Genomic DNA, 134,298 nt, shown 5'->3' on the forward strand with positions numbered 1-134,298 from the left:
GGGGTATGGAGAAGGAGGAGGGGTGAGGAGGAAGAGGGGTGAGCAGAAGGGGTGTGGAGGAGGCTTGGAGGGCTGGAGAAGGTGGTTTGGGACGGTTGATGGAAAGCAGAGGATGGTGGAGGGGGAGGATGATAGGAGACAGGCATAGCCTGGGTGGTAGAATATGGAGAAAAGCCTTACTGGAGCCAGAGAGGATTTTGGAGGGAGGGAGTGGCCGAAGGGCTTCAGGGATGCAGCTGACATCAGAGGGCCTTGGACAGAGGCAGGAGAGTAGGGAATCCTGGAGGGCTCCCTGGGGCTGCAGGCGGAAGGGAGCTGAGCAGGAGCGCTCCTCCAGGAGAGGCAGGACACAGGGCTGTGGCATGAGGGTTAGCTGGTGGGGAAAGGGGTGTTTTCTGTTCTGAGGAAGGAGACTGGGCATCTTCACAGGCTGATGGGGAGGCGCCATCAGAGAGGGCTAAGTAGAAGGCCCCAGAACATCAGCAAGTCCTTGGGGAAGGTCAGATTGATGTGGAAATGGGACCTCGTAAGGCAGAGGGACGCTGGGGAAGGCGTGACGGGTTATGGGACAGAATGGGGAGCAGGTGGGACATGGAGGGAGCTGGCCCAGGTGGCCTGGCTAGGAGGCAAGAAGCCCTCATGTGGTCTGATGGAGTCTTGAGGAGAGAAGGGCGTGGGTGCCCCATGCGGCAGGAGAGGGCTGGGTCAGCACAGCCTGGAAGTGCTGGTTCTTCCCACAAGGCTCCCAGCAACAGAAAGCTCAGCCTGAGTGATGTGGTGGCAGGTCTTGAGGAGGAAGAGTGGTGTGGTGGCAGGAGAAGGGGCCTGTGGGTGTCACGTAGGCCACAAGCCAGGTGGGCCCGGGCAGAAGCAAGGAAAGCTAGGAGAGGATGGGCAGGCTGAGAAGAGGGGACAGGGAAGAATTCTCAGTGGGGTCAAAGAACAGCGTGTGTGCGGACCAGAGTGGAAATGGGGTCTCAGGAAGTTACAATCAGAGACAGGATTTCCAAGTAAGATTTCAGGAGACAGTCACCTTTATGACAAGCGCTGGATGTGGCTGTTCGCGTTGAACCCTGCGGGGATGGGGGTCTGGGGAAGGGACAGGGCTAGAGGCCAACCCAGGACGGAGCATCTGGTGGAGGAAGGGCGGTGGGCAGACGTGTGGAGGGGTGCTGGCTGCGGGGGCAGGAGACTGAGCTGCCTCCAGCTAAGGGAACTGAGTGCCCCTCCATGTATAACAGGAAGGCCTGACCCACGGCTGGTGCAGGGCCTGCCTTGCCCAGGCCCCAAATCCCAGCTGCAGGCTGAGCTGTGCAGGAGGCGGTGAGAGCAAGGCTCCCCATCAACCCCTCACCCAAGTGAAGAAAAACACCACCAAATGCAGAGACAACCTCATTGTGCTGCTTTTAATTACGAACGATGTAAAATGATGCATTATAAAACTTGGAAGCAACTTTATACAAATTCCAATCTTTAAATATGGTTGAACAGGGTGCCCTGGGGGTCAGGACACTGGCAGGAAGTCTGATTAGTTGCTGGGATGGTCCCATCCACGAAGCACTGGACACATGCTGGGAACCATCTGTGCATAAATCAGAAGAGCCAACAAGAGGGGGAATGGAAAGGTCTGCAAATACGCATATGGACTTGAAGATACAACACCAGCTCAGGTAATATACAGCAGGCGGAGAAGAAATGAAACAGGAGAAACAGGACAAAGGAGAATTCATGACATGATCAAGAAACCCTTCTAACACTCTATGTCCTAAAACCCACAACCATACAGAAAGAAAAAATGGAAATGCAGACAGGTTTTTAGTTCTATGCTGTTTAACTGCTATAAGTGAGAGTAGTACAATGATCGATTTCTTGTGACAAAACTAAATATTGAAAAATAGTTTACTCTGAAGTATGCAGCTGCTTCAAATGCTGAGGACCACAACTGGTTTTGTTACAAAGGCCACAGTGAGTGCAGGCTCACGTGCTGCAGGCCAGGGCGACCCTGCCCGTGGTGAGTCCTCCATACCTTCTAGGCAGAGTGGGTTGTACAATGCCCAAAACCTTTCACAAGGAAAGACTGCACTCATAGACCTAAGGACAAATTGAATTCAGTGCTAAACCATATTGCCCCTAGTATACGCCCCCAAATAAATCCCTTCCCTTGGAGGCCTGTTTTCACAAGTCACCTGGAGAACCCCTGTGGGGCAGTGGGGTTCACTGTGTAGGTCTTGGGGTCTCCTGTTGCCAGGCAGGGTGGCTGCTGTGCAGACAAACTGAACTGGGACCCTGATATGATGATACCCACGGGTAAGGCACTATGTGAAAAGTGGACTATGCTGAGAACTGTTTTATAAAAACACAACTCTTATAATATCAGCACCATCCCCTGTTGGGAGTGAGATCAGGTTTGGGAGCCCTTTGACACAGGAGCTGGCTTTTTTTGGCACACTGGGGAGCTGGGTAGCATTGCGACTAAAGGCTCTTTAACAGAAAGTCTCCCCTCTGAGGTCTTGAGCACAAAGGGATCTGAAAGTGTAACTGAGAACAGGGCTGGCAAGGGCAGGCCAGCAGGCCCTTCCTGAGCTAGAAATCAGGCGAGGAGAACTCTGGTTTGATTTCCCAATTCCACAGCAAAGATTTGGGGCAAATGTGAAACAGATTCCAGAGGAAGGTGGAGGGGCACCCCATGAGGGTTATTTTAAAGATTAGAGGCAAGGTCAGAAGATAGAAATGGAATGAGGTCTGGAGAGGCTAACCAGCTCAGGGTCTTGTGACGATGACTCCTTTTACATAAGGGACAGGTGTGCCAGATTCAGACCCTCATTGTACAGCCTTGCTCCTCTGGGTGGAGCAGTCCAGCGACCCTCAATACACTCTAGGGTCTCCTGGAAGGGCAATGGCTGTCCAAGCAAAAATCCTGGCATCTTTCGTCTCTCCTTCAGGGTTCTCCTCCTCTCTACCCTGTCCTCTCACAGCCTAGATCCCTCCCCTGCAGTGCTCTGCCCCCTTCAAACCTACTGGCTTCACCTAAGTTAGAGGAGGCAGGCGGTGGTTGAAATCTGGTCCATCTATTTTATGAGAGGGTATTAATGACTAATGATGGTTCCATGATTAGGCCTTCGTTTTACTATAAACTATTTTTTCAACCTCAAAGAATGAATCTCTACTTGAAGCAATTTAGAGCCAAACATGGATCTGAGAGGGAAGATCTTCCTGGGTGGGGCCCAGACAGGGTCCCTCAGGGCCCTCACCTGCTCAGCCCTTTCGGGTGTACTCAGAAGACAGCTCCCACCCACCTGCATGGAGCACAGCCCAAGGAGAATGCAGTGCCCGGCTTCACTGTGATTTGGTCACCTAGTGTTAAAAGCATATTAAAGTGCATGCTTCACCATAGGCACGAGTGCTAGAAAAGCTAAAGCTCTGAGAAGATTTGGCAGGGAAGGGGGATAGCTACAGATGAGCCTGCCTTACAGCATGGCGGACGCAGTCATTCATCATGCACTGCACACGCTTTTCTGCAGCACTCACGCCAGCACACGAGTGTGCTGCCACGCACGTGTTAGGTGCTATGGGTTCAACAATGAATAAGGCACTGTCCCTGCCCTCAAGGAGCTTACGGTCTGGGGGGGGGGGGTGACATTAAACTCCCAGCCCACAGAGCCACAGCTCCTCCAGCTGCTTTTAGTGGGGAGGTCTGTGCTTGTCCGGAGTTTGTCTGGAGGCCACTGAGTGTGAGATAGCTGCAGTCCCTGTCTTCCTTCCCCACCCCCCAAGAAGGAGCATAGTTCTCTTCAGGCTCATCAGTGCCAGGGGACTCTTTTCAGTGACTGATAAAATGGTCTTCCTCTTCCTCTGGTCCATAAGGAAAAGGTTTACTTTTCTGAAGCAGCAGAAACCAACTGGGAGAAAATGAAAATTAGCCTTCAGTCTGCCTAACTCAAGCCTGCTCTCGGACTTGTGGCAAAAACTTCTTCATGTCGTAAATCAGGCATGGGAGAGAGCTGTGGGGTCCGCTCAGCCTGGGAATGTCCCCTGCTGGAGGGCCTCGCCCTCCGGGTCAGGTCAGAGCAGGCATCGAGGTGCCCTCTCCGGGGCCACCGCTCCAGGCTGAGCCTCCCACTCCGGACCCGCCTTCGGTGCAGCCGGAGATCAGTGGTTCTGAGCACTACACAATGCCACGGAGGCCTCCAGTGACACGATATTTCCTACTCTCACACATGGATGGACTGGAAGGCCAAGAAAAAGATGCAATGGAGATGAGCTTTCCAGTTCATGGGAAGCTCCAAGCAGCCTGCCTGCTGCAACACCACTTTGGCCACAGGCTGGAGAGGCAGTACATAGCTGTGTGATCTGGAGGAAGCCACAGTGTCTGAGATGGGACCTCGTCTGAAAGCCTGGAGCCGTGGCATTGGTTCCTTCTATGTCAAGATAACGAAAGCCGGCAGTCAGCTGGCTCCATTCTATTCCATTCTATTTTGGCTGTTGCAGAAAAACATTCTTCTGTTCCACTGCCTTCTGTTCACAGTCTGTCAGCTCGAAACGTCTCTTCAACAGAGGGGTCCAGCAGGCCCATGCTGGAGTCACTTAACATGTTGAGTCCGTCCAGGCTCAGGGGTTCAATCTGCAGCTCCTCTTCCAGTGGAAATGGAGTGTCCACGTTCAGGCTGACCTCGGGCAGGCCTGCCAGCGCACTGTTGAGGTCTTTGAACAGGCTGGTGCTGGAGTCTTCTGAAAGGGGTGGCCAGAGAGGAAAACAGTACGCTTAGGAGGCATGAAGGCTCCAGGCTACTAAGCAAACCCAGCTGATGACGGTCCCCTAAACTGCCATCCCACACGTCCTGACCACCCCTAGGCCCACAGTTCTTGCCCTGGAGTCTACATTCTTGTCAGTCAGTTGCACAACTCCCAATTTTTGCAGGTTTTTTTTCCTTTTGAACAGTCATCAGTCACCTAAGATGAAATCTTTCTCTTTTTTTGAAACAGAGTCTAGCTCTGTCGCCCAGGCTGGAGTACAGTGGCACTATCTCGGCTCACTGCAAGCTCCACCTCCCGGGCTCACGCCATTCTCCTGCCTCAGCCTCCCGAGTAGCTGGGACTACAGGTGCCCGCCACCACACCGGCTAATTTTTTTTTTTGTATTTTTTAGTAGAAACGGGGTTTCACTGTGTTAGCCAGGATGGTGTTGATCTCCTGACCTCATGATCCGCCCGCCTCGGCCTCCCAAAGTGCTGGGGTTACAGGTGTGAGCCACCGCGCCCAGCCAGACAAAATCTTTCAGAAAAGGCTTTGACTACCAGGCCCACCGCCCTGCGTCACGGTCTCTGAGGCTGGACACCTGCATCTCAAAGAGTCAAGTTGACCCAGGCAACGTTCGCTTTTTGCTTTATATAATATTATGTTGTTTAAACTATCTTATGAAGGTACCTAAACACACAACAAAATAAAAGCAGTAAAGAAGCTGAGGGGTGGCTCACTCACCTGTCAGGATGGTGTTTGGGAAACTCCCGCAGTTGGAATATGGGCTTGGTCTCAAATGAAAAGAGTCCTGCAGTTCTCGGGAACCTTGTTGCACTAGAGGCACCTGGAAGCATCAAAGGTCACGTGAGGAAGGCCACACCTCTGCTTCCAAGGAGGAAGCGAGTATTGCAATGTGCTCCCAGAGCAAAACTTGATTTGCAAACTAATACATATTCCCTTCTTTCCAGGATCCCAAAGTGCTTTGCTCTTGTGGTGATGTATGTACGATATTCTTGTCAGGCAGGCAGATGCTGGGGTGGAGGAGGGGCCCCTGAGGCCCACAGCGCGGTGACTTTTCCCCAGCCCACTACACCATCCCAACAGATACCAGTGGTCATGGTTTCTGTGGCCCCTCAGACATGTCTCCTCAGCCTCACCAAGGCCTTTGTAAACTGCCTTCTATGGGAACCCTTCAAAGGCTCTGTCTATAACCAAGAAAGTATGGACTCTTTTCTTCCTTGGTTTCTTTCTTCCTCTTTTTTCTTTAAAGATAGGGTCTCTGTTGCCCAGGCTGGAGTGCAGTGGTGCCATCTCGGCTCACTGAAACCTCCACCTCCCAGGCTCAAGCGATCCATCCACCTCAGCCTCCCAAATAGCTGGGACCACACGCCACCATGCCTGGCTAATTTTTGTATTTTTTGTAGAGACAGGGTCTTGCTGTATTTTACCCAGGCTGGTCTCAAACTCCTGAGTTTAAGCAAGCCACCTGCCTCGGCCTCCCAAAGTGCTGGGATTATGGGCGTGAGCCACTGCGCCTGACCTATTCCCTGGTTTCTAGAAAACTGAGAAAGTGGAAGCCTTTCCTTTTTGCACTCAGAAGGAGGAAACTCAGGCAAGCTTCTCCCTATGAGAAAGCCTCTATGAGGACTGGTTATAACTGTGGCCAATTTTAGGTTCCTTTCCTGAAATTAATTTTCTAAGTCATTTAAAAAAATGTCTCAAAAGAAGAAGTTTCCATCATTTTTCAGGGAGACACTGATTCCCATCTAGACTAAAATGGCTCTTTAGAAAATAGGGAGGCAAGGAGGATTGGTTCTTGCCACAAAGCTTCATCTGTGGCCTACTTAGGAAACAGCTATCTTAATTTATTTTATTATTATTAAGTTCTTGGCCGGGCACAGTGGCTCACACCTGTAATCCCAGCACTTTGGGAGGCCAAGGCGGGTGGATCACTTGAGGTCAGGAGTTCAAGACCAGCCTGGTCAACATTGTGAAACCTGTCTCTACTAAAAATACAAAAATTAGCTGGGCGTAGGGGTGCACGCCTGTAACCCCAATTACTCAGGAGTCTGAGACATGAGAATCGCTTGAACCCAGGAGGTGGAGGTTGCAGTGAGCCGAGATCATGCCACTGCACTCCAGCCTGGGCGATAAAAAAAAAAAAAAAAAAAAGTTCTGGAAACTGTTCAACCCTTCTTCCACTCCTTAATCCATCGGAGGGTCCAGTCCATACTTATTGAATACTATTGAATACCATAAAATCTAGGAATATTAAAAATAGTCAAGTTAGGGAGAAACTAAACTGTAAAAGCAAGTGGCCCAGTTGAAAATACCTTACAGAAGAAGCTCCCCTACTGCCCAGGACTGAGCTCTCCCCAGGAGGCCGCACGCTGTGCTAGGTGCACCAGCCTGGGTGCAGGCAAAATGTGGCGCCACCTTCTGACCCTGTGGAGAGAGCAGGTGCCGCCCTCCCTATGCCTCAGTTTCAACATGAGGGCACTGAGGAGGCGGGTGCTGTGTCCCTTCCAGTGTTCATGATTTTACAGTTCTACAACGAGAGTGTCATCAAAAGTCTCCTGCCAATTATTCCAATAGTTCCTCTGCTGAAGCCTGATACTAAATAACACAGCCAAAGCCAGCGTTTTAGGGCCAAAGAAGATGAAAGGCCCTTCTAGCCACAGAACACATCCAGAACCAGGGAAGTGGCATGTCTGGTCTGCTTGGTTCTGAGTTCTACACAATGAACAACTTAAATGGTACAGTTTACGCACCAAGGGAGGGGAAGGCAGGGGTGATCCACCCACCTGTTGAGGAAAGGCAGGGCCTGGCCTCATGGACTGCTGGTCAAAACCCACATCTGGGAAGAAGTTGGTCAAAGATGAGCCCTTCAGAGAGTAAGGAGGTGACCATTTAGCTTGGAACTCAGAGCAAAACAAGCATTCCCTCCGCACCAACGCTGCTGCCAGGACTCACCTGGGCTGGGAGAAGCTGAAAGTCTGACTGTGGCAGTGAGGAGGCTGCCTGGGGCTGCTGGGCAGGGGCCTCAGGGGTGCGGGGCTGCTGCAGGAGGGGCTGGGTGAGCTCCTGGGGCGCAGGGTAAGGGGGTGGCGGGGACACCTGGGCTTGAGCTTCTGTGGGCAGGAAGGAAAGTTGGCTTCGGTCTGAGGACACCATCTGCAAAACAAACACACAAAGCCACTAACAAGCTTCTGCGTTTCTAGTGTTAAGTCCTTTAGGATTAGGAAATGTCAGAGTGAGAGGAAGCCTGAGATTTTCCTCACCGCGGTGTCCTGTGCAATGCTGTGAGAAGCCCGTTTCTCTTCCTTTAAAGTATATCTCAAATTTTACTTCCCTACAAAGCAGGTTCCATTCAATGACAAGTTCTATTGTCTTAAAAGAACTAAACAAGAAAACAGTCAATTTAACCAATTTCCTTTCAGTTTTCTCTGTGAAAATCATGTTTGGTTTTGTTTTTTTATAGCCATGTCTTCTGGTTAAAAGTGGAAGATTGAAAAAGGCCCTTAGCTCTGCCATCTCCCCAAACCCTGTTAAGACACTACAACAACATTAACCAGCAATAAGCATTAATAAATAACACTAAACAATAACACAGAACACGAAATGATAACAAACAACATGAGGACAAAGATAACGGGAGAGAAGAAAATGGCAACAAAAGCTAGAAAATGAGAAGCAGATGGCCAAATGGTAACTGGCTTAGCAGAACTGAGAAAACCCAATGCTAAGCTGGCAGTGAGGAAAAACCAGTAGGCAATCTCATTTACAGCACTAAATCCCCACAGGGCTCTGGGATTGGGGACAGCAGGGAGCAAGGGCTGAAGCTAAAACCAGGAGGTTCTGGTCAAAGTTTGTGTAAGGGGCAGTCGGACCTGCAGAGCCCTTGCCTTGAGTGTGCTTCTGCACACTGGCCCCCACCACCCTGCCGCCTGCCAGGAGACTGGAAGGCTCCACTCCTGAGAGAATAAAACTAAGGGACTCTGGATATTAGAAGGTGAGGCACTTTACTGAAAACACAGGGTTTAGAAGCAATTTCATGATCAAATCTTAAGATCTCCACCTTTCTTTCCCAACCTGGCTCTCAGGATGCTGGAATCCAGATATGCCGAGGTGGGACGCTGGAAGAGTGTCCTTTAGGGAACCTGACAAGGACTGAGAGAGAAAATCTTTTTTTTTGGAGACAGAGTCTTGCTCGGTCACCCAAGCTGGAGTGCAGTGGCACGATCTTGGCTTACTGCAATCTCCACCTCCTGGGTTCAAGCAATTCTCCTGCCTCAGTCTCCCGAGTAGCTGAAATTACAGGAGCATGCTAACACGCCTGGCTAATTTTTGTATTTTTAGTAGAGACGGGGTTTCACCATGTTGGCCAGGCTGGTCTAGAACTCCTAACCTCAGGTGATCCTCCCATCTTGGCCTCCCAAAGTGCTGAGATTACAGGTGTGAACCACCGCGCCTGGCCAGAGAAGATCATAAAACTTATGACACCAGAAATTTCCCAAGGAAATGACCAAGCTAGATCATTCTACAATGAAGACCACACTCAGCAGGCCTCCCACATACACAGAGCTGCCGCCAGCTTCTCAGTGTCCTGTTTTCTTTTTTTTTTCTCATTTACATATTTTTATTTGGAAATGTTTATATTAGTACAAGGAAACAATTTTGGAGACACTGGATGTCATTAGTTATCACTAGTTTATTATAAAAGAGAAATATGGAAATTATTTACATGATGAAAGATTTCAGAACTTCAGTGGAATGGGCAGCTTCACATTGATGCCATTTCAATAGTGACTTATTTCAGTCTATGTACTTTCCAAGAATGTCACCGTCTCTGAATAGGAAATAATCCTTGTCATCTAGAACTATTTTGGTGCCTCCATATTCTAGGAGAAGAACTTTATCTCCAACTTTCATGCTAACTGGCTGAATCTCTCCACCCTTTCCTTTAGATAACCCGATCCAACAGCGACAATTGTTGCTTGCAATACTTTTCCTTGTGATTTTTCTGGAAGCATAATGCCTCCTTTGGTTACAGTTTCAGCAGCACTCCTTCCAACCAATACTCGGTCAAAGAGTGGAAGAAACTTTCTAAATGCTTGTCCCGCCATGACTCCCTTCGCCTCAGACTCGTACTCTGCTCTAGCGTAGCGCTGCAAGGAGACAGCCCCTCAGTGTCCTGTTCTTAAACGTGAGCAGAGCACCAAAGATCACCAGGCCCCGAGGAAACTATCTGCCATGAAAGTCAGAAGCCAAAGCAGACACACACAATCTTGGAAAGATGTGTGCAGGAAGAAGTAGTTGTGAAAAAACAAAATCAGCATGACAATATTTAGGCTACTAAGAAAATCCTTATCTATTAGAGACACATATTGAAATATTTGCAATTTTTAAAAGCAGGGTATGGATGAAACAAGATAACAAAGCTGGCATGGTGGCTCACGCCTGTAATCTCAGACTTTGGGAGGCTGAGGCGAGTAGATAACCTGAGGTCAGGAGTTCGAGACCAGCCTGGCCAACATGGTGAAACCCCATCTCTACAAAAATTAGCCAGGTGTGGTGGCGTGGACCTGTAGTCCCAGTTATTTGGAAGGCTGAAGACAGGAGAATGGTTTGAACCTGGATGGCGGAGGTTACAGTGAGCCAAGATCACACCACTGTACTCTAGCCTGGGCAACAGAGCAAGACTCCATCTCAAAAAAAAAAAAAAAGATGTTAATTGTTGAGGCTCGATGATGGGTATAGGAGGATTTATTGTATTATGTTCTCTACTTTTCATGCAATTAAAAAATTTTATTATAAAAATAAAGATAAATTAGAAAAAAATGACCACTAAAAACCTTAGAGAGAAAAATATGATATTGCATCTGTGGAATATGTATGATGCTGTTAAAAAGGAACACTGAGAGAACAAAAAAGAACTCATAGCAATTTAAAAATTGAGAGCAGAAATGAAAAACTCAACAGAAGAGTTGGAAGATAAAGCTGAGACACTCTTTCAGAAAGCAAAGCAAAACAAACAAGGAAGCAACTACAGAGAAGGAAAAGAGGAGAGAGAGAAAATAAGGATATTAGAGGAAAAGTCCAGGATAGTCAACATTCATAGAGTTCCAGAGAGAGAACAGAGAAAACTGAAGGGAAGAAATCACTGAAGAAACTTTATTTCAATGTTCTTTAACATTTCCCAGAAATGAAGGCTGTGAGTTTCCAGATTGAAGGAACCCACCAAATATGCAGACTCACGCCAAGCCACATTATCTTGAAGTTTCAGAACATGGGGGACAAAAAGATCTTACAAGCCTGGGGCGGAGGGGGGGATTCCATGCAAAGTGTTAAGAGTCAGAATGGCACTGGATTTCTCAATAGCAACTTAGAAATGAAAAGGCAATCGATTCCAAGGGGAAATTATTTCAAATTTAGAATTCTATATTCAGCCAAATAATAATTAAATGGTAGATCAAATAAAGACATAATAAAGTCATACAAAGTCACAGGCACTCTTTCCTATAGAGCTACTAGAGAATTTATTTTTGAATGTACTGAGATCTGCCCAACTCCGAGAGTTGGGGACTGAATTAGTAATACACAGAAATACATGCAGATAACCAGGCTCACAAAAAAGTCAGACATTTATTAACTCCCAGGAGGAAAAAATTCTCATTTTCTTATTTCATGGTATACTATATGTCAACTCTAACTACATTGTAACTATAACAACACTAAATATTGAGTATTGCTCTAACCAAAATTATAATAAATGAGGAGGGTGGGTAGGAAATTGTGTGTGTGTGTGTGTGTGTGTGCTCGTGTGTGCACATATGTGTGTGGTGGGGTTTGTGGGAGAGTGGAAAGAGAACTAAATTCTAACCTTCATTGGTAGGATGTCATTAGATAATTCCTAACACCAAAATTGTAGAACAAAAAATGCATAAAACAACATGGTTAGGCCAGGTAAGGTGGCTCATGCCTGTAATCTCAGCATTTTGGGAGGCTGAGGCAGGTAGACTGCCTGAGGTCAGGAGTTCGAAACCAGTCTTGCTAACATGGTGAAAAATACATCTCTACTAAAAATACAAAAATTAGCCAGGCGTGGTGGCACACACCTTAGTCCCAGCTACTTGGGAAGCTGAGGCAGAAGAATCGCTTGAACCTGGGAGGTGGAGGTTTCAGTGAGCTGAGATCGCACCACTGCACCCCAGTCTGGGTGACAGAGCAAGACTCTGTCTCAAAAAAAAAAAAAAATAATAATAATAATAACAACATGGTTATACCAAAGAGATTAACTAAAATGGTTGACGGTAGCCATCTCTAGGCAGTGAGAAATATGCCTAACGACGGGGAAAGACCACTGTTTTTCTGTAACAAGTCCTTTAGAACTATTTGACGTTTTAAACTACATGCATGAGTAACATTCACTTTCCAAAATTTCCTTTTTTTAAGAGATAGGGTGTCACTATGTTGCCAAGGCTGGTCTTGAACTCTGGGCCTCAAGCAATCCTCCAGTCTCTGCCTCCTGAGTAGCTGGGATTACAGTCAGAACCACTGTGTCCAGCAACATTCATTAAAAAAAAATATAAATATTAAACAAATTAAAAACACATCTGAAAGGGGACACTCTGGCCAGACAATCTCCTTAAAATGTAGCTAAAAAGCAAGAATGCTTTTAGATCTTATAAAAGAATCTTGCAAAATAAAATTAAAGGCAATTCCATAACATAGGAACCATGAAAACAGTAATTATGGACTAGCCTGGGCAATATGGTGAAACTCCATCTCTACAAAAAAAAAAAAAAACAAAAATTAGTTGGGTGTGATGGTGTACACCTGTAGTCCTAGGTACCTGGGAGGTTAAGGTGGGAGGATCACCTGAGCTCAGGGAGTTCAAGGCTACAGTGAGCTGTGATCGTGCCACTGCACTCGAGCCTGGCTGAGAGTGAAACGCTGTCTCTAAAAAAAATAAAAATAAAAATTATGGCAGGGCACAGTGGCTCATGCCTGACACAAGGCACACTGGCTAATTCCAGCTCTTTGGGAGGCTGAGGTGGGAGGATCACTTGAGCCCAGGAGTTTAAGACCAGCCTGGAAAACATAGGGAGACTCTGTTTCTTTCTTTTCTAATTTTAACTGAGACAGAGTAACTCTGTCACCCAGGCTGGAGTGCAGTGGTGCAATCCTGGCTCACTGCAAACTTCCGTCTCCAGGGTGCAAGCAATTCTCATGTCTCAGCATCCCGAGTAGGTGGGATTACAGGCGTGAGCCACCATGCCCGGTAATTTTTGTATTTTTAGTAGAGATGGGGTTTCGTCATGTTGACCAGGCTGGTCTCAAACTCCTGCCCTCAAGTGATCTGCCTGCCTTGGACTCCCACAGTGCTAGGATTACAGGTGTGAGGCACACACCCAGCCCAGGGAGACCCTGTTTCTACAAAAAAATTTTTTAAATTAGCTGGGTGTGGTGACATGGGCCTGTAGTCACAGTTACTTGAAGAATCCCAGCTGAGGCAGGAGGATCGCTTGGGCCCAGGAATTCAAGGCTGCAGGGAGCCATGATCGTGCAACTGTGCTCCAGCTTGGGCGATACAGTGAAACTTAAAAACAAAAATTATGAAATGTCCTTTCACCCTTGCCCAAAAGAGATTACTCATACAATCAAGATGCCACAGCTAGTAATTGGTAAAAAGTGACTAATAACAAGATCCTCTAACTCTCTGTTGTGTTCTGTCAACTCTTCCTTCTAAATCATTATTAATTTATGGCGAGGAATGATGCTGTAACAGATAGAGGATATGACCAAAGGTTAAAAATACATTCCTCGATGATTACGGTAAGGAGAACCACCTCCGAGTATAGAATTTATAGGATGTTTCAACCCCTGTGTTTCTATAATGGGCTTTGCTTTGCTTTTCTTTTGAGACAGGGTCTCACTCTGTTGCCAGGCTACAGTGCAGTGAGGCTATCTTGGCTCAATGCAGCCTCGACCTCCTGGGCTCAAGCGATCCTCCCACCTCCACTCTGGAGTAGCTGGGACTACAGGCGCGTGCCACCTCACCCAGCTAAGTTTTCCATTTTTTTGTATGGGTGTGTGACTTTTAAATGTGCCTCTTTCTCAACAGACTTCTTTTCGTCCTTATAAAAGATATAATCCTCAATATACTTAGTATTTAATGAACAATAAAAGTATTGTTTCTCAAATCTGTAGACAATTAGGGAGGAGGTCTAATTCGCTATCAAAGCTTCAGGAAGGTATTAAATGTTTTCTTTGGCTTTCCCCTATGGCTTAATGTACTTACAGAGTCAATGACTGATTTTTCCATGCCAACTTTGAAATCCTAACCTGGTTTCCCTTAGTTACCTTAGATTTATCTGGATGGCATTCTCTTTATCCTACTGTTCCTCTCAACCCCAAGTTTGTGAGTTAGTGACTGTAGATTGGTCAACATTTGCTTAAAGAGTAATGAACACAGCAAATCTGCTATTATTCTAATAGAAAATCATTAATTAGGCTGGGTGCCATGGCTCATGCCTGTAATCCCAGCACTTTGGGAGGCCACGCTGGGAGGACAGCTTGAGCCTAGGCATTTGAGACCAGCTTGGGCAACATATCGAGATCTTGTCTCTACAAAAAAAAAATCAAAAAATTAGTCAGGTATGGTGATGCATGCCTGTGGTCCCAGCTACTCTGAAGACTAAGGTGAGAAGATCGCTTGAGCCCGGGAGGTGAGGCTGCAGTGAGCCGTGATTGTGCCACTGCACTCCAGCCTGGGCAACAGAGTGAGACCCTTTCTCAAAAAAAGAAAAGAAAATCATGAATTCATTCTGCATTATTGACACTTCTGCTCTGCTCTGATTTCACATATAAGAGTGAACAGATTGCACTTGAGGCCTCATGGGTACTTGCTGTAATAATGGGTGTAACCCAAAATAGTAAAGAGGAGGAATGCACTTCCTATATCTTGCAGTCTGTTTCACTGTAGTGGTTAGTCTGTCTGTGTGTGTTTACCTGGGAGGTAGGATATGGGGCCAGTGGGCTGGTTGAAGACAGCTGTCTGCTGAAACCTTGATGTGCTTCGGGGCCAGGAGAAAGCGTGAGAGGACTGACGGGAGGCTGCCGACGCCGAGACGGGCCACTCAGGTTTGTGGTGGAAAGAGATGGGTTGCTAAGGGAAAATAGACGGAGTGAAGGGTGAAGAGCAGATGCATTGGGAACAGATGTCTGTGGGTGGTTATTTAGGGAAGAGGAAAGCACAGTCTTATTGAGCGTGGCTTGGATGGAGGGGTTACTCCGAGAACTCTGGAGACCTGGAAGACAACAAATTCCCAAGTTACTTATAATTTCAGACCAAATCTTTTGTTTTCCAAAAATGAAAGAAAACTGTCTACTGTCACATGCAACAATGATTCTGTAGGTAAAGGAGCTCCTGGACAGCTCTCCTACAGGGACAGCATCCGATGCACCAATGGCAAGGAAAAGATGCCCCTGCACTAACAGAGACGGGGTCACCAAGATGAGAACAATGTTTTCCCATGAGGGGGGAGATCGTCTCAACAACTCCTAGGTGCGCAAAACTAGGTAAACCGGGGGGTAGCAGAGGCAAATGTTCCAGGTGCTTGGCCCAGACCCAGGGAAAGGACCCTAGGTCTGTACAACAAACTCTGTTTAGAGCCCCTGAAGGTCTCTGTCCCAAGCACACTGCCTGCATCCCCTGCTACCTTTGGAGAGCATCCTTTCACGGCGAGTCCTGGTCCTTGAGGAGCTGTCTCGGTGGTCTTTAAGTACCCTCAGCACACTAGGGAGTCATAGGAGGGGACACTTCCCTGTATCTCCCACCCCAGGGTCCCTCTTTGATTTTCTGTTTCCCAGGAAATTGTTCATCACAGTCTATTCCAACTCAAAAAGGAAGTTTTTGCTGATGCTTTATTTGGGGGACGGGGTGAATTTTATCATGAGTAAGGAAGTTTGGGAGAGAGATTTTTGCAGCGTAGGCTGCTAGGGCATGAGCTCTGTGAAGCTGGGGATCCTGTCCTATGCCCTGCTGGTTCCTCAGCACCTGGCACAGGGCCTGGCATGGAGCAGCTTTGCTCAGTGAATCAATTATTCGGCTGCTGCTGCTGTGTGTATCTCAACTGGCAATACCTATGTTTTAACCTTCAGCCCATCTTGTACCAGCAGTTGGGGTGAGCAGAACTATGTGTTGTTTTGTGTTGACAAAAAATTTAAGTGTTTGATAAGTTATGGAAAGGAAGAAATGACAAAAATCCAGCATTTTGAGCTGGCAAAATTATTATTATTATCATTATTATAATTATTGTTATTATTTTTTGAGACTGAGTCTCACTCTGTCGCCCAGGCTGGAGTGCAGTGGCGCGATCTCGGCTCACTGCAAGCTCTGTCTCCCGGGTTCACGCCATTCTCCTGCCCCAGCCTCCCCAGTAGCTGGGACTACAGGCGCCCGCCACCACGCCTGGCTAATTTTTTTGTATCTTTTAGTAGAGATGGGGTTTCACCGTGTTAGCCAGGATGGTCTTGATCTCCTGACCTCGTGATCCACCCACCTCGGCCTCCCAAAATGCTGGGATTACAGGCTAGGCCTGGCTAGGCCAGGCGCAGTGGCTCACACCTGTAATCCCAGCATTTTGGGAGGCCGAGGCAGGTGGATCACGAGGTCAGGAGATCGAGACGATCCTGGCTAACATGGCGAAACCCCGTCTCTACTAAAAATACAAAAAATTAACCGGGCGTGGCAGCATGCGCCTGTAGACCCAGCTACTAGGGAGGCTGAGGCAGGAGAATCACTTGAATCTGGGAGGCGGAGGTTGCAGTAAGCCAAGATCACGCCACTGCACTGTAGCCTGGGAGACAGAGCGAGACTCCATTTCAAAAAAAAAAAAAAAATTATCGTATTTTTAGAATTCATGTAGATGACTTCACTTGCTATATTTTTAAAGGTAGGAACATATCTATGACAAAGCGCTACATAAATCCACCACTCATCAATCCACAAAGAGGTCAGTGGTCCAGCTGGCTCAGATAATAATTAGAGCTACAGCTGTGAACTTAGCTTTTAAAAATTCATTCAGAAAGAAAGCTCAAGCATCTCTTAAACATCTTTGAAATCTGTGTGTACCAAGCATTTTAAGGAGTTCAATAGAAAATATAGAAACTGTCACGCCTGTAATCCCAGCACTTTGGGAGGCTGAGGCGGGCGGATCACGAGGTCAGGAGATCGAGACCATCCTGGCTAACACAGTGAAACCCCGTCTCTACTAAAAAAAAATACAGGCCGGGCGCGGTGGCTCAAGCCTGTAATCCCAGTACTTTGGGAGGCCGAGACGGGCGGATCACGAGGTCAGGAGATCGAAACCATCCTGGCTAACACGGTGAAACCCCGTCTCTACTAAAAAATACAAAAAACTAGCCGGGTGCGGTGGCGGGCGCCTGTAGTCCCAGCTACTCGGGAGGCTGAGGCAGGAGAATGGCGTGAACCCGGGAGGCGGAGCTTGCAGTGAGCCGAGATCCGGCCATTGCACTCCAACCTGGGCGGCAGAGTGAGACTCCGTCTCAAAAAAAAAAAAAAAAAAAAAAATACAAAAAAAATTAGCCAGCCGTGGTGGCGGGCACCTGTAGTCCCAGCTACTGGGGAGGCTGAGGCAGGAGAATGGCGTGAACCCAGGAGGCGGAGCTTGCCGTGAGCCGAGATCGCACCACTGCACTCCAGCCTGGGTGACAGAGCAAGACTCCATCTCAAAAAGAAAAAAAAATAATAATAAAAAAATACAGAAACCTGACATCGGTTCTGACATGTTCTGGAAATAATGCTTTTTTGAGAAGACAACCAGTGACTAAACATAAGATCTTCAGCTAGAAGCAAAGTGTCAAAGGCTGCATTAGAAAACGCCAGCTTCCCTGAGGCCCAGCGGAGCTATGTGCTGATGCTGCTTCACTTCTGGGACCCTAGATATCTTCCTACATCGAGGATTCACCAAGAACGTGAATTGCCCACACTCTGAATCTGGGCATAAAGGTTTTGAGAGCTTCTCCTATGAAGCAAATGTGTAAATATCAAAACCAAGACTCAGTCGATGAAAAACTTGCTACTATTAAGGATACGAAAATGACTCAAAAAACCCAAAAAACAAAAATAAAGGTGTTCTCTGAAATCAATTCTTCAAACCTAAGATTGTGTTGCACCATGGCAGCATCACTGCAATCATTAGAGAAACTTCCAGGTGACCCACCTGAAGGGGACCACTCTCATTTGGGTGGTGAATTCTGATTTGCATGGATGAATCTCAGAGTGAAGGGCGCAAACACTCCTTTCACCTGGAGACCATCACTCAGCATCCCTTCCAAACGAAATGCTCCACAACACAATTCTGGGTAGGAGTGTTACGGCCAGGGGCTGTACTGCACCACTGGGAGTAAGAGGATTATCACCTGCCCTAGACATTGACAAGAGTATGTTGGTGGTGGCTCACGCCTGTAGGCTAAGGCAGGTGGATCACTTGAAGTCAGGAGTTCGAGACCCCGTCTCTACTAAAAATACAAAAAATTAACTGGGCATGGCGGCATGCGCCTGTAGTCCCAGCTACTAGGGAGGCTGAGGCAGGAGAATTGCTTGAATCTGGGAGGCGGAGGTTGCAGTGAGCCAAGATCATGCCACTGCACTCTAGCCTGGGAGACAGAGCGAGACTACGTCTCAAAAAAAAAAAAAAAAAAAAAAAAAAAATTATCGTATTTTTAGAATTCATGTAGATGACTTCACTTGCTATATTTTTAAAGGTAGGAACATGTCTATGATAAAGCCCTACATAAATCTACCACTCACCAGTCCACAAAGAGGTCAGTGGTCCAGCTGGCTCAGATAATAATTAGAGCTACAGCTGTGAACTGAGCTTTTACAAATTCATGCAGAAAGAAAGCTTAAGCATCTCTTAAACATCTTTGAAATCTGTGTGTACCAAGCATTTTAAGGAGTTCACAGAAAATACAGAAACCGTCATGCCTGTAATCCCAGCACTTTGGGAGGCCAAGGTGGGTGGAGGTGAGCCTGGTCAACATGGTGAAACCCTGTCTCTACTAAAAATACAAAAACAATTAGCTGGGCATCGTGGCACATGCCTGTAATCCCAGCTACTCTGGACGCTGAGGCAGGAGAATTGCTTGAACCTGGGAAGCAGAGGCTGCAGCGAGCTGAGATCGTGTCATTGCACTGTAGCCTGGGTGACAGAGTGAGACCCCATCTCAAAAAAAAAAAAAAAAAAGAGTGTCAGGCTTCAAACAAATGTAGTCATAATTTCAATATGGACAAGCAAACCCATAGAGTAACACCCAAGTCTCGTTCTGGGTAGTATCTTTATATAGCTAATGCTGCATCTTTAACTGGAACTGTGAGTGATTTCCACTTAATACACAGATATTAAGTAGAAATATTTTCATCATATCCGCTGTAAATTTTCTAAAATGCAAAATATTGCCTTTAGAAATCTAATGGAAAATGGGAGGAATCCAGAGAGATGGCCTCTAAATTATAAACTGTCATATGTTGATGAGAGCCACTAACACTGTTCAGCCAACGCAGAGTGGATGCTTATTTCTTGGCTCCCATGTCTTATTCCCCAAGTCCCTGGATAGAGGAGCGAGTGAGGATGATAGGGAATGAGGTTCAGCAGAGCTGCCTCAAACTCATGAACCCAGGAGAAACAGAAACGTCCAAGAAAAATGTCCGCAGGGTCAGGAGATAAAACAAGGTACATTATCATCTCTAACTGAGATGCAGTCATTCTCATTCAGTGATTCACTGAACACGCCACATGGGTGGGGACCACCTATGATGAAGCCACCAGGTCACTGCTAAGCAGGAGATACTCACCAGAGGAGCTTCTTATACCCAGGTGGGTCACAGCAGCTGGGATGTTGTTCACACTATTCCCCACACTCATACTCCCGAAGAGGTGGTCGGTGGTGTCCAGGGAGGCTGGCAGGGGCGTGGAGTAGTGGAGGTTGGTTAGATCTGGCAATGACCCTCCAGTGTTCAGGGTCCCCAAAAAGGGTGAGAGGCCTAGGTTTTGACCATTATGTGGAAAAGCACTGAAAAAAGAAAGATTAAGAATGACTTTCTACAATGTATTTGGCTGTTGGGAAACCAAACATGGCCGAAACGTTTTCCTTGTCAAATAAGAGCATCGGCTACGAAACACGGAGGTCCTGGTGTGGCCTCTCTCATTCTGAGAACACGGGTGCTCAGCTTAACCTCTCCGAAACACACTTCCTCACCGACTACCAGTGCCCACATTACAGGAATACTAGATTAGGGTCTAGAATAGTCAAGACCAGATTAGATTATGATGCAGAAGTATTCTGAAAATTATAAACCACTCTACAAAATGTGAGGCACTGCTCTCTCTTTATGTAGTTCTTTTTGCTAGACTTCTAAGTTATCTTTGCTACCAGAAAAAGTATCTCTGAGTAACTAGCTACCTTCCAATATACCTTCCAAGATATATTTTTTAAATTACAGTCTTCATAAACTATAAAGTGACAAAGAGATGTTGCCACTCATTCATCACAATCTGTGGGCTGGGCACTGTGTGCCAGGCAGCAGGCCGCGTGCTGCTGGCACCATGATGAACAAGCAGGCGAGTATGTCCGGGGTCAGGCCTGCTCCTGAAATGTACAGGCCTGGAGCAAGAGTATAAAAGGAGGTCTGCATACCATGTGTTTCGATTTTTAAAACTTATAAATCAAATGAACAAACCCTTACATGAACTTTGTTCTGTGTCTATCCTGACAAATTATACCTCATAATAGCCTGCAAGGCCAGATTTACATGTAGAAATCTCAGACTTCTTGGAGTTCTGTGCCAGAATGCACAGGGAGAGGCAGCCTGGCCCTCAGTCCACGCCCCCTTCTCTTCCCCCAGTCCTGTTCCGCACTGCAGTGCAGGCACATGGCTATCCCAGCCTGTGCGGCCAAGCTCTGTCCACACCTCGCTGACTTTCTAGCCACCCCCTAGGCCTAGCGGGTGTACAGTGGTGGTATGTTCCCTTTGAGAATGAAGCCCTCTCAAGTGGGGGGCCCAGGGAGGGGCCTGCTAGCCAGGTCTGAAAGGACTTTGTTCTTGCAGTTCACAGATGGGCAGGAGAGACAGCCTGGGAAAGCAAGTAACTGCAACGTGGCAGGAATCGCGCTGTGCTGGGTTTGAGAAGAGATGCGTGTAACCAGTGGGTACAAGTGGCACCGGGAGCACAAAAGCAGGAGTTGTCCATGTCAGGATGGGCTGTAGAGGGGACGGGTTTGCCATGGCCCTGACACAGTGTGTGCATGGAACTGCGAGTAGCTGGGCATGGCCAGGTGTCAAGTGTCAGGGCAGAGTGTGGGGAGGGAGGGCAGCAGATGGGGAGGGAGAGGCAGGAGGGAGAAGATGTGCTGTTCTCAGGAGTCTGGATCAGGGACTGTGGAAAGAGAGAGGCCAGGTTAAGTTGGAGAATGGCATTTCAGAAATGTCACTGTGGTTCCAGTGTGGAGGATGGCCTCAGGGAGCAGAAAGAAAGGCAGGGAGAACCAATTAGAAGGACCACCTGCAGTGGTCCAGGGGTGACCTAGGAAAAGAGCAGTGAGGGTGAAGTGGAGGAGAATGCGGGAGAAGATGCCACCAGCCAGGAGCAGAGGGAAGTTATGAATCCCACTGAGGACACTTCATTCCCTCCTGCATGCATCAGCAGAGCACCTCCCAGGGGCCAGTCGCTGGCATCTGGGCTTCAAGAGACTGAGCCATAAGGAACATAACTGGCAACATAATACAATTCAGTAGTGCAGTGATAGCGCCTGGAGGGAGGCCATATGGAGGGAAGCCCAGCCGACCTGAGGAGGCTTCCTTGGAGGACACCTGAGCTGAGTTTCAAGGCTAAAGAATTCAGGTGATCTAGTCAGGAAAAAGATTTCAGGCAAGTTCACAGCATGGGCAAAAGCAGGGAGGTGTGAGACCACACGGTGTGCCCTCAGAACTGTGAGGATTCAGACCACGGGAGGGTTGAGTTTAGGAGGGCTGGTTAGTGGTGGAGATGGAACTGGAAAAGCAGGCAGAGAGCACCCGAGGCTGGGACTGATGAGAGGATGACACGATGCCAGTGGAAGGCTGGAAGCGGAGTGGGCAGTGTCGGGGAGAGAGGTATCAGCTTTTCTTAGGACAGCATAGCTAACAGACTTGGGGAAGGGGTCCCGAGGTGCAAGGAGCAGACCTGGAGGTGGAGAGGCACACTGTGACGCTGCTGAACAGTCCAGCAGGAGGCCACGAGCACAGGGACAGAGAGGCAGGTGGACTCTACAGGGAAGTAGAACTCAAGAACAACTCTGGGGCCTTTGGCCTGGGAACTGGTGGAGCCCCCCACTGAGACAGGGGACACTGAAGATGTGAGCAGATTGGGAATGAGGGCAGGGGTATGGATGAGATCATGAATTCTGTTTTGGCTTTGAGTTTTTGCTGACTAGGAAGACATGCAGGGATGCAGCAGGGATATTTCTCATTTATGTACAGGAGGCAACTGACATTCTCAAGGTTCCATGGAACAGCAGATGTGGAAGCCAGGGCATGGTGGGTCGAGGATGGGTAAGCAGTAAGGAACACTCGAGAGTACATATGCTTTCAAAAAGCATGACTGAGAATTCTGGAAATGAGGGAAAGTTAATTAGCAGAGAAAAGCCTCCACAAATCCAGTAGAAGGAGGACCAGGGAGTGGTAAAGTGGCCAGCCTGATTAAGAGGGACCCCTGTGTCCCTAGGACTAGAGGAGGGTGGTGTCAGGGGAATCAGTGGCAGAAGAGAGATGAGCACGCACTCCTGCCAGCCTCGCCTCGCTTTTCTTGGTAAAAGTATGACTGGGCGAACTGTGGAGTCTTGGAAAGAAATGAGGCAGCAGGAGAGGTGTCCAACCAGATGGTGAGGAAGAAGGATCGTTTTGGTTGTAGAAAAACTGAATATAAATTTTGTCTTTTTATTTTGTGTTTTTTTGAGACAGAGTCTTGCTGTGTCGCCTAGGCTAGAGTGCAGTGGTGCGATCTTGGCTCACTGCAACCTCTGCCTCCCAGGTTCAAACAATTCTCCTGCCTCAGCCTCCAGAGTAGCTGGGATTACAGGCGTGCACTACCATACCCAGCAAATTTTTGTATTTTTAGTAGAGACAAATTTTTATATTTGCCACGTTGGCCAGGCTGGTCTCGAACTCCTGACCTCAAGTGGTCGGCCTGCCTCAGTCTCCCAAAGTGCTGGGATTACAGGCATGAGCCACCGCGTCCGGCCTGAATTTTGTCTCTTAGATGGCTGGAAGTATGGAACTGTTTATAGGGTTAAAGGTCAAGGACTAGAAAAATAAAATTGAGACCTCAGAGCCCTCAACGTGAGAGCAGATGGGCTTTCTGACGGAGAAGAAAGATCCAAGGGTGATCAGGTGGGAGTGAAGGCAGAGAGAGCAGGGGCGCGGCAGGGAGAAGCGTCCAACGGCACAGAGCAAGGATGGAAAAAATGTGACCACTGTGAACCAGGTCATTAGTAATGTTCACACAGTTCCTCTGCAGCTGGGAGAAATACAGGTGGGTTCCTTTCCAAATATAGTTACTACCTAACGGAGTCACCACTGACCTAAGGAAAGTAATGCGCCCCCGGGTTCAAGACCCTCTAACGACTCCCATCTTCTCTGCGCAGATCCAAGCAATACAAGCCTCCTTGAGCTCCAGGCCCACTCCTGCCTTGGGGTCTTTGCATTTGCTGTTCCTGCTGCCTGCAGCCCTCTCCGTGTCGCCTCACACTATCAGAAAGGTTTCCTCAATGACCGCCGGTGGCTGCCTATCCACCTGCCACGGTTGTGTCTCCTTCAGTGCATTTATCCACACCCGACTTTTGCCGTGCTTTGCTTATTTGTTTCTGCCCATCTTGCTCTACTAGATTATTAGCTCCTCAAAAGCAGGAACTTGATCTGTTTTGTTCATTGTTTTACCCAGTGCCAAGAATTAGGGGGTCAATAAATATCTGCATGACTAGGAGTCACTGAATGGAATTCTATCTGTAACATAAGAGCAAGAAAGCAACTTTCTCTACCTAAAAAACACCTGCTTTAAAACTCTCCGAGTTGGCCAGGCATGGTGGCTCACCTGTAATCCCAGTGCTTTGGGAGGCCAAGGCAAGTGATCCTTTGAGAGGATCACTTGAGGCCAGGAGTTCAAGACCGACCTGGCCAACATAGCAAGACCCTATCTGTAAAAACAAAACAGGCTGGGCGTGGTGGCTCATGCCTGTAATCCTAGCACTTTGGGAGGCCGAGGTGGGTGGATCACCTGAGGTCACGAGTTCAAGACCAGCCTGGCCAATATGATGAAACCCTGTCTCTATACTATAAATAAAAAAATTAGCTGGGTATGGTGGTGCACGTCTGTAATTACAGTTACTTGGGAGGCTGAGGTAGGAGAATCACTTGAACCTGGGAGGCGGAGGTTGCAGTGAGCCAAGAGCGTGCCACTGCACTCCAGCCTGAGTGACAGAGCGATACTCCATCTCAAAAAAAAAAATAAATACAAACAAACAAAATTAAAAAAACAAAAAAACAACCTCTTGAGGGCTAAAGTACTACAGCCCAATTCTATAATGTAGGCTTTCAGAGCCTGAAGGTTATCTGATGGTTAAGTCAAAATTGATTCTTGAGGAAAATATATATATATATATTTTTCAAATTTCCATTTTACCAGGAAGGCCCTGAATCGGACTAGGTTGAGGGAGACTCCCTTGAGGAAAATCTTGCCCCTTCCATGGGAGTGTCCTGCGCCCCTCGGCAGCCCGTCTTTTGTTGGGCATGTGTCCTGGCAGGCTTTCCCACTTTCTGAAGCGAACATCAACCCGTGGCGCAGCTCAGCAGATTACCTGAGTTTATGTTTAACCTGCCAAAAAGAATGTCTGAGCTCCAGGTACTCAGTAGGGAGTGCGTTGCATGCGCTGCTGTGAAATACTCACAGGAAGCTCTGTTGGGGGAAATCATATTCAATGATTGCTTGAAGTGGATTTAGTTCACCCACTGACCCACTGGTGATTGTATGTATTAAGTCAAATCATGCAAGAATCCCATTTCCAAACCACATTATTTTGGCCCTGCAGCCTTGCTGGTTCTGAAATGGCTTCGGTTCCGAGTGGTGGGACTGCTCTCACGGACGCTATGATAAACATCCCCAGGAAGCCTTCTTGGGGCTGTCTCAGGACACAGCCCATCGAGTTCCAAGGGGTCCTCTCTGTGCAACTCCCCAGCAGCTGTCTGTACCATCCCACGGAGCACAACAGCCGGCCCTCCCAAGGCAGTTTCTGTTAAGGCAAGGGCCTCATTATCTCTTTCATCTCCTCGTTCTCTTTTAGACTCAACTTCCTCATGAACTTCCTTTTTCATTTGCTTGTACTATATATATTTTTGTAAGTTGTCTCAAACCTTTTAGGGAGTGAAGTTGCATACTATTAAATCCACTAACAAATTGCTTCATAGAAACTTTTTTGTATTGCATATGGAAAATATATTCATCTTCCATTTATGTTTTTAAATTGTGGTAAAATATAGCATAAAATTTACCACTTTAACCATTTCTATGTGTACAGTTCAGTGACATTAAGTACACTCACAGAAACTCTCTTAATTAACTTCTGTGCCACCCAGCTGCCAGGTGAACTGCTGCTTCCCTTTTCCAATGGCCAAGATGCCACCGATGCCCACAGCCTGCCACAGCTCGAGGCTGGTGGGCTCCTCTCGATTCCCGCACATTTCTGCTTCTGACGCTGCTTCTACCCGGAGAGTTGTGTATTTACCAAGAGTCAGTTGTGTGATTCTCAAACATACTTATGTCAGTTTTTTTGTTATTATAGTATGTAATTTAATTACTTTAAACAGATGAAATGTGAGTATCAAAAGAGAGTGGCTGTTTTTATGAAAATGCAGTTGACTTTCAATTTATACATAGCAAGTTACGTTTCTGAGAGTTCTGTAACAAAGCAGTGGGACTTGCCTTTTGGGAAAAACCTTCAAGATAGTCCCTGAAACACGAACAGAAAGAATATTACTTACTTGCCACCTCCAACATCACAGGATCGAGGGCGTCCTGACAGGGATTGAATCTGAGAAGAGACAACGAAAGCTGGGTTTACTTACTGTAAAGCCAAATTCAAGTTTTTGAAAAGTGTCTTCGTAAGGATCTTGAGGCTCTATTGGGCGCAAGTGAGAGTTCGCGTGTCAGCAGCGTCCTCACAGAGCAGCCTTTTAGGTTTTGGCAAGACTTTTTTAAACTCAAACTTCCAGGCCTAAGGGAGGCATAATATTAATATATTTTCTTAATTTGATGCCTTATCAATTTACCTTCTGGATTAATATTAAAAGACCAATGTTTTACACATAGAGCTTTTTATGGAGTTTTGCTTGTTGTCTAGGCTGGAGTGCAGTGGTGTGATCTTGGCTAACTGCCACCTCTGCTTCCTGGGTCCAAGCGATTCTCCTGCCTCAGCCTTCCGAGTAGCTGGGACTACAGGCATATTTGCATTCGAGATACAAAGGAGAAAGGGGCTAGTGGCAGCTGGATATGTTCCTTTTATCTGAAAACCAAAAGTTTCCTAGAAGCTTTCCAATGGGCTTTCCCCTAAGTCTCAATAACTATGCTGGTCACACCGCCTACTCTGTCTGTGAGGTGAGGCTGAGAAGTGGCGTCTGCCTTTATGGTCTGCAACAGATTATAGGGAGTATTTGCCATATCAAGAAGTTGATTATTTTCAATTTCAAAAGTACAGGCCATATTAGTTATTTAACCCAGTCTGTGATTCCATTCTTTCCTTTTTTTTTTTGAGACAGAGTGTCACTCTGTTGCCCAGGCTGGAATGCAGTGGCGCGATCAACTTCTGCTTCCAGGGTTCAAACAATTCTCATGCCTCAGCCTCCCAAGTAGCTCAGATTATAGGCACCTACCACTGCGCCTGGCTGATTTTTTTTTTTTTTTTTTTTTTTTTTTGAGACTGAGTCTGGCTCTGTCGCCCAGGCTGGAGTGCAGTGGCCGGATCTCAGCTCACTGCAAGCTCCGCCTCCCGGGTTTTACGCCATTCTCCTGCCTCAGCCTCCGGAGTAGCTGGGACCACAGGCGCCCGCCACCTCGCCCGGCAAGTTTTTTGTATTTTTTAGTAGAGACGGGGTTTCACCGTGTTAGCCAGGATGGTCTCGATCTCCTGACCTTGTGATCCGCCCGTCTCAGCCTCCCAAAGTGCTGGGATTACAGGCTTGAGCCACCGCGCCCGGCTGATTTTTGTATTTTTAGTAGAGATGGGGTTTCACCATGTTGGCCAGGCTGGTCTCAAACTCCTAACCTCAGTTGATCCACCCCTCTCAGCTTGGATTACAGGTGTGAGCCACTGCACCCATCCTTTATGATTCTTTTTTTTTTTTTTTTTTTTGAGATGGAGTCTCGCTCTTGTTGCCCAGGTTGGAGTGCAATGGCATAATCTGGGCTCACCACAACTCCCGCCTCCCAGGTTCAAGCGATTCTCCTTCCTCAGCCTCTGGAGTAGCTAGGATTACAGGCATGCACCACGACAGCAGCTAATTTGTTTTATTTATTTTTAGTAGAGACGGGGTTTCACCATGTTGGCCAGGCTGGTCTCAAACTCCCAACCTCAGGTGATCCACCCGCCTCAGCCTCCCAAAGTGCTGGGATTACAGGCGTCAGCCACTGCGTCTGGCCGACGTAGAGCTTTTAAATAAACATTTCTTTTCCAATTGGCTTGAGATGAAATGAAATACATAAAAGAACAAAACAGGGTGAAAAAAGAAATGAATGTCAGAAGAAAATAAAATATTTCAACTAGAATATAAGCTCCAGATGGACAGGAATGAGTACTACAAATCCACAAGAACCAAGGGAGATGAACATCTCTTTCCAGAGACCAGTCCCTGGTACTCAGGGAGGAGGGCATACCACTGCCCTCTTTGGTGGAGAAGATGTAGTTGTCCCTGATAAAAGCCTCCACAACCACATGTGCCTCTCACAGGAAAAGACATAGTGTGGTTGCTTCTCCTGTGTTTAAATATGTGAATTTTAAGTCATATCTCTTTTTTACTTCCCAAATGATTAAACATCAAATACATCTTGCTTTTACAAAAAACCTTTTAAGACAATTGTAATGCTAATGGTGACTCTGGTAGACCTGGCAGAAGAAAATGGAACTGGGCCAAAGGGATCCTAAATAGGTGGGGATAGTTAAGTACACAGGCAATACAAGCAATTGCAATAGAGTATCCTTAAGGGCTGGAACAGATTAACTGTTTTCTTTCAAAGTCAACACAGCTTCCCTCTGGGAAGAAAGGCCAAGGCAAGAACCGTGGGACCTCCCTTTCTTCCACAGTGGGTTAGGTGTACAGAGAGCCGAGGTGGAGGTCAGCTAGCACAATTTTAGATACAAATGCTCAAAGGCACATGGAAATCATAGTAAAACAGATGACTTAACTGACTTGGAGGACTCAGGTCAAATGCCCTTGATTTAAAAAGGGCTATCTGGTATACCAGTAATTCTGGACAGAAGCTGGAGACTGGTATAAAGTGCTGGCTAAAAAACAGAAAAATCTGCCGATGACTTACAATGAGGTTTCAGACCTTTTCGCAAAACAAATAAGATACGGGGGACTTAGGAGGTTTTTTTTTTTTTAAATAAGTCAATTCATATGAAAATTAGGAAGCCAAGAGATCAATGTACTAATTCATTGACACCAGTGTGATAATTTTTACTTGAAATGTCATTCCCTTGTATATTCTTATCTCTGTCCTCAGACAAATCTTCTCCTTTTCCCCTAGTTCCTCTTGTTTTCACCTCTGCAAGATTTTTCGATGACTTCAAAGTATAAACATTCAGTGACAACAAACATAGCTGAGTACTGTTCACCCACCTCCTTGGTCTCCCACAGTTGTTTTGGCAGTGGCTTCGGAACATTTAACAGATTCTCTTCTTTCAATGGGCCAGGGAAAGATGCTACTAAAGGAAAAAAAAAAAAAAAAAAAAGCAGCAGAGTCATTGCATGAGAAGGCAGGAATCCGGGCCGGGCATGGTAGCTCACGCCTATAATCCTAGCACTTTATGGTGCCAAGGCAGGAGGATCACTTGAGCCCAGGAATTTGAGACAAGCCTGGGGAACATAGTGAGACCCTGTCTCTACAAAAAATTTAAAAATTAGCTGGGTGTGGCGGCTCACACCTGTAGTCCCAGCTACTCAGGAGGCTGAGGTGGGAGGTCTGCTTGAGCCTGAGAGGCTGAGGCTGCACTAAACCATGACTGCGCCACTGCACTCCAGGCTGGGCAACAGAACAAGACCCTGTCTCAAAAAAACATAAACAACAACAAAAAAAGAAAGCATCCATCCTACCTACCTTTGGCTGAACAAATTATCTTTGTAAAAACTGATTTAACAAATAAAAATGACTTATTCATGGACTGTGTACTAGGGAAGGCACTTTGGGCACTACCGTGGGAACTGCAGAAATGAGTAAGACATGGATTCAACCTTTCACGAATTTGTAATCTAGTCAGTGGATAAGGGCAACTCATAAATAACCATCACTGAAGGAAGAAACGAGTGGAAGCCCGAGAGAGCTGAGGGTACGATGCTCCTGAGAGGTGAACTGCAGACGGGGAAGAGGCCAGGAGGGTTTTGGAGATGGGCACTGGGGGGAGCCCTTTAGAGACACAGGAGAAGGGAATTCCAAGAGAGGGGAAGGTAAGAGTAGAGTAACTCTTTTCAACTGGAGTGTAGGCTGAGTCAAGGGGATGGTAGGAAGTAAAATGTAGACGATTGAGGCCAGGGCAGGGAGGGCTCTGCAGGCCTGGCAAAGGAGAGAACAGAAGAAGAGGGATGAGAAGAGAGCCTGCAACAAAGATGAAATGGCGAAAGTATGGAGAAGAGGAGTATTAGCTGGAAGACATGGTGGCAGTGAAGCTCCTTGGTTGTGGGATGGAAGTGGGGACAAAGAGGAACCAACAACCCAGAGGATCTGAGGCTGGGCAGCTGCTGGACCGCTGTTGGCTCTTTAATGCTATGAAACAACCTGTATAAAGGGACCCTTCCAGGGCTTTCTGCTTTAACTCTCTCAGTCGTGCCAGGTAAAACAAGAATGCTGGGTCACAGAACAAGTAAATACTTTTTGTTCTCAGTAAGAGACCAGAAAACAAGGACCAGCCTTCAGGAGTTAAGTGATCTGATGTCAGGAAGGGGATTCCAAGTTAGGGACATCGGTGACTACTCAGAACCAGGAATGCTGTTGAGTTCCAGTGGCCACAGAAGCGCCAGTGTGACTGTCATGACTATCCTGTCTCAGCCCCACAAAAGATGGCCGAGTACCCAAGAATAATGGACCCCAGAAAGAAGTCACACGAAACAGGGCCCAAACTTTCCTAGTAAATATTGAGAAAAGAGTTTGAAACAAAAACTCTAAAATAAGTTTATCTTGTATTTAATAAAACTGAGGATACAAATGCAATTGTGACTTCTAAAATGACTTAAGTATGGGTAGGGGTCTAACTTATTCGACAGCATGGTAACGGGAGGATACAATGCCCTTCAGGCAACCTGCCCAATACCACCAGGACAGCATTTCTGCTACACCAGGCCAGGCTTGGTCAATGTCCCCAGATGTCTCTCTTAATCCCGATATTCACATCACTCTCTTTTGAAGAGCATATTTTGTCAACACCCTTGTTGATTTTCTTCAAATGTTATCTGACTTAATCATTAATATAAACTGCTTCAGAAATGTAAGTTCCATGAGGGCAGAGCCTTGGTTTTCTTCTCTACTGGTGGGTGCTTAAAACAGTGTCTGGTAAATGCTGACGCTACAGGTGGCTCTCAGCAAACTAGGAAACAAGGAAAATGGGCTTTGAGGGCCTTCATAAACCAATACAATGAGAGGTCAAGAATAAAATTTGCCCAGAAAGGCTGGGTGTGGTAGCTCATGCCTGCAATCTCAGCACTTTGGGAAGCGGAAGTGGGCAGATCATCTGAGGTCAGGAGTTCGAGACCAGCCTGGCTAACGCGGTGAAACTCCTTCTCTACTAAAAACACACACAAAAAATGAGCCGGGCGTGGTGGCGGGCATCTGTAGTCCCAGCTACTCGGGAGGCTGAGGCAAGAGAATCGCTTGAACCCAGGAGGCGGAGGTTGCAGTGAGCCGAGGTAACGCCACTGCACTCCAGCCTGGTGACAGAGCGAGACTCCGTCTCCAAAAAAAAAAAAAAAATTGCCCTGAAAGGTACTGTCAGATGCTGGGAAAAGTTTGAAGGACTGAGTGAGGTGGCATCACACAGCTCAAGGCTACTTCTCCAAAGAGGTTGGTTGTAAGAACACGGTTGGGGCAGACTCCAGTGCCTTAATGGGGACTGTTTTCTTAGAGTTCATTGCTTTTAGTCCCTTTTCATATCCAAGATTTGTCAGGAATTCTTCAAAGCATTGAAGGAATGCAATCAACCTTGAAGCCATTTACTAATTTCTGTTCTAATGGATTAGATGTTTATTGATGTTTTAACTTTTTGTGATTTTATTCATGGCCTAAAAGAGCTTGCCCAGAAAAGGAGCATGCAGGATGATGACAGAGAGCTGTGCCTCTTGCAAGATGCTCCTCATTTATCAGGCCCCCCATGAGTCTCACCTCTGTGACATATAAATCTAATTTAGTTGTTTATTTTTAGATTGTAAAAATTAAATTCCAGATTATAAAGATTTAGAGAAAAGAAAACAATGCCTGGTACTAAGTGAATAAATGAACTGTGTCGGACCCTCATTTGTCAATGGCTTTGAGTGTCATTTCCATAGATCTCCAACACTGTTTTATTTGGCTTTACGAAACTCAGCATCTTGTGTAAGGTTTGCATTTTCATTTCACAACCAATATGCATTTTCCTGGCATTGTTTATTTGTATCTGTCAACGAAGGCTTTCTAAATGGGCAGAGACTACTGAAATAACTAATTGTTTTTTTTTTTTTTTTTTTTTTTTTTTTTTTTTTTTTTTTTTTTTTTTGAGACGGAGTCTCGCGCTGTCGCCCAGGCTGGAGTGCAGTGGCGCGATCTCGGCTCACTGCAAGCTCCGCCTCCCGGGTTCACGCCATTCTCCTGCCTCAGCCTCCTGAGTAGCTGGGACTACAGGCGCCCACCACCGCGCCCGGCTAATTTTTTGTATTTTTAGTAGAGACGGGGTTTCACTGTGGTCTCGATCTCCTGACCTTGTGATCCGCCCGCCTCGGCCTCCCAAAGTGCTGGGATTACAGGCGTGAGCCACCGCGCCCGGCAACTAATTGTTTAAGTGATCAACTCATTCTTTTTTTTTTTGAGACGGAGTCTCACTTGGTCGCCAGGATGGAGTGCAGTGGCGCGATCTCGACTCACTGCAAGCTCCACCTCCCAGGTTCAAGCGATTTTCCTGCCTCAGCCTCACGGGTATCTGGGACCACAGGCACATGCCACCACGCCTGGCTAATTTTTGTATTTTTAGTAGACACAGGGTTTCACCATGTTGGCCAGGCTGATCTCAAACTCCTGACCTCAAGTGATCCACCTGCCTCAGCCTCCCAAACTGCTAGGATTACAGGCATGAGCCACCGTGCCAGGCCAATTCATTCATATTTTCATGTGATGACAACTTTTGCTTCCTTGCTCAACCTTATGACTGTGGGGACCTAGATAAAAAGGAACCTTTGTAATGCAACCACACATTTCCTTTCTCCTGGCCTTGAACATGGCTAGCCTTAATTTTCTAAAGGCTCTCTGAAAAGTAAGCCAATCAGCAGTTGTCAGCATCTGGGGAGTCCTGAAAACATGAATATTTATTAGTAAAGCTATTGAAAGGTTATATCCACTACTCAGCATCCCACTCCGATATAGGTAGGTAAAATAAGTTCATACCTTCCCCATGTCCATTATTCTCACCATCACAGAAACCTACTGGGAAAGGAAAAAGAAAAAAAGAAAACGCTTTTATGTGGTACTTTCATTTTCATGAATTTATGAATTAGTAACTCTTTATAATTTGAAATAGAATTTTGAAAATTCTAAGGCACTGTTGATACACTGATTTTCATTTAAGGTGCTTTATCATTTATACTAAAAATAGGCATAGCTAATTTGAAACTAAATTTGTTTCCTTTTTTTTTCCTTTAAAATTGTGTCTTAAATTTTCTTACTGTCTCTGTCCTGAAAGAACAATTTTTACAAAACCTGAGAATCTCTGTTCAAACCACAAAGTAAAGAAGTATAGATGGAAATTCTCTTCCAAATGCTTTATCATGGGGGCAAGAGCAGGTAACTCAAAAAGCCTGCATCACTGTTTGATACTTACCATGAGTGTCTACAGGAACAAATCCGAAGTTCCATGCTGTATGCTATTATATATATTTCTCATGCAGTGAAGTTATTTTAAGAATAAAATTTATCTGGAGTCTAAGTTAATTTAAAGGGTACATGAGATAGCTATTCACAAAGTTTTAAAACTTTGACTTGGAATAAGCTCTGGCTGAATGAAGTATTTTTAATCCATAAATTATACTGCAGATGACAAAGTATAGTATTTCCTATTGCTATAAGCTAAAACTAAAGAACCGTGCCAAGAATGTAGTATCTTAGCATTCCCCTAAGAGCAATCAAATATACCAAATAAGTTTTCAGTATAGAATCAGGATATATTATTAAGTTCTAAGCATTTAAGTATAGCTTACTTACATTTTAGATAAGTTTTTGGCTAAGGTTAACCTACAGGTTAACCTGATTAGTCTATACAATACAATTTAAATGAAATGTCTAATAACCATTCACTCAACCCATATTTAATAAGTTTCTACATTAAGTGCTAGGTGGGGCTGGGTGATACAGTGTAGGTGAGAAGACAGTTCATGGTAACACAGTAGCACATTCTGTAACACAGGTAGAAGATACAAAATTTTAACAGAGCCCAGGGGCGGGGGCAACACGAAGAGTCCCCAGGAGTACAAAGAGGCCGATGAATTAAGCAGACACACAAACACAGAATTTCTTTCAGGCCCACAGAACCAGAATGTAAGTAAGTGATTGAAAGCTTTATTTTAGAGCACATAAAGAGCCCTTGGGTAAGCCTGCTAAAATGCAGATTGGGCCAACCCTCAAAGATTTTGATTCAGAAGGTGTGAGAATCAGCCAAGGAATCTACATTTTTTAAATTTTTTTATTTTTCCTGAGACAGAGTCTCACTTTGTCACCCAGGCTGGAGTGCAGTGGCATGATCTTGGCTCACTGCAACCTCCATCTCCAGGGTTCAAGCAATTCTCCTGCCTCGGCCTCCCCAGTAGCTGGGATTACAGGCACGCACCAGCAGGCCCAGCTAATTTTTGTATTTTTTGGTAGAGATGGGGTTTCACCATGATAGCCAGGCTGGTCTCAACCTCCTGACCTCAGGTAATCTGCCAGCGTCAGCCTCCCAAAGTGCTGGGATTACAGGTGTAAGCTACCGCGCCTGGCCTACATTTTTAATCATCGTCTCAGGAGACTATTGCAGAAGGTCCTTGGCCCATTCTTTTTTTTTTTTTTTTCTGAGATAGAGTCTAGCTCTGTGGCCCAGGCTCGAGTGCAGTGGCACGATCTCGGCTCACTGCAAGCTCCGCCTCCTGGGTTCACACCATTCTCCTGCCTCAGCCTCCTGAGTAGCTGGGACTATAGGCTCCCACCACCACGCCCATCTAACTTTTTGTATTTTTTTTTTTAGTAGAGATGGGGTTTCACAGTGTTGGTCAGGATGGTCTCGATCTCCTGTTCTCTTGATCCACCCGCCTCGGCCTCCCAAAGTGCTAGGATTACAGGTGTGAGCCACCGCGCCCAGCCCTTTGGCCCATTCTTACTTAATCAGCCATTTAATCCATCTAAAGACAGGCAGTGGGAACAGGCGAACACTGAGATGTGGAGAGAGAAAAGCTGTGGCTCTACAACCAGTACCATCAAAAGGACAGGAGCTTCGGATTCCTATTCTGGCTTTCCTGAGACCCTCATATTAAGAAAGGGCAGGGAACTTCATTCTGATCACTAAAAAGTAACTATCCTGTTAAAAATTTAAAACTAGTTTTTACATAGCAATCTGGTATGGCGTGTTGAAGCATCTCTTCATCATCAAGACACCAATCACTCGAGGTTTAATTACTAAGGCTGACCAGTCCCTGAAACAGGAGGACTCAACTGAGGGTTACTATGTGAAACTGCCTGAGTGGCTGGCAGACACCCCATGTGACAGCCCCATTAGTGCATGCTCTCCTCAGACTGGAACAGAAGGAAGGCTTCATGGAGGAGGTGGTACCTGAGGAATCATTCATTGAAGGATAATGATGAAGAAGAGGATAACCAACAACCAACCTGACGGCTCACTTACTATTGCCAGGCACTTTATACAGGTGATCTCATGTGATCCCCACAGCAACTCTGTGAGGTAGGCGCTATTATCATCCCCAAGATCACACTGCTAGTAAGTTCTGGGACTAGAACTCTGGCCTGTGTGTCTTCAGAACATTCATGTCCCTAACCAATTTGCTGTAGTACCTGGAAGATTTAGACAACTGGAAGCGAAGCTGAAGGGGATGCTCAGTGCGAGGAGAAGGAGGAGGTGGCAGCGGCGGTGGCAGCAGCGGAGGAGGAGGAGTGGGGGATGGTTGGGGAAGGAAAAGAAGGAGAAGGAAGATGGAAGAATGTGGCTGCAGCACATGGTGGGAGGACTGGGAGATGGGCTGGACTGGAGGAGGCTGCTGGTCATTTGGCAGGATGTGGGGGACGGAAGGTTTCGGTTAGAGAAGTGACATGATCAGAGCTAAGCTTCAGAGACTGCTCTTGCAGCAGAGTAGGAGGTGGATTGAAAGGAGAAAGCCTTATTAAGGCTTGGAGGCCGAGGAGAAAACCAATGCAATAGTCCAAGGCAAACAGGAACCAAGTAGGATGCTGGCAGTGAGGACAGAAAACCAGAGGCAGATTTGAGACATGCTGCGGGGATAAAATGAACAGGACTCGGCTACTGAATGGGCGTGGGGGCATGGGAATGGGAGTAATTAGATGCAGCTCTCAGGATTTGGGCTGCAGTGACCAGAAGGGTGGTGGTGGCAATGACTGATACTCTGGCACCAAGCTAACATATCATCAAAATATCCAAGCCTGGATTTTTACTACTAAATTAAAAACCCACAAGATGGCACTACAAATAAAGGGTTAAAAAGAAAAAGGAATGAGTTGTGACTGGCTATCTGGAAATAGAACACTCATTTTATCAGTCCCACAGGGATGGGACAGCGATGACCAAGGCTGCATCTGTGTTCCAGGAAACCTCACAGCCTCAGAGTCACCAAGGGCTGGTCTCTTCTAAGGGAACCGAGATCATGTTCCTTCTGTGTGCTCCCATGCCTGGCAAATCTAAAATAATTCCTCACACAGCCCTGATTTGCTAAGTAGAAGGGAAGGCAAGGGGAAGACCCCTTAACCAGTGTCCTAAAGGAGGCCTCTGGTGTTTCAGCCTCCCCGCTCTGGGCCCTCCTGTCCCCAGGTGAAACTCTTTTTGCCCCTCTTCAGATCTGGGATGCTTGTACCTGCCACCGTACCCCTGTCCAATCCAATTAAGCAATTAACAGGCTTACATCTTTCAAGGTTATTTGCATTGTAAACCTTCTCCTTAACTCTGCAGGTCAAAGTTTATTGGTAGGTGAAAGGTCACTGGGTCCGAGGCATGCCAAGCCCCCTCCACCCTAAGGAGTTGAGTACTGTGGTCCCCAAAGATGGCAATATTCAGCATCTACAGCCCTGGATGCAGAGAAGACAACTATTACACACTCTTCTCCCCTTAGCTCTAGACTGCTCCCTAAAAGGAAGAGGACCACCCCAGCCCCTCCTCTACAAGCCCGATGATAGGAGGGGTGTTAGGGGACAGTTCTAGGCTATGGGACAAGGCATGTATCCCAGAGAGTCCTGTGCTTCCCTATCTGCATGTATGTGTGCAATGGTCATTAAGCTGTACATGCTGCCAGGGAAATGGCCAACATTCCCTCTTTATAGATTCTGAATAATTAAACAAAAAGAGATAAATTATAAAAATCTTGTTTGGCTCCATAAAAATTTATTTCTGTCATTTATACCAACTGCTTATCATTTATGCCTAATTGTCATGCAACTCAATAGCCATTATGAAAATTACTCAACATGTATCAGGCTTTGTTTTCTTGTGACACAAATCTCCACTCATGAATGTATCGTAGCTTACTGCTCATGTAGTTAAGCTATGAGCAGATGCTCTCATCATCGGCTGACAGCAACAGCAACAACAACAATAACAAAAAAAAAGTGTGGCTACATCATTCTGCTCAGGAGAGATTCCCAGGGAAAGAACAGTTATTATTGCTTCTAACATACAACCCAGTTCTGGGCTTCAATTATATTTTCCCATCACTTTTTAAATCTTTATTTGGTTGGTCCTATAAGAAATACCTTTTTGCAAAGCTAGTTGGTATTTTTAAAATCCAAAAGGAAAGAAAATGAAAAACTTTAATGAAATACAGGGGGAAAATACATGAAACTATCTAAAATAGCTCCCACCAACAAATATAATTCTCCAGAAATAATTTCCATCCTTGGAGACTTGAATAATATTTTAAACACTGGCTTTCCCATGTAAACACATCCATATTAGGATGTGTTTCTGAGTTCTGCTATACTTGCAAGGCAACTGCAGGAGCAGGCACACAGTTCAGACATCTGAGCTGGAGGCCAGCCCACCCTCCATGGTTTTCAAATATTGTAGCCCAACAATTTCTTACTGCTGATTTGAAAAGGAGAGACCATCACGATTCTCAAGTCAATGCAGGAACCCTGCTCCAGGATTTCTTTCTTTCTTCCTGTTTTTCTCATTGCGCCGCCGTCTACCTGGACCAATGTTTACATTCCTTTGCTTTTCTTATTCCATCCTCACTTACCCTTTCTGACACTTCTCATCTCTTCTTTCAGAGGCTACATCGCTCAGCATGAATACTTCAACCCAGGTAATTGCTTTCTTTAGTTACTTTCTTTTTCTTGGCATGCAAGCATCAAAAAATCCTCACTTGAATTACCTGTGATTCCCTCGTTTCTCTAGGCCTTTGGCCCTTTCTAGAGAAGCGTAAACTTTGCAGAGGGCAATGTAAATGAAAGGAATGGCAGAAGCAGAAATGCAGGGGCTCCAGGGTAAAAATCTGTCTGTCTAGCTGGCTCCGAGTCCATGGAGATTAGGATCCTGCTGTGCTCACAGGCGCCCCCACTGATTACAGCTTCTGCTTTTTTTAGGCTTTGTTTACATACTCCCATCTCTACCTATCCTGAAACTAAATTAATCCCTCTTCCCACACACCCTGCTCCTCTAAGCAGTGAGCAGTGGACCCATATCCAATTCCAACATCAATTTCAACATCACTGCCAACTTTCATATTCCCATGTATGGAAGCATGGGTAGATGTCCCTAACCAATTCTGAAAGCTCTCATAGTTTACAAGCAAACAATCATTTTAGCAAATGTAGTCTTCTCCAAATTGCACCAATAGCACAAATATATCAACAATTATTATTCAATCCTGTCCCTGCTATATACAAAGAAATAAGATCATGAATGTTCTCCTAGAAGGAACACAGGCCATTTAGGCTTTAAACTCTCCAAAAAGCAAAGAAAACCAGAAAAGCTGGTTTCTTGGCTAAAGATGTATTTATTCCTGTTTCAAGAACAAATACAGGGCCCTGAAAATTTCTGGGCAAGAGTCAGTCTGCATATGGAATGGATAATTCAAGACCATTGTTCTTTCTAGATTATAAACCCCAGAAAGGTAGACTTGAAATGTGTCTGAATGACCAGCCTCACTTCATGTACAGGTCAGGTACCAGCACCGAGAGGGTATTTTGGCAAATGCTGTGCACATGTGAGCCAGTGTGTGATTCTTCACACTTCTCCATCAGTACGGGCTCCTCTCTGCTGGGCACTGTGCTAGGGGCTGGAGAGAACAAGACCATTAAGATGCTGCCTTCAAGAAATCTACACTGAGCAGAGAAAGAGATGCATGTTCACATAAAAAAGCAGCCAAGTATTACAGGTGCTAAGAGAGCAGTCTGGGATGTTAGAAGGACACGGTAACTCTGAGCTGAGAGGGAGGAAGGTCAAGGACGGCTCCACAGACATGAGTACACACACGAGCTGAGGTTGGCCAGGAAGGCCAGGAGTGAGTGAAAGAGGAAGAGACAGAACAGGAAGACACACCAGTAGAACCCAAAGTGGTTCGCATGGCTACCTTGGGTGTGAGGCGGGGGAGCAGAGAGAAAAGGGAGAGAGGCAGACAGGGGCCAGGCCTTGGGGCTCATGTCATTCCAAAGAAGATCTGGGCTCTTTCTCCTGAAGGTGAGGGGTGGCATTGAGGATTTTAAGCGGGAGAGCAAGATGATCAGGTTTGGGTTCACTCTGGAAGCAGAGCTGTGAGATGGCATGAGTGGGCCTCTTCCTCACTCCAGGTTACTCCTGGCCTCTCTCCACCCCCTTACTCACACTGGGGGCAACTGAGCAGGTAATGCACAGTTCCAGTCTGGTCTCCTCTTCCCCTTCTCAAGGGCATGCCTTCCCTCAGGCAGCAGGCCTCTGCTCCACCCTTCCCTCCCCTAGGCTTGCCTGACCCCTCCTCCCAGGGGACCACACTGGCCAGTGCTGCCGGACACTCAAGGGGAGTCAGCCTCACGCTGGGGTTCAGTCTCAACAGGCCCACTGACCTACAGAGACAGTCACTTCCTCCAACCTGGTCTTATTAGTAATAAAGGTGATATCTAGCTCTGTCTGTCACTTCTGGTTTTATTTCTCAGTTTGTTCAGATCCTGGGTGGGGAAAGAGGACTCTTGGGGAACCTAACATAAAACTGGATTGAAGGGATGTGAGACTGGAAATCAGGAGACCAGTTAGGAAGTTATTGGAAGATGACGGGTGCCCAGAAGAGGGCCAAGAGACGCCAACAGGGAGAGCATGCTGTGGAGGGAGCAGGGCAGAGGCAGGGGATGCCGGGAGCTCCATCCTGACTGCATCATGGACACACACGCTTCCCTGCCACGAGCCGCCTCTCTAAGACCACTGAACCGGGAAGTGCAAACACCACTTCAGCTTCTCTTTCCCTCGGGCCCTAGGACAGAATGAGCAAGCACAGCTGCTGTCAGCAGTGGCCTGTGTGTCTTACCCATGTATGGGGCAGGCCAGGCCGACTGGCCCCCTCCTCCATAGGGGTCCTGGGGCTTGGTGCTCAGAGCACTCGTGTGAAGAGCAGAATCAGAATTGGTCCTAAGGAGGGGGAGGAGAGAGTCTGGCTGAAAATCCATTTTCCTTAGTGAAAATGCAATAGTCTTTGTTGAATATTACCAACAGGAAAGAAGGCAAGAATAACTGATTTGTAATCATCCATCAAATAAGGAGTTAGGACCTACCTGAAGTTCTTTATATCAATAACAGCCTCTGAGGATCACCCACACTCCAGAATATTTTAATTTAGACTCATTCCGCCTCATATGCTGAAGCTGACAGCATGGCGATCGAGTTCGACAAGGTGGGCCTCGGACGCACGGCTTCCGTCTAACAGCCCCTAGTCTTCCCAGCTCAGAAGCCGGCTGTGGCCAGTTTAGCCTGTGGCTGTACTAGGTTTTCTCCACCTGAGAGCAGCTGTTCCTAAGTAAAGGGTCACTTAGAGCAGGGGTTCGCAAAACCCTTCCAGGAAGCAGGTGAGGTCAAACCTACTCTCAAAATGACAGTAAATTGTCCTCTGTTTTTCACTCTTGCCTCTCCCAAGCACGGTGGGCTTCCCCAGAAGCCACGTGAGGTGTGATGCCCCCACTGCTAAGCACGGGAGCAGACAACCCAGCCGCCTTGGAGCGATTTGTAAAAGGTGAACATTGCCACTATTTTCAAAACTTTTTTTGTGTTTCTTTTCAAAAAGATATAATTTACATTAATGTATAATGGGCTATTAATTTATTTTTTAATTCACTAGTATCTTTAAAAAAATCTCTCAATTTAATTTCTAATATCAATAGATATTCTCACGTAAACAAATACTCTTTGAGGGTTTATTTTTATTTTATTTATTTTATTGTATTGTTATTTTTTTGAGACAGTCTCGCTTTGTTGCCCAGGCTGGAGTGCAGTGGCGCGATCTCAGCTCACTGCAACCTCCACCTCCCGCGTCCAAGAAATTCTTCTCCCTCAGCCTCCCGAGTAGCTGGGATTATAGCCACGCGTCACCATGCCCAGCTAACTTTTCTATTTTTAGTAGAGACAGGGTTTCACCGTGTTGGCCAGGCTGGTCGCGAACTCCCGACCTCAGGTGATCCACCTGCCTCAGCCTATCAAAGTGCTGGGATTACAGGCATTAGCCACTGCGCCCAGCCTATTTTATTTTATTAGTATTACTTTTGAGATGAAATTTCGCTCTGGTCGCCCAGGCTGCAGTGCAGTGGTGCTCACTGCAACCTCCGCCTCCCGGGTTCAAGCGATTCTCCTGCCTCAGCCTCTCAAATAGCTGGGATTACAGGCACCCGCTACCATACCTGGCTAATTTCTGTATTTTTAGTAGAAACGGGGTTTCACCATGTTGACCAGGCTGGTCTTGAACTCCTGACCTCAGGTGATTCGCCCGCCTTGGCCTCCCAAAGTGCTGGAATTACAGGCATGAGCCACTGCACCAGGCCTCCGTGTTTTTTAAGACTGTAAAGTGGTCCTAAGAGAAAATGTTGGAGCCACTAATGTATAGCAAATTTCTGAAATTCTCCCAGATAGCTTCAATGTCTACACAGCTTTGGTTGTAAGAGATGATTATTTATTTATCTCATCATAAGGTCAAACTGTTGGCCATAAAAAGAACCGGTAAGCAACTTCATTAGCCTACAGTGCTTCTTTGTGGTTCAGTCCAGTGCCAGCCTCAGGTGGCTATGAAGCCATGTGGCTTCAGAGGAGGGAAGAGGCAGACAAGGGCAGAACCCATAGTGCAACAGAAGGAGCATGGCTGCTGAGATCAGAGAGGCCTGGGTTCAGATTCCAGCCTAGATTCAGAGACTTGAGAGAATATCAAACAAATGCAGAGCCAAGTGGGAAAATCTAAATACAGACCGGGCATTAAATTATATTAAGGAGTTATTTTTAATTTTGTTAAGTGTAATAGCGGCATTGTGGTTATGTTTTTTAAAAAAGGTTCTCGTTGGCCTTACACTGCTGGAGATATTTCCAGGTACGATACTATATCTAGCCAATCATGTGATTGGGATGGGGGGTAGGTTTGGAGAGACTGGCAGAATGCTGACAATGAGTGAAGCTGAGGATGGGCACCACAGGCCTTTTACAACACTTCTGTTTTGAGACAGCGAGACTGTCTCAAAAAAAAAAATAATAAAATAAAATAAAAAAATATTTAAAATTTTGCACCATTCATCAGGTTTCTTTTTTGTTTTGAGACAGCGTCTCTGTTGCCCAGGCTGGAGTGCAATGGTGCAAACAGGGCTTACTGCAGCCTCAGCCTCCTTGGGATCAGGTGATTCTCCCCACCTCAGCCTTCTGAGTAGCTGGAACCACAGGCACGTGGCACCACGCCCCCGCCTTTTTTTTTTTCCCATAGAGACAGGGTCTCACCATCTTGCCCAGGCTGGCCTCAAACTGCTGGGCTCACGTGATCCTCTGGCCTCAGCCTCCCAAAGTGTTGGGACTACAGGTGTGAGCCACTGTGCTCAGTTGCTTTTTTTTTTTTTTTCTCAATCCTAGTCCTTTACCTATTAGCTAAAGCCCTTAAACAAGTCACTTAACCTTTTAGAATGGAAAATAATACTCATTCTTGTAGGGTGTTGTCAGGATTGAAAAAAATGACTGAGGTGGAACTCTTACTCCTAGAGTCTGGCCCAAAGTGATCATGATAATAGCTCATGTTTATTCAGCACGTGTGCTTCCCAGGTCTTATCTTGTTCAACCCTCACAACCAACCCATGATCTAGGTACCATTATCTCCATTTTTCAAATGAGTAAACTGAGGCAATCGGAAGGTAAAAAATCTGCTCAAGGTCATACAGTAAGACGCAAACCCTGGTAGTCTCATTCCAGACCTCGTGTGCTCTATACTGCCCCCTGTAGACACTCAAAAAATGGTGGGTTTTGTTTTGAATATGTATCAACACAGCTTACATAAACACACTCTGGCAACTGGTTGCTATGTAAAAAATATCAGGACGGTTAAGCTGCTTTAAAATCTACTCCTACCAGGAAACAACCCATGTACCTGTTAAGTGCAGATGTCAGCCTGAACCCAGGATGCTTTTCGTCTTTCCAAGGAGGCTGCTGCCTTTAAAAACCAGAACAACATAAAAGGAAAAGAAGTCAATCCACGACAGCAAAGGAGGGTCTCAGCACTTGCATTTGAGAACTGGCTCTTCTACTCACCTTGCTCTGCAAGTCACTTAAAAATACCGCACACCTCGCTCATTTTGCTCATCATTGTTAAAATGAGGTAAGACTCAATGATCCTTCCAATCCTGTGATCTTTGATTTCCAGTATAAAAACTACTACAAACCCATAAGGAACAGGATTAGCTAGCTGGGCAGATGAGGAGTTCAGTATACATGTAGGGGGAGCCTTGGCAATCTTGGATGCAAAAATTTTTTATTCCCCTACCAACGGACATGAAGAGGAAGAGAATTGTTACAGTTGCCCAGGGTATGAAAATATTAAGTCTAGCCAATCCTGGTGCTCTGAAAAGCAGAAGACATTTCTTGGATACATAAAAGAAAAATATCAGTTTGGAGATGCCTTTTACTGATGTAATAAAATATTGTATTTATTCTACAACCCTGGATCCCACGATTCTTGAGGGTGGCGGACAACCTACCTGAGGTGGGGACGCACTTTTACCCATCTTTATTTCCTTCCCCAGACCCAGACTACATTATACACAGTAAGTGCTCAGTCAGTATTTGCCCAGAGAATGGATGGAGAGTAGACTTCAATCCGGAGAGCTAAATATTTTTGATACACACATTTTAAACGCCTCCTAAATCTGACTTGGTGATCTGAAAATGATACCAGGCACACAACAGATGCTGCAGGGGCTTTTTCTCAGTTAATTCTATTTTCTGTTACCCTCTGTATTGGGTACAAAAATACTCAAAGAGACCTTAAATCAAATACACTGTGCAAATTACCATTTTAAGAGTCTTTTGTCCTTTTCAGCAGCTTACTAAGACATTCTGAGAAAAAATGCTTATTTTTCTAAGTCTCAAACATAAGAATGCCATATTCTGCTGGTAAACATATTCCAAATGTGTTTCTATTTGGTTTTAAATATGAAGATCTAGATTTCTTTAAATAACTTTTCATTTTAGACTTTCGTATAAGCCTACCATTGGAAATGCTTAGATGTTTGTTTCTGTTTTTGTTTTTTGAGATGGAGTCTCACTCTGTTACCAGGCTGGAGTGCTGTGGCGTGATCTCGGCTCACTGCAACTCCGACTCTCTGGTTCAAGCAATTCTCCTGCTTCAGCCTCCCAAGTAGCTGGGATTACAGGCACACGTCCTCACGCCCAGCTAATTTTTGTATTTTTAGTAGAGACGGGGTTTCATCATGTTGGCCAGGATGGTCTCAATCTCCTGACCTCGTGATCCGCCCGCCTCAGCGTCCCAAAGTACAGGGATTACAGGCGTGAGTCACCGTGCCCAGTCAATAAGGTGTTTTTTGTTTTTGTTTTTGTTTTTAAGAGATGGCATCTTGCTATGCTGCCCAGGCTGGAGTGCAGTAGCTATTCACAGACCCCATCATCGCACACTAGAGCCTCAAAACTCTTGGTCTCAAGTGATCCTCCCACTGAAATTAAATGTTATAAGAGAAAACAGGATTCTATGCTTTATATTAGCAATTTCCAAACAACATTCAAAGTAGATAAAGTGAAGTTATCTAAAAGTAACACATGCCCATTATATCTTTTAAAGTATGGCTTGCTTACCTTGGCCAACTCTCATCCAGAGGCTGTGAGGAATAATTGGCTCCAAAAGCACTACCATCAAAGTAGAATTTTTAATAAAGGAAAAAAACAAATTAATGGAAAGTTGAAGCAGAATTAGCAAGGTGGACTCACGGACAGGTAAAACAACTGAGTTTTTGGCTCTTTATCCCTGTACCTGACAGCTCTTCCTTCATGCTTTCTCTTATCACCCCTCCTCAAGGACAGCCTATTCTGCTGTCTTCTAACCAGTGTTTTCTTTGCATGATTTTTTGTGGGGTGTTTATTATGTTTTGCCTGCCTGGCACCTTTTGTTTGCAGGAACTGTCTCCACTCTCGCTCCAAACCTGGTAACGTTGCCATTCCCTCTGTGCCACACATGAGGAACCCAGGCCCAGGATTCTAGTCTAGGTACTTTAGCCCCTGGAAACAGTGTTTGGCTCAGGGATAGGTTCATGATGCAAACAGAACCAAGGAGAGTGCTTTTGAGTGGGAAAAAAGGAGTGCCCCAATAGGGCTGGTGAGCCCAAGGGCCTTCTGAACCTGGGGGTCTCCCCTTGGGGAAAGCCTATCTGTTACGCCTGAAGTCATCTCAGAAGTGGTACCTCAGAGGTAGGTCTCAATGGTATTATATGACTCCTTGGATCTAGCCCTTGGGCTTCCAGTGACATATGCCAATACATTTTCTGTTTTTCAGTTAAGGTGGGTTCCTGGTATTTATAACCAAAAAAGAGGCGCATTAGATGTGTGAAGAAACGTAAACTTTCCAGTGTTATTGGGGGCACTGTCTTATCAATGTTGTGTTGTTCACTGGGTCTAGCATGGCTTGGAGCATATTCCGGATGCATGGAGACACAAATGGGATGCTGCACTACACACCGAGCAGAGAGGCGTTGTTTTCATTCGTTTAGTTAACTGTTCGCACACAATAGTCTTCTGAAGACACTGTTAATCATATTATTTTGGCAAGAAATCTTCAATGATTTTATTCAGCCTAAAAGGCAAAATCAAAACTTACTGGCTTAATAATTGTGGTGTTCCACAATTTGGGGACATTGGCCTCTTCTGCTCTTGTCTTCCCTTCAACTGTCTGAGTTTCACAAACACAGCCTGTATTTTCCTGCCCCTCTGCCTTTGCTAATGCCATTTCCCCTTTCTCTCCTCCTATGTGGAACGTTGCCTCCTTAACACTCACCCAAACCAAGCCCATTCCTTTTGTCTCCTGGATCACTGATTGGATGAAATATACATTCTGCAGTTACCAGTAATACTTTTCATCCCAAACCTTTATTTCTTAAGGTGGAAATAATAAAGAAGATACAAGCTACACATTAAGACAGAAATGTGAAAACAGATATCTAAGCACCTACTGTGTGCCAGGCCTGTGCTGAGTTCACACTTTATTTAATCTTAATCCTGAGAGGCAGCTATTTCCCCCATTTTACAGCTGAAGAAACTGAGGCTCAGTTCTAGAAGACCTGAGAAATCCAAGATCAGATAGCAGGCCTGGTGGATCAGGGGTCAAACCCACAACTCACTGACACCAAAGCCTGAGAGCTCTCCGCTAAGCTATGCTGCCTCTCAGGAAACAGTGAACTACGCCAAATGCCCCCAGAAAATAGAAAATAGTACCTGGAGTGTTCTGGGAAGAAGGATGGAGGCTATAAGAGAAGGTATAATTGGCTCGGGCTCAGGAGGAAACAGGAGCCTTGAAGGAGTGGGGCCCTATCCTGCAGGCCTGGGCTGGGCAGCTCAAATAAATACAGAATCTGGAATTAGGAAAACGGAGGCTCTCATGAGTTCTTAGTGATTTGGTGGGAAATGTCTTCTTTGCCAGGAGAAGCATTAGGATTGCAAGTTTTATCTTCTACGTATTAGTTTTCTTTGACAAGTCTCATTATCTTATGTCTTAATTTGACTTTAAATCGATAAAATAAAACAGATAATTTCCAAAGAGAGACATTTCTTCAACATTCACTATTAGGCTTAACGTACATGAAGTACAGATGAGGCAAGACCACAGTAGGAGGCAGGAGAGGAAAAGGTGATAAATAGGAAGGCCCGTGAGAGACAAAACCTGTCAGTATTTCTGCTGGCCACGCCATTAGGGAGGAAACACTGAGCCTCAGAACCTATGGTTATCTGCCTTTCTCTTTTCTGCAGATTTGATGAATCTCTGTTCAGAAACACTTAATTTCAGGAAGCAGAAGTTTCCCATTTTTCTCAGTACACTGCCATCTTTAAACTCAATACCTCTGATTTCATAGTACTGATAATACAAATTAGAATGCAGTGGTGTAATAGTCACGTAATGATCAAATGTCGGTGATTTCAATGTTGAGGTATGAGCTAGCATTGTAACCTTCCTGATATTAACAATGTGAAAATATAGTAAATTCCTGGAAATTTTTAATATAATTAGGTTGAGGCATCAAAAGTTAAAAGATGTGACCTCTGAGCTCTCTTAATTTTTACTATCTCATCTAATTTAGTGAATATTTGAAAACCCAAGAGAACCACTCATGTTACACACTTACAGTTAATGCAAGGAATATCTAGAAAAAGTTTATTTGTTCTCTGGAAAATTTCAGAAAACTTCATTCAGGTGGCTTTAAATTACTCCACAACACTGACATGCCCTAAGTCACAACCTTGAGACAGAGGAAACACTCTTATTTATAAACTTGAATTTGCCATTTACTCAAGAAGCATTTCTGGCATCCCCGCCAGGTGCCAGCGTGCCAATGGAAGGGCAGCACAGGCCACCAGGCTTTTAACAACCACATCAGCACCTCCTCCGTTGCTTCCTTAGTTAAGCTTAGTGAAGCCTTTGGCTCAAGAAGATTTCCACTTAAAAAAGGAAGGCAGGGAGGAGGGATAATGAAAAAGATAAACAAAGAAGAGGTGGCTGCAATGGATGGAAACAAAAATTAAAGTTTAAAAAAAAAACCCCACACTCACATGGATCTTTTCTTATCCTTCTGTGCACTCCTCTCTGCCCCTTTGCCTTCCGTCCTGATGTTCCCTGGGGTCCTGTGGCCTCACAGCCTCAGGCCACACCTGCTTGCATTGCTCTGAGAGGCACAGGATGCTCTCAGGATCACTGGGCACCAGGTAGAGTGGGAGCAGGTGGAGGGGGTGGCAGGAGCCTCCGGGCACAGGGGCTTTAGGAGGCGCTTCCTAAGAGCTTCAGGGCCAGTGCCTGTCTTCCTGGTGGAGAGCCCCCGTCCTTCATGCTCGCTTTGGCCAATCCCATCCTTCTCTCGGCCCCACTGTCACCCACAGTCCAGTAACTCATAAATCCATACTTCCAGTTCCCAATAGTTAATTTGTGAACTCCAAGTGCATATTTCCAACTGCCTACTCAACTTCTCTGCCAAAAGACAGCTCAAATTCTACCAAAAATCCAACCAACCACTGTCCCCTTAATCTGTTCCTCTTCTTATAGTCCACCTTATTTAGTAAGGCCACCTTCCACCAAGACACTCAGGTTAGGATCTCAGAGTCATCCCAGTCTGCTCTCTCTCTCCCCAAGCCTCTGCAGTTCTGTGCAGGAAAATCTTCCTCCTTGAATTACTGCTTCAATCCATCAACACAGGGATTGAGGTTGAGGTTCCTCTCAACCTGCGGAGTATTAGATGCAACAGTTCTTACTCTTCCCCAAAGGAAGGGGAACAGCTCTTCGTCTGCTGATAAGAGAGGACATCAGTTGGCCTGTTTACCAGTGGGTGGGGTTACTGAGTCACAGAAGCTGAAAACAAGACCCGCCCCTGTCCCTTTCTTTGTGCTGCTTGACCTGCGGCTGGGTGAGCAGGCGCAGGGTTCCCTTCTCTTGGCTTCCCGTCCCTTTGCGGTCAGGGTACCTGGGCAGGGCTCGGGGCAGCCTGGAAGCCAATCATTTCTCTCCTGCTCTGGAACTCTGTGTTCTGCCAGGGACACGGTTTGTGAGGCAGGCCTGCGGCCTTCCATGCAGCTGGTGGGGTAAGTGGACTCAGAGTCTGGTTAATAGAACCCACCCACCACGACAAGTTTCAGGCTCAGATTGAATACAGAAAACTGGCCATAATTTGGCTCCTTCCTGATTTCTCAGCCATGTGTTTCTTGTCATTCTACTTCCTTTTGTCCCTTTACCTCCAACTGTGTCCCACTAGAAGGCATCTTAAAGTGAAACTGTAAAGGAGGATATGAGTGGCATCTTTTTTAGTCCTTGCATTTATAAGAACATCCTGTTTCCCTCAGCACATGAGAGGCAAATAGGTTGCATGTGGTATCGTGAAGTCAGAATATTTACCCCTTAAAATTCTAAAAACTAATGTTTCCTTGTCCTTTAAGATAAGATGGGTGTTAGGTAAAAGCTGGATTTTGTGATCACTTAAGTTTTGGAAATCCTGGGTTAAAGATGAGAAGTTTCTTAACTGCAGGACTTTTCAGAGCCCTAATATATATGGTCAGGCTCCAAGAGGAGATACAGAGCATGGTGTTTCTCAAATGAAATAGGCCATGCATTTCAAAGAAACAGTGTCCTACAAACCAATGTCCTAACATTTTCCTCTCATTATGATGAAAAGAATCCAAGCAAGGCCCAGCCCAGAGAGGAGAATCAATCCTAATTCTGGTAGGTCTTAGGCATCTCTTCATGACCCTCCATGCTAGTGAACTCTTGACTTCCTTTAGAGGAAGGCATTTTCTATGTTTCTTCAGCATGTCTCCTTCTTTCTCAGTGTGTTACCCACAAGTCTGAGAAAATATTTTATTTGCTATAAATTTATGTTAATAGTTCAGAAGTTCAGCGATGGTGTTTGGGACACAGCACATCCGCCAACCTTGAGGAGCGGGAGTAAGAAGGGCTGCTACAGACTGCGCAGCTGCAGAAGAGCAGAAGGGCTTCTATTCCAAGTGCCCAAGCCCAGGCCCCCAGCCAGGAGCAAGCCCTGGCAGTGCCTCTCCTCTGCCTGTGTGGGGCTAGGCCAGGGCCCAGCTGCAGCTGTGCCTTGGTCTTGTGTGGCCGCCCATGCCAAGAGCAAAGCCCACTCCAGAAGGAATCTCCTGTGCCAGAGCTCTGGGTGCTGTGGCTGCCCACTCTGAGAGGAAGCCAGAATATTTGTTAAACATGTTCATTTTATTTGAGATCACCCTATCATAGGAGTGAACCCTTAGAACACATGTCTAAGCCAGTGTGTCTTAAATAACACCCAAGCTGAGAAACAGCTGTAATAAGAGAATTCTGATTTTTTCCTTTTGTTCTAACAAAGGTTCAAGCCAGTGTTTTATACTTTCAAATGATGAAACTTCATTTAAAAAGTCATAGACAAATGTGCAAGGCCACAATTTTAGGCAAATTATTTCACAACTAACAGAATGAAGGCCACGAAAGCAAAGATGGAATCACAGCCCTCCTCCTCTAAGTTCTCTGGAATAGATTAACACCAAAATAAAATCATCCCATTTCACGGACCCTTGATTCCTCAAGAGACTGGGCTAAAGAACTTTCTTTGCATCAAGAGATGTCCAGTCCCAGGACCCCAACATAAGGGCTTAGGAGACCACAAAGACATGGTTCGTGATCAGTGAATCTGACTCACACTGTCTAACAACTTTAATTTCTCTGCATATTAACTTGGTTTTTGCTTCCCCTTCCTTTAGTAGTTGACTAGCTTTGCTTATGGTCTCAAGTTGATCCATACAGTGCCAGATTATACCCTATCATAAGAGATAGGGTCCCCTGAACACAAGAAGTCATCTCCCTTTCTGGGACTTTGCACTACATTCTCTTCCCTCTGCCTGGAACATACCTCCCAACTGCTTTACTCTCTTAAATCTCAATCATTACCATCTAAAGCCATTTTCCTTTATTATTGCCTGTTTGCTGTCATCTCCCACAGGACTGTAAACTCAAGAAAGCAGGAACTATGTCTTCCTTATTCATCACTGGGTCCCCATGCTTAGAACAGCGCCTGGCACAGAGAAGGGGCTCGGTAAATATCTGCTGAATGAACACTTTATCCTCTTACTTCTTAACCTTCAAGCCTCAGATTTTCCCCCAGGATGCCTTCTTTGTTTCCCCAGACTGGTTCAAGCTGCACCTCTGGCGTGCTCCCACAGCCCCTGAGCTGCCTCCCTGCAGACGCCATACCTGCCGTGGCTGCTTGTTTGCTGAGTAGCCTCTCCCACTGAACTCTGGGCAACTTGAGGTCAGGGGCCATGCTGTTTAATGTTACAGTGAACTAAAATGTCTAAAACGGTGTCTGACCACTAGCACATACTTAACAAATAATTTTTGTAAGTGAATAAACATTCTACTCTTTTTTCTTCAATATCCTCCTCTATTTTGGTTAGTAAAGCTTTATGTATGCTTATACATTTAGACTGTACTTCAAAAGTATCTGAGATAGCCACATATACATACACACATACATATATAGCATAATGTTTAAACTAATATATAGAAATGAGAGCACTGACAGGAGAAAGAGGGAACTGAGAACTGAAAAAGTATACACTGTTTTTTTTTTTTTGAGACGGAGTCTCGCTCTGTTGCCCAGGCTGGAGTGCAGTGGCGCGATCTCAGCTCACTGCAAACTCTACCTCCCAGGTTCACGCCATTCTCCTGCCTCAGCCTGGGACTATAGGCACCCGCCACCACGCCTGGCTAATTTTTTGTAATTTTAGTAGAGACCGGGTTTCATCACGTTAGCCAGGATGGTCTCAATCTCCTGACCTCATGATCTGCCTGCCTCGGCCTCCCAAAGTGTTGGGATTACAGGCATGAGCCACCGTGACCGGCCAAAAAAATATACATTGTTAAATCAAGCAAAGAAACACTCAAAGTCTTTTGCCTGAACATTCTTGGCAATTTGGACAATGGTTTGAGGTACTACTCCATCCTGACATGTGCAAATTTACTGATGAATTGCCTCCGTTTCCTTTTGCCTTTTTCATTCAATGTCAAAGTTATCACACATTCCAGAATAGATTCTCAAGATCATTTATCATCTTTACTTTCCTTGATAACAGCCACATAATATACAAAATCAGAAGTCGGTCCTTCTGTGGACCAAATGTGGTGTGTCCCTAGGGGTGGGAAAAAGGGGAGAGACAAACATTCCCCGGGGTCATTATCCTTGCCTCCAAATAGATTAAAAACTGCAAGAAGCTTGAAGGCAAGAAAAGTTGGGGTTTCCCTAGGGTGCCCCCACAACTCCTGGCTCCCTTGTACAAGGTCCTCCTCACTGCGAGTGGACGCAGGTGGCATGGGGAGGGTAGAGCACAGGCTGGGCCATCACCTGGGCCTGGTCTGAATCCTGAGCAAGTTACTTCACCACACACTCAAGTTTCCTCATCAGAAAATGAGGGTTGAAAAAATAAACGACTCAGTGAGTTTTTGAGGACTAAATGACACATAAATTGCCCATCACAGTGCCTGGCATGGGTAGGTGCTCAGTAAACATGAGTGCCCTGCCCCCACTTCCTGGTTTCTAGGCTTATGAAGCCAGCTCTACCATCACTGCCAGGAATTCAGCTCTCCGCAGCGAGACCCACCCCGCCTTTCTTCTCCTTCCTCCACCCCTGCGACCGAGTACTGAGAAGAATGAAGTAAGAGCACAGTCCCTCTTGGCACACTTCTGTGTCCTCTCCCAAAAAATCCAGCTCAGTTCTGTTCCCCAAAGCCTTCGGCAAAATGCTGGTTGCACAGCAGCACCCACCACTGCCGCCCCATAAACAGCACTGATTAAATGAAACTGTCCGGTGAATTCACCATTTCCTTTCCTTTATTTCTACTTAACAGCATAGAGTTTGGTGTGACTCTACATCACTGCATGAGATTTTCCTATATTCTGGGTTTATTTTAGTTATCACTTACTGAGTTTGAAACATCACAAATAGAAAATCATATGAAATTTCATCTGTAAGTTCCAAAAGCAGGTCAGCAGATCAAAAGAAATACAAATAAATCACATATCTGTATGTCCATTTTTGCTAGATAAACTAAGTCTCTCTAACCTGATCCAAACGCAGGTTTAACTTTAACTTGGCCAGTTTCTGGAGAAAATGCTCAGAACACCCTGCAATGGGACTGAATTACAGGTTGTTTTTGTTGTTATTTCGTTAAACTGAACTTTATTGATGCTATCATAAACACCTACAATGACGCTTCCAAATGCTGACTGCAGAGATGTTTCTCGTTTCCAACTCATTTATTTGTATTGCCTCCTTTCATCAGATAAATGAAGATTTTGAGGCCAAAGGAGAATTGCAGGGAAGATAAATCCTGAACACTTTTCAAACATTTCAGAATGCACACTCCCTTTGAAGAGTAAAAAAGGATATTTGTCGCCCTGGCTTGTCCCCAGACCTTCGGTGCAGGGGGTGGAAGCGGTTCCTGGATGGCCTCTCCACCAGCCCGTGATGGCGGGTTCCCCGAACATTATCAGCTTGGTGAAATGACGGCTGCAGAGAGAAGGGAAGAAGAGTTGGCCTCCAACCATGAAATTGTCACTCACCCTCAAGAACAACTGATAACCACAGCAGATGAAAGGACCGATTTTACAGTTTTACTTATTATACATTAGTGGGCCTTGGGTCAAGGTAAATAAAGTAGTATATGGAACCGTTTCTTTATAATAACCTAAAAATAATGAAAAATAGTCTGTAGTGTGTTAAGAGAAAAGCTGAAAGAAGAATAAAAGCTGTCATGCAATTGGGGGAGGAGAATCAGAAGACGGTGAATTCATATACTAAATCCCAGAAAACTAGAAAGGACACTCTGAAATGTAAAAGAGGTATATTAAAGAAACTGGCAAGCCATGAGGCACCTATTTGTTCTGCACGGTGTCTTTTAAAATTTTTGATTGAATTCACAATGTTTGAAAATTCAGACTTGAGGATTCTAGGGAAAAATCAGAATTTTTTTTTTTTTTTTTTGAGATGGAGTCTTGCTCTGTTGCCTAGGCTGGAGTGCAATGGTGCAATCTTGGCTCACTGCAAACTCCGCCTCCCAGGTTCAAGCAATTCTCCTGCCTCAGCCTCCCAAGTAGCTGGGATTACAGATGTGTGCCACCATGCCCAGCTAATTTTTGTATTTTTAGTAGAGACGGGGTTTCACCATGTTGGTCAGGCTGGTCTTGAACTCCTGACCTCAGGTGATCAGCCCGCCTCAGCCTCCCAAAGTGCTGGGATTACAGGCATGAGCCACCACGCCCAGCCATAAATCAAAATATCGTGGCCACACTGAACCACACTCATCTCAGGCTGAAGTTGAGCGTGGCTGCTCCCTGTAGATGGGACACCCACTCTCTTATTGTGAATCCTTACACACAAACCATTTCACTGACTCATCATTTTAGACATTCAGAGTGTGTAACCCCTGAGTTAAAAAGGGAAAAAGGAATGCGATGTAAATACAAGTGGAAAAAATACAAATCATCAGTCCCTAAATGGTACAAATGAAAGAAACAGATTCAAGATAAATTCATGGTCAATAAATCCAAAATCCTTTTTAAAGAGATGCTTGGGGTACGTTCTTAACATTTTTGAGACTGGCATCACAAAGGGCAACCTTTTTGGTTGTCAAAAGCCAAATCCTAGGCTAGGCCAATAAATCTCACATAATGGGGCAATGTGTATACATTACACAATAGATGTGCTTGTGAAATAAAGAAAACAGATTTTCTTCTCCCATCCCCTCCAGCATTAAGGTGTTACTGACAGAAAAATTGTATATATTTACACTGTACAACATGACATTTTGATATATGTATACATAGCAAAATGATGAAATCAAGTTAATTAACATATCCATCACCTCACATACTAATCATTTAAAACAGAGTTTTCTTTTAGGTCAATTGAGTCACATATAAAATTGGTAGCTCACTGTGAAGGGAATCCTGTGACACAATATGTTTTTATAGGGGACTTCCTTCAGCTAAAAACTAATTTTTCTTTGTTAAACATGGATTTTCTCATTTTGGATTTGAGAATTACTCCTATTTCTCCCAAGTGGACTCATAAAATGTCTGGGTCAATTTAGTCTAACAGTTTTGATCTATTTTTATAATCCAAATCTATAAACTCACAAAATAAAGTTATCTTACCAAGGAACAACTTCTGGGCTGGAAGAAAAATAGCCACTATGATATAGGGAAGCTAGATTTGATCTCAGACAATGGAATACTCTATTCTAGAGAATAATATATTGAAATACCTGAAAAATAATGAGACAAACTGATATCAGGTGCTTCTTGGCAAGATGCAATGAGGACACAGGATCTCTTTTTTTTGAGACAGCGTCTCACTCTGCTGCCCAGGCTGGAGTGCAGTGGCACAATCTTGGCTCACTGCAACCTCCACTTCCCAGGCTCAGCCTCCTGAGTAGCTGGGACTATGGCACATGCCAACATGCCTGGCTAAATTTTTTATTTTTTTGTAGAGACAGGGTCTTGCCATGTTGGTCAGACTGGTCTCGAACTCCTGACCTCAAGTTATCTACCCCACTTGGCCTCCCAAAGTGTTGGGATTATAGGCCTGAGCCACTGCACAATTACTGCCAAACTGGGCTTCTGGAGGCCAGTTCATAGAGTGGGGAGAAGGGTCTTTAGAAGGCGTTCCCAAAATCAGAGTTCCTGAAATGTCTTTTAGACTTCCTATTAAGTTTATATTCTCTGGCTGGGTGAGGTGGCTCGTCTAGAGTCCCAACACTTTGGGAGGTGGAGGTGGGAGAACTGCTTGAGGCCAGGAGTTTGAGACCAGCCTGGGAAACATAGTGAGACCCTGTCTCTACAAAAAATACAAAAATTAGCTCTACACACAAACAAATTAGCTAGGCATGGTGGTGCATGCCTGCAGTCCAACCCAGCACTTTGGGAGCATGAGGTGGGAGGACCACTTGAGGCCAGGAGTTCAAGACCAGCCTGGGTAACAATGCAAGCCCTCACTTCTACAAAAACAAAAACAAAAACAAACATAAAAAAATTAGTGGGGCTTGGTGGTGGCCACCTGTAGTCCTTGCTACCGGGCAGGCTAAGGCGGGAGGATCACTTGAACCCAGGTGTTCAAGGCTGCAGTGAACTACAATCACACCACTGCACTCCAGCCTGGGCAACAGAGCAAGACCTTGTCTCTAAAACAAAACAAAAAACAAAACAAAACAAAAGCTTATATTTTCGATTTACCAGCTGCCTCTTTTGCATTAACCCCGCTGCTGGCCCAAATCCTGTATTACTGCTGGTATTCAGTTGTGGGGTGTTAATCTCTGCTTATATTTGATATTTTCTTCTCTTCCTCACTGTGGCCCAATCTCAACTCTCTGCCCCTGCAGTATTTGATCTAACTCCAAACTATATTTGGCTTAACCTTCTCAATTACTTCTCAAAGACCTGCCTTTCTCATCAAATGAATTAGAGTAGCTGTTCAGTCAGGGAAGCTGGAAACTGAAGGAGGTTTAAGGATGAAGTCTGGGCTGGGTGCAGTGGCTCACACCTGTAATCCCAGCACTTTGGGAGGCCGAGGGAAGTGGATCATCTGAGATCCGGAGTTTGAGACCAGCCTGGGCAACACGACAAAACCCCGCCTCTACTAAAAATACGAAAATTAGCCAGGTATGGTGGCACTAGAATCACTTGAACCCAGGAGGCAGAGGTTGCAGTGAGCCAAGATCATGCCACTGCACTCCAGCCTGGGTGGCAAAGAAATACTATGCCACTCAAAAGGCCGAGTGCTTCACTTTTTCTACTCCTTTTCAAGTTTTATCCAGGTAAGTTCTTACATGGTTATATCTGCAGAGTACATACAGTATTTTCTTTTTTTATTTTATTATTTTTTTGAGACAGAGTCTTGCTGTGTCGCCCAGGCTGGACTGTAGTGGCGTGATCTCAGCTCATTGCAGCCTCACCTCCCTGGTTCAAGCAATTCCCCTGCCTCAGCCTCCCCAGTAGCTGGGATTATAGGCACATGCAACCACTCCCAGCTAATTTCTTTGTATTTTTAGTAGAGACGGGGATTCACCATGTTGGCCAGGCTGGTCTCGAACTCCTGACCTAAGCCAATCCGCCCGCCTCGGCCTCCCAATGTACTGGGATTACAGGCGTGAGCCATTGTACCCAGCCTATTTATTTTATTTTTATTTTTATTTTTATGTTTTTTTCTCGAGATAGAGTCTCGCTCTGTCCCCCAGGCTGAAGTGCAGTGGCGTGATCTTGGCTCACTGCAAGCTCCACCTCCAGGGTTCACACCATTCTCCTGCCTCAGTCTCCCGAGTAGCTGGGACTACAGGTGCCCGCCACCAAGCCCGGCTAATTTTTTTTTGTATTTTTAGTAGAGATGTGGTTTCACCATGTTAGCCAGGATGGTCTCAATCTCCTGACCTTGTGATCCGCCCACCTCGGCCTCCCAAACCGCTGGGATTACAGGCGTGAGCCACCGTGCCCGGCCATTTTTTAATTTTTTGAGAGTCTCTCTCCGTTGCCCAGGATGGAGTGTGGTGGTGCAATCTTGGCTCGCTGCAACCTCCACCTCCTGGGTTCAAGCAATTCTCCTGCCTTAGCTTCCTGAGTAGCTGGGATTAAAGGTGCCCGCCACCACACCCGGCCAATTTTTGTATTTTTAGTAGAGATGGGGTTTCACCATGTTGGCCACACTGGTCTTGAACTCCTGACCTCAAGTGATCCGCCCGCCTCGGCCTCCCAAAGTACTGGGATTACAGGCGTGAGCAATTGCACCTGGCCAGTATTTTAAACATTTCACGTTGCCAGTCAAAGAATGTATCATTTGGGCTGGTTGTAGTGGCTCATGTCTATAATCCTAGAACTGCAGGAGGCCAAGGGGGAGGGTCACTTGAGGCCAGGAGTTAGAGTCCAGCCTGGACAACACAGTGAGACCCTGTCTCTACAAAAATTTTTGTTAAATTAGCTGGTGTGGTGACATGCACCTGTAGTGCTAGCTACTCAGGAGGCTGAGGCTGAGGCTCAGGATCCCTTGACCCCAAAAATTTCAGGCTACAGTGAGCTATGATTGTGCCACTGTACTCCAGCCTGGGTGGCAGAACAAGACTCTGTCTCTTAAAAATAACAACAGGCTGGGCGCCGTGGCTCATGCCTGTAATCCCACCACTTTGGGAGGCTGAGGTGGGTGGATCACAAGGTCAGGAGTTCAAGACCAGCCTGGCCAACATGGTGAAATCCCATCTCTACTAAAAATACAAAAATTAGCTGGGCATGGTGGCGCATGCCTGTAATCCTAGCTACTCAGGAAGCTGAGGCAGGAGAATCGCTTGAACCCAGGAAGCAGAGGTTGCAGTGAGCTGAGATCACGCCACTACACTCCAGCCCGGGTGACAGAGTGAGACTCTGTCTCAGAAAATAAAAATAAAAATAACAACAACAACAACACCCCAAAAATACATATGTTTCAGAGTCAAAGAAACAGTTCAAGTTCAGGATGTTCCACTTATTAACAAGTTACTTCATCTTCCTTATCAAAAAAGTGGAAATGATAATAACTTCCACGGGCTTGTTGAGAAGACAAAATGATGTTACATACGTAAGAGTTGCTTGTCCCAGGGATACCCAGACATTGGAAAGGAGGATGAGTGTCTGCATGGTGGAACACTGGGAAGCATCTTGTCAAAGGTGGGGCTAACCTGCAGAGCCCTTTCATGGTCAGGAGTAGCAGCATCACTATTAGGGACTGCCCCAGCATTCTGAGCCTCCCACAGTGCTCCCCAAGGGTCCTACAGCTCAGGCACCATCTGTTGCCATTGCAAATCACCTCAGACGTCACCCAGCTGCAGCCTGGGATGAATGGCTAAAAAAAAGTTGACTGGCCCACGTGACTTGCTTTGGCCAATGGCTTATGAGCAAATGTGATGTTCATATTGTTCGAACAGAAACTCATATTCTTCCTTCTGCCATGAGACTACCACGTCTTAAGTAGGGGATGCTCCCTCAGCCTCAGTTACGACAGAGAAGATACACAGAGGAGAGCCATAAAAGGTATTCCGGCACCACTGGCAAGTAACATGAGTGAAAAATAAATGTTTGTTGAGAGTCTGAGTGTTTAGATTGTTACAAAAGCAAAGCTGGCTAATATGGTAGTGATGGCAGAGAGAGACTGAATGAAATAGAAAATTCCATTTTTCTTACCTTTTTTTTTTTTTTTGAGACAGAGTCACACTCTGTCCCCAGGCTGTAGTGCAGTAGTGTGATCTCAGCTCACCGTAACCTCTGCCTCCCAAGTTCGAGCAACTCTCCTGCCTCAGCCTCTTGAGTAGCTGGGAGTACAGGCATGTGCCATCACGCCTGGCTAATTTTTTTATTTTTTTTATTTTTAGTAGAGATGGTTTTGCCATGTTGCCCAGGCTGGTCTCGATCTCCTGGCCTCAAGTGATCCACCCACCTTGGCTTCCCAAAGTGCTGGGATTACAGGCGTGAGTGAGTCACTGCGCCTGACCTCATTTTCTTGAAGAACAAGGGAGGTGTAAGTCAAAAGAAGCTGCGAATGGCAGCCAGGCACAGTGGCTTAGGCCTGTAATCCCAGCACTTTGGGAGGCTGATGTGGGTGGATCGCTTGAGCTCATAAGTTCGAGACCAGTCTGGGCAACATGGCAAAACCCCGTCTTTACAAAAAATACAAAAATTTGTCAGGTGTGGTGGTTCACGCTTGTAGTCCCAGCTACTTGGAAGGCTGAGGCAGGAGGATCACTTGAGCCCGGGAGGCAGAGATCCTGCCACTACACTCCAGACTGGGTGACAGAGGGGAAACCCTGTCTCTAAATAAATAAATACAGAAAGCAAACAAGAAAGAAATGAACCTATAAACGGGAATTGACGTATTTTAAGGAGGGCCTTAGGCTCAGGCTCTGAAAAGCACTCTCCTGTTTCAGAACATGGGACCTAGACATCAAATGAGGAAGAGAGGGCTTCTGTGCCTCCATATAGAAATGCTTCTCCACATCAGTGTCTGGAATCCAGTGCTAGATAGACCGGGGAGGGGAGTGACATGGCTAATGCTAATGGCAGAACTCTTTCTGTAATCAAACAGCACACGTGAATCTTCCAAAAGAAGCAGAGTTGTGGATTTCCAGGTAGAAGTTTAGAGCTAATGGCAGACAGTACCATACTCCCGGAGTACTTCCCCAAGGGACCTGGAGCTCAGTTACATGAGATCTCAGTTACATGTAGGTGCACACCTACCTATCCCATAGCATCTGAAAGCTGCAGCCTGGGATGAATGACTGAAAAGTTGCAACTAGGTTTCGTCACCTGGGGGGAAATTACTTCCTCTAATTTAGACACTATTGATCTATCAATGTGACCTACGTTTGCATTAACTATTTGGGTAGATGTACCATACTGTTGGCATATCACTATGTTTGTGGTTAATTAGAAACTCCAGATCCTACTTGACTGGTAAACCATAAGCAGATTCCTACATAAGCCCATGCTGTGTTAGGAAATAAGCTGAAGTCCAAGAATTGGAGAGTTGTTGTTTATTATCAACTAGGAAGATTATCATTAGTAAAATTATATATGGTACAGTATATTCTTTATGTGTGAACAATCAAGACATACTTTTTTCTTCCGCAGCTAAGTAGAAAAATAAATTCTAGCTTATAGTTGTATTTTTATACAAAGTTATTAAAAACAGGAGAAATGTAATTTCCAAATACCTTGAAGTGAAATATGGGTTTCTAAATGCTAATGGTATGACCAAATACATCCTTCCATGTAAGAAGTTCTACAGGGCCAGGCACAGTGGCTCACACCTATAATCCCAGCACTTTGGGAGGCCAAGGTGGGTGGATCATGAAGTCAGGAGTTTGAGACCAGTCTGGCCAACATGGTGAAACCCCATCTCTACTAAAAACACAAAAACTAGGTGGGCATGGTAGTGGGTATCCATAGTCCCAGCTACTGGGGAGGCTAAAGCAGGAGAATTGCTTGAACCTGGGAGGCAGAAGTTGCAGTGAGCTGAGATTGCGCCACTGCATTCCAGCCTGGGCGACAAAGCGAGACTCCATCTCAAAAAAAACCAAAAAGTTCTACCAAGTTTTAAAAAAAATATTAAAAACATGCAGAAAAGCAGGAGTAAGCATATAAATGGTTAATACCTTGAAAAAGTATTGATCCAGAATACCACAACCTCAGCATCTTTACAAAGGGGTGCCTAATCGATATTCTCAAACAGAAGCAATTCTACATAGGACAACTCTTGGTAGCTTCAATGACAGGCCTCATGATGACTCATGATCAAGAAAAAAAGTGATAAAACTCCTGCAAGAGCAATATGTATTTTCCTGGAATACCACTGTCAACACTGGGAATGTATACTGGCATGAAGCTTCAATATTACAGAGGACTGCACTGGAATGTGAGGTCACAATTATTTTATGCTTGAGCCAGGGGTCATTTATGTGGCAACTTCAACCATCTCAGCGGTGAGCCAGAAAGCAAAGAAAGCCTCTAAATAACAAAAATGGATAAGAACCCCAGAGGACAGCAGTTAGAAAGGAACCCCACCAGTTCTCCATTATACCCCACCCAAGTCTAACAAACTGAGGCACCTCGTTTTCCAGCTTGCAGCAGGTGAAAATAAGGTGGGGATAGGCAAAGGAAGGGAACTGGAGTTGCTGGCTTAGCAGAGAGAGCTACACAAGTAAAAGCAAGAGGGAGTGGAATTCTGTTCTTTCTGTCTACAGATGGGAAACCAAGATCCAGAGAGCTGAAGTGATTTTTCTCAAGATCACAGAGCTAGTTTGTAGTGGCCTAAAAACTTAAACTCAGGATCCCGAGCCTCACTCAGTATTCTCTTCACCTCACCGCTTTGCCTCCTTTGCTATATAGCCTACATAAAATCAATTCTTTTTGAGATTTTAGACAGATTTGTACTGATATATACAGAAGTTTAAAAAAAAAAAAAAAAACTATTAAGAAATTTTCCAGACTGGGTGCCATGGCTCCTGCCTGTAATCCCAGTACTTTGGGAAGTCATAGTGGGAGGCCTGCTTGAGCCCAGGAGTTCGAGACCAGCCTGGGCAGCATAGCCAGACCTTGTGTCTGCTAAGAATTTAAAAACTAGCTAGGCACAGTGGCACACACCTGTAGTCCCAGCTACTTGGGAGGCTGAGGCGGGAAGATACCTTGAGCACAGGAGGTGGAGGCTGCAGTGAGCTATCATCATACCACTGCACTCCAGCCTGGGGGACACAGTGAGACCTTGTTGCTTAAAAAAAGAAAAATGAAAAAGAAATTCTCCAGATAAATTGTACTACGTTCTCCTAAATCTACTGAAGATTTAAGATTCAATTACAGGATAACAGTCTTGCTAAGATACCTGACTATGAAGCAATATAAACGGCACACCTACAAATTGACATTGGCTCCAGTAGTCTCATTTGGAGTAAGTAACTAACTTAATATTACGTAAATGGTTAGCTAAAAGTCACAAAGCTATTCATTGACGACAATGCTTCCTCTGATAGAATTGAAATGCTACCCCAACTCTTCTTAATTCCTCTGTATACTTGGGTTTGTATGTGTTTCCAACAGAGCTTGGGTAGGAGAGGAGACTAGTTGGAAATGTAGCTGGTATAGAGACACCAGATAGGGTAGTTAATGCTTGGTTCTGATGGCATCCTTAAACTCATCATTTAGCTCTACCGGCCGCCAGCTTGCCCGTGATGCTGCTTGGTTCTTCTTTAGTTCACGTCTTCAGTTCTTGACAAATCCGCGGGAGATTGGCCACCAGTACTAAATAAATTTCTGTTGGTGTCCAGGCTGGGCAACATAATGAGACCACACTCTTTTTAAAAAATTCCGCTGGGGGCCGGGCGCGGTGGCTCACGCCTGTAATCCCAGCACTTTGGGAGGCTGAGGTGGGCGGATCACCTAAGGTCAGGAGTTGAAGACCAGCCTGACCAATACGGTGAAACCCCGTGTCTACTAAAAATACAAAATTAGCCAAGCATGGTGGTACATGCCTGTAATCCCAGCTACTGGGGAGGCTGAAGCAGGAGAATTGTTTGAATCCAGGAGACGGAGGTTGCAGTGAGCTGAGATTGCACCATTGCACTCCAGTCTGGGCAACAGGAACGAAACTCCATCTTAAAAAAAAAAAAAAAATCCTTTGGGGAAGAGTGGAGATTTAACAAGTTTAGGAAGTAAGGCAGGTTCCTGAAGCTTGCAGGGCTCTTTATTTATATGTAGGCTAAAGCTAATGGAAGATGTTATAGCCTCCCTGTTTAAAAAAGGACAAGTCTAAATAACAAAGGAACAACTGTGCCTCTCTTGGGAACCCAGCTGGAGCTCATTCTAGGCACTGCCAGCACCTCCTTTGATTCTCATGACAAGTGGGGGAGTCGTGAAGGCCTGCCTACAACAAAGGGGCTGCTATTAATTCACACTGCCTTGGGGTTAAATGGATCATTTAAGTCTACCTTATAAACTAAGCCGAATAAAAAAGGATGTCATACTTGGTTAAATACCCTATTATAACATCATTCAAAAAAAAGAAAAGAGGGGCCAGGCGTGGTGGCTCAAGCCTGTAATCCCAGCACTTTGGGAGGCCGAGACGGGCGATCACGAGGTCAGGAAATCGAGACCATCCTGGCTAACACGGTGAAACCCTGTCTCTACTAAAAAATACAAAAAACTAGCCGGGCGACGTGGCGGGCGCCTGTAGTCCCAGCTACTCAGGAGGCTGAGGCAGGAGAATGGCGTAAACCCGGGAGGCGGAGCTTGCAGTGAGCTGAGATCCGGCCACTGCACTCTAGCCTGGGCGACAGAGCGAGACTCCGTCTCAAAAAAAAAAAAAAAAAGAAAAGAGAAACTTAAAGAGAAGTTCAAAATGTATTACAAACCTCCAGCATCAGACCTGCCAGCACCCAGCCAGCCTCTCTGACAGCAGCCTCCGACACTCTTCCTTTGCCCTGTGCAGGGCCTAGGTATGCCAGCAGGCAGGGGCTTCGGGTCACAAAACTCCTGTGAGGCTCCTAGCTGTTCTGGGTTTTGGAAGGCTTTTCCCCCAGCAGCCTGCCAAGCATTACACTATCTCCGGGGCTAGTCTAGTCCATTCTCGCATAAGTGATTAGACCCTCAGAGCCCTTGAACCACCTAGATGGCTTTTTTGTTTGTTTTTAACCTGGAGGCTATGCCTTTTTTGACCAGCTGATTTGGGGATCCAATCTTCTCCAAAGGACTAAATAAGCCTTGCTGTGAGGAATGAAAAGAAGAGATGAAGAGCAGAGCAGACCAGCGAAGGTGCCAGCACCCAACCTTCTGATTTAGGCCCTGGCCTATCACCATGTCTGTGGCCCTTGTGTTGCCCCTTCCCAGTCTGTATTTTTAAATGAAAGATAAAAGGGAAGTAAAGTTAACAGATAGACTAAGTTAAAAGGTGACTCCAGAAAATGATAGAGATAAAACTGTTTTGGGGTTGTTCTGTTTTGTTTTTAGCAGGTAAAGTCAATAACAGACCAATCAAAATGATCACAGAGGGCCAGGCAAAACAGTATCTCAAAACAAGAAATAACGGCTGGGCATGGTGGTGGCTCACACCTGTAATCCCAGCACTTTGGGAGGCCGAGGTAGGAGGATCACTTGAGCTCAAGAGTACAAGACCAGCCTGGGCAACACAGACAGACCCCATCTCTTAAAAAAAGAAGAAGAAGAAGAAATAACAACAACGCATGAAACACTCCCAGAGTTCATGCTGGGGGATCCTGCTCAAGAAAAGGTGGAGAATAAGGTCTATGTCTCAGGCAGGGCTTCTCACCTGGAGAAGGTGGGTGACGTTTATTCCCTGACCGTGATAGAGTAGGCTGTAGCAGTGAGACCTCGGATTTCTCCCCCAGCATCTTCCCTCCAGCATTTGCACAGTGGCAGCCACACAGTGGGCTCCAACACATGTTTGCTGAATTACATAATGTTTCTAAATGATTTGGCTCCAAAGAGGAATGTGTACCTCCAGGGAATTTACAGGATGAGCACAGGGTATGGGGAAAACATTAGAAGTTCTGTTTCCACTTAGTTTTCTATTTTTTTGTGTACTTAATATTAACAATATATACAATAACAATATATACAATACAGTGTTATATGTACATAATTTAAAAAACAAAGAACATACCCAAATTGGGGATATAAAACTCTTTTCACTACTAGGCTGCATAATCAAAAAGTTTAAATGCAAAATGTTAATAATTATTAAAAACTGGTGAGGGCTATAGGGGAGCTTCTTATTCTTCTCTTTCTACTTTTCTGCACAGTTACAAATTTCCACGATAAAATGAAGAATTTCAGCTTCAAGTTCTCAGGGATGGCATGGCAGGGTGAATGCAAACCCAAGCCTCTAAAGGCATTTTACTGTCTTTCCAGGGAGCGCCACCCAAGCCTCCACAGAAGTAGAAGTTTTAAACTGCCTGTTCCCATCCCTGCCTCCCTACCTGGTGTGATATCTTTGGTGGTGAGGGAGGCCTTCTGTTGAGTGTAGTTCTCCTTTTAACTTTAATGCTAATAGGACAATGACTAGAGAAATATGTTCTGGGTAAATCAGGTTTGCCCATTTATCTCCTCCAGAGGAAACTGATTTGCTTCTTATGGTGATAGAAAGGAACTGCAGAAGGGAAGAACTGGCTTTTGATCAACTAAGACGTGAGCAGTGACAGGAGTCCAGCCTAGTGGCTGGTGAGGGAACTGGCCAAAGGCACCCTTGGAGGCCAGAAGGGTCAGGTAGGCACTTCAGGGCAAGTAGGAAATAAGTCAAAGTGCCTGTTCATCCCACCACCAACCTCTTCCTGCCGTAGGAAACATATGTAAAAGACAGACACCTGCCAGACTGCCTACTCCCTCCTTTCACCCCCACTGCATTCTGAATCACACCAGATCCACCACTGTGATTCAACTTGGTAGGACACTTCACTGAGTTTAGAAGAGATCTGTAATTTGGAATTAAAAGAGAAAAAACAAAGGGGAGGAGACAGATGAAACAAGAATGGCAAAATGTTGAAAAATATTGAATCTGGTGATGAGTCTAAGGGGGTTCTTTATTCTACTTTGGGGTAGATTTTACATTTCCAAACAAGAAGTTTAATTTTTTAATTACAATTATGATACTGTCATAAATTAAAGGTGCCTTTTCAGTTTTAACTCAGTAACTTCTACATACATGCCAAAAAAAGAGATGAAGGCCATGTTTTCTACCATCTAACCAGCAAACAAAACAAAACAAAACAACTTTTTTTCACACTATTGATAACTTTAAAAGGACAAAGTAAGTGTACGATGTCACAAAGGAGCTAGGAAAGTATAAGAGAAAACATGTCTGGAAAGAATAAAATGCTCTGGAATATTTAGTTAGATATAGCACATGGTAATTCTAAATAAAGCATATTGAGTTTTTTAAAAAACTTACATCCTGTTTTTGATTTAAAAGAGCATAGGGTACTTTTCGTCATCTGGCCACTGGCTCATGAAAAGACACACACAGTGTCCTTGTCCTGTTGTCTGGACTCATAAGCCACAGAATTTGGAATGACCTTCCGGGCCAGCCAATGCAACCAGACAGCATCCTCACCAAAGGCCATCTAGCCGCCACCAGACCCCTCTGAAGATGGGAACGGAGTACTTTCCCAGGCAGGCCACTCCTTTCTCATCCAGCCATGCTTCTGGTATGTTCTCCCTTAGGCTGAGCTGTAAAGTGTTCCTAAGCAATCACTATCTCTTGGGAGAATCTGCCCAGATGAGAGGTTGCTAAAAATTCATCATGGTTTAAACAGCAGAAAAAAACAAAAATAAAATTTAAAAAAAAAAAATCATCATGGTAAGAACTTTAGTCTCCATGACAAACCAAGCTACCAAAAATGGAAGAACTGGTCCCTGAAACCAGATTCTCCATTTAATTTGAGTTAAAGCCATAACTGGATCTGGGTGCTTGTTTGGAGATTGAGTTGGTCTGGCATTCCTTTTGTCAAACAAACAGAAAAACCTAGCAGGCCGAGTGCAGTGGCTCACACCTGTAATCACAGCACTTTGGAAAGAGGCTGAGGCGGGTAGATCACCTGAGGTCAGGAGTTTGAGAGCAGCCTGGCAAACATGGTGAAACCCTGTCTCTACTGAAAATACAAAAATTAGCTGGATGTGGTGGCACACGCCTGTAGTCCTAGCTACTGGGGAGGCTGAGGCAGGAGAGTTGCTTAAACCAAGGAGGCGGAGGTTGCAGTGAGCCGAGACTGTGCCATTGTACTCCAGCATGGGCGACAGAACAAGGCTCTGTCTCAAAAAAAAAAAAAAAAAGGAAATACATTTAATCTTTGTAATCATTCAGACACTTGCTCTAAAATCACAATGAAACGTACAGAGAAATGCTAAAGAATTTTTTCCCAGGGGAAGGCAAGAGCCAGTGTGAGGCTTTTGCCTATGACACAATAATTACTACCTCATTTCCTCTTTCCTTCCTTATAAGCCAGCCTTAGAGCCTACTCGGTCAAGCTATAGTGGACAGGGCCAGGATGTTCCAGGCCATGGTCCTCTTCCTTGACCCAAGAACCAGGACTGTCCACTTCCCCAAGGCTATCGGTCCCCAGTGGGGAAGAGTGGAGCACAGCTGTCCCTCAGTACAGCAGGGGTATTGGTTTCAGAGCCCCCTACAGACACCAAAATCTATGCATACTCAAATCCCTGATATAAAAGGGCACAGTATTTGTATGTAACCTACAAACATCCTTCCATATACTATAAATCACCTCTAAATTATTTATAATACCTAATACAAAGCAAATGCAATGTAAATAATTGTCATACTGTATTGTTTAGGGGATAATGACAAAGAAAAAACATGTTTAGTAAGGATGCAATTTTTTTCCTAATATTTTTGATCTGTAATTGGTTGAATCCACATATGCAAAACCCTCAGATAACGGAGGGCCAACTGTACAGGCAAAGATCCACACCTCACAGGCACACAGCAAGATTTAGCTTCTTAGACACAGAACAGACAGATTACAGGCACTTAGAATCATTAGTAAATAAGAAAATTCAGACCCTGTTGTAATCATCACTTTTAAAGATAACTAACCAGCTTACATCACATTATTTAAATAAGTAATATATTGGCATTCTCAACAAATACACAATATAACTGGAGAGTGACAAGGCATCCTCAATTCTTGTTCCCCTTCGACCCAGTTCCCACCTCGCAATGGATAACCAGATTTTTTGCTTCTTGTGAGTCCTTTGAAATAGTGATTATGCATGTACAGCAAATAACAATACACACTACTTCTGCTCTTTATTATACATATATGTATAATATGATAACTATATATATGCATTTATAATTTGCCATCTTTACCTTTTTTTTTTCTTTTTGAGATGGAGTCTTGCTCTGTCGCCCAGGCTAGAGTGCAATGGCACGATCTCAGCTTACTATACCTTTCGTCTCCCAGGTTCAAGCAACTCTCCTGTCTCAGCCTCCTGAGTAGTTAGTAGCTGGTATTACAGGCATACACCACCAGGCCTTGCTAATTTTTGTATTTTTAGTAGAGACGGGGTTTTGCCATGTTGGCCAGGCTGGTCTTGAACTCCTAACCTCAGATGATCTTCCCACCTCTAGCGCTGGGATTACAGGGGTAAGCCACCGTGCCCAGCCCATCTTTACCATTTTTAAGTGTACAGTTCAGTGGTAATAAATACATTTGGCAGGGCGCGGTGGCTCACGCCTGTAATTCCAGCACTTTGGGAGGCCAAGGCAAGTGGATTACCTGAGGTCAGGAGTTCCAGACCAGCTTGACCAACATAGTGAAACCTCATCTCTACTAAAAATATAAAAAATTAGCTGGGAGTGGTGGCGCATGCCTGCTCGGGAGGCTGAGACAGGAGAACTGCTTGAATCCAGGAGATGGAGGTTGCAGTGAGCTCAGACAGTGCCACTGCACTCCAGCCTGGGCAGCAGAGCGAGACTCCATCTCAAAAATTTAAAAATAAATAAATAAATATATTTATATCCCTTTTTCTCCTTCATCCGCCTCTCCATTTCCTGCCCTCTGGTAGCCACCAATCTATCTGTGTGTCATTGTGAGATCTACTTCTTTAGCTCCGACATATGAGTGAGAACATGCGATATTTGTCTTTCTCTTATTTCACTTAACATAAATGGCCTCCAGTTCCATCCATGTTGCTGTAAATGATAGGATTTCATTCTTTTTTATGGCTGGATGATATTCCACTGTGTATACATAACCTGTTTTCTTTATCCATTCATCTGCTGATGGACAGTTAGGTTGATTCCATATTGTAAATAGTGCTGCAATAAACAGGAGTGCAAATATCTCCTCTCTTTTTACACAAATGATAACATACTAAAACACTGTCTGTACCTTACTTTTTAAACTTAATCTTCAACTAAATTTCTAAACCTGATTCCAGTTTCTTAGAGCCTCCTTCTCAAAATAGCCAAGCAAAAATATTAGACAACTCAACAAAATTAAAAGTCAAAACTGTCAGGGAACATATACCAACACTGTAATTGACTTACTCTTTTCCAGACCGATTTGGCCAATTTCTCCAACCCCTTATATCCTTCTCAGTATTACTTGGTCCTCAAAGAACAGAATCACAAACTGCTTCCTCCTCTCCTCTATTAGCTCTTTTCATCTGCATTTAAACATGGGCCAAAGGTTGGGCCTGGTGGCTCCCCTCTGTAATCCCAGCACTTATAATGATAATGGGGAGACTAAAAGTGGCAAGATTAACTGTCACTGGGAAGTGCCACAGCTGGGAAGAGGAGAGCCAGTGTGAGCCACTGCACTGCAGCCTGAGCAAGAGGGCAATATTCTATCTCAAAACAAAACAAAACAAAACGAAACACATGGCCCAGCCTCTCCCAGGTAAAGCTGGGGAGGGAGGAGACACATAAGTTGTTAACTTGATGCATCATCCTATTCCTCCTCCCTGCCCCTGTGTCTCTCCTCTTCACAGTCAAGCTTGTGATGAAGGAGTTGCCTCAGTTCCACTTCCTCAACTCCCACAGACCTCAGCCCCCACGCCTCTGTTCCACCCAAATTTCCCAAGATAACCACAGACTTTCCTTGCTACTAAATCCAAATGGGCATTTTCAGCTCCTGACCTCTTGGAAGCACTGGACATTACTGACAGTTTGCTCTACTGAAAACATTCTTCTCCTGGTTCCTGGGGCTCCATGCTGTCCCATTTTCTCCGTCCTCTCTGTTTCTTTCCAGTCTTCTTTGCACACTCCTGAACTTCCTGACGATCCTTTAGTGCTGGGGTTCCTCAGGGCTCTGTCATATAACTCCATCTCTCTAGCCCCGATCTCTCTCCAGAGCTTCAAACTTGTAGATTCAACAGCCCACTGGACCACACTCTCCTAGGACTACCTGCAGACACTTCAAACTCAATATATTTAGAAGTAAATTTGCCATCTTCCTCCTAAACCAGCCCCTATGTGTTTCAAATCGCTGGGAATGGTGCCACTCAACGGCCTAACCCAGAAAGTTTGGGGTCATCCTTGAGTGCTTCCTCCTCATCCCTGCACATCTCAGTCATCACCAAGTCTGGTCATTTTGACCATCTATTTATTTTTATGTATTGTATTGTATTATTTATTTATATTTTAGAGATGAAGTCTCACTGTGTTGCCTAGGCTGGCCTCAGTTTCCTGGGCTCAAGTGGATCCTCCAACCTCAGCCTCCTGAGTAGCTGGGACTACAGATGCAGGCCACTGCACCTGGCCATTTTGACTTTCTAAACACCTCTCGAACCCAATACTATCCTCAATTCCTCATCTATCCATTCTCCCCTGGATTACTGCAACAATCTTGTCACTGGTCTTTTTGTCTCTAATCTTGTTTCCTCCAACCTAGTTCTACACTGCAGTCAAAATAATCTTCCTAAAACACAAATCTGAGCATATCACTCACCTGCATAAAACCCATTAATAAAAGGATTTTTAAAAAAGACCCTAACAAGCCAATTTTAAAGTTCATTTGGGTTGGCAAGTAACACTGGTGTAAAACGAATAAATGAATAAATAAATAAATACAGTTCATCTGGAAAAATAAACATGCAAGAATAGCCTAGAAAAATCACTGAAAAGCAGCATGAAAGTGAATTAATCTTAACAGGTTTCTAAAATATAATATGAAGCTATAATCATTAATTAAAATAGTGTGATTCTGGTGTATGAATAGACACATAGATTAATGAAAGAGAATAGGAAGCCTCAAAATACAATGAAGCATATGAGAATTTAGTTTATGAAGGAGGTAGCATTTAAACCATTAGAGAAAAGATGATTATTCAATAAACAGTGTTGAGACAATTAGCTAGCAAAGTGGAAAAAAATTAAGCCAGATTCACACTGCATACCTTACACTGGCATAAGCTCATGATGGATCAAAGATTTTGTATTTAAAAATAAAGGTATAAAGTGTTAGCAAAAACAAAAGAAGATAACTTTCTAACTATAACAAAAAACTTGGGCGCAACCAAAAAGGCATTAACTTCTTTTTTTTTTTTTTTTTTTTTTTGAGATGGAGTTTCATCCTTGTAGCCCAGACTGAAGTGCAATGGCGCAATCTTGGCTTACTGCAACCTCCGCCTCCCGAGTTCAAGCGATTTTCCTGCCTCAGCCTCTTGAGAAGCTGGAATTGCAGGCACTTGCCACAACGTCTGGCTAATTTTTGTATTTTTAGTAGAGATGGGGTTTCACTCAGTTGGCCAGGCTGGTCTCGAACTGCTGACCTCAGGTCATCCACCCACCTCAGCCTCCCAAAGTGCTGGGATTATTATAAGCGTTTGAGCCACTGCGACCGGCCAACATTAACTTTTGACACATCAAAAAATTGCCATGTCTGTTAGAAAAAAAAAAATCTCATTATAAAGAAAGTCAAATGACAAGTGGCAAACTTAGAAAATATTTACATCTCATATCACAGAAAAATGGCTAGTTTTTCTAATATATAAACCCTCCTAAAAATCAGTAAGAAAAAGATCAACCACACAAAAGAATTAAAGGCAAAAGATATGAGCAGATTGTTCACGGTAAAGATAATACAAATGGTTCATAAACAGGAAAAAACACACTTTCCTCATCAGAAAAATGCACAAATTAAAACTAAACAGAAACATAATTTTTCATCTATAAGACTAACAAAGATCAAAAAGTTTGACAAAACACTGAGTTGGGGAGGATGTGGGCAAACAGGCACTTTCATATACAGCAGGGAGGGATGTACAACTTCTAGGGAGGGTGAACTGACAATATCTACTGAAACTACACATGCATATGCTTGTGCCCCAGCAATTTCACTTCTAGTCATTTTTCTTGCAGCTATACCTGTATATGTATGAAACTGTATGTGCATAATGTTGTTCATTCCAGCATAGTTTTTTGTTGTTGTTTATTTATTTATTTTTTTGAGATGGAGTCTCACTCGGTCATCAGGCTGGAGTGCAGTGGAGCGATCTCGGCTCACTGCAACTTCTGCCTCTCAGGTTCAAGCGATCCTCCTGCCTCAGCCTCTTGAGTAGCTGGGACTACAGGCACGTGTCACCACGCGCAGCTAATTTTTTGTATTTTTAGTACAGACAGGGTTTCACCATGTTGACCAGGATGGTCTTGATCTCTTGACCTCGTGATCCACCAGCCTCAGCCTCCCAAAGTGCTAGGATTACAGGTGTGAGCCACCGTGCCCGGCCGATAGTTTATATTTTGAAAAAAAATCTGTGAATTACTTAAATGTTCATCAATAGGGAACTAGTTGAATAAATTATGATAAATTCATATAAAAGAATACTGTGGGCCGGGCGCGGTGGCTCAAGCCTGTAATCCCAGCACTTTGGGAGGCCGAGACGGGCGGATCACGAGGTCAGGAGATCGAGACCATCCTGGCTAACACGGTGAAACCCCGTCTCTATTAAGAAATACAAAAAACTAGCCGGGCGAGGTGGCGGGCGCCTGTAGTCCCAGCTACTCGGGAGGCTGAGGCCGGAGAATGGCGTGAACCCGGGAGGCGGAGCTTGCAGTGAGCTGAGATCCGGCCACTGCAGTCCAGCCTGGGTGACAGAGCGAGACTCCGTCTCAAAAAAAATAAAAATAAAAATAATAAGAATACTGTGTACTAATTTTTAAAAAATATAAAGGTGTACTTTGTGAACTGACATGGGAAGATCTCCAAGATGTATTAAGTTATTCACTTAACGTTATTCACTTAAATTCATTCAAGCAAGATACAGACATGTGTATGGTTAACTACCTTCAGAGAAAAGTGTGGCATGAGGTGGACTATATATTCACATTTGCTGATACCTACACAAAATATTCCTGAAGGAATAAACAAACGTGACAACAGTGATTGCACCTGTGCGGAGTGAACTGGGTGGCTAGGACAGAGATGGAGAGGATACTGTTCACTGCACTCTTTTGCTTATCTTTAATCTTAGACTACATGAAAGTATGTTCATATGTATCTGCCTAAAAACATATAACTAAAAGTAAAATCAAAGAACGTATTATAAAATTACAATAATATACTGATGTGGAAACGGACAGAGGAATAGGCAGCCATATCAATGGAAAAAAAAAACAGTAAAAAACAGAATGAGCTATGTAAAAAAGAAATTATTCAAGAATTGAGACAATAGGTTAGCTACAGAGGAAAAAAAAGAAATGGGACCCCTCTCTCAAATCTCACATCAAAATAAATTCCAAAGCAATAATAGCATTAGAATAAAATATGGATGAAAAACGGGTGAATGTTTAAGAAATCTTGGCGTAAGGCCACTCTAAACATACTAGAAACTGTAACACAGCAGCCACAGAAAGATCAACACATTTAACTCATAAAAATTAGAGCATAAAACTCCCAAAAGCTATTAGATGGAGAAAATATTTGGAATATACAAGGAATACTGTGGTAGACAGACTCCAAGGTATCCCACAATGATGTCCACCTCCTGGTGTTCATGCCTTTCTGGAATCCCTGCCCTTGAGTATAGGCAAGACCTGTGACTTGTTTCTAACCATTATGCTAAGTGAAATAAGCTGGTCACAAAAAGGCAAACAGTGTGTAATTTAACTTACATGAGACACCTAGAATAGTTAAATTCATAGAAACAGAAAGTAGAATGGTGATTCAGGAGCTCCTGGGAGGGGGCACGGGGAGTTGTTTAATAGGTACAGAGTTTCTGCTTTGCAAGATGAAAAAGTTCTGGAGATCTGCTTTTTTTTTTTTTTTTTTTTTTTTTTGAGACGGAGTCTTGCTCTGTCGCCCAGGCTGGAGTGCAGTGGCTGGATCTCAGCTCACTGCAAGCTCCGCCTCCCGGGTTCACGCCATTCTCCTACCTCAGCCTCCCGAGCAGCTGGGACTACAGGCGCCCGCCACCGCGCCCCGCTAATTTTTTGTATTTTTAGTAGGGACGGGGTTTCACTGTGGTCTCGATCTCCTGACCGCGTGATCCGCCCGCCTCAGCCTCCCAAAGTGCTGGGATTACATAGGCGTGAGCCACGGCGCCCGGCCGAGATCTGTTTTACACAACAATGTGAATATACTTAACACTAATAAACTGTAAACTTAAAAATAAATCAAGATGGTAATTTTTAAGTTATGTGTTTTTTAACCACATTTTTTTTTTTTTTTAATGGATATATCAGCCAGGCGTTGTGGCTCACGCCTGTAATCCCAGCACTTTGGCAGGCTGGGGTAGGCAGATCACTTGAGGTCAGGAGTTCAAGACCAGCTTGGCCAACATGGTGAAAACCTGTCTCTACTAAAAATACAAAAATTAGCTGGGCGTGGTGGCACACACCTGTAATCTCAGCTACTCAGGAGGCTGAGGCAGGAGAACTGCTTGAACCCAGGAGATGGAAGCTGCAATAAGCCAAGATTGTACCACTGCACTTCAGCCTGGGTGACAGAGTGAGACTCCATCTCAAAAAATAGAAATTAAAAAAAGGATATATCCAACGGGGAAGAGTATATGAAAGAACAGACACTCACATGTTGGTGGGAGTAGAAATTGGTATTTCCTTAATAGGGAATAATATGGTAATATCTACCTTAATTTTAAATGTACAACCCTTCTTACCCAGCTATTTTACTTCTAGGAACATATATCACAAATACCCTTATGTAAATATCCAACACAATATCATAACAAGAATGTTCCCTGCAGTTTTCCTCTGTAATAGTGAAAAACTAGACATAATCTAATTGTCTCTCAATAAGAGACTGGTTATATAAATGATAGGATAGCTACATAAATGGCTATGCTGCTGTCATTAGAAAGAATATATATCTTTATGTACTGACATAGAAAGATATCTAAGATGTATCAAGTTTTTTTGTTTGTTTGTTTTTTTCAAGAAGGAGTCTCGCTCTGTCACCCAGGCTGGAGCACAATGGCGCAATCTCAGCTCACTGCAACCTCCACCTCCCGGACTCAAGCAATTCTCCTGCCTCAGCCTCCCAAGAAGCTGGGATTACAGGCACACACCACCATGCCCAGCTAATTTTTGTATTTTTAGTAGAGACAGGGTTTCACCATGTTGGCCAGGCTGGTCTTGAACTCCTGACCTCAGGTAATCCACCTGCCTCAGCCTCCCAAAGTGCTGGGATTACAGGTGTGAGCCACTGCACCCGGCCAAGTTTTGCTTTTAAGATGGGAGTTATTCGGTATAGCATGATTCCATTTGTGTAGAAAGAAAATATGTATATACACACACACGCTGGCATATCCTTCCCAGAAAACTGCAGGAAGGGTGTAAATGAAACACTTAGCAATAGGTACCATGGGGATTAGAACTGGGGGAGGGTGTGAAGTAGAGAAGGGGAGACTTTTACTTTTCATGTTTCATGCTTCCGTATTATTTGAGTTTCTACAACAAATTTGGAAGAATAAGTAAGCAAGCAGGCAAGCAAATAAATGAATATCCTTCCAATAGCTTTACACCGCCTTAGGACAAAATCCAAATTCCTTAATAAGAAAGCAAAGTCCTTTGTGATCTGGTTCCTACTTCATGCTCCAGCCTCATTTCTTACCACTCCCTTCTCATACTCAATCTATGCTCCAGTGTCACCAAACTTTCAGTTCCTCCAAGCTTTGCCAAATGCAGCTTCTTTTGCTTAGAACACTCTTCACTCCAATCTTCAGTTATATAGCCCTCAGGTCCCAGCTTAGTCACCTCTTCCTCCAGGAAGCCTTTCCTGGGACCTCCTCCCAACCCGTTTGGGTTAGGCACCACTCAGACGCAATCCAGCCACTCTCTGAACTCCTCTATTGTGGGTTTGTCACATGGTGTCACAATGACTTGTAAAATCATCTGCCTCTCCCACTGGACTGAAGTTCCGCCAAGCAGTGACTGTGCCTGTCTGGGTCATTGTATCTCCAGCATCAAGCATAGTGTCTGACACACACAGTCTCCAATAAATATTTGTTAAATTGGACTTTTATTATTAAAAAAATATAACCACATTATGGACAACTTGGGAACATAGAAAAGGGGAGGATTATAATTCTACCTTCCAAATACAACCACTATTTTCATCCAATGTTTTTGTTCCTTGTGTATGTTTTTTCACAGCTGTATTCCCAAGCTGGGCCCTTCAGACACAGTCGTTTTGGTCAGGGAACATTTTCCTGCACTCTGTTGAAGGATGAGGCTTTTGTAAGCCAAAGTAAAGATCACTATTCTTATCATCAAGTAATGTGTGTAACAGACCACAGACACCCCAGATCCTCTCTCGTCACAAACCATCTCTCATTTCTAGGGACTTTGGCTGTGTATTTCATTAATTACTGGCTTGAACTCTTATGAGGATGCATTACTATTATACTTTTTAAAGAACCATGATTTGTTTATAGCCTGCTGGGTTAGCATCTAAAGAATTACTATTCTTTCCTCAAAATAATCATTATAAAGGAATGTTATATAACATATGTATTACTGAAGAAATTGTCAGGGATTTCACTGAGGATGTCCCTAACAGTGGTGGAGTCACGAGTAAGGGCTCATACTGACGCCCACATAACCCTCCCCACTTTTCTACTGAGGGCCTATAAAGAGAAGCTCAAGAATTTGAGAGAAGAAACCCACATGAGATACAAGCGACTCCTTAGACCATCTCCAAGCCCTGCCTCATCCCTCATTGTCCCTCCATCCCTCACACCCACCTGAAATCAGAGGCTGGCAAGTGGCAATGAGATTAAAGCACAGAAGTAGATTCTCTGTTTTGCTCATTACTTGACAATTTTTTAAGCCACATTTTTAAAAAAGTAGTGTCAGAGGTTTTTTGACAATGTCAAAAAGACACTAAAGACAAACAAATTATGTCCTAGCAACTGTGTGAAAACTTCATATACTCCTATAACCATCAGTCCATATAACTGTATTCAAGTATTTTGTTCAACATAGTAATATAAGTATTTTTCCATGTAGCTGAAGTCTTTACATTCGCAATTTCAAACTGCCCTGAGCCGATAGATCATAGTTTACTGAAATCAATTACTCACTACAATAAATAATATTACAACATTATCAGGCTTCAGGTTTTCTCTTCAGATATTAAATTACTTTCTTAGGATAGTGTCCCCAAAGTAGAATCCATCAAATAATATTACTATCTTAACATCCTTTTTATATATTCCAAAACTGTTTTCAAAAAGATGTCAGCCTGGGCGATATAGTGAGACTCTGTCTCTACAAAAAATAAAAAATTAGCCAGGCATGGTGGGGTGAACCTACAGTCCCAGCTACTTCAGAGGCTAAGGTGGGAGGATTGCTTGAATCCTGAAATTTGAGGTTGCAGTGAGCTATGATCATACCTATGCATTCCAGCCTAGGTGACAGAGCAAGATCTTGTTTCTAAAACAAAAAGCAAAAAAGACGTATACCAATTTACAATGTCTGTAACAACATACAGGTATACTTTGGAGATTTTGCAGGTTCAGTTCCAGACCACTGCAATAAAGTGAATATCACAATAAAGTAAGTCACATTAATTTTTTGGTTTCTCAGTGCATATAAAAGTTATGTTTGGCCAGGTGCGGTGGCTCACACCTGTAATCCCAGCACTTTGGGAGGCTAAGGCAGGTGGATCACCTGAGGTCAGGAGTTTGAGACCAGCCTGGCCAACATGGTGAAATCCTATCTCTACTAAAAATACAAAATTAGCCGGGTGTGGTGGCACATGCCTGTGATCTCAGCTACTTGGGAGGCTGTGGCTGGAGAATTGTTTGAACAAGGGAAGCGGAGGCTGCAGTGAGTCAAGATCGCGCCATTGCACTTCAGCCTGGGCAACAAGAGCAAAATTCCATCTCAAGGAAAAAAAAAAGGTTTTGTTTACAGGCCATGTATGGTGGCTCATGCCTATAATCCTAGCACTTTAGGAGGCCAAGGCAGGACGATGGCTTAAAGTCAGGAGTTTGAGACCAGCCTTGGCAAAAAAGAAAAACTCCATCTCTACAAAAAAAAATTTTTAATGAAAATAATTAGCTGGGCATGGTGGCATGTGCCTGTAGTTCCAGCTACGCAGGAGCTCAGGAGGCTGGAATGGGAAGACTGCTTGAGCCCAGGAGTTCAAGGCTACAGTGAGCTATGACTGCACCACTGCACTCTCGCCTGGGTGACCGGGTGAGACTCTGTCTCTTTAAAAAAAAAAAAAAGTTTCATTACACTTGTTTACACCATACTGTAGTCTATTAAGCGTGCAATAGCATTATGTATGAAAAACATACACACTTTAATTTAAAAATACTTTATTGCTAAAAAATGCTAAGGATCATTTGAGCCTTCAGTGAGTTGTAATCTTTTCCCTAGTAGAGGGTCTTGCCTTGATGTTGAAGGCTGCTGATTGATCAGCGTGGTGGTTGCTGAAGGTTGGGGTGGCTGTGGAAATTTCTTAAAATATGACAATGAAGTTGGCTGCATCAACTGACTCTTCCTTTCACAAAAGATTTCTCTGTATCATGTGATGCTGTTGGATAATATTTCACCCACAGTAGAACTTGTTTCAAAATTGGAGTCAATAGGTCTGTAATCCCAGCACTTTAAGAGGCCAAGGCAGGTGGAACACTTGAGGCCAGGAGTTCAAGACCAGCTTGGCCAATATGATGAAACCCCATCTCTACTAAAAACACAAAAACTAGCCAGGCATGTTAGCATGTGCCTGTAATCCCAGCCACTCGGGAGGCTGAGGCAGGAGAATTGCTTGAACCCATGAGGCAGAGGTTGCAGTAGGCTGAGATTGCACCACTGCATTCCAGTCTGGGTGACAGAGTGAGACTGTCCCAAAAAAAAAAAAAAAAAAAAAAAAAAAAAAAAGGAGTCAATGCTCTCGAACTCTACTTCTAATTTAATAAATTTATGTGGTATTTTAAAATCCTTTGTCATTTTAACAATGGTCACAACATCTTCACCAGGAGTAGACTCCATCTCTAGAAACCACCTTTCTTTGCTCATCCACAAGAAGCAATTCCTCATCCATTCAAGTTTTATGAGATTGCAGCAATTCAGTCACATCTTCAGGCTCCACTTCTAATTCCACATCTCTGGCTATTTCAATCACATCTGCAGTTACTTCTTCCACTGAAGTCTTGAACCCCTTGAAGTCAGCCAACAGGGTTGCAATCAACTTCATTTAAACTGTTGTTAATGTTGATAAGCTTGTGACCTCTTCCTATGAACCATAAATGTTCTTAATGGCATCTAAAAGAGTGAATCTTTTCCAGAAGGTTTTCAATATACTTTGTGCCATGATCCATCAGTGGAATCACTATCTATGACAGCTATATATAGCCTTATGAAATGTATTTCTTAAATAATAAGACTTGAAAGTTGAAATTACTTCTTGATCCATACAGAATGGATGTTGTGTTAGAAGGCATAAAAACATTAATATTGTACTTTTCCATCAGAGCTCTTGGATGATCAGGTGCACCGTCAATGAGGAGTAATATTTTATTTTTACGTATGTATGTATTTATTTATTTACTTATTGAGATGGAGTTTCACTCTTGTCACCCAGGCTGGAGTGCAATGGCACGATTTTGGCTCACTGCAACCTCCACCTCCCAGGTTCAAGCAATTCTCCTGCCTCAGCTTCCTGAGTAGCTGGACTCCAGGCATATACCACCATGCCCGGCTAATGTTTTGTATTTTCAGTAGAGACAGTGTTTCACCATGTTGGCCAGGCTATACTTGAACTCCTGACCTCAGGTGATCCACCTGCCTTAGCTTCCCAAAGTGCTGGGATTATAGACGTGAGCCACCATACCCAGCCAGGAGTAATATTTTAGTTGTTTGTTTTTTATCAACCAAGAAAAAGCACTGAATTGAGGAGCAATATTTTGAAAGGAATTTTTTTCTTCTGAGCAGTAGGTCTCAACAGTGGGCTTAAAATGTACAGTAAACCATGCAGCAAACAGATGTACTGTCATCCTAGCTTTGTTATTCCACTCATACTGCACAGGCAGAGTATATTTAACATAATTCTTAAGGGCCCTAGGATTTTAGGAATGGTAATAAGCATTGATTTTGAAACCACTTAAAGTCACCAGCTGCATTAGTCTCTAACAACAGAATCCATGTGTCCTTTGAAGCTTTGAAGCCAGGCATTAAAGTCCTAGATGGCATCTGCTTCCAAAAGAAGACTGTTTCATCTATGTTGAAAATGCGGGCTGGGCACAGTGGCTCACACCTGCAATCCCAGCACTTCAGGAGGCCAAAAAGCGTGAGTCACTTGAGGTCAGGAGTTCAAGACCAGCTTGACGAACATAGTGAAACCCCATCCCTACTAAAAATACAAAAACTAGCCAGGTGTGGTGGCGGGAGCCTGTAATCCCAGCTACTGGGGAGGCTGAAGTAGGAGAACTGCTTGAACCTGGGAGATGGAGGTTGCAGTGAGCCAAGATTGTGCCATTGCACTCCAGCCTGGGCGACAGAGCAAGACTCCGTCTCAATTAAAAAAAAAAAAAAAAAAAGAAGGAAAGAAAATGTGTGGTTGAGTGCAGCCACATTCAGCAATGACCTCAGCTAGATCTTCTGGATAACTTGCTACAGCTTCTAAAGCAGCAATTGTTGCTTCATCTTGTACTTTTATGTTATGGAGATGGCTTCTTCTTCCCCTTTTTTTTTTTTTTTTCAATAGACAGAGTCTTGGTCTATCACCCAGGCTGGAGTGCATCGGTGTGATCTCGGCTCACTGCAACCCCCGCCTCCCAGGTTCAAGCGATTCTCCTGCCTCTGCTTTCCAAGTAGCTAGGACTACAGGCACATGCCAGCACACCCAGCTAATTTTTGTATTTTTAGTAGCGATGGGGTTTCACAGTATTGGCCAGGATGGTCTCAAACTCCTGACCTCAAGTGATCCACCCACTTCAGCCTCCCAAAATGCTGGGATTACAGGCGTGAGCCACTGCGCCTGGCTGAGATGGCTTCTTTCCTTAAACCTCATGAACCAACCTCTGCTAGCTTCAAACTTTTCTTTTGTAGTTTCCTCAGCTCTCTCAGTCGTCATAGAATCGAAGAGAGTTAGGCTTTGCTCTGGATTAGGCTTTGGCTTAAGGGAATGTAGTGGCTGGTTTCATCTATCCAGACCACTTAAACTTTCTCCTTATGAACAATAAGGCTGTTTCACTTTCTTATCATTTTTGAGTTCATCAGAATAGCACTTAATTTCCTTCAAGAATTTGTCCTACCTTGGCTTTCTACATGCTTTCCTCACTAAGCTCAATCATTTGTAGCTTTTTATTTAAAGTGAAAGACATGTGACTCTTCCTTTCACTTGAACACTTAGAGGCCTAATTTCAATATTGTTATCTCAGGGAAGAGGGAGGCCCAAGGAGGGGGAGAGAAACGGGAATGGCTGATCAATGGAGCAGTCAGAAGACACACAACATTTCTCTTGATTAAGTCCACCATCTTATGTGGGGAATGTTCAGGGGACCCCAAAACAATTACAACAGTAACACCAAAGATCACTGATCACAGACCACCATAACAGATATAATAATGAAAAAGTCTGAAATATTGCAAGATTTACTGAAGTGCAACATAAGAGACATGAAGTGAGCATGTGCCATTGGAAAAATGGCACCAACAGACTTGCTCCACGGAGGTTTACCACAAACCTTCAACCTGTAAAAAACACAGTATCTGTAAAGCAGAAAAAGCAAACCACCATAAAACAAGGTGTGCCTGTATACAAGAACAAACTGCACTACCCGCTCACCAACACGCAATATCACCCAAAAAGTTTTTCTAATTTAATGGGTAAAAAGGCTAAGTTATGACTTTGATAATTAGCCTTTACTGGCATTTATACTGTTCTAGGTACAGTGTTAGATGCTTCATATACATCATCTCATTTAATCCTCACAACACTGTGAAGTGCTACTATTATTATTCCCACCTTACAGATTAAGAAACCGAGGCTTAGAAATCTTAAATTGGCTGGACACAGTGGCTCACACCCGTAATCCCAGCACTCCCTTTGGGAGGCCGAGGTGGGTGGATCACCTGAGGTTGGGAGTTGAAGCCTGACCAACATGGAGAAATCCCATCTCTACTAAAAATACAAAATTAGCCGGGGTGGTGGAGCATGCCTGTAATCCCAGCTACTCAGGAGGCTGTGGCAGAAGAATCGCTTGAACCTGGGAGGCAGAGGTTGTGGTGAGCCGAGATCGCACCATTGCACTCCAACCAGGGCAAAAAGAGCGAAACTCCATCCCGCCCCAAAAAAAAAGAAGAAGAAAAAGAAAGTTTAAATTGTTGAATGCAAAGCTTGTAACGGGTAGAGACAGGCTTTGAACCCAAGCTGCCTTACTCTTGAGTCCATACTCTATCCATTCCAGACTATGGTATCTTATTATTGTTTTTTGTTTTTTGTTTTTTTTTGAGACGGAGTCTCGCTCTGTCCCCAGGCTGGAGTGCAGTGGCCGGATCTCAGCTCACTGCAAGCTCCGCCTCCCGGGTTTACGCCATTCTCCTGCCTCAGCCTCCCGAGTAGCTGGGACTACAGGCGCCCGCCACCTTGCCTGGCTAGTTTTTTGTATTTTTTAGTAGAGACGGGGTTTCACCGTGTTAGCCAGGATAGTCTCGATCTCCTGACCTCGTGATCGCCCGTCTCGGCCTCCCAAAGTGCTGGGATTACAGGCTTGAGCCACCGCGCCCGGCCATTATTGTTTTAATCTATGTGTTATTGCTTACAGCAACAACAAATACATTCCCAGATGTTTCTTTGCTGGTTTGGTTTCCTATTTTCCTTATTTTTTCTACCCATGGCAAATTTGAAGGGTCAGAGGTAGCTTGGAAGTTGGAGTTTTAGAGATAGTGGTTTGACCATGGGCAAGACACAGTTGGTAGTAAAAGCAGATAAGAAGCAAGAAAAGAACATCAGTAGTAACAGCAGGGTCTAGTCTTGGGGCCTTTGCAGGCTTTACTGGATGACGGAGATGATGAGTTCCACAAGCTAAAAGAGCCAGATGTGGAGCAGAGAAAATAACAGAGGAGGGTCCGCCTTCTGGTCCTCCGAACAACTTCAGTAGTTCCTAAGGAACAATTTGCACACTTTATTCTTGTGTGTGAAGGCAAAGGAGCAGCTACTACCAACCCTAATGATGTCATAGGGTTAACAAATAAAGAAATCAGGAAACGGTTTCTTTTTTCTTCAAGAAATACTCTGGTTGAATTTCCTCAACAGGTTTCAACTTCTGCATTCAGAGAAAATAGTTCTGTTTTAGTAATTCAACAAAAAAACAAAACACTGCCAGATGAAGAGCTGGTAGTTACTAGCATGAACTCCAGAATCAAAGAGCCTGGACTTCAAATCTGGCTTTACCATTTTTGGCTGTGTGATGCGGGGAAATTGTTTAATCCTTCCTGGCCTCCACTGTCTTCCCTGTAAATAGAAACAGTAATAGTACCTACTCTGGGGTTACTAGAAAGAGTAAATGATGTACGCAAAGCCTTAGCCATAATGCCTAAAGCACAGCACAAGTTCAGTACATTTTCGCCGGCAGTGGTCATGATAGAAGTGGTAGTAACATTAATATAAGTGGCAGTAATTTTGTTTGAAGAAAAGGAAGGAAGGAGGGAAGAAAGAAGGAAAGAAGGAAATTATTTTTTCTGTTTCATTCAGAAACAAAGGGCAAATATGTTGATCAAATGGTATGAAGTGGATGAAAACCTTCAGACTAAGTAAGCATAACTTGATTCCAGTACCAGCCACTTATTAGCTGAGTAATGTTGAGCTTATTACCTATTTTTTCTTGCTTTCAGTTGTCTAACCTTAAAGGGGGAGGAGTGTTGCATGAAAAGTGCTGTAGAGTCCATTGTGGTTCTAACAGTTCTGATTCATCTGCCAGGGCAAGTAGTGCAATATGGAAAGATGTCTGTGCCAAGTGAGAGTCATCCATTCTTAGCAGAAGCTAGGTCAAGGCTATGCTTTGCTCCTCATGAAATATTTCCCCTTTAATATTCTTCTCTCTGCTTCATTTGAGTTATATTTTAACTTACAAAATGTTTTAAAACTTATTTATTTATTTATTTATCTGATACAGAGTCTCACTCTGTTGCCCAGGCTGGAGTACAGTGGAGTGATCTCTACTCACTGCAACCTCCGCCTCCTCGGTTCAAGTGACTCTCCTGCCTCAGCCTCCGAGTAGCTGGGATTACAGGCATGCGCCACCACATCTGGCTAATTTTTGTATTTTTAGTAGAGACGGGGTTTCTCCATGTTTGCCAGGCTGATCTCAAACTCCTGGCCTCAAGTGATCCGCCCGCCTCGGTCTCCCAAAGTGCTCGGATTATAAGAGTGAGCCATCATGCCCAGTCCGTTTAACTTTTAAATGCTAGTTCTAAATTAATTAATTCTAAATGAACCCCCAAAACCTCTTAAGAGACTGAGCAGGCACAGACTGGTAGAAAGCGTCTCTTGAGCAATTTCATGAATGATAAGATGGCAGAGTGAGAGATACTGAGAGAGACAAGCACAGGCCTGGCCAGTGCCCAGCAGCCACTGCGAGGGGGAGTCACGGCCTGTATGGCCTGGTCTGCTCCTGTTGGCCCACCCCATTCTCACTGGCTTTCTGACCTTCTGGCTCCTGCTTACGGCTGGTCTGGCTTGCCCCCTCCAATGTTAACTGACCCCCCTCTTCCATCCAGGTTGTTGCCTCTCAGCTCTGGCCTTTCTTAACCAAGTTCCAGGGTGAGACTCTCAGTTCAGGGGAGTTAAGACTCACCCAAGGAGAGACTTCCTAGGTAGACAAGGGAAGGAAAGCTTGGTGTGGACTAAAAGTAGTATCAAACTAGTAAAAAGATTTCTTAGGTGGCCGGGGGAGTAAATAAGCAGAATATATTATAAGACGAGAAACCAAACAAAAGTGGTACTAAACTGGGCATATGATGGTTCCAGGGGACTAGAAAAAGGTATCTATCCAGACTGAGAAAAAGAAAGCATAAACGCGTTTCCTAGGTAAAAATAAATTGGTTTTGTGTGTCTATACTTGCTTAATTTGCAAAATAAGAGCAAAGGCCTGAGAAAGATAAACCTGGGTTTGAGTCCTGACTGTCATTTGCCATTTGTGTGACCTTGGGCATGTTATCGTTTAAGCATCAGTAAAATGAGGATGATAATGCCTATCTCAGAAGGTTGATGTGGGAACTCAATGATACCAGGTACACAAAGCATAGCTCAGGTACTCAGTAACTGTTTGTGTTCTTTTCCTCACCACTCTTAAACTTCTGTCATATGTCTGTGGGGAAGTGTTTTCCCTTGCACTCAAGAAAACTAGCATAAAAGAAAGTGGTTACTCTGGTGACTTCCTTCAAAGAGGTTACAGGAGAAAATGGGGAGGGGAGAGCTTTCTCAAGTCACATCCCCAAGAGGCTGGCGGTAGAGACAGAAAAGAGCTACGACTATTAGCTATCTGTTGTCGACGCAGCCAACTGCTTATAGCCAGGGAGTTCCTTGAGGCACAGACTATTGCCTTTGAGCAGGGAAATAATTACAATGTCTGGCATCAAGACCTGTGTAGAATCTTCCACAGATGTTATTCTGTCTCTTGGAAAAATATCCACAGTAATAATAAACAATTAAAGCTTCATTTTAAGTTTAAAGTATAAAAACTAGCTGTTTCATAACATAGGGTCCAATTCTAACTCCTGACTATTGTGAAATTTTGTAGGGAACTGGAACAAAACTTTGGCTGGTTCTATAGCCAAAACATGGAGGGACTTAAAATTCTAGTTACAGATAATCACTACTTTAAATGTAGTGCCTCTTCTCCCTCTCTTTTATGAGCTGGCAGTCAGAGGCTGGATTAAAGAGAGAGGTAAGATAATTGCTTCATACTAATATGATTGAATTTAACACAGATTCAAAATTCGAGGGAATACAGAGACATAGCTTCTTTCCTGGTCCTACACTGCCACCGCCCATGTGTGCCTTCTCTGTGGGTATTCTTTCTGCCTCTCTTGAAAGCTGCACTGAGTCAGGGCACTAACACACAGCCTGGATGACTTCAGGACAGACTGATTAAGACTTCAGCAAAGTATTTTTATCTAGTCTATGAAGAATTAGTAGATTGCAACTAGCCTGTATGGTATTTAAGAAGCTTCATATAATAAAGAGCAAAAGCTTAGTTCTCTAGGCCTAGGTAGGATACCTGCAAAGAAAGAGGGTAATGGTATCAACAATCTATTGAAGTCAGATTAGAAGGCTTCAACGGGGAGTTTATACCAGGAACTTTGCAATATGTATTGAACGACAACTGTGCTGGGCATTATTCTAAGGATTTACATGCGTTACCTAACTTAATCCTCCCAACAGCTTTATCTTAGGTACTATTAGTACCCACATCTTGCAGATGAGTGAGCTGAGACACAGGGAGACTAAGGATCTTGTCTATGATCCAGTGCTAGTTAGTAGTGGAACTGGTCAGCAGATCCCCACTCTAGGGACTGCACTTGTGACTATCAACATGAAAATTTAGTTTATTTTGACATATTGGATGGCAGGTCATAGAGACTTATGCTAGAGACTTATTAAATTGCTTTATCAAGAAAAGGGCTTATATGGTATTAAACTTTGTTGACCAATTTTTCTGAACCCCCCAAGTGGCTTACAAGACAGTTCTTGTGTGAGACATCTCCACAAACTAAACCTGAACCTGCAGGGTGCAATCAGGAGCCCTGGTAATTCATTTCGGGACTTTTATTGTTCAGATTCAAACAGGACCTGCAGCTCCAGCAGACAGCATCTGGGCACTGCACTCATTCCCTATTGTTCTGACAGCCAGACCTTTGAGGATCCGCAGAGCTGGTGGCCTGATAGGAAGTCACACGATTTCAGAAGAGCCTGCCAGGTTTTGACCATACGAATTATCTGTCTAGTTTCTGAGGCTGCCTCTGGAGTTGACCCCACAGGGGATAGCTGAAGTATTCATCATCTGCCCCGATCATGCTGCGTAGCTGAGGAGGGTGGAGTAAGCTAAAAGCAAACTCTGCCCACAGGGAAGACAACATATGCCTGATAACTTGGAGTTAAGCCCACAAATTCCAGGACTCTTTTGAAATTTCTGATTATGTGGCCAAAGTCTGGGAAATGTTTGGGTCTACTTGGCTCTGAGAAAACACATTCTCTTTCAAGAATCTGGTAGAACCAAGGATGAGAGCCATCACCAGTGACGTAAACTGGAAGTCAGGATTTAGAGCTGTCCTGACTGAATGGACATCCCACAAAGTTCCAGCCTTCAACAAATACTAGCTGAATGAATAAATCCCTATTCTCAAGTATTTGATCAGCCACCAACCCTGGACCGCTAACTAGATGAATAAAGGAAGGTTCCAAAAACATCATCAAACAACAAATGATAATATGAGGAAAGCTATTTATAACATATAAGACAACATGTATCTCTAACATTCAAAGAACTCCTACAATTTAATAATTTAAAAAAACTGAGAAAAGGTTATGAACAGGAAATTCACAGAAGAGGAAACCAGAATGGCTAGTAAATACATGAAAAAGGCCAGGCGTGGTGGCTCACACCTGTTATCCCAACACTTTGGGAGACCAATGCGGGCAGATCACTTGGGCCCAGGAGTGCGAGACCAACCTGGCCATCAAGGCAAAACCCCATCTCTACCAAAAACACAAAAATGAGCCAGGTAACAAAAATTAGCCAAGTGTGGTGGCATGCGCCAGTGGTGCCAGCTACTTGGGGGACTGAGGTGGGAGGATCACTTGAGCCCGGGAAGCAGAGATTGCAGTGAGCCAAGATCACACTATTGCATGCCAGCCTGAGTGACAGAGTGAGACCTTGCCTCAACAAACAAACAAACAACAGCAGCAAAAAAAGAAAAACTTTAAACTTTTCCAGCAATCAGGAAAACACATACGAAAATAATGCACCCATGATCTCGTGTAATTCTTCCAATAACCTGGGAGGTAGAATAATTATTTTATAACTAAGAATATTAAAGTTTAGAGAGGTTTTAATTCAACCAGTAATTGACAGAGCTGCCACTTGAACATAAATCTGGATAATAATAAAGTCTGTGTTTATCCTAACTTGCTGCTCTAGTTGAATATTTGTGTGGTGACTCAGGTCCTTTTGGGCAAGTCACTTAACCTCTTAAAACTCAGTTTTCTCATCTGTAAAATGGGAGTCATAAAAGTACCATCACATAAGGTTACTATGAGAATTCAATGAGATAATACATACAAAATTCTCAGAATAGTGCTAATACTCAACTATCTGATTCATTCATTCAAGAAATATTTATGGAACTCATACCCTGGCCAGGTACTGCTCTAGAGTTTGGAAATACAGCAGTGAACCAAAGCACTCTTGCCTTCAGGGGGCTTGGAGGAGACAGAATATAAAAGAGATAAATAAATAAAAAATAGTAGGACAGGCACAGTGGCTCATGTCTGCAATCCCAGCACTTTGGGAGGCCAAGGCGGGCGGATCACTTGAGGCCAGGAGATCGACACCATCCTAGCCAACATGGTGAAATCCTGTCTCTACTAAAAATACAAAAACTAGCCAGACATGGCAGCGCACATCTGTAGTCCCAGCTACTTGGGAGGCTGAGGCAGAAGAATTGCTTGAACCCAGGAGGTAGAGGTTGCAATGAGCCAAGATCATGCCACTGCACTCCAGCCTGGGCGACAGAGCAAGACTCAGTCTCAAAAAAATAAATAAATAAATGTGTATATGTATATATACATAGTATATTGGATCGTGATAAATGCTGAGGAGAAAAATTAAGCAGGAAAGACAGTGGAGGGAGTTGAGATTTTAGAGAGGCGAGGTGATATTTGAATGAGGAGCTGAGAGAAGTGAGGAAGTAAGTCATTCACATATCTGGAAAAAAAAGCATTCCTGGCAGAGAAATCCTAGGGAAGGTTTAAGGAACAGAGAAAAAGGCCAGTGTGAGTGAGGAGGGTTTGGAGAGATGTGTGGTAAGCAGCTAACAGCAGAGATGATGGGGGCCCTATGGGGACTGTCTGTACTTTGCACTTTGCCTTTACCCTGAGAGAAAAGGGAAGCCACTGGAGGACTGTGGCGAGTGAGATAATCTGGCTCATATTTTAAAAGGATCACTCAGGTGGCAGTGTTGGGAATATACTGAAAGAAGACAGGACTCCTCTGCCAGAAGCCCAGTCAGAAGGTCTTGCAAGAATCCAGGGACAAAATGATAGTGGGTTCGACCAGGGTAGTCAGATTCTATATATATTTTTAAAACAGAACCAAGAATTTGCTGAAGGCTTAGCTGTGGGGTGTGAGACAATGCAAGGAGTTATGGGTGACTCCAAGGTTTTGGCCTAAGTAACTGGAAGAACTAAGTTGCAGTTCTTTACAGAGAAAAGTGTCCAGAACAGAGGTTTCCTGACTACAGGCACTGCAGAAAAACGAGAAATTTAAGGTACTCTGGAATCCAATCAGAAAGGCAAGTGGGGTGGTTGACATCAGGAAAGTGCATTGGTCACTGTGTTTCAGGGCAGGATTTCAATCCCTGGGAGGCAGGCTGATAAAAACAAGGCACAGGGAAACGAGGCAGGTTACCATGGGATTCTGGCATGTAGGAGCCAGACAAGAGTCCAGTTATCAGAGCTGAGGCACAAGGCCAGCAATGGTGACTTGAGGCCAAATTACAGAGTGTGAGGCAGACTCAGTCCTTCTGCCTCAGTTCAGGCTGGGTGCTAGAGACGGGTGAGAGGCTGACTAGTCAGGTTCAAGAGGCCCCAGGAGACCCAGGGAAAAAGGTTACAGGGGCCAGAAACCAGACAGACCCAGCTCCATCTGTACTCCACCATATTACCAGGGTAATCTTGGCATATTACTGGCTGATTCTATGCCTTTAACAAATCACTATGTGAAAGGTCCAGATGTGCAGATGTATGAGCCCCTCAAAAATGGGGCACCATTTGTACGTGTCTGAGACTTTGGTTGGGGAGTGGGGGAACCAGGCCCTGAGATAGGAAGGGGGCGTGCTAGTTTGTCACAAGACTGTAAAACAAAAGCAAGAAACATTCTGGGGACCAGATGGGAGACAAATGCAGCTACCACCACCTCCCTGTTAGCAAAGGGAGAGAAAGCAACCTCAAGGGGAATAGCTCAAAACGTGGGGGAGAGAGAAGCTGCTCCTAGACTGTGAGGGGGTGCTGGCTGGGTAGGCAGTCCTACTTAGAAGTACAAGGTTAAGGAAAGATGCTAAGCTAAACTTGTAATTGTTCTAAGCTAAATTTGCTAAGTTTGTTCGCAGACTCCCAGAAACTGATTAAATTGTTTTCTACACATTTTCTTCCCTAGCTAGAGTTATAAGACATTCCTGCCAAAGAGAACTTTTAAAATTAAAGCAAGTAAGGGCAAAAATCTGTAGAAGCTCGGTCTGATAATTTGACTGATATATTTATTTTTCATATTTTATTATAAAGATATATATATGTGTATATATATATAAAACCATGCGGTGATTTATTATAAAGAGAATAATTCCAGTGGTTGGCACTAAAAATGAAATTAGATTTATTTTCTAGAAATGACAGGTCAACACATACTATTAAACAATTAGAAAGTAGTCACTGAAAAGTAGTAGACGGTTGTAAACCTTCTATTTTAATATGAAAGTATCTATATCAATTCTCAGTATTTTCTTGAGTCATATTTCTCTGACGGCTGTAGATTTTCTGTGCATAATTGTATACCATAAATTAATGGCCCTTTTGATTTTCACAAAAGTTGTCCATTTTCAAACAAATTAGGTTTTTAAGTCAATATATGAGAGGTATTACACAGATATCCATGAAGCCCCAAGGAAACATTTGCTAGGCAGCCTTGGTCACTCACCAGCCTCTAGGCCTGTGTGATTAAATTTTGTGCTTCAGTAAATATGCAAACTACTTTATGTCATGAACTTTGGAGTCATTCTTGAATAGTCAACACACACGTGGAATGTCAGATCTGAAAAAGCTAAGGATTTCCTGTCCTTAAGGTAATAAATATCCAAATCCATCAGTGTCAGAAGTTTTGCTAAGGTATGTATCATTGCCAAAAAGTAATGAAACCACATGTATTAACAACCTTGGCGATATTTCTACCCTTTGATTTCAGAATTCTACTTGTAGAAATCTATGATCAGAAATATGGATGACTCATACATAAAAGTGTTTATTATCATATTATTCATAAAGAAAAATCAGAATCGGCCGGGCGCGGTGGCTCAAGCCTGTAATCCCAGCACTTTGGGAGGCCGAGATGGGCGGATCACGAGGTCAGGAGATCGAGACCATCCTGGCTAACATGGTGAAACCCCGTCTCTACTAAAAAATACAAAAAACTAGCCGGGCGCGGTGGCGGGCGCCTGTAGTCCCAGCTACTTGGAAGGCTGAGGCAGGAGAATGGCGTGAACCCGGGAGGCGGAGCTTGCAGTGAGCAGAGATCCGGCCACTGCACTCCAGCCTGGGCGGCAGAGCGAGACTCCGTCTCAAAAAAAAAAAAAAAAAAAAAAAAAAAAAAAAAAAAAAAAGAAAAATCAGAATCAACTAAAATGTCCAACGTTGGCGAAATGCTCGTAAATTGTAAGTCATATATGGTGAAATATTATTTAGCTATTAAAATTATACTTATAAAGTATTTTAATGACATAGGGAAATAATTATTACATAATGGTTCAAAAAGAAAAAATAATATAAATATGAAGAGTGATATCACCTGTATAAAGATACATGAAAAATAAACTTAACATTAAAATGGTAATCTCTAGTTGATGAAATACGGCTCATTTTTTTCTGTTCCTTTTTAATGTTTACATATTTTCCAAATTTTACACAGTGAGCACATACTATTTTTATAATGAAAAACAAAGAATTAAGGACCAAGCTATAAACAAATGCAATGTATTTTCCTGAATGTAAAGGTTTAAAAATAGAAGCTAAAAAAGAAAAAGAGGCCAGGCATGGTGGCTCACACCTGAAATCCCAGCACTTTGGGAGGCCGAGACGGGCTGATCACTTGAGGTCAGGAGTTTGGGACCAGGCTGATCAACACGGTGACACCCCGTCTCTACTAAAAATACAAAAATTGACTGGGCGTGGTGGTATGTGCCTATAATCCTAGCTACTCAGGAGGCTGAGGCAGGAGAATCACTTGAACCTGGGAGGTGGAGGTTGCAGTTAACCACGATCATACCACTGCACTATAGCCTGGGTGACAGAGTGAGACTCTGTTTCGAAAATAAAAAATAAAAGAAAAAGAAAAAGAACACTAGAGTTAACATCTTTGTGCTATAATTATTGCATATCCACCTCGTCTATCATAATCGATTATAAGCTTCTTAAACTGATACTGCCTGAATTTTCTTCACAAACCCAATAATATCTTACTCATAAAGGCACTCGATAAATACTTACTAATGAATAAATTCAGGCAAGTTACAGTAGCTGCTTAATATAATAAAAAGTGATTTCAATAGTCAGAACAAGTGTTTCCTGGCATCTATATATGTTTAGGCAAGATAAGAACAGTTGGGCTTTGGGGGATAATGACACTTTGGTCTGGGCAATCAACTAAAAACGGGGGCTGCCACATTGAAGAGCACAAGTGGTACCTTCTGCAGCAGAAATAACAGCACCCCAAGGCCAGCAACGCTCAAGTTTGTTTTCTGCCCCCACACAAAGCACTCACCTTTCACATGTGCATCCCCCACCCCCATATCCCAATAGCTGTAGGCTGGGCGCGGTGGCTCAAGCCTGTAATCCCAGCACTTTGGGAGGCCGAGACGGGCGGATCACAAGGTCAGGAGATCGAGACCATCCTGGCTAACACGGTGAAACCCCGTCTCTACTAAAAAAAAAAAATACAAAAAACTAGCTGGACGTGGTGGCGGGCGCCTGTAGTCCCAGCTACTCGGGAGGCTGAGGCAGGAGAATGGCGTGAACCCGGGAGGCGGAGCTTGCAGTGAGCCGAGATCTGGCCACTGCACTCCAGCCTGGGTGACAGAGCACGACTCCGTCTCAAAAAAAAAACAAACAAACCAACAGCTGTAGATACAGCCAGAGTATGGCCAATCCTACAAGGGCAGGGCTGTCTCCTCCAGGCACTCTCCCACTTCTCACAATAGAAGTGAACAGCAATACTGTCAGGGTGGGGATACCCTTGATTTAACCCTAATTATTTTTAAAAATAATTCCCAACCATTGGTACTTTATTAGTAAGAAACATAACTTGTAACCTGACTCATAGTGGAGTACAACACTCTGGTGTGGGAGGATCCCTGGTTGAGAGCCGCTGCAGTAACAACAAAGCATTTATTGTACCAGGCGCTTCACACATATTATCCGATTTCATCCTCACCAGGTCCTGTGAAGTAGGTACTATTAACACTCCCAGTTTACAAATATAGAAATGGGACTTGGACTTATGTAGGTAAGTAGCAGTGCTAGAACTCAAACCCAGGCTAATGCCCAAGCCTGTGCTGTAGTTGTGGCAGTAGAGGTGTCAGTGATGGCAGAGGGAATTACAGCAGTGGAAGCAGGAGCAGTAGGAACAATTAAAATAAGAGGAAACACCTTGGCTGGGCGTGGTGGCTCACGCCTGTAATCCCAGCACTTTGGGAGGCTGAGGTGGGCAGATTACCTGAGGTCAGGAGTTCGAGATCAGCCTGGCCAACATCGTGAAACCCCGTCTCTACTAAAAATACAAAAATTAGCTGGGCATGGTGGCACATGCCTATAATCCCAGCTACTCAGGAGGCTGAGGCAAGAGAATTGCTTGAGCCCAGGAGACGGAGGTTGCAGTGAGCCAAGATCACGTCGCTGCACTCCAGCCTGGGTGACAAAGCGAGAGTCTGTCTTAAAAAAAAAAAAAAAAAAAAAAGAGGAAACACCTCTAATGCCTTGTGCCAACCGCTGTGCTAAGGGCATTATATGTAACAACTCATTTATTCTTCTCAACAAAACTCTGACATTGGCATTATAACTATGCCCATTTTACAGGTGAGAAAAATGAGGCAAAGAGATGCTAAGGGATTTGCCCAAGGTCACACAGCGAGAAAGTGGTAGAGGCCACATTTGGATTCAGAGTGTGACCCTTTTGTTCATCACACTATGCAGCCTCTGTACTGCCCAAAAGCTTTTGCCATATTTTAAGGCAAAGTATATGCTGTCACTTTAGTACTTGTGGTATTTCTTTTCAAGTAGATCACTGGCTTCATCCCACGGATAGACTTCTCAGGAACCATTCCCATCTCTTCCAACTTCTCTGGCATGAAAATTTTCAATTAATAGAATCTGATTCGGTCTTTTAAAACACTACCTGGAAGGGTATTTTAAAGATCTCAAGTATCCATGCTATCTTGCCCCTCCGCTGCATGAACAATTGAGAGCACGTGGGAGGCAGAATGAAAATGGCAATATTCCAGTTCTCTTGCTCAAATTCTCATGGGTACAGATGTTCCTAATTCAGTGTGTGGGACCAACGTTTCCCCACCCCTTCTATAATTTCAAACAAAGGCTTTATCCCAGATGATTAGAGATTCATGAGTTGTCTATACTTTTCTCTCTCATTCTATAAGACTTCTATCCAACATGTATGGCTAGATAAAAAGGAAGGGAAAAATGATTCAAATATGGATTAAAAATACAACAACCGTATTCTTGGTCACAGCTCCTATTTCGGGACAGATGCACATTCCAAAACTATTAAGTAACCCCCTAACTCTCTGTGCTTCTCCTTAGGCAGAATAGAAGGACATGCTGCTGGAAGTCAAAATCAAAGGCAAACCAGTGAGCACATCACACATAGACACAGTACAAAAATCAGAGTTGCAAAGTGCATATAGTTTAGGAGGTACAAACTCCTAAAAAGAATTCAGACAAGGTCAGAAAAATGTCAATCTCTGAAAAAGAAAATAAGAAACAACATAAAATAGATGATATTAATAATCAGTTAAAATCTTTCCCAGAAATAATTCATGCTAAAATAATTTATAAATGTGGTCTTCTTAATCTCATGCAGAAGCCCAAGGTCACTGCCCTGCCTCATTATATCTAATAGTATTTGGATAAAAGCAGACTCTCACGGCTGGCAGAGAGCATGCTGTACCAAGAGTAGGGCTGGCTAAGGGAAGAAAATATAACATTATAACCTTGGGAACAAAATTCCCTCTCATTTTAAAGTTCTGAGCAAATAACTATGCCACAAACTATGAAGAATGACTATACATGATCAGAATTTAGTTAGATGCTTGGAAAGGAATCAGTTTTCTTTACACCCCAGTTCCCTTAACACACTCCAGCTCCAAAACCCCTTGGTCAAAGCCTCATGCCTCCTCTTAGCTCAGTTTATCCTATGGATAATTATTATAATCCTCATTCACATACAAAAACTAGGCTGAGATGGTTGAGGAAATGCCCAAATCATAGATCAAAAGGGTGGCAGAACCAGGACTCAAACCCAGGTTTGCTTGCTGCCCGAGCTCATCTTTATCACACCACAGCTCATCCTGGGGAGTAGGAAAGGAAGCAGAGTTTCCACAAGTCACTGCCCATACTCCAGGAGACAAAAGAACTAGATGAGAGGTGATCAGGAACAATGAGCAACTGGGAGCTGACCACAGAAACAGAGACAGAATTTCTGAAGACCATTAGATGACACAAGAAGCTACTTTGAGATCTCTGTGGAGACTCTCTGATCTGTGACTCAAGACAGAACCATTTTGGAACAGTCTCTGAGATTCCAAGGTCATTTGTGGCTTAAAGCAGAGCAGCCTTCTTCACTGAGGGGCAGTGGCCAGATGCAGGCTGCTCAGGCCACAGTGCTGGACACAGAATTGACAGTATTAAACGAGGACTAACTGGGCTGCCGACTTCTGTGGAAGGGTCAACTTCTTCGCTTCTATGTGTCCTGAGCCTAATACAGACCTGCTGCCACAGCAGGTGCTTGGGAAACATTTGCCAAATCAATTATTTATTAATCAATTAATGAAGAGTGAAAAAGAAAAGTAGTTAACACCACTCTTGGGAATAGGGAGGGAGCAGGAGAACAGGACACCCGACACCCTCACAGGGTCAGTCTGTTCGTTTAGAAGACTTGTGTGTGTGTATGTGTGTGTGTGTGTGTGTGTGTGTAATGTAATGTAATGTAAGGGTGCGCCTACCACACAGCCTTTCGAAGGAACTGCCACATTTTACAGTGAGAAATTCTACCAAACGGAGATCTGATTTTGTGGGTATCCTTTTTTGAAATGCATGAACTCATAGCAGTTAAGTGGAGGTTCAAAGTTTTTGATATGAACTTAATCAGGGTGCTTTGCTTACCACTCAAATAAACACTTCAGCCAAGGCATAGAAATCTGATTGGTTGATAAAGACAAGCAGGGAAGGGAAGATTACCATAGAGCCCTGGACTCTTAGGGGAAGGTGAGGACTTAATTTGGTGCTGAAACTGGGACCTAGAACGCAGCATGAAAATGCCTACCTCCTCCAAGAACTCTCCCACTTCTCAAAATAGAGGGCAGTGCTGTCCAGTTCGGTGGCCACCCGCCACATGTGGCTCCTGAGCACTTGAAATGTGGCTTATGCAACCAAGAAACTGAATTTTTAACTGCATTTAATCTTAATTAATTTAAATGGAAATAGCAACAAATGACTAGTGACTAACATATTGGACAGCAGAGGTGAGGGGGAGACAGTAAGAAGAGCACAGAAAAAAGAGGTAGGAAGTGATAAAGACAAGCTTCCTACTTCACAATTGTTCCTAAGCACTATTTGTATTACTATACTACTGACTTTTGCTTAGCACTTCAGTTTCCAGAGATATGCATTTATTCTGCATTCATCAGATCCTTATGAACAACTCTATCAAGTAACTGTCATTATCATCGCTTACAGATGAGATTCAGAGAATTATGTGATTTACCTAATGAAACTCAGTCGGGGGGAGTCTAATCACGTAAATCCAACACTGTCCAGATGGCATGAAGAAACCTCACCTCTTCCTTTCAGAAAAAGGAAGTAGAGGGTAGATGGATGCTTTGTTTATCTCATCGTTCTGCCCTACACAATCTGAAAATATTTAATAAGAATCAGTCTCTCTTGTTTCATTCCGTTAAGCTTCTCACCTGCTTGGAATTGAGCTCGTTGGCATTATTAGGAGTGCTCCCTGGGCAATAGGACAGGCAAAGCTCATCCTTCCCTCCAAACTTGTTTCTGCTCCCCTTTCCCAGGCTTGCACCCTCAGTAAGGGGAGCAGGAGCCCTGAGAGGTTGGCTTCCATGGAAAGCAAACGGGTTCTGGATTATGCATGGTGGTACCAATATGCTACTTTATATTACCTTGAAATAATAAAAAAAGAAAAGCAGGTCTTGAGATCTGACATGCATATATGCACACAGAACTGGATTATGTGCATGAGGACAAATGAGATTTCAAAGGCTGCTAAAAGGCTGCTTGAAGATTAAAGGGGACAATAGCAACAGCAAAGATATTTCAAATAACTCCATGACAGTGCCATTTGCCTGTTTAACCTTGTGCTAAGTTACTAAAACATTTTCCACAATTTTCCATTAGATACATTTTATAGACTCAAAAACAAAACAAAACAAATTAAAAAAAAAAAAAACAGGTAAAGGAAAATAAAGGAAATGTAATTTTTTTTTTTTTTTTTTTTTGAGACGGAGTTTCATTCTTGTTGCCCAGGCTGGAGTGCGATGGCGCGATCTTGGCACACTGCACACCTCCACCTCCTGGGTTCAAGCGATTCTCCTGCCTCAGCCTCCCAAATAGGCGGGATTACAGGCATGCACCACCATGCCCGGCTAATTTTGTATTTTTAGTAGAGACAGGGTTTCTCCATGTTGGTCAGGCTGGTCTCGAACTCCCGACCTCAGGTGATCTGCCCACCTCGGCCTCCCAAAGTGCTGGGATTACAGGTGTGAGCCACTGCACCCAGCCGATTTTTAAATATTTAATACAAACTTACAAATGTAAGTCACCCTAGGCCAAGAGTTCTTGACACAGGATCAAAATTTAAGCAAAAATGAGTGTAAACTGTTTGAAATTTTCCCTAAAAAAACTTTTTTAAAAGAAGTGAACAAGGCCTTGTGTTGTGGCTCACACCTGTAATCCCAGCACTTTGGGAGGCCACAGCGGGCAAATCACCTGAGGTCAGGAGTTCAAGACTGGCATGACCAACATGGTGAAACCCTGTCTCTATTAAAAATACAAAAAATGAGCCAGGCATGGTGGCAGGTGCCTGTAGTCTCAGCTACTCAGGAGGCTGAGGCAGCAGAATTGCTTGAATCTGGGAGGCGGAAGTTGCAGTGAGCTGAGATCACGCTTCTGCACTCCAGCCTGGGTGACAGAGCAAGACCTGTCTCAAAAATAAATAAATAAATAAATAAATAACTGAATAAGAGCATGTATACACATTTACATATTTTCCTCAGGAGGGATCCAAGGCAGTCCTCGGACTTTCAAAGTGAAGGCATTCTTCTAGCCCTTCATTATCTTTCTCCAACTCCTGGACTCAAGCAATCTGCCTGCCTCAGCCTCCCAAAGTGCTAGGATTACAGGTGTGAGCCATGGTACCCGGCCTGCCTGATAGTGTATCTAATAGTTATTAAAAAGGCTTTAAAATTTTTTTCAAATACCTGGATTTTTAAATTTAAATTTAATTATTAATTACAATTTTATTAATTATGTTCAGATTCGATTTCTCCTTTTTTAATTTACTGAGAATTTATTTGGCCTAATATGTGATCAATTTACACTATAAACACACACATACACACACACACACACACCATGAACAAAGAGTGAAAACAACCCAAACAACAAGGGAGCAGTTAAACTGTGGCATATCCATGTGACAGAAGAGCATGTAGTCACTAGAAATAATGTTTCTGAAAACCATTGAACACATATGGGAAAATGTTCCCAAACAGAAAGAAGGAAAATACAAAACTATACATGCATATGAGGCTGATTTTGTTAAAAAATATTTATAGTCACTGCAAAACTTTGAAAGAAAAGGCCAAATGGTGAACAAAGATGTAACCAGCATTCTGTAATAAGCAAGTGTTACATTTATAATCAGAAAAAGAAGTATTACTTTTAAAATGAGTCTAGAAATATCTAGAAAGATATCTTACCTTTTTAGAGAATTAACTCTAGAGAATAAATTTTTGTATACAGTAATTCGGATTTGTTTATGGTATCACTCTTTATTATCTTCATTTTGAATATTGGCTCAGTCATAGTGAGTTAAAAATCTACAATTGTGCTATTGTCGATTTCTCCTCATTTATTGGAGTTTTTCCTTTTTGCAATTTGTTGCTATGTTGTTTCATCACATGAAAGTCATATAATGCTATGACAATTACCATCTACACAGAGAGCTTAACACAGTGTCTGGTACATAGCACATACTCAATAAATGTCAGTTGTGGTTAGCAGAGATATTTTGAGATTAATACTGCTACCTAGGTTTTCTTTTGTTTAACTGATGTATCTTTTTGCCAATCTTTTTTTTTCTTTAAAGAACCTTATGAAAATTTGAAAGGAAATGCAGCAAAGGAAAACCATGGAAACGGAACTGGAAGTCAAAGACTTGATTTTTAAGTCCTGGTTCTCTTTCTTACTTGCTATGCAAACTCTGGGCCTCATTATACTACTCATATTGGTAGTGGGCCCCAGGAAACCCACCTTGCTGGACCTGGCCTTCCAGGCCTTTGCAAACTGCCTTGCTACAAGGGCTTCTTCCCTTGATCATCAGATTGTTCCCTAAATTAGAATTTAAAAGCCCTCAGTTATAAACGACATGATACAATTTTGTTAAAGTGTAGTTAATAGAGATGTAAAAAGTGCAATTAGTTTTTAGTGATATGATTTGAAAGGACTAGGGTAGGTTATACAAAGGATATGAGGCTGGGAGTGGTGGCTCACACCTGTAATCCTAGCACTTTGGGAGGCCACAGTGGGTGGATCGCTTGAGCTCAGGAGTTCAAGACTAGCTTGGGCAACACAGTGAAACTCTATCTCTACAAAAATACAAAAACTGGCCAGGTGTGGTGGCTTGCGCCTGTACTCTCAGCTACCTGGGGGGCTGAGACAGGAGGACCCCTTGAGCCCAGGAGGTGGAGGTTGCAGTGAGCCAAGATCACACCACTGCGCTCCAGTTGGGCGACTGTTTTTAGACCTTGTCTCAAATATAAAAAAAAAAAGGGATGTGAAAAGCTACAACTATACCTACAAACCCCTACACAGAGAGATGCCCTTTGTCCCTCTCTCTACAGCTGCCTGACAAGCCACTCAGTCAACATGTGCCCTAGCTGTTACACAGGCTGGAACATGCTATCCCTTCACTGAGCAGAAGAGACAGCTCTAGCCCTCGCTCTCAGAGAAGATAATGCCCACTTCCTCCTTTCTGCCCTCAGTGTATGTGTGCCAGGCCCTGCCTAGAGACATGAGGGCTGTAACCCTGGCCATCCCTTGACTGATTATCTGCCCCTTGCTAAAGATTATCAGAAGGCAGGCTGAAAAGCTGGCTTTTGTTTACTCATCTGATAAGTCTATGTTCTTAGCATAAGGGCTCATTGGGTTAGAAAAAAAGAATGCACTTTGAGATCCTCCATTAGGATAGAAAATTGGTCTTTACCATATTAAAATAGTACTACACTTACCAACCAATGTTGGAGTAAGAGGATGAAGTAAAATAACAGATATGAAAGCAGTTTGTAAACTCCAAGGTGATTTACAAACATAAAAGGAGTAGACAGGAAGAACAAGTTCAACATATCTATAGTACATCATGATTGCTAAAGTTAACAACAATGTGTCATATATTTTCAAATTGCTAAAAGAGCAGATTCTCACCACAAAAGAAATGATAATGATGTGAGAGGATGCATATGTTTGTCTGATTAGCCATTCCACAATGTATACCTTTATCAAAACATCATATTGTATACCATACATATATACAATTTTGTCAATCAAAAATACATAAATATAATAAAAATAAAAGGAGGATTGTATATAAAAAAGTGATTATAAGCAACTGAACTTCAATAAAAATCTGTGTTTCTGTACCACATTCATGGAAGACTCTGTATTATAAAGAGATCAGTTATCCCCAACCTACCTATAGACTCAATGCAATCCTGTTTAAAATCCTAGCAGGTGTTGGCCAGGCACAGTGGCTCACGCCTGTAATCCCAGCACTTTGGGAAGCCTAGGCGGGCGGATTACAGGGTCAGGAGATCAAGACCATCCTGGCTAACACTGTGAAACCCCATCTCTACCAAAAATACAAAAAAATTAGCCGGACGTGGTGGCAGGCGCCTGTAGTCCCAGCTACTTGAGAGGCTGAGGCAGGAGAATGGCATGAACCCGGGGGGCAGAGCTTGCAGTGAGTGGAGATCGCGCCACTGCACTCCAGCCTGGGCAACAGAGCGAGACCCTGTCTCAAAAAAAAAAAAAAAAAAAATCCTAGCAGGTGTTTTTGTAGATATTAACAAGCTGATTCTAAAACATTATGGATAAGCAAAGGAACTAAAATAAGCAAAACAGCTTCAAAAAAGAACAAAGAGGACTCTCATTACCTAATTCCAAGCCTTGCTATAAAGGTACAATAATCAAGACAGTGTAGTATTAGCAAAATGATAGACAATGAAACCAATGACACAGAAGATAAGAGTCCAGAAATAGACCCACATGTATATGGTCAATTGATTTTCAACAAAGGCACCAAGGCATTTCAATAGAGAAAAGAAAGTCTTCATCAAATGGTGCTAGAACAATGTAATATCCCCAAGCAAAATGAGTGAGCCTCAAACCCACACCCTATACCACACAAAAAAATTAACTCATAATTATACTTAAGTGTAAAACACAGAGCTATAAAACTAATAGAGAAATACACAGGGAAAAAACCTTTGGGAACTTGAGTTAGGCAAAGAACTCTTACTAATAGATAAAACAAAAGCACAAATCATGAAATAACACAATTGATAAACTAGACTTCAAAATTTAAAACTTCTAGTCTTCAAGGCTATTGAGAAAATGAAAAAACAAGCCACAGACTGGGGGAAAATATTTGCAAAATACATACCTGATAAAGAATTGGTATCCAGAATATATAAACAACTCTCACAACTCATTAAGAAAATTAACAACTCAATTTAAAAACTAGACAAGGCCGGGCGTGGTAGCTCATGCCTGTAATTCCAGCACTTTGGGAGGCCGAGGCGGGCAGATCACAAGGTCAGGAGATCGAGACCATCCTGGCTAACACAGTGAAACCCCGTCTCTACTAAAAATACAAAAAATATTAGCCGGGCATGGTGGCGGGTGCCTGTAGTCCCAGCTACTCAGGAGGCTGAGGCAGGAGAATGGCATGAACCCAGGAGGCGGAGCTTGCAGTGAGCCAAGATCATGCCACTGCACTCCAGCCTGGACAACAGAGCGAGACTCCATCTCAAAAAATATAAAAAATAAAAATGAAAACTAGGCACAAGATGTGAACGCTTCATCAAAGAAGATATAAGGATCGCAAATAAGCATACACAAAATTTTCAACATCATTAGTAATCATTAGGAAAATGCAATTAAAACTACAGTGAGACCTGGCTGGGTGGCTCATGCCTACAATTCCAGCACTTTGGGAGGCCGAGGCAGGTAGATTACCTGAGATCAGAAGTTCGAGACCAGCCTGGCCAACATGGTGAAACTCCATCTTTACTAAAAATACAAAAAATTAGCCGGGTGTGGTGGTGCATGCCTGTGATCCCAGCTATTTGGGAGGCTGAGGCAGGAGAATCACTTGAACCGGGGCGGAGGTTGCAGTGAGCCGAGATTGTGCCCCTGCACTCTAGCCTGGGTGACAGAGTGAGACTGTGTCTCAAAAACAAACAAAAACACCACAATGAGATACCACTACACAGGTGCTAGAATTACTAAATTTTTTTTAAAAAAAATTTTAGAGTAAAGTGAGAGCACGTTTATTAGGAAAGTAAAGAAATAAAAGAATGGCTACTCTACTCCACAGGCAGAGCAGCCTAAAATTTTTCACTTTGAAATACTACCACTTCACACACACTAGGATGGCTACTATCAAAAAAACACACAAACAAAAACAGAAAGTAAGTATTGGTGAGGATGTGGAGAAAATGAAACCCTTCTGTAAAAAAAAAAAAAAAAAAAAAAATTAGCCAGGCGTAGTGGGGCACGCCTGTAATCCTAGCTACTGAGGAGGCTCAGGCAGTAGAATTGCTTGAACCCAGGAGGCAGAGGTTGCAGTGAGCTGAGATCACACTACTGCACTCCAGCCTGGACAACAGAGCGAGATTCAGTCTCAAAAAAAAAAAAAAATTAAAACCAGAATTATCATATGATCCAGCAATCCTACTTCTGCGTATATACTCAAAAGAACTGAAAGCAGAGCCTTGAAGAGATATTTGCACACCCATGTTCATAGCAGCATTATTCACAATAGCTAAGAAGTGGAGGCAACCCAAGTGTCCATTAGTGGATGAATGGAACAAAATGTGGCATCCACGTACAATGAAATGTTACTCAGCCTTTAAAAGGAAGGAAATCATGTCACAGACTATAACATGGGTGAACCATGAAGACATTATACTAAGCACAAGCCAGTCACAAAAAAGACAAATAGTATATGATCTCCCTCATATGAGACACTTAGAATAGTCAAACTCATACAGACAGAGAGAAGAGTGGTTGCCAGAGGCTGGTGGGAAGGGAACATGGAGAATTCCTGTTGAATGGGCATAGGATTTCAGTTTTGTCAGATGAAAAAATTCTGGAGATTGGCTGCACAATATGAATGTACATAATACCACTGAACTATACATTTAAAAATAGTTTTAGAAGATACCAAGAAACTACTTTTAAAAAATGGTTAAGACGGTAAATTTTATATTATGTTTTTTAACCACCATTTTTTTGGAACTCTAAATACCAAGTGCTAGAGCAGACACAGGGTCACTGGAACTCTCATGCCCTGCTGGTAAGAATGTGAAACAGTAGAGCCACTTTGGAGAACAGCTTGGCGATTTCTTATAAAGCTAAAGTTAATATACACTTACTATATGATCTAGCAATTCCACTACTAGGTACTTACACAAAAACTGTATGTGAATGTTTATAGAATATTTATTCATAATTGCCAAAAGTGGAAACAACCCAAATGTCCATCAACTAACTGATGAATGGATAAATTATCTACATCCATAGAAGGGAATTCTACTCAGCAATAAAAAGAAATGAACTACTGATCAATGCAATGTAGTGGGTTAAATCATGGCCACCAAAAAAGATATGTTCAAGTCCTATCCCCCAGAACCTGTGAATATGATTTTATTTGCAAACAGAATCTTTGCAGATGTAATCAAGCAAAGGTGAGATCATATTGGATTAGGGTAGGCCCTAAATCCAATGACTAGTTCTTTATAAGAGAAAAGAGGAAGATTTAGACACAGAGACACAGACAAACAATGAAGAAAGTCGTGTGATGACAGAGGCAGAGAGTATGAGCAAGTGATGCAGCTACAATCTAAGAACTGCCGCAGTTTACGGAAGCTAGGAAGAGACAAGGAGGGATTCTTCCCCAGAGCGTTCATGGTGCCGCTGACACCATGATTTCCAACTTCTGGACTCAGAACACAAGAAAATAAATTTCTGTTGCTTTAAGGCACCAAGTACTTTGTTACAGCAGCCCTAGGAAGCTAATACACACAACAACTCAGATGAATCTCAAATGCAATATGCTAAGTGAGAGAAAAACTCAAGACTATGGACATTTGATTCCACTAATAGGACACTGGAAGAGTCAAAACTACAGATGGTAGTTTCCAGAGGCTGAAGGTGGGGGATGGAGAATACTTACAAAGAGACACAAGGGAAACTTTTGGGGTAATGGAACTATTCTACATCTTCATTGTGGTGGTAATATGGCATAGAAATGTATACCTAAAAAAGGTATAAATTATATTGTATGTAAATTATACCTCAAAAAATTTACTTAAAAAAAAATCTGTGCTCTGGGACTCTCCTCAGTTTTTCAAGAATTTTTCTCAGTTTGGAAGAGGGCTCCCACCAGCCTAATTGGGGAGAATGTGAAGATCAAAATAAAAATAACAGATTAGCTTCCTCAAGCCCACTCCAACTCTGTATAGTGTACTTTCATTCAATAAATCTGCGCTTTCATTGCTTCAAAAAATGAATAAAAATAATAGATTATAAGAGATTGAATAACACAGAAAATCATAAAACCATATACCGAGAGATAAAAAATTAATGTATAGATTCAAAGTTTAATGAAGATCAGGATAAACTATCTCCTCACAAAATATTTATTCTTTACAAAGGGGAAAAGAGTAACTTTAGAATGGGGAAGCCTGACAGACACGCCACCTTTTTTTTTTTTGAGACAGGGTCTGACTCTGTCACCCAAGCTGGGTGCTGTGGCACCATCTGAGCTCACTGAAATCTCTGCTCTGCAGCCTCAAGCAATCAATCCTCCCACTTCAGCTTACCAAGCAGCTGGGACCAGAGGCGTGCACTACCACATCTAGCCTTCTTCTTTTTTTTTTTTTTTTGGTAGGGACAGGGTCTCGCCATGTTGCCCAGGCTGGTCTCAAACTCCTAGGCTCAAGCGATCTGCCTGCCTCAGCCTCCCAAAATGCTGGGATTACAGGCGTGAGTCACCATGCCTGGTGGACACCACCTTAATTAATAAAAGAGAACATCATCATTAATAGGACACATCAAAATCAGGTGCCTAATGTGATACCATAACAGCATCACTTCTGTGTTATTCCTGCCAAAGATGCATAGTCTGAATCAAATCACAAAGATACATTAGGCAGACCCCAACTGAGGGGTTATATCTACAAAAAAACTGGCCCGTAATCTTCAAATGTGACGGGATCACAAAAGTTATGAGTACTTGAATTAATGTCAAAAATAAAGGGCTGAAAAGCTGTTCCAGACTGAAGAAGACTGCAGACAATAACGGGCATGTGATTCTGAACTGAATCCCTTTGCTATAGAGGATAGCAGTGGGACATTTAGTAAATGAGGTCTAAAGATTAGATTGTAATAACGGATCACTGTTAATTTTCTTATCTTGATGGCTGTATTTTGGTTATATAGAACAATGTCTTTCCTTGTAGGAAAAACACAGTGAAATATTAGGGGGTGATGGGGCATCAGGTCAGCAACTTATTCCCAAGTGAAAAAAAAGTTATGTCAGCAGGGCACAGTAGTTCATGCCTGTAATCCCAGCACTTTGGGAGGACGAGGTGGGCGGATCACCTGAGGTCAGGAGTTCGAGACCAGCCTGGCCAACGTGGTGAGACATTGTCTCTACTAAAAATACAAAAATTAGCCAGGCGTGGTGATGTGCGCCTATGATCCCAGCTACTTGGGAGGCTGAGGCAGGAGAATCGCTTGAACTCAGGAGCTAGAGGTTGCAGTGAGCTGACATCGCGCTATGGCACTCCAGCCTAGGTGAAAGAACAAGACTCAAAAAAAAAAAAAGAAAAAAAGTTAAGTGGACTATACTTCCAAGTATTCTGTAAGTTTGTGATTGTTGCAAAGAAAAAAAAAACAAACAAAACAAAAACAGTATGAAAAGAATCCTGGGGGCTGGGCGCAGTGGCTCATGCCTATAATCCCAGCACTTTGGAAGGCCAAGGTGGGCGGATTACTTAAGGTCAGGAGTTCAAGACCAAACTGACCAACATGGTGAAACCTCATCTCTACTAAAAATATAAAAATTAGTTGGGCATGGTCGTGCACACCTGTAATCCTAGCTACTCAGAAGGCTGAGGCAGAAGAATTGCTTGAACCCAGGTAATGGAGGTTACAGTGAGCTGAGATCACACTACTGCACTCCTGCCTGGGCAACAGAGTAAGACTCCATCTCACAAAAAAAAAGAAAAGAATCCTGGGAAGGCCAAGGATTATCACTTTATCCCATTCCCCAATGCAACGGAAGGGGAACATTATAGTAAATTCTATATTCCTCTAAAGTTGACGATAAAGTAGCACAAAATTGGGATCTCAGACACAGCAAACTCGCACAATGCTGTATTTCCTGAAGTATGAAATCCAGCATAAGGCAGAGACCTATGTTATTTGGATACTAAATAACACAGTGGGTTAATATATAAGGTAGTTTGATATATGAAGATAGACCTCTAATACAGGCAGTAATATGGTAAAGAGTCCACTGTCATCATACTGAAGACAAGATTCCAGTGTAGCAGGGTACAAATATGTTCATGTTATACTTTTTCTAATCACAACTATATTTGGAGTTCCTATTAGCACTTTCAAATTGAAGTCCCCAACTTAATACATTTGGCTTCATTTGACATCATCAAAAAAGTGAACCCAGTTTCTATCACAAAGAAATAAGACAGTGCTTTTAAAATGGTCAGGCATCCAAATAATCAAGTAATGCTTCATCTTAAAGTTTATATCTCAACTTTAACACCAAATCTTAAATTGCATAATTAGAATGACAGGCTCCTAATGTTTCAGAGACTAGGATATCTAAGCAGGTCTAATTCACGTCTTAACAACAGTGCCATATACTATTGTCTGAAACACCAATTCCACATTGTTTTGAACAAGGCTTTCCACTTATATGAATGATGAAAGCACATTAGGACACTGCAGTAATCTAAACTCAATACAGACTACTTATCTGTGCCTTACACCTGCACTGACCCATGTGGTGGCCACTAGCCACATGAAACTAGCGAAATGCAGCTGGTACAAATTACAGTATGCTTTAAGTATAAAATACGCAACAGATTTTGACTTAGTACACACAAAGGTATGTGAGATTTCTCAATTTTTTTATGCTGATTGCATGTTAAAATGATCATATTTTGGATATACTGGATTAAATTTTTTATTTTTATTTTTATTTTTTTTCTTTGAGACAAAGAGTCTTGCTCTGTTGCCCAGGCTGGAGTACAGTGGTGTGATCTCTGCTCACTGCACCCTCCACCTCCTGGGTTCAAGCGATTCTCATGCCTCAGCTTCCCAAGTAGCTGGGACTGCAGCTGTGCGCCACCACACCTAGCTAATTTTTGTATTTTTAGTAGAGATGGGGTTTCACCATGGTGACCAGGCAGGTCTTGAACTCCTGACCTCAGGTGATCCACTGGCCTTGGTCTCCAAAGTGCTAGGATTACAGGTGTGAGCCACCATGCCCAGCCAAACATTTATTTAAGTAATATTAAAATGATATATGAGAAAGCTGCATTTTGAAAAATATAGACGTTAAAATTAATCCCACATGTTTCTTCTTTAATGTAGCTACTAGAACATTTTAAATTACATATGCTTGTGTTATAATTCTACTGGCCAGTGCCGCCTTCAGCCATTTGTGAAATAACACTATCGTATGCTGTAGAAACTATGAGAGAGTGGCCGGGCGCGGTGGCTCAACCCTGTAATCCCAGCACTTTGGGAGGCCGAGATGGGTGGATCACAAGGTCAGGAGATCGAGACCACTCTGGCTAACACGGTGAAACCCCGTCTCTCCAAAAAAAAAATACAAAAAAACTAGCCGGGCGAGGTGGCAGGCGCCTGTAGTCCCAGCTACTCGGGAGGCTGAGGCAGGAGAATGGCGTGAACCCGGGAGGTGGAGCTTGCAGTGAGCTGAGATCCGGCCACTGCACTCCAGCCTGGGCGACAGAGCGAGACTCCGTCTCAAAAAAAAAAAAAAAAAAAAAAAAAAAAGAAACTATGAGAGTATTAACGGACTTTCGAAATGAAGACTGAACTGTACCTAGGCCCAGCTTATCCTTCAAGATCTCATCTTTGTCTATTTTTTACACTCCATTCAGCTTCAAGAAAATACATATCTGGAAGTACCTGAAACTCTGACGCACTGCTCCGAAGCTGGCTCACATTTGGTAAGGATCCTCCATGGTACTGTGTAAGGCGCAGTTGCTGCAGCTTCTGAAATTGAACCTGGAAACAAAGTGATTTGAAGAACGTTGAGAGGTAACAGCAAAGATCTAAAGAAGCATCAAAGTATAGTATTTTGTAGGGGAACGGTTCAAGAATGAAAGTCTTGGTTTCAATTTCTTCTCTACTTAAGTGATCACACCCTCAAGGTTTCCGGTGCTTTCTGGGTTTTGATTACTCTATTTTCTTTTTTTTTTTTTTTTTTTTTTTTGAGACGGAGTCTCGCTGTGTCGCCCAGGCTGGAGTGCAGTGGCGCGATCTCGGCTCACTGCAAGCTCCGCCTCCCGGGTTCACGCCATTCTCCCGCCTCAGCCTCCGAGTAGCTGGGACTACAGGCGCCCGCCACCACGCCCGGCTAGTTTTTTTGTATTTTTAGTAGAGACGGGGTTTCACCATGTTAGCCAGGATGGTCTCGATCTCCTGACCTCGTGATCCACCCGCCTCGGCCTCCCAAAGTGCTGGGATTACAGGCTTGAGCCACCGCGCCCGGCCAATTACTCTATTTTCAGAAACACCTTACCCATGTCCCAAAGGTCCCACATACCATGATAGTAACGTCCTCTTGCAAGGTCTTTGAGTGTGTATGCTTGGACACACTGGCATAATCTTTAACAACAATAAAAGAATTTCTGAAAGAAAAACTAAGCTACTAACCACAACCCTAACACATTAACTGTTTTCCCTTCTTCATGCTCTTTTCCAGCCTCCATTTACATTTCTGGTAAGAACTGCATAGCTGTGATCATAAGATAGATACAACCTAGCATGCTCATCATAAGCCTTTTCTATGCTATTACAGAATAATTTTTAATGGGTATATAACAGTTCTTCTTAATTATTTCCTTAGAACACCTTTCAAAGGGTGATTACTAAATCTCTGGATATGGGCCTTTTGGTGGCTCTCAACATATACTGCCAAAATGCTTTCCCAAACAGTTTACTAATATACATATGAGAAAAGTTTCACCAAAAAAAAAAACAAAAAAAAAACAAAAAAAAAAACCTCATTGACGTTGGATATTATCATTAATTGGGGTAAGGAAGGAGGTCAGTTCAATAGGTATAAAATGGCATCCCACCATTTTAATATGCCTTTCTTCTGGAAGTTCTTCCTTACTTCATTTTTCAAAAAGCAATAAACTGGTTGCAGTTCTTGTAAATCTCAAAGTGGTCTGATCTGGTCTTTAAGAGTTCTGTTTCTAAAATAATAAATTAACTCCATGGTTACATAACCGTTGGCACTATAATTCATATACAGAAGAAAAGAGTTATAGAAGAGAGCCCTGGGGCAGATTTTTACCCTTCATTACTCTCTGTCTCTAACAATAATAAAACACTACCAGATCTAAGCCCCTAGGATGGGCCAGGTGCTGTTCTCGGACACTTGGCCCACTTCATCCCTAATCCTCCCCACAACCATGCAAATGAGACTGTACTCTCCTGCTGTTACAGACCTGGAGACCCAGACTTAGTTCAGTGACTTGCCACGTGGCTAGCAGGAGGCTGAGCCATGGCTGTCAGTCTCAAAGCCCATATGCCCATTTCCACCATGCTCTTTTCCACCATGCTCTTTTCCTTTGTTCCATCTTTCCCTTGATGATACTAATTACGAACTCAAAAAAAAAAAAAAAAGGTGAAGTTTGGTTGACCAAAAGTATTGTTGAACCTATAAAGCTCTGCGATTGTTTCCTTTTTACATTTATTATGAAAGATTTCAAATAGCATATGTGAAATAAAGACAGGTATAATGAAACCCCATCTATCCATCTTCTAGCTTAAAAATTACCAACTTATATCCAATCATCTTTTATCTTTATCCTCTCCACTACCCACAGTGCCTCACTGAAAGAAATCTCAGACATCGTATCACTCCATATTTCAGTATGTATCCTTAAAAGATAAAGACTTATACCCATTTGGAAATTTTAAAGGCATACGAAATCCTTTAGTGGCTTTAACTTCCCTTATACCTGCTGTATTTGATTTCTCAAATGTACTAAACAGGGAGACAGTTATAACCTATTAATCAAAACCCAAATCTCAGGGTCAAACAGGAGGACGACGACATGGTGAGTTTTTTCCATCTAGGAGTGGAGTTATAGGAATAAAGTCTCTCAGCTTTCAATCTTAACATTCTAAAAGTACTTACCAAAAGCATCTGACTATTCTTGAAATTCTCTGGACAAAATTATCAGCCACCTTTATTTAAAGCCTTTGATTTCTTTTTTGAAGGATCAATTTATCCACTGAGTTACTGATACAAAAACTTAACTGTGTGTCAGGTAGTATGCCAGGCACTGGCTTACTAAGATGAATGTATGGGAAAGTTCCTGCTTTCAGAGTTCTCACAAAGGCTTCAACTCTTACCCAAAAGCCTTGACACTTCAACCAACCCAAGTTACAAATCTAGATAGGGACCTGCCTTCAACTGAGCTGAAGGCCATCTCACAGTCCCCCATAACTGCTCTCCCTCCCAAAGCACCTATTTCCAGAGCCTTCAAAGACTGTTAAAAAAGACCACTGCCAGCCTGGCCAACAACGTGAAACCCGTCTCTACTAAAAATTAGCTGGGTGTGGTAGTGCATGCCTGCAATCCTAGCTACTTGGGAGGATGAGGCAAGAGAATTGCTTGAACCCAGGAAGCAGAGGTTGCAGTGAGCCAAGATCACACCACTGTACTACAGCCTGGGTGACACCGTGAGACTCTGTCTCAAAAAAAAAAAAAAAAAAAAAAAAACACCGGATACAGTGGCTCACGCCTGTAATCCTAGCACTTTGGGAGGCCGAGGCGGGCGGATCACGAGGTCAGGAGATGGAGATGGAGATGGAGACCATCCTGGCTAACATGGTGAAACCCCGCCTCTACTAAAAGTACAAAAAAATTAGCCAGGCGTGGTGGTGGGCGCCTGTAGTCCCAACTACTTGGGAGGCTGAGGCAGGAGAATGGCGTGAACTGGGAAGGCGGAGCTTGCAGTGAGCCGAGATCTTGCCACTGCACTCCAGCCTGGGTGACAGAGCAAGACTCTGTAAAAAAACAAAAAGCACTGGACCTGTTATCAGATGATGTGACATTGTAACCTGGAACTCCCGTGTGGTTGGGCAAACAACTCTGATGCCTCCTGCACAAGATAAAGTGAGGATTAAATGACACAGACACAACAGTAGTACGTCAAATGTAAAGCTCTGGACAACTTCTTAAGATATTATCATTATTGCTGATCTCAGTTACCTCTTCAAACTCTGAGTTATTTTGACATTTTCCTTTTTTGAAATTTAGACTCATTGAGCTAGAAAAAGAACTTTGAGACTGTCTTCAACACCTTCATGTTTACAGATGATGAACTTGTGAACCAAAGAATGATTAGCCGAAGGCCGAGGTCACAGACTGGCAGCCCATGGGCCACATTTCGCCTAGAGAGTGTTCTGTTTACCCACCAGATGTTGACCCATTCAGTGTATTAAATTTCAATTGAAAAAATCAGGACACTGCTTAAAAATCTGGATTTCCAACTTCTCATGATTGAAAGGTCAGACAACATGAACCCATGTTCTTGCAAGGCATTGCTGAATGAAGCTGAGAAGAGGCCACCCCCCTTAGATGGCATTTGCCAAGTCCTCACTGTACCCTATTATTCCTCCACGATGGCCCAGGATCAGCTGCCATGATCATCTCATTCCTGGCCCCTCCATTCATTTTCCTTACCTGCCTCACTGACTGAGTTAGCAACCTGTGACCTACAGTCACACATCTTAGTGGAAATTTCTTTAATGCCTACAGGAAATGAGATCCAGGCCTCATTCATTGTTTTTTGAGAAAAGTCTCACAATAGTCAACACGATTACAATCCAAAATCCCAGCAGGTCCTTTTAGAGAGATTGACAAGATAATTCTAAAATGTATGGATGTGCAAATGACCTAGAATAGTCAGAGCAATTTTTTTTTTTTTTTGAGATAGGGTCTCTGTTGCCCAGGCTGGAGTGCAGTGTCACAATCACAGCTCACTGCAACCTCCACCTCCCAAATACAAGCGCGCGCCACCACGCCCAGCTAATTTTTGTATTTTTTTTTTTTTTTTTAGAGACGGATTTCACCATGTTACCAAGGCTGGTCTAGAACTCCTAGGCTCAAGTGATCTGCCCACCTCAGCCTCCCAAAGTGCTGGGATTACAGGCGTGAGCCACGGCGCCTAGCCAGAGCAATTTTCAAAAAGAGGTAAGTTAGAGGACTTAAATTACTAGGTTTTAAGCCTTACTATAAAGCTATAATATACAGTGTGCTATTGTCAAAAAGAGAGATATACAAATTGCTGGAACAGAAGAGAGTCTAAAAATAAACCAACACTTATATGGCCAACTGATTGCAACAAAATTGCCCCAGTAATTCAATGGGCAAAGAAAAGTCTTTTCAATAAATGATGCTGATACCTTATAGCAGGGAGTAAAAGCAGCTGAAGATCCTTAAGGGGGAAATTAAAGTAGCTGAGTATATAGACATTCACTGTGATAGCCAGATTCAAACCCTGGCTCTACCACTTACCAGCTCAGCAACCATACCTCTCTAAGCCTCAGTTTACTCATCCACAAAATGAGGAAAATTCCAGATAGACACACCATAGGCTCATTTTGAGGACTATGTGAGATAACAACATGTGAAAGGGATTACAGTGCCTAGCAGAAGGAAAGTCCTCAATATTTAGCCGAAATCTAGTATTTCCATCTTCTCTCTCTCCTCCATTCTGAGACCTCGCTAATCTACGACATATCTATTGTCTTATCATTGGTTTATTTTCACATGAAAATAATGAGTCTTCACAAATATACAAGTCAAATCAACACTCCAGGTTGATATGCTGAGTTAGTCCTGTGGTTCCTCAACACAAGTTGCTCTTCACAGCCAAACTTCTGGAATAAGTTTCCAACCCTATCTCCATTCCTCACCCCCGTCCTCAACATCTCACAGTTAGCCTTTCACCCAGCACCCTGAGAATGCAGCAACTGTCACCAAGGTAACTGATGACCTCCTCCGATGACCTCCACATGACTAGACCAAAGGACACATCTTTTGTATCAGACCAAGTCAGCAGCACTAGGCTCAGTTGGTCGGCATTCCCTCCTCTTCACAAGAGTACTCCTGGCTTTCTCCTGCCCCTCTGGTTGCTCTTCAAGCCTTCTTTGCCAGCTCCTCCACTTCCCTTTCAAATGGTGTAGTTCCTTAGTTCCTTGGGCTTCTCCTAGGCTCTCTTCATGGTTCACTTTCTTTTTTTTTTTTTTTTGAGATGGAGTTTCACTCTTGTTGCCCAGGTTGGAGTGCCATGGCACGATTTCAGCTCACTGCAACCTCTGCCTCCCAGGCTCAAGCGATTCTCCTGCCTCAGCCTCCTGAGTAGCTGGGATTACAGGCACCCGCCACCATGCCCGGCTAATTTTTTGTAGTTTTAGTTTAGGTTTCTCCATGTTGGTCAGTCTGGTCTCAAACTCCCGACACCTCAGGTGATCCACCCGCCTCGGCCTCCCAAAGTGCTGGGATTACAGGCGTGAGCCACCGCGCCCAGCCTCACAGTTCACTTTCTGACAAGGGTCACAAACTCAAATGCCTACAGCTGCCAAGCAGGGAATCTAAGTGAAGCAGTCTGGGATCACTACAAAGAATACCTTAGAGGGTGGTGGGGACTGTGGCAAACTGAAGACCACATCCATGGCCTTTCTAATGGGGCAGCCAACATTCAGCTCCAGACAACTAGTGCCATCCAGAAATCTCGGGTGAGTATTGTTAGATTATCGCATTTTTCAAAAAAAACCAAAGTCCAGATTTTACTATAAAATCCCAATATTCATTGTTAGCCCTAATTAAAACCAACCAACCAACCAACTAACCACATTTTGGGTCAAAACCAAAAACATGTTAGAAGGCCAAATACAGAACTTAAGCCACCAGTTTACAATATCTGTTCCATCAATTCTTCCTAGGCAGCCAAATCTACTTCTGTGGCTATGTACCAACAACTCCCACATTTTTCTCAGTAGCCCAGCCTTTCTTCTCGAGCTGCAAAACAATCTAAACAGCTGCCCGCTAGACCATCTCTACTTACATGCCTCACAGGCACCTCAAACTCAGCATTTCCGCACAAACTTGCTCCTGCCGGTGTCTGCTTAATGAACAACACCCTGAAATGGTTCGAGCCCTCCCTCTTTCTCACCTTCCTCACCCATTCACGGAATCCAGTCCTTTCCACCTCCTAAGTATCAATCTGCTCACCGCTCTGCCTCCCAACTGCCACCATCTTAATAAATGCCACTATCACATCTCCTGCTAAAATCCTCCTCTCTTCTACCCACCATGCTGGAGCTAGAGGAATCTTTTAAAAATGCAAATCTCCCATGGTTCAACCCCTTCAGTGACTTTCCATTGTCCTTAAGATCAAGTTCCAAATCCTGTCTCTACAACCTGATCCCTGTGAATGCCTCCAGCCTCATCTCACATCACCCTCCTCATCTCCTTTTACTGAATCCCGGTTCTCTGTACCTGCAACATATTCCCTCCCTCAACACACAAACCCTCAAATGCCTTCCCCACTCCCACTGAGCCTTTAGGCCACTGGAAGAGGTGAGAACTCCCTACCATACATATCCAGAGCTCCAGCTACTTCTGCTTTGGGGATATTCACCAAAATGTGTCCTTACTTACTAAATGAATGTCTTCCTCATTAAATCCTAAAATCCATTAGGACACTGTGTTTTGCTTGCTCATTACTATATACCCAGTGTCCATCCTAACCCCTGGCACACACTAAGGACTCAGTAAGTAAATTTGTGGGACAAATTAGTAAGATCTTTAAAGGACAGCCCCATGTTTTCACCCTTCTCCCTCACAAACACACACCCCATTAACAATAAAGTAGGCACTCAAATACTGACAAATGAATACATTAACAAATGTACAACAGAACAGTCCCTTCCCAGGCATACCTGCAACCACTTTCTTCACTTTCTTCCCTCCCCTCTCTTTTTTTTTTTTTTTTTGAGATGAAGTCTCGCTCTGTCGCCCAGGCTGGAGTACAGTGGCATGATCCCAGCTCACTGCAACCTCCACCTCCTGGGTTCAAGCAATTCTCCTGCCTCAGCCTCCCAAGTAGCTGGAACTACAGGCCCGTGCCACCATGCCAGGCTAATTTTTGTACTTTTAGTAGAGATGCGGTTTCGCCATGTTGGCCAGGATGGTCTCAATCTCTTGACCTTGTGATCCGCACGCCTCAGCCTCCCAAAGTGCTGGGATTACAGGCGTGAACCACCATGCCCAACCCCACTTTCTTCCCTCTCTTTACCATTCCAGGTACCACCAGTCAACTCCTCCTCCTAGTACTCCCTTCTCAAAATTTTCCCACTGCTTCCTGATAATGCTGGACTTCTAAAGCTAGAGAAAATCCTCCACAATCTAGTCTATCCTACCCGCTAGGTGAATAGGATTTAATGCCAACTCTGAAGGATTGCTTTGATTATGTAGAGAAGGACTTGAATCCCAACACAGGCTCAGAGGGGAAAGAGCATCTAGATGGATCAGTAATGTCTGCCCTATCAATTAGCATGTCTATCATGGGCTAGTAATGGGCTAGAAAGTCAGTATATCTGCCATCCAGTTACCAATTATGAACTAGGTGGATACTCCTCCAACTGGGATCTTTGGATGCTTAGAGACACATCCTTCATAGACATGCTGGGAATCTAAGAGTTCTCCATGAGAAGTGTTCTAATTTTGTGATTTCTTTATGAAAATAACCCTTAAGATTTTTAAATAAGCAAACATTAGTAGCCAAATTCAGTGTTATCATTTACAGATGTGTTTATGAGCACGGTGGAGTCAAGCAGTGTTACTTTACTTGTAACTGGCCAAGAAGAAAACACGGGCAGAATTAATATGTAAATGATTCCGCCCGCCGGGCGCGGTGGCTCAAGCCTGTAATCCCAGCACTTTGGGAGGCCGAGACGGGTGGATCACGAGGTCAGGAGATCGAGACCATCCTGGCTAACACGGTGAAACCCCGTCTCTACTAAAAAAATACAAAAAACTAGCCGGGCGAGGTGGCAGGCGCCTGTAGTCCCAGCTACTCGGGAGGCTGAGGCAGGAGAATGGCGTGAACCCGGGAAGCGGAGCTTGCAGTGAGCTGAGATCTGGCCACTGCACTCCAGCCTGGGCGACAGAGCGAGACTCTGTCTCAAAAAAAAAAAAAAAAAAAAGATTCCCTGTACCAGGTGAAGGGCAAAATGATACCATAATTTTGTAGTAATTAGAATAAAGTGGTGACTGAATTATCATATGGGCCACAGTTGATTAGGCTTGCTAAATTCAAGAGACCCTGAGTTATAGCAGGTTCTCTTGAAAGTAAGTAAACACTTTTTTTTTTTTACTTGAAAGTAATGTAAACAGTGAGGATCTGTGAAAAAATTTTGCCTTTAAAAGAGAGTCTGTACATTACTCATGACCTTACCTGTCAGGGATATTTTAAAGGAGATTCATGAATTGGGTGAAAGATTGGATCCACCATAGGTATACAGACATATACAGTGCATGTATTTGTATATAAACAATGTACAGTATGTATCTAAACAACACAGGCCCCAACACTAATCCTCAGCTTTCACCCACCCATTCTTTTTAATGTGCTCTGAGCTTATTGAGTTCATCTCTGAATCTAACCAAGGTCACAGAAGTAAATGCCAGTGGATGCCAGGCAGGTAATAAATGAGTGAAGCTGACAGGGTATAAGAAAACATTTTCTTGAAAGCTTCAGCTTCTTTCTCTCTATCTATATATTTTTTTCTCAATGTGAACAGAAATGTAAGTACAGGAAATGTTTCACTTTTTCCTTAACTTCACTTAAAGAAAACACCATCATGAGTATAAATGGCAACTGTCACCTAGCTTCCCCTTGAGGGACTGTGACAGAAAGTGGTGTGGACGGTGGCAAACTAGAGTTCTTGCTCCATTTGAAAGGGAGCTGAGCTCCCTTTCATCATCACCCAGCTCCAGCCTGTCCGTAGCTGTCACGCAGGAATTCAGGACTAGTGTTAACAGGTCTCCCAATTTTTAATATATATAAATAATAATAAATAAATAATAAGGAAATTTGGATTTTTGTGTGGAAGTCTTTCAAGTTAAAAATTCTGGCAACAGATTCAATTTTTCCCAAACACTGCGCTGGCCAAAAAATAATGTGTCTGCAACTCAGCTGGTTTGCAACTCTGCTCTCAGCTCTCTTTCAAGCTGTCTCCCCCACCTCGGTCCCCCAGTATCTGCAGATCCTCCCCCATCCTCCTGATGGTCCTCCAAGGTCAGCATTCAGGATCCTCAAGGCCAGCCCCACTCCTGCTGACCCCCCTTCTCTGCAATCCTGCGCGGACACTCCGGTTGGCTCTCCATCCTCCACTGCCTCACTCAGCGGTTACCTAACCTCGCCAGGTGTTTGTCCCGGCTCGTGCCTTACTCATTCCTCCAGGTCCCTCCCCAGTCACCAGCGACGCTTGTCAGTTCTCACTAAATATCCGGGGCCGAACAAAGTAAACTGGGCCCGATAAAGCACCTCCAAGGAGTAAAAGGAGCAGAGACTCACACTCGACATGGAATCCCGTCGTGGTACCCACACCCCGAGCCACCCCAGGGCGGGCCCTGGATGGACTTGTGCACAGAGCTCCCCCGACGGGCGCGTGGGACCCTGGGGTGCCCGCGGCCTTCCACGCCGGCAGAACAGCAGGGCTCGATGGTGGGGGATGTTCGGAGCGACCAGAAGCCGCGCCAAGCCACCCGGCCGGCCTCCGAGCTGTTTGCGATTTCCTCTCGGGGCTCTCCGTCCCCCTCCCCCTCAGGCCGCTCTCGCACGGCCGCCCGCCTCCACGGGCTTCACCCCTGCCCATCTCCCAGTACATGGGGCCCGGAGACCCTCCCACCTCCGCCGGGGATCGCGAACGGTTAACGGGTGTCGCCAGGCAAGGAAGCACCGAGGCCGCGGCCACTCCGGTCCCCCTCCCAGCCGCCGGTTCCCGGGCGCGGCCCCCGCCCGGCCCCGCCATCGCCTCGGCCCCGCGACCTCTCACCCGCCGCGCGGGTCCCGCCCGCGGCCGTGGCCGCCCCCGCCCGCGCCGGCCTGGGCCCTCACCCGCGACAGGGTGAGGTCGGTCATGAGCTGCTCGAAGGCCCGCGTCTCCTCGGCCTGTCGCTGCGTGTGCAGCGCGATCTTCTCACTGAACTTCCGCGGGTTGGCGCTGCCCGAGCCCGGCGAGGCGGCCATGGCGCTGGCCCTGCGCGGGCAGAAGCGGGAGACGGCGGCCGCGGGGCCTGCTCCTCCGCCCACCCGTCAGTCCGCAGGCCGCCGGGGCCGCCGCCCGAAGCCCGTCGTCCGGCGCGACCCAGCAGAGGAGCCGCCGCGGCCCCGGACCCAGCGAGCGGCTGGGAGCGCGCCGAGGTCCGCCCCCGTGCGCCCGGCCCCGCCCCGCCCTCGGCGGGGCCCGCCCGGCCTCCCGCCCTCCCCGGCTCCGCGCTCGCGGACTGAGGGCTGCTCCCCGCTTCCTGGCCTGGCTCGGGAGCCGCCGCAGGCGGCCACCCGGAGGGACCCCGGTCAGCCCGACAAAGCGGCCCCGGCGTATGGGGGACGCTGGGGTGCCACTCCACGGAGACTCTCCGACCCAGGGATGGCCTGTGAGTCTACGCGACGTGGAGAACACAGCCTGTGCCCGCATCCCCCCTCCCCCCGCCAAATTACGAAGATTTTCTTCTCCAGGTGGAACCTGGGCGACCGGACCTCAAGCAGGTCACCTCGGGTCCCCGCAGGGGGTGCGCCCATTTTGCCTGGGGCCTAACATCTGCCCGCCAGCCCTGCCGCTCCAGGCCCCCGGCCTCCAGCCGCTGGTTTCCTGACCTCTCACATCCACCCCTCCCCGCTCCAATCAACCAAAGCTGTATGTCGGCTTTACAAACTGCCTCCTGTTCTGCACAAACTACAGACACCATCCAGCCCTGCTACAGGCTTGGCTCCATAGCCCCAGCCACCTTTCCAGGTTCTTTCCAAGTCTCCCTATGGTCTCTCCACTCCTGTGGCACCTTCAGCAGGTGCCAGCCCCACCTTGGAAAATCAGCGCTCAGCCTCAGCGAGTTTCCCCTTCTTTGGGGGGAGTGGAGGGATGTCTTTCTCTGTCTCCCCGGCTGGAGTGCAGTGGCTCACCGAGGCTTTGACCTCCCGGGCTCAAGCGATCCTCCCACCTCAGCCTCCCGAATAGCTGGGACCACAGGCAGGCGTAAGGACGCCCGGCTAGTTTTTAAATGTTTTTGTAGCAATGGGGTCACGCTATTTTGCCCAGGCTGGTCTCGAACTCCTGGGCTCAAGCGATCTGACCACCTCGGCCTCCCAAAGTGCTGGGATAACAGGCGTGGGCCACGGTGCTCGGAGAGTTTCCTCTTTTTTTTTTTTTTTTTTTTTTTTTTTTGAGACGGAGTCTCGCTCTGTCGCCCGGGCTGGAGTGCAGTGGCCGGATCTCAGCTCACTGCAAGCTCCGCCTCCCGGGTTCCCGCCATTCTCCTGCCTCAGCCTCCCGAGTAGCTGGGACTACAGGCGCCCGCCACCTCGCCCGGCTAATTTTTTTATTTTTTAGTAGAGACGGGGTTTCACCGTGTTAGCCAGGATGGTCTCGATCTCCTGACCTCGTGATCCGCCCGTCTCGGCCTCCCAAAGTGCTGGGATTACAGGCTTGAGCCACCGCGCCCGGCCAGAGTTTCCTCTTTAGAGTCCAGAAGCTACTCTCAGCACGAATGTTGATGTGCACAAAGACGTCCCAGAGAGCCCTGAGCGTGTGTCAGTGTTTTGTAAAGTGGGAAATATTAGAGGCCTACAGAAGAGAACGGAAAATAATATTAATACCACCCATGCCCCCCACTGTCAAGATTAATCAGACATCAATACATTTTGCTGCATGTACTTGGGATTTATTAAAGACATACAAAACTAGACATGACGACCCCACGCTCATTTCCTCTTCCGCCCCACAGATAGTCACTGTGCTCAAGTTGGTACATATCATTCCAGTTTGTGTTTTTATACTTTTATTACATATGATGTAAGGATCCAGCAGTGCTATATGGAATACCTAATTTCGTTTTTAAACTTTAGAAATAATGACATCATACTGAATAATCATTCTGCATCTTTTTGCATTCACCATTATGTTTTTGAGATATATTTGTGTCAGTTCATTTATATGATAATATTCCATTATGTTTTTCACCTGTCTCTCAGACATAGCATATAGTTGGACTTTTTAGAAAATGTATTCTGAAAATATATCTCTGTTAGCTAGAATTTAGTGATTTTTATTATAACTGGATTTTTCTGTTGTATTTTGTGTTATTTACCATGCTTTTTTTGTTTGTTTATTTGTTTGTTCGTTTGTTTTTGAGACGGAGTCTTGCTCTGTTACCCAGGCTGGAGTGCAGTGGCACAATCTCAGCTCACTGCAACCTCTGCCTCTTGGGTTCAAGTGATTCTTGTGCCTCAGCCTCCTGGGTAACTAGGATTACAGGCTCGCGTTACCATGCCCAGCTAATTTTTTTTTTTTAGACAAAGTCTAGCTCTGTTGCCCAGGCTTCAGTGCAGTGGTGCGATCTCAGCTCACTGCAACCTCTGCCTCCTGAGTTCAAGTGATTCTCCTGCCTCAGCCCCCTGAGTAGGTGGGATTACAGGCACACACCACCACGCAGGCTAATTTTTTGTATTTTTAGTAGAGACGGGGTTTCACCATGTTGGTCAGGCTGGTCTCAAACTGTTGATCGCAGGTGATCCACCTGTCTCGGCCTCCCAAAGTGCTGGGATTACAGGCTTGAGCCACCGCGCCCAGCTTTTTTCTTTACATTCTGCTTTTCTGTTACATTATTTGGGTCCAGTTTCAGAGAACAGAACCTTCTAGATGGTTTAAGTACAAAAGAATATATTACAGGGTATAAAATGACTTCCAGACTTGTTTGGAGGGCTGAAGCAACCAACTGCAGGTTGAACTTTGAGGAATGACTTTGAGAGCTATGCTGCAAAATGAGCCACCAAAGGAGACACTGCCTCTTTTGAAATCAGGAAGCCATCTACTAAGTTGGAAAGCCGTCTCTACACTTACCTGCTCTTGAACCATACGAGTATCATCATGATGAGAAGCCACTGCAGAAATATCAAGCATCAGCCAGGTGTGGTGGCTCACACCTGTAATCCCAGCATTTTGGGAGGCCAAGGTGGGCAGATAGCCTGAGGTCAGGAGTTCGAGACCACCCTGACCAATATGGTGAAACACTGTCTCTACTAAAAATACAAAAATTAGCCAGGTGTGGTGGCAGATGCCTGTAATCCCAGCTACTCAGGAGGCTGAGGCAGGAGAATTGCTTAAACCCGGGAGGGGGAGGTTGCAGTCAGCCAAGATCACACCACTGCACTCCAGTGTGGGCCACAGAGGGGACTCTGTCTCAAAAAAAAAGCTGGGCTCAGTGTCTCACGCCTGTAATCCCAACACTTTGGGAGGCTGAGGCGGGTGGATTACCTGAGGTCAGGAGTTTGAGACCAGCCTGACCAACAAGGTGAAACCCCGTCTCTACTAAAAATACAAAAATTAGCCAGGCATGGTGACAGGCACCTATAGTCCCAGCTACTTGGGAGGCTGAGACAGGAGAATTGCTTGAACCCGGGAGGCGGAGATTGCAGCCAGCCAAGATCACCCCACTGTACTCCAGCCTGGGTGACAAAGCAAGACTCCGTCTCAAAAAAAAAAAAAAAAAAAAATCAAACATCTCCACCACAGCACTCCCCAGCATAAATAGCACATGCAGACTTCACTTCACCTCCACCTTATAGATCTCATGAGAGGAAATGATTGGAAAAACCAAAACTGTGTCCAAGATCCCTGCCACAAGGTCATCTAGGAAATGTAGGTTCGACCTTTCAGCTTCTGCAATGTAGGGAGGACTGTAGAAAGATACTGAGATGGGCCGGGCACGGTGGCTAATGCCTGTAATCCCAGCACTTTAGGAGGCTGAGGCGGGTGGATCATGAGGTCAGGCGATCAAGACCATCCTGGCTAACACGGTGAAACCCCATCTCTACTAAAAATACAAAAAAAAAAAATAATAATAATAATAATAAAAATAAGCTGGACATGGTGGCAGGCGCCAGTAGTCCCAGCTACTTGGGAGGCTGAGGCAGGAGAATGGCTTGAACCGGGAGGCGGAGCTTGCAGTGAACCAAGATCGTGCCACTGCACTCCAGCCTGTGTCACAGAGGGAGACTCCATCTCACAAAAAAAAGAAAGGAAGAAAGATATTGAGATGAGATGAGTATTAAACTAAATCTACCATTATCTGTCCACCAATTCACCAGCACAGACACCCTTCGTAGCTGCACTCTGGTTCAATGTTTCTGCAATCTGATTTGGAGTATATTCATTCTACTTCTGTTCTTATTTGATTAACTTAATCATATTAAATTTAATTTTTTTTTAGAGACAGGGTCTCACTGTGTTGCCCAGGCTGGACCTGAACTTGTGGGCTCAAGCCATCCTCCTGCCTCAGTTTCCTGAGAAGTTGGGATAATTTTCTAATAAAAAAATGTGAATTATTTTAAAAGTGAAATTTATAGGCTTATAATTGTAAAAATATTTCTCAAGTCCTTTTTTTTTTTTTTTTTTTTTTTTTTGAGACAGGGTCTCTTGCTCTGTTAGCCAGGCTGGAGTGCAGTGGAAAGATCAGGGCTCACTGCAGCCTCAGAGACTCTCACCTCAGCGCCCCCTCAGTAGCTGGGACTACAGGTACGTGGCACCATCCCTGGCTGGTATTTTTTAAATTTTAGTAGAGACGAGGTCTTCCTATGTTGCTCAGGCTAGTCTTGAATTCCTGGGCTCAAGTGATCCCCCCACCTCAGCCTCCCAAAGTGCTGGGATTACAGGCAATGAGCCACCACACGTGGCCCTCAAGTCCTACTTTAAATGAAGTTAATCCTGCTGTTTTATAATATTTTAAAATTTTAGATAGTAACTGTTCATTTTCTATCACAGAAAATGATGATTTGGCCATTTTATGCCCCCCCAAAAATATAATTTTCCCTGCCCTTATTCTTTCAATGTAGTTATGTGATTATTCTTGGTAAATGAATATTAAGTGGTTTCTAAATTATTATTGTTATTATTTTGAGACAGGGTCTCACTCTGTCACCCAGGCTGTAGTGCAGTGGCATGATCTTGGCTCACTGAAGTCTTGACCTTCTGGGCTCAAGCAATCCTCCCACCTCAGGCTCCTAAGTAGCTAGGACTACAGGCGTGCGCCACCCCACCTGGCTAAGTTTGTTCATTTTTTTGTAGTGATGAAGTCTTACTATGTTGCCCAGGCTGGTCTCAAAACCCTGGGCTCAAGGGATCCTCCCACCTCGGCCTCCCAAAGTGCTGGGATTACACTGTGCTTGGCAATATTAAGTGTTCACATAGTGTAGCATAGTTCTATTTTGGTACAAATTTCTTTTTGGAGTTAAAAATTGCCTCTGTTGTTGATTTGCTTAGATTTCTCTCAAGCCATTATACATCCTTTCCCAAACTCCGACAGAGCTGTGAAACGTATGACTGAATCTATGAATGATTGGTTTTGGGGGAAGCTTCTTTTTTGGAGCACTGTGCCTTCTGGCTGCGTCCTGGGCTGTTCCCCAGCCTACAGCACCGCTGTGGTGCAGCGCCCCTCACCATCACCCCAAGCTTCCCTCTGCCTCCTGTGTTCTCACCTCTGCTTCCCGAATCCCAGGTAGCCGTCTTGACATGTGTACACCTTCATTTTGGTGGAGTACCTTCTCCAGTAGTTTCCTGGAGAGAAAAAGGGTACGTGAAACATAAAATATCTGAGATTATGTGTGAAGATGGTTTTATTTTAGCTTCCTATTTGATTATTAGCTTGGCTAAGAGTAGGGCTTCTCTGGAAATGCTTTTCATTTAGATCTTTGAATGCATTGGTTCACTGTTTTCTCACTTTCAGTGTTGTTACCGAGAAGGCCACTCATATTCGGTTTCCTTTTCCTTTGTAGGTGACCTGTTTGTTGTTGCTGCTGCTGTTGTTGTTGTTGTTTTGTTTTTGAGATGGAGTTTTGCTCTGTCACCCAGGCTGGAGTGCAGTGGCGCAATCTCAGCTCACTGCAACCTCTGCCTCCGGGGATCAAGAGGTTCTCCTGCCTCAGCCTCCTGAGTACCTGGGATTACAAGCACGCACCACCATGCCTGGCTAACTTTTTTTTGTATTTTTAGTACAGACAGGGTTTTACCATGTTGCCCTGGCTGGTCTCGAACTCCTGCACTCAAGCATTTCACCTCTTCGGGCTCTGAAAGTGCTGGGATTACCCGGCCTCTTTCTGGAACTTTTGTTAGTTAATGGGCCTCCTAGATTGCTCTTCTAATTTTCTTATCTTTTGTCTCCTATTTTCTCTTTCTTTGTCTTTTGTTATTTTCCTATTTCCTGATACATTTTCTCAGCTTTATTTTCCAATCCTTCTGTTGAACTTTTGTTTGTACCATTATCTTTTTTCTTTTTTTTTTTTTTTTTTTTTGAGATGGAGTTTCACTCTTGTCGCCCAGGCTGTAGTGCAATGGTGCCATCTCAGCTCACTGCACCCTCTGCCTCCCAGGTTCAAGCAATTCTCCTGCCTCAGCCTCCAGAGTAGCTGGGATTACAGGTGCCTGTTACCACACCCAGCTAATTTTTTTGTATTTTTAGTAGAGACAGAGTTTCACCATGCTGGCCAGGCTGATCTCAAACTCATGACCTCGAGTGATACTCCCACCTCGGCCTCCCAAAATGCTGGGATTACAGGAGCAAGCCACCTTGCCCAGCCTCTACCATTATCTTTTAATGGAAAAGATTAAGGCTGAGCAACATAGCAAGACTTCGTCTCTACAGAAAAAAAAAAAAAGTTAGTCTGGCATGGTGATATGTGCCTGTAGTCACAGCTACTTAGGAGTCTGAGGTGGGAGGATCCCTTGAGTCTGGGAGGTTGAAGCTGCAGTGAGCCATAATTCTGTCACTGCACCCTAGCCTGGGTGACAAAGCAAGACCCTGTCTCAAAAAAAAAAACAAACCAAAAAAAGGATTAATAAGAACCCTCTGTGGTTCCCTGAAATTTCTTTTTTGAATAGCATTCTGTACTCATTTCATAGATGTGATATTAATTTTAGGTTACTTCTGTTTTTACATTTTGTTCTACTTTTTACATTGTCAGCTTCTGTTTTGTCTGAATTCATTTTTGTTTGTTTGTTCATTTTGATCTTCCTCTGCAGGCTTTCCTCAAACCTTTGGTGATCTTTGACTCTCCACTAGTCGGAGACACTAAATATGTATAGATTCCTTGTTTCTGGAAATAAAAGATTTTAAAATATATATGTGTATCTGGCGAGGTGCAGTGGCTCATGCCTGTAATCCCAGCACTTTGGGAGGCCAAGGTGGGTGGATCACTTGAGGTTAGGAGTTTAAGACCAGCCTGGTCAACGTGACGAAACCCTATCTCTATCAAAAATACAAAAATTAGGCCGGGCGCGGTGGCTCAAGCCTGTAATCCCAGCACTTTGGGAGGCCGAGACGGGCGGATCACGAGGTCAGGAGATCGAGACCATCCTGGCTAACCCGGTGAAACCCCGTCTCTACTAAAAAATACAAAAAACTAGCCGGGCGAGGTGGCGGGCGCCTGTAGTCCCAGCTACTCTGGAGGCTGAGGCAGGAGAATGGCGTGAACCCGGGAGGCGGAGCTTGCAGTGAGCTGAGATCCCGCCACTGCACTCCAGCCTGGGCGACAGAGCGAGACTCCGTCTCAAAAAAAAAAAAAAAAAAAAAAAAAATACAAAAATTAGCTGGGCCTGGTGGCGCGCGGCTGTAGTCCCAGCTACTCGGGAAGCTGAGGCAGGAGAATCACTTGAATCCTGGAGGAGGAGGTTGCAGTGAGTCATGATTGTTCCACTGCACTCCAGCCTGGGTGACAGAGCGGGACTCCATCTCAAATATGTGTGTGTGTTTGTGTGTGTGTGTGTGTGTGTGTCTGTGTCTGTTTTGTAGCAAAGATCACTGATTGTCTCCCAATATTCATTCTCCCCTTTTTTTTTTTTTTTTTTTGATGCGGATTCTTGCTCTGTCACCCAGGCTGGAGTGCAGTGGCACGATCTTGGCTCACTGCAACCTCTGCCTCCTCAGTGCGAGCGATTCTTCTTCCTCAGCCTCCCTGGTAGCTGGGATTACAGGCGTGTACCACCACATCCAGCTAATTTTTGGTATTTTTAGTAAAGATGGGGTTTCACCATGTTGGCCAGGCTGGTCTCGAACTCCTGACCTCAGGTGATGCACTGGCTTCAGCCTCCCAAAGTGCTGGAATTACAGGTGTGAGCCACCACACCCCGTCCCTTCCTCCTTTTTTTTTTTTCTGAGACGGAGTCTTGCTCTGTCGCCCAGGCTGGAGTGCAGTGGCGCAATCTCGGCTCACTGCAAGCTCCACCTCCCGGGTTCACGCCATTCTCCTGCCTCAGTCTCTCCGAGTAGCTGGACTACAGGCGCGCACGACCACGCCAGGCTCATTTTTTGTATTTTTTTAGTAGAGACGGGGTTTCACCGTGTTAGCCAGGATGGTCTCCATCTCCTGACCTCGTGATCCACCCGCCCAGCCTCCCAAAGTCCTGGGATAACAGGCGTGAGCTACCGCGCCCGGTCCCCTTCTTCCTTTTTTAAAAGAAATCCTGAGCTTTAGCTGAGCACATCTAGGCCCAGCTAAAGCCAGCTGAAGACTACATTTCCCATCCTCCCTTGCAAATAGCTACGGTCGTGCGACTATGTTCTGCCCAATGGGGTCTGAGCAGAAGTAATATGGACAACTCTGGGATTCTGTCCTCATACGAAAGAAAAATGGTCTTCTTTTTTCTCTTCTGTCTTCTCACTGACTGCCATGTGGATATTGTGACAGGATTGGGAGCAGCAGCTGGGCACAGTGGCTCATGCCTGTAATCCCAGTACTTTGGGAGTCTGAGGCAGGAGGATCACTTGAGCCCAGGAGTTCGGGACAAGCCTGGGCAACAAAGAGAGACCCCATCTCTACAAAATAAAAATTAGCCAGGGGTGGTGGCACACACCTGTAGTCCCAGCTACGCAGGAGGCTGGTTTTGGTGAAGACAGTTTTATTTTACCCTCCTATTTGATTGTTAGTTTGGCTAAGAAGAGAATGTCCCTGGAAATGCTTTTCATTTAGATCTTTGAATGCATTGCTTTGCTGTTTGTGCAAAGACGATGGTTTGAGCCTAGGAGTTTGAGGCTGCAGTGAGCTATGATTGTGCCACTGTATTCTAGCCTGGGTGACAGAGCAAGACCCCATCTCTAAAGACTGAGAGACAGAGCAGCCATCTTAGACCATGAAATGAAAACTATGTGTTGAGAATGCCAGCACAATGGTAGCAAAGGAGTCTGGGTCCCCAGCACTGGGGAACGACATTATTAGCTCTGGGCTGCCTCTGGACTGTTACATGACTGAGAGATAAACATCAATTTTGTTTAAAGCCCAGTTATTTTAGCCTTTGTTATAGGAACTTAACTAGGACCTATTATACTTAAATAGAAAAATTGTTATAAACATATCAAGATGTGGCTAACAATAGTTGCCTTTGGGAATGCAGGGACCCCCGGGCAACTTTTATCTTCCATTTTATACATTTCTAAATTATTTGCTTTTTTGTTTGTTTGTTTTTTTGTTTTTGAGGTGGAGTCTCGCTCCATTACAACCAGGATGGAGTACAGTGGTGTGATCTTGGCTTACCACAACTTCCACCTCCCAGGTTCAAGCAATTCTCCTGCCTCAGCCTCTCGAGCAGCTGGAACCACTGGCGTGTGCCACCATGCCCGACTAATTTTTGTATTTTTAGTAGAGACGGGTTTTCACCATGTTGGCCAGGCTGGTCTTGAACTCCTGACCTCGTGATCCACCTGCCTCGGCCTCACAAAGTGCTGGGATTACAGGTGTGAGCCACCATGCCCGGCCCTATTTGCACCGTATGTCCCCAAAATATCGGTATCTCTAGGGTTTGATCTGGGTTTTCTTTTGTTTATATGTGGGTTTTTCTGTTTATTTTTCTTTCGAACAGGTCAATTTTCTTCTGCCCGAAGAATTGTCCATTCTTCTGTCCAGGTATGTAAGCCTAGCTGCTTGTGTTCCGTGCGCTAAATGGGAAGAGAGAAAAGAGAAGCTGCAGGTCTCAGTGTTTGATGTGTAGACTTTCTCTTAATTCCCCTGTTTTCAGTGGTACCTCCATCCCAGCTTTTGCCCTGTGCAGAATCTTTCTGGCTAAATTGCCCCAGAGTTCACATCTTGTGTACAGTTAGGGAGAGGAGAAGTAGTCATCTAGCTTTGAGCAGTTGGGGAGTGGATCTGGGCATTTAACTCTTCCTTGCACAGTTTCCATCAATCTTTGTGCTTTCAGCCCTGTCGCTCCCCTCTTTTGGTGCCTCTGGTCCTCCTGAAGTTCAGCTTGCTTCTTATTGGCTTTTCCCCTTCACTTTGGCTCTCAGGCACTTTGGTGTCAGCTTGCTATGTTCTGCTTTGTTGATTACCATTGATCCTTGTGTGGCGGGCCATGGGTAGGTAGGCCTGCCCCTGGAAAGCCCCTACCTGGACAGAAGTTAAAAGTCAAGGCAGGCCGGGTGCAGTGGCTCAAGCCTATAATCTCACCACTTTGGGAGGCTGAGGCAGGAGGATCACTTGAGGCCAGGAGTTTGAAACCAGCCTGGACCTAGCAAGACCCCATTTCTACAAAATAAAAAATAAAAATAATTAGCTGAGTGTGGTGGTGCATGTCTATAGTGCCAGCTACTTGGAGGCTGAGGATGGAGGATTATTGAGCCCAGGAGTTCAACGTTGCAGTGAACCGTGTTCAGGTTCACATTTAACCATTTTTTCTTCTTCACAGATTATTTTCCCATCTGAAAATTCTATTTAATTCCTTTTCAAATCGGCCTCCTTTTTATTTAGAATGCTTCTCTGTTCTTATTTTTAATTCTTTCTTTTATGACTTTAGTTATACTAATTTTTAAAATTTTCTCTCAGCATCTAGTTCTATTATCTCAGGATTTGGGAGCTCTAAACCTATTTGTTGTGTCTGCTGACTCTTGCTTCTGGTGGATTGTTTTCTAATGTTTTTAACTATGCTTCTATCTTTAAGGGGGCTTAATTTTTTTTTTCGTGTGAGGATCCTGGGTAGTAGGAATATGACTCAAGTATAGTTTTGTTTCTGTTTCATGAGTCACAGGATATCAATTACTAGACAAAGGAATTTTATTACATGGATCCTATAAATTCATACCTAAAAACCCGTTTTTTTAAAGGTGGAGTCTCTCTGTCACCCAGGCTGGAATGCAGTGGTGTGAACGTGGCTCACTGCAGCCTCAACCTCCTGGGATCAAGCAATCCTCCCGCCTCGGCCTCCCAAGTAGCTGGGAGCACAGACATATACCACCACTCCGAACTCATTTATTTTTATTTTTGTAGAGACAGAATCTTGCCATGCTGCCCAGGCTGGTCTTGAACTCCTGGGCTCAAGCAGTCCTCCCACCTCAGCTTCCCAAAGTGTTGAGATTACGGGTGTGAGCCACCAGACCCAGCAGGTTTTTGGTTTCTCAAGGGGTTTTTTATTTTTTTCCCTCCCACAGCCCAGCCAGAGACAGTCAAGCTCCCTTGTTAACTTTGCCAGTGGATAGATTTTACCTTTTCGGATCTGGAATTTTACTCTACTTACAAACTAATCCATTACCTGTTACTTTTTTTTGTTTGTTTGTTTGAGATAGCTGTGTCTCTTGCTGTATTGCCCAAGCTGGAGTGCAGTGGCTCAATGATGGCTCATTGCAGCCTCAACCTCCAAGGCACGATTGATCCTTCCACCTCAGCCTCCCAAGTAGCTGGGACTAGAGGCGCATACCACCATTCCCGGCTAATTTTTGTATTTTTTGTAGAGACGGGGTTTCACATGTCACCCAGGCTGGTCTTGAACTCCTGGGCTCAAGCAATCAGCCCCCCTCAGCCTCCCAAAGTGCTGGGATTATAGGTGTGAGCCACCACACAGCCTACAGCCTGTTCCTATTTTCATGGATGATTGCAGGAGGCATGATATTCCTGGGTCAGAGACAAATACTTTATTACTCACTACAAAGTAGCATGAGGATCATTTTTGTGTCAGTTCCCCTTGCCCACTAAGTCCCACAGAAAAGATACAGATGGATGCCTACACATACAATGGGTTCTGTTCTGTTATGGGAGAGGAACAACCTACTTTTTGTCTCAGAAGAAGACATTACCTCATTACCCAGAGTTGCTCACTGCAAACACAACTCTGATAAATGGCCCAGTAAAGCATGATCAGAGCTTTGCATTTGTGGATAACTAGCAAGAATGCCCAGGAATTCTCAAGGCCTATAGAGGACTGCCTCCCCAAACACACATTTTCCTTGAGAGTATAACCTTTTGAGGGTCCCGGCTTGGGTTCTAGGTCTAACTCCCTGACTCATGCAAGTCCATCGTCTCCTTTTACCAAGTGGGTGTCAAAAACTGAACTCCAACTGTCACAGCAAAGAGGGGCCTAAGATGACATGATGACTAAATGTAATGTATCCTGAGTGGGATCCTAGAAGGGAAAAAGGTAAAAACTAGGGAAATCTGGGCAACGTATGGATTTTAGTCCATTTAAAATGAGCAAACAAGCAAAAACCCAAAGTTCCCGGATTGTTGGATAGATAACCATGTATTTACCATTTGATTTTCAGTCACTGGAGGGTTTCCTTGTGAACTCAACTATGCAGTTTTTTTTTTTCTTTTGAGACAGAGTTTCACTTTTGTCACCCGGGTTGGAGTGCAGTGGCATGATCTCAGCTCAATGCAACCTCTGCTTCCCAGGTTCAAGTGATTCTCCTGCCTCAGTCTCCCAAGTAGCTGGGATTACAGGCGCCCGCCACCTCGCCCGGCTAGTTTTTTTGTATTTTTAGTAGAGACAGGGTTTCACCGTGTTAGCCAGGATGGTCTCGATCTCCTGACCTCGTGATCCACCTGCCTTGGCCTCCCAAAGTGCTGGGATTACAGGCATGAGCCACTGCGCCCGGCCTCAACTGTGCATTTTTATTGTGTTAGAACCAGCATTATGTTCGATCCGCATTTCTAGATGTTTCCATTTACCTTTGTCTGTGACCTTCTTGGAATACAGGTGTTTGTTTAAATTTTGTATTCCTAGTTACCAAACCCAAAGACCATGATTTACTGATCTAGGGCACAGGATTGTGCCTTTATAAACAAATGATTCTGATATAGGTGGTCTATGGGTCAAACATTAGGAAATACTTCTATTAAGAATGGACTCAGTCTGGCTTGATGGCTCATGCCTATAATCTCAACACTTTGGGAGGCCGAGGGGGGTGGATCAACTGAGGTTGGGAGTTTGAGACCAGCCTGACCAACATGGAGAAACCCCATCTCTACTAAAAATAAATAAAACAAATTAGCTGCTGTCGTGGTGCATGCCTGTAATCCTAGCTACTCCAGAGGCTGAGGAAGGAGAATCGCTTGAACCTGGGAGGCGGGAGTTGTGGGGAGCCCAGATCACGCCATTGCCCTCCAACCTGGGCAACAAGAGCGAGACTCCATCTCAAAAAAAAAAAAGAATCATAAAGGATGGGTGCAGTGGCTCACACCTGTAATCCAAGCTGAGAGAGGTGGATCAACTGAGGTCAGGAGTTTGAGACCAGCCTGGCCAACATGGTGAAACCCCATCTCTACTAAAAATACAAAAATCAGCCAGGCGCGGTGGTAGGTGCCTATAATCTGAGCTACTTGGGAGGCTGAGGCACGAGAATTGTTTGAACCCTGGAAGCAGAAGTTGATCGCGCCACTGCATTCCACCCTGGGCAACAGAGTGACACTCTGTCTCAAAAAAAAAAAGGAAAGAATGGAATCACAGACTGGGTTAAATAACTAATACTTTTGAAATTGAAAATAATCAACTTCTTGATATGACAAATACTCCCTATAATCTGTTGCAGACCATAAAGGCAGACGCCACTTCTCAGCCTCACCTCACAGAGTAGGCGGTGTGACCAGCATAGTTATTGAGACTTAGGGGAAAGCCCATTGGAAAGCTTCTAGGAAACTTTGGTTTTCAGATAAGAGGAACATATCCAGCTGCCACTAGCCCCTTTCTCCTTTGTATCTTGAATACAAATATGATGCCTGGAGCAATGGAGCCACCTTGCAACCATGAAAAGAGAGAGCATAGGCCGGGCGCGGTGGCTCAAGCCTGTAATCCCAGCACTTTGGGAGGCCGAGACGGGCGGATCACGAGGTCAGGAGATCGAGACCATCCTGGCTAACACGGTGAAACCCTGTCTCTACTAAAAATACAAAAAAACTAGCCGAGCGAGGTGGGGCGCCTGTAGTCCCAGCTACTCGGGAGGCTGAGGCAGGAGAATGGCGTAAACCCAGGAGGCGGAGCTTGCAGTGAGCTGAGATCCCGCCACTGCACTCCAGCCTGGGCGACAGAGCGAGACTCCATCTCAAACAAAAAAAAAAAAAAAAAAAAGAGAGAGCATAAAAACATTCAATATTCAGAATGATAGAAAACAAGCGGGCCGGGCGCGGTGGCTCAAGCCTGTAATCCCAGCACTTTGGGAGGCCGAGATGGGCGGATCACGAGGTCAGGAGATCGAGACCATCCTGGCTAACACGGTGACACCCCGTCTCTACTAAAAAATACAAAAAACTAGCCGGGCGCGGTGGCGGGCGCCTGTAGTCCCAACTACTGGGGAGGCTGAGGCAGGAGAATGGCGTAAACCCGGGAGGCGGAGCTTGCAGTGAGCTGAGATCCGGCCACTGCACTCCAGCCTGGGTAGCAGAGCGAGACTCCGTCTCAAAAAAAAAAAAAAAAAAAAAAAAAAA

General features: G+C 44.4%; 1 protein-coding gene and 1 pseudogene across 3 annotated transcripts; both read right to left on the reverse strand.

Annotated features, from left to right (window-relative positions):
• Positions 1–1,379: 1,379 nt before the first annotated feature.
• On the reverse strand, positions 1,380–119,787 carry CRTC3 (CREB regulated transcription coactivator 3). 2 transcript variants are annotated; one of them, XM_025392553.1, is made up of 15 exons: positions 119,470–119,787; positions 109,226–109,324; positions 53,122–53,241; positions 44,797–44,858; positions 43,079–43,141; positions 40,007–40,107; positions 32,691–32,726; positions 28,691–28,776; positions 25,838–25,887; positions 19,622–19,839; positions 14,752–15,050; positions 7,711–7,911; positions 7,542–7,622; positions 5,479–5,581; positions 1,380–4,725 (listed from the first exon to the last, which is right to left on the reverse strand). In XM_025392553.1, exons 1-15 carry the CDS (start codon positions 119,599–119,601, stop codon positions 4,520–4,522), a joined length of 1,857 nt encoding a protein of 618 aa, XP_025248338.1. In that variant the 5' UTR covers positions 119,602–119,787; the 3' UTR covers positions 1,380–4,519. The 2 variants fall into 2 exon arrangements, with proteins under 2 accessions (XP_025248338.1, XP_025248337.1); XM_025392552.1 differs by having other exon boundaries at positions 1,380–4,728.
• LOC112629073 lies at positions 9,362–9,863 on the reverse strand (annotated as a pseudogene). The gene has a single exon (XR_003120520.1). The product of XR_003120520.1 is annotated as a 10 kDa heat shock protein, mitochondrial pseudogene (transcript).
• Positions 119,788–134,298: the final 14,511 nt, after the last annotated feature.

The sequence above is a fragment of the Theropithecus gelada genome, chromosome 7b (genome assembly GCF_003255815.1).
Source record: "Theropithecus gelada isolate Dixy chromosome 7b, Tgel_1.0, whole genome shotgun sequence".
Classification (NCBI taxonomy): Eukaryota; Metazoa; Chordata; class Mammalia; order Primates; family Cercopithecidae; genus Theropithecus; species Theropithecus gelada.

What these genes read in the sequence shown, in the direction of transcription:
- CRTC3 (XM_025392552.1), bottom strand. Translation starts at nt 119,601, where the DNA reads ATGGCCGCCTCGCCGGGCTCGGGCAGCGCCAACCCGCGGAAGTTCAGT. An exon ending in AACTGTGGGAGACCAAGGAG is followed by an intron (nt 25,888 to 28,690) that starts GTGGGTGAACAG and finishes GTCTCTTCTCAG; the next exon opens with ATTCAATCCCTGTCAGGACG. An exon ending in TGTGATGTTGGAGGTGGCAA is followed by an intron (nt 19,840 to 25,837) that starts GTAAGTAATATT and finishes TTCTTTTTTCAG; the next exon opens with TGCTTTTCCACATAATGGTC.